The 144,179-nt window shown below is 41.4% G+C and overlaps 1 protein-coding gene across 3 annotated transcripts; it reads left to right on the top strand.

Annotated features, from left to right (window-relative positions):
* Positions 1-39,287: 39,287 nt before the first annotated feature.
* PCDH19 (protocadherin 19) lies at positions 39,288-140,685 on the top strand (the record flags this gene model as incomplete). 3 transcript variants are annotated; one of them, XM_084258067.1, is made up of 6 exons in its annotated part: positions 39,288-41,434; positions 44,202-44,342; positions 45,020-45,347; positions 95,874-95,932; positions 104,341-104,513; positions 139,971-140,685. In XM_084258067.1, the coding sequence occupies 6 exons, from the start codon at positions 39,288-39,290 to the stop codon at positions 140,567-140,569; spliced, it is 3,447 nt and encodes a 1,148-aa protein (XP_084114193.1). In that variant the 3' UTR covers positions 140,570-140,685. The 3 variants fall into 3 exon arrangements, with proteins under 3 accessions (XP_084114193.1, XP_084114195.1, XP_084114194.1); XM_084258069.1 differs by lacking the exon at positions 44,202-44,342 and having other exon boundaries at positions 104,344-104,513; XM_084258068.1 differs by lacking the exon at positions 44,202-44,342.
* Between the last annotated feature and the right edge of the window lie 3,494 nt (positions 140,686-144,179).

Here is a 144,179-nt window from a genome sequence, read left to right as displayed (position 1 = left end):
ACAATAAAGACAAAACAAAAATTCTTTTTGACCTACTTTTGACTGCCAGTGGATGTGAATTCTCTCAGAAGTTTTCTACGTATTTGACTATATATGTACAAATAGAAATACATTGTTGGTCTTATGTTTTTATGATGTAAACAGTATCCTACGGTATGTATTGCTTTATGGCTTGCTCTTTCTTCACTCAACAATATGCACAATAACTCCTTGTGTATGTTACTATAGACAGACCTATTTCCTTTTAAATGGTTGCCTACTATTCTATATTCTATTGCTTGAATCAACCACAGTGTTGATGTCAATGTGTTTTCGCACACTTTCTCGCTAGCTCTCTCTCCCTCTCCCCCCTTCTCTTTCTCTCCCTCCTTCCCTTCTTCTCTCCTCCCTCCTTTCTCTCTTTCTTTGTTACAAACAATGCTGCACTGATCATTCTTGCAAATGCTTCTTTCTGCTTCGGTGCAAGAGTCTATCTGGATGGAGACTTGAAAGTGTAATTGTTTAATTGATGAATATGGTCACTTAAAATAGAGTAGATAACTGCTGAGTTTATAAAAGCAGGGACAAGAAAGTAATGCTGTCTGAACTCATTGGTCTCTCTACTCTTGGATTGTTTTTGCCTATTTCTGTATTGTTTTCCATTAGCTTCTCTGTGAGGTCACTTTTCAAATATTTTATCCTATCTATGCCAGGCTAAGAAGAAAAATTGTCTGGTTACACAAATCTCCAAGAAATTGGGGGTACAGAGACTGCCCCTTGTGGCCACATGGTAGCAATGCAGCCCTGACTGCTTGAAAGTAGGTGGGAAGATCCAGAGTGAGGAAGTCTGTAGCATTTGTCCTTTTCAGCTTAGAATGTACCTATATACCCTTTTCTTTTCTTTGGGATCTTGGAAAACCTTTCAGTGTAGGCAATCCTTTATCCTTCCCCATCTCAAACCAAGAAAAAAAGGAAGCCATACATTTTACAGAGAAATGAGACATTCTGAAGAACTAGTGCCATCTACAGTCCTAAAACCTGCCCACAAGTTTTCTTTAGAATTTCCCAACAGGACTCTATTTGTTCCTTCTTTGGCTTCAAATTATGCTTGCATTTCCCAAGACTTTGCATTTAAAATAATAGTTACAATAAGTGAATAATATGTGATGACTAATTCTGTGGTGGTATTTTCCTGCTAGAGTTTTAAATCAGTTTTGCAGCAATTTTGAATTTTAGTATTTTCTTTGTATATGTTTGACTACATTAGCATAGTCACAATTTGTATATCACTCGTGTTGGTAAAGCACTTTTGGGTCAACGCCTCATTTTTACTTGTAGCAAGCATTACAGCCCTGACATTACAAAAAAAAAAAAATGAGACTCAGTGAAGGTAAATTACTTGCCCACGGTCATGCAGCCTGTAAGTGACAGAACCATTCTTAACTTCAGATCTACTTGGACTTATTTTGTTTGGTCATTATATTACAACATACAATCCTCTGAGTTTATAAGTTAATTTTTTTTAATTTATTTATTTATACAAGAACTGGGGTACAGGCCAGATGCGCGGTTGGGTGACAGGATTCACCAGAGACAGAGCGGGGAACAGAACAGGAAGACCTGCTGAAATACACTGCTGAGGGGAGCAGCGGGCGAGACAGGAGAGGTCTGCTGCGCCATGTGGGATTCTCGCCAGCCGGCCGGGTTCGAACCCATGCTGCAGAGGCTGTAGACAGCTTCACAGTGCGGCGCTCACTGCCTGCGCCACCAGGGAGGCCCTAAGTTAATTTTTTTTTTTAACCTACAAGTAGAAACATGATTTTTGTCATCTCCTTTTAATCCTGTGAAGATAAGGAAACTAAGGCTCGCATCTGGAGTTTTCTAAGCCTGAGAAATAAATTTCTGGTGAGTAAGAGAAAGAAATCGAAGGCAGAGTGTGTCAAATAGCTTTGAATTTTGGATTTCAAAGTGTGACTATTCAGGTGTCTGAGAACGTGAAGCATATTCTGTCCCGGACCTACTACAGCTGTCAATTTTTGAGGTGACTGAAGCTGAACCCTTGCTCAGGAGGAGACTTCCCTTTTGGGTGATGGTACACTTGTTAGTGCCTGTGAATTTTTCTTGCACTCAGACTAATAGCAAACTGAGGCTAACCTCTAGTGTGTCTCTAAAGCCTCTTTCGTCAGCTTTATAATGCATATAAATAATACTTATTGAGTGCTTACTAGGTTCCAAGCACTGTAATAAGCTCTTTACACATATTAACTCATGTCATCTTCACAACAGATCTATGAAATGGGATTATTATTATCAAATCTATTTTACAGATGAAGGAACCGATAGTTATTAAATAACTTGCTGAAATTCACAGAGCTAGTGTGTGGCAGAGTTGAGACATGATTCCAAGTCCATTTGATTGGAAAGCTTTTGCTCCAAACCATTATAATCCTCTCAAAAAGCTTCTCCCCATACTTAACTTACTCTGAAAAACACCTGCGATATTACACCAAAGCTGAAATGGAAATAATAACAATGAGTTTAGGGCATAAATGCTGGGGTTTTTTGGCAACGGATAAATGACTTCTAAACATGGATTAGAATATAAACTTTGGGGCCTCCCTGGTGGCGCAGCGGTTGAGCGGTGGGTTGCGAAGCTGCCCGCAGCCTCTGCAGCACTGGTTCGATCCGCGGCTGCTGGGTGAAGGTCCCACATGGCGCGCAGACCTCTCCTGCCCCTCGCTGCTCCCCTCAGCAGTGTACTTCGTCGGTCTGCCTGCTCTGCTCTCCGCTCTGACTCTGGTGAATTCTCTCACCCTTCTGCGCTTCTGACTGTACCCAGTGCTTGTATAAATAAATCAATAAATCTAAAAAAAAAAAAAAAGTATATAAACTTTGGAATCTCCCAAATTTGGGTTCAAATCTCAGCTCTGCTTCTTCTCTATGGTTTGATTTTCTTATCTGTAAATGAGGATAATAATAGAAGCTATCTTGATCGTGTAGTTGTGAAATATCAATGCATTAAAGCATTTAGTGCCATCCTTGGCCCGTAGATAGAACAATGTGAACAGGCTCTGTTATGAGGATATTAGAGAAGTCTATATACTTTGCCATTTCTTTGACTCAGTGGATAAAGATGCATCTTACCTAGGTCAAGTCAAGCACTAGAAATGACAAAACTGTTGTCTACTAGAAAAAAAAAAAAACTGTTGTTCAGTTGTGCATGGTGAAGCATCCTAGGGATATATTTGCAACTTTCCCTCGTCATTTATGACTTTGGGAAGATTTATGAACTGACCAAGTTTGCTTTGTGGTGGTATCCTCTTGGTGCACCCTTGTCAGATACCCTTACTCTTCCTCCCCCCATGACTAATTCATACTTGTGCCTGTGGAGGAAGCCAGACACACCGCTCTCATTGAGGTGTCTCTGACTGGTAAAACTGTCTCTGTGCAATTGCTTGCATTTAAAAGGAACACTGGACATTTACTCTTAGCCCATGGAGGGATTTCTGACATTAATCACTGTGCACAAAAGGATGATTTGAACCTCAGGGCCTTCAGGTATCCTCAAACCATAGCAAGGTTGTCAGTAAACTAAGTCCTTCCTTACTCCAGGCCTATTATATAGTTCAGAATGGGCATATTCTATGAAACTCCCAAAGGCCCTTCCCTCTTGGATAGTAAGAAAGAGAGATTCTCCCCCTTGCTCATACATGGGGGCAGGAGTCAGTCTTTGGAAACACAGTCTAATCCACATTAGCAGGCTGTCAAGAGAATGAGATCCCATTTGGCTTAGTAATTGTTTTCTTTTATTAACTTTTTAGTGAAAATTTTCCCTTCGTTGCAATTAGACTTAGCTATTAGAATCTCTAGAGTTTGCTCTTTAAGTACCAGCGAGTGTTAAAGTGTCCAGGACTATGAAGAAAGCTGCAGTTTGAATTGTTGGTGTACAGAGAAGGTTTGGGCAGGCCCTCAGCCTCTAGGGCTATTGATTTAGAACAGACATTAGGTGCCCAGAGAGACTTGAGAGAAAAGGTGTTTATAGCAGCCATTAATGAATCCATAGGGGAGACTGAATTATTTCTCTAATAACGTGGTCCATTTATTTTTAAGATCATTTGTGGGTTCCTTATATCTTCTAGTTTGTGGTGGAAAGAAAGGAAAAGGAATATTTTTGACCTTTTTCCTTTTTGGACTTTTGAAAACTTTGTGCTGATGAAGAAATAAATACCCCAAAGAAGTACAATAGTACTGTAGATATGGAAATGCCCTTTAAAGGGTAAGTATATGTGATTGAGAAATACTTGATATTATTAATATAGAGAGAGCTCTTGCAGATTCATATGAAAAATCAGAATGTCAGAGAATGAACAGTTTATACGTACACATAAAGACAGAAAGAAATGAAATGAAAATGTCCAGTACTCATAATTTAGCAAACAATGAGCTCACATGCTAATAATGCATTGACAATGATTTAAAAAAATTTTTTTAAATCATCATAGCCAACATCGGACAGGTTAAGGGCAATTTGAGAATACATACCAAGGTTTTCGCTGTTAGATATTTAGCTTAAGGAAATAATTAAGAATGTGCAAAAAGATTTAACTACAAAAACAATTGTAGCAACAAAAATCGGAAGCAACAATATATCCAAAAATTGGAAGCTGGTTAAATAAATTATGGTATATGCATAGACTAGAAAATTATGCAGCCAATAAAAAATCGTGTTTTTGGAATGAGAAAATGCTCATGATAACATAATATTTAAATGAGAAAGTAAGACATGCAACTTACTTTCATCCCAATTTCATAAACAAAAGTATATTAAAAGACTAGAATAAAATACACTTAAATGTTAAAAATGATTATCTCTGGGTGGTGAGATGACAGATAATCTTTACTTTCTTCTCTTTAGGCTTTTATGTCTTTTCCAAATCTCACATGGTGACTATGTGCTACTTTTATGATTAGAAATAACAACAGCAACAGAGAAACAGTATTAAAAAAAGACATTTAAGCTTGTCTCTGAAAGTTAATCTTTGATTTAATTTTTTCTATTCAAATTTAAACACAGTCATTTCCTTTAGGAAATGAGGGAAAACATTTTAGCTGTCTGGTGGGAGAAATTATGTAAAGGCAACATTTTTCCTGGGATATGTGGGGAATATCTTAAGATAAAAGTATTCCAGTGGAGTACATATATTCCAGACTGACCTTCTTTGAAAGACTTTATTGTTACTTTTTTTATTGTTACTTTTGGGGTTTTTTAGTGTATTATCACCCTAAAAAGAAAAGTCATGCCTATTAGCAGTCACTCCCAACTCTCCACTCTCCCAAGCAAGCAGTAACCACTAATCTATTTTTCCATCTCTAGGGATTTGCCTAATGTGAATATTTCTCGTGAATTCAGTTACACAACATGTGAGCTTCTGTGAGCTTTTACTTAGTATAATGCTTCCAAGTCTCATCTATGTTGTAGCATGAATCAGTACTTTATCCCTTTTGATGGCTAATAATACTGCATTGTATGGATTGACCACATTTTTTTATTCATTCATCAACTGAGGGACAATTGAGTCACTTCAAGTTTTAGCTATTATCTATATTAGTGCTATGAACATTTGTGTACAAGGTTTTGCATGATATGTTTTCATTTCCTTGGATATAAACCTAAGAGTAGAATACTGAGTTATATGTAATTCTATGATTTACCTCTGGAAGAACTACCAAACTGTTTTTCAAAGCAGTTGTACCATTTTATATACCCACATGCTCCCTTTCATCCAATAATTCTTACATGTGCCCTAAGAAATATTGCAATGATAATAATGTATAAAAACAAAACCTAGAAATAACCAAATATCCATAAATAGAGGACTAGTTAATTATGGTGCATTTAGTGTATGGAATATTATGCAGCTGTTAAAATGAATGAGATACTCTAAATGTTCATCATTGGAAAAGCTATCCAAGACAAATTGAGTTGAAAAAGCAAGCTGTAAATCAACATGTATGGTATTATTTATTCGTGTAAAATTCAATTATACATCTGCTTGTATATGCAGAGAACATTTCTGGATATAGGTCTAGGAAATTGTTAACAGTGGTTACCCCTGGAGAGTAGAACTGGAGTATGTTGCTGCTGATCTTAAGTGAGGTGGGGCAGAGAGAGTTACTCTTCAATTTAAGTCTCCTGTACATTATTTAAGTAATACGTATTATTTTATCACAACAAAAACATTTAAGAAAGCCTGTACCAGGGAGACTTAGTTTTTATATGTTATTTTTTTTAATTGAAGTAACATTGGCTTATAACATCATAAAGGTTATGGGAGTACAACATTATAAATGAACATCTGTATATATTGCATTGTTTGCCACCAAAAGTCTTGTTTCCATCATTCACCATGCAATTGATCCCTTTTATCTGATTTATCCACATCCCCTCCCCCTTTCCCTTGTGGTAATCTCTATTTTGTTCTTATAGTCTGAATTTGTTTTTGTTTTGAGTAAAATTTAACGTTTTCATTGGTGTAGACAGTTTGATTTTCATTATTCATGCAAGTGCACCGGGAAGGAAGTACATATTTAGTAGTCCAATAGCAGCCAATTGCAGTGCAGAGCCTCTTCTCTATCAGGAGGCCAAAATTCTTAAATTTTTCATAGGATCCTAGGCCAACTCACCCCTTTTATTTTTCCTGTTGCACCCAGATGTGTAAATTCATGTTATTACGATATATGTTTTCAGGAAAAATGTATGGCTTATAAACATTTCAGTCAATGCAGAGCCCTTATGATTACAGTTAGGAAAGACTGGGAAGACAACATTGGGATATATGTGTTGGTAACCAATTTTGATACATTGCATTTTCTAAAAAAATAAAAAAAGAGTTTGTCAGAACAGTTTGTTGTATGATAGAAATTTCTAAAGCCACTTCTGGTATTAGAAAAAAATTGCTTGAATGATGTTAGACCATGGGACTACACAGAGGAATTTTTTGATCATTTGAAATGAGTCAGTTGTTGACAGAAAGCACAGATTTCTGCTTTCTAAAAGATCTTATACTAAAAGCCCTTTGATATAAACCCTGCAATGGGGAGAGAGTAAGCAGTAGAAAGGAGGTGGCTTTAGTTCTCCAATTAAGAGAACTACATGAGATCAACAGCTGGGTGCCCTAGGTATAGCGAGGTGTAACTTGTTTGATTAAATATCTATACAATGGTTTGCCTCTACTAATTCCTTCCAACTTGGTTGATATGCCCTTTTCAATTCAGTCATAGGAAACTCAATCAGTTAAGTCTACTATAGGGGGAAGGTCAGGGGGAGAACAAAGAGGGAAGAGGGGACTCCCTGGTGGTACAAGGGGTTAGACAGCACTGTGAAGCTGTCCACAGCCACTGCAGCATGAGTTCAATGCCCGGCCAGGGAGCTACCCACAGGGCACAGCAGATGTCTCCTGACTAGCCCGCTGCTCTCCTCAGAAGTGTGTTTTAGTCAGTCTGCCTGTTCTGTTCCCCACTCTGTCTCTGGTGAGTCCTCTCACCCCCAGACTTCTGTCCCGTTCCCCAGTTCTTGTATGCATAAATAAATCTTTTTTAAAAAAGAGGGACGGGGACCCAATGGTCTATGGCAAAGGGATGTGGGTGCTCTTCTTGTGGGTGTAGCATGGTGAGGTATGGCTGAGAAGCTGTGAAGCGACCCCCCCCCTGAATTACACACAGTGCTGTAAACCACTGCTACCACAATTAAAAAAAAAAAGAATAAGAAACTCCATTAAGTATCTGTTATGTGCCAGGCATTCTGTAATTCTGGGTGGTGGATACAATTATGAATGAGAGCAGGTTTGCACCCCAAAGGAACTCATTTGGGGGCAATTACAGTTATTTTCTTAAAATTTGTTCTTTATAGTAATTCTCATGCCAATGCCAGTTGTTTCTGTTGTACTTTTTAAGGCTTAAGATGCCACTGGAACATGAATGATGTGGTAGAATTTATTTCAGGGGGTCTGTAGAAGTCACCTGGGGGGTGAGCAGATATGGAGGGCAGCACGCACTGCCATGTAGAAGGCAAGCGTTTCAGCCACTTTTCAGCCAGAGAAGCAGTGTTCCTCTGCCTTTCCTCCCCTAAGACCTGGAACCCCCTACACATTAGAAAAAGCATGCCTCAGCAAAGTTTTCTAAAAGTCAGGTGTTATGAAAGTAATGCTACGTTCCATTGATCTTTTCTAGCAAATAAATGAAGTACAGTCATTTTGACTGGAAAAAGAAGTTGGCCCTCATCTCTAATAAAATAAGAATGTAGTACATCTATGCCCCAAATTACTACTTCCCCCACACCGTGTTATTGATTGTATGAGCTGTACTTAAAATCATTTCATTTCATAAACAATAACAACGACAAACCCACTGGTCAAGGTAATTCACAACCAAGGACTTTCATGCAACTCCATCCTCCTGTGCTTCACATACCATTCCTGCTTTAATGCATATACTGTTTTTCACCAGCCTCAAACATTGTCAGTATTTCTAAGTATATAACCAAGATAATTCTACCATTTCTGGCATCTTTCACATCACTTGAATTTATAGCTCGCTTTCAGACATTTTCTGGTGACACCTGTAGGGTTAATTACAGTAGTCTTGATTGAGAGACGCTACCAGCACCCACAGGGAGGGACTACAATGTCCCTTCCGCATTTGGCAGTGGCTGCTCAGCTATAGTTTCTACTGGGAGAGGGTTCTGTGTTCTCAGCCAGTCATTTAAACTAATTGCCTAAAGAGGAGGTGCAAATGCAGCTCCTCCAGATCATGGTTTTTAAATGGCATAGTTCCTAAGGATGGATTTAGCCATTGTACTGGGAGCTCAGTTTGCTGGAGAGACATACTTAGCCTAAATCAAAATGGAAGAGTTACTTCAGGTGAGTACATTTGACTTGTAACTCTGAGAAAGTAATAGTGGCGTTCATTCTCTGGATTTTGTGTGTCTTACAGGGGTGATTTGGGGTTAGAAATCATTAGATATTTGGTAATCAAATCTGCATGAAGGTAGCTAGGGAAGGGAATGGTGCGTGTGGGAGACAATTTTCCTACCAAGAACTGATTTCCCTAGGTGTGGCTTTTGCTAGGTGTGTAAACATGAGTAAGTTACGTATCCTCGATAGGCCTGTTTTCTCATTTGTGCAATGAAGATACTAATCCCCATCTTGGAGGGTTGCTTTGATAGTAAAGGAGTTTGCTATATAGTACAGCAATTGGAAACAGTTTGGGGTGCCAGATGTTTATTGGGGATCAACACCTGGGAAAGGCAGGGGGGAGCTGAATTAAAAAAGGGAAGAAGTCAAATTAGATGTCATCAAATTACAAGGCAGGGTACACAAAGCTTTGGTCAACCCTGAACTAAGTAGAAAGCATTACTTATCTGAGGGTTCCAGGGCCTCCTGGTAGCCCCCGTTGGTCAGGCCTGTATAACCAGCTTAGTCACTCACTGAATACAGCTGCCTCTGGAAGGGGGTGACAGGTAGGTCCCTGTAGCTGAGGTAGACCCACAGAAAAGTGAGAGCTGAGGCTGTTTACTGAGCACACCCCTGTAGCAGAGCAGCAAAACCCTGTTTGGAAGGGAATTTTGTTGGCATATTTCCTTGTCGACCACAGAAAAGTAACTGTCATCATAAACACTCATCTGTGTAAGTGATCTCATTTACACTATCACTTTCATTGGTACCAGGCCAGCCTTCTCCATGTATTTTTCCTTACAAACAGTTTGCAGTAAATGAACCCCACATTCCACCCAAGAAAAGGAAGCTCGAGGCCTTAACATTTGCTGTTCTTTTTGCCTGAAATGCTGTCCCTTACAATCTCCCATGACTGTGATGATAAACATAAATAAAATAAAACCATAGTGTTTCTCTTCTAATCCTTATTTCACTTTCTTTTTAAGAAAATCATTTTCATTGCTTTCCCAAGGAAAAGTCTCATTAAATGTTAAGCTTCTTAACCTGCTACTCAAGGATCTCTATGATCTGCCCACAACTTACCTTTGTACATTTTCAAATTCTGTGCTTGCACCAACCTCCATCAGACTGAGCTCTCGGCTGCTCCTGGGATGAGACATATTCACTCCTACATTCACCATTTGCTCCTATTTATCCTTCCTTTCTGCTTCCCTTCATTCATTCAAATGTTCCTCATTCATTGGGGAAGGCACTCAAATGCGTGGCCATTTGATATTTGACTGCTCTATCTTAGCTCAAATCATTGCTCCCTCTGTTGAATTTCTAGCTCTAACGCTGGAACCCACTGTATAAGCCTTGTAATGCCTGTTGTTTCGTTGCGGTGCATTTTTAGTACATTTATTACACAGGCTTTAATGAGCATCTTCTATGTGCCTGGCCCTGTTGAAGGAAGTGAGGATATAGGAATGAACAAAGGTACATTGCTGCTCTCAAGAAGAATATCTTCGAGTCCACGGACACAGATAGGTAATAAGAAAACAAAGGAATAAATGAGATCATTTCAGGTAGCAGTAAGTACCATGAAAGAATAAATCAGTGAAATGAGGGTCTTTGTGGTTATTATCACAGACATGGGAGGCTAGGGATAGAGCGTTTCAGGCAGAGAGAACAACAAATGTTAAGACTGCCATCTTCATATTTTTTTAATTAAATGAGGAAAAATTCAACCTTGTCAGATACTCATTCAAATATTTATTGAGTATTGACTATATATCAAGCATTATCATGGGCACTTTGATAAGTTTCAAGGTCCCTGGTCTCTGTAAATTGCATTTAGGTGTTAATTAGAGCACATGTTCTATAAATGTATGACTTTCATTGTAAGGTGAATAATATCTCATTATAGCCCATGTAAGTACCACACGATCATTCAGCAATGGCTGTTTCTACGCTGTTCTATTGCCTCTGTGTTGTTTTACTCTCTGTCCTCGCTCAGTGGATGTTTTAGTCTAGAGCCTGACTGAATTTGGTTAGGGCTTTTCTTTGTTCTTATTTTTTTTTTTAAATGCTTTTTTTTTTTAAAAGATTTGTTTTATTTATTTTATACAAGAATCGGGGTACAGGCCAGATGCACGGGAGGGTGAGAGGACCCACCGGAGACAGAACGGGGAATAGAACAGGCAGACTGATGAAATACACTGCTGAGGGGAGCAGAGGGCACGACAGGAGAGGTCTGCTGCACCATGTGGATTGCTCCCTGGCCTGCCAGGATGGAACTGGCGCTGCAGAGGCTGCAGACAGCTTCACAGCGCTGCGCTCAACTACCTGCACCACCAGGGGAGGCCCTCTTTGTTCTTATTTTAAGTTAGTCTATTTTTAAATGAGGTTACTTTTTCTTACTTTGTTGTTAAATTTTGGACAGTACATGATTTCTCCACCCAGGTGTGGTCACTGTAGTTTTCCCACCACCAAAGCACCCATACATGGGCCATCACAATAGTCCATTGTACTCTTCCCCCTACACATATCCCATTTTCACCCCCTCCCCTTACCTTTTACTCTCCCCCTCCCCTTCCTCTCCTGGATGCCTCAGATCTATGGTCAGTTTTCACAGTTTGTTTTTGTTTGACCCTTTGTTTGATTTCTCTATATTCTACATATAAATGATAGCATGTGATATTTCTCTTTTTCCTTCTGACTTATTTCACTAAGCATAAGCCCTTCCAGCTCCATCCATGTTGCTTCAAATGGCATGAAATTACCTTTTTTGATCACTGAGCAGTATTCCATTGAGCATATATACCACATCTTCGTGATCCAGTCATCTGTTTTGGAGCAATTAGGTTGTTTCTGTATCTTGGCTATTGTAAACAATGCTGCTACAGACATAGGAGTGAAGGTTTCCTTTCAAAAAATGTTTTTGTGCTCTTTGGATAGGTCATATGGCAGATCCAGTTCTAGTGTTTTAAGGAACCTCCACACAGCTTTCCACAGTGCAAGCTTCCTAATTCTGATCAGGGTATGGGGTCTTACTATTTCAAGGGTTAATGAAGAAAAATACATTGAGAAGGCTGCTAGGGATCTGGTTGTTGGAATAATTGAACCTTACAGTGATCACTGCATATATTCCTTCTCTTAATCACTTTATAAATTTCAGACTGTCGTACAAACAGCTTTCCTGCATATTTGACTTGATTGTCACAATGAGCCTTCAAATTTGGCATTTATGTATTATTATCATCCCCATTTTTTTTATGAGGAAACTAAGTGGCTAGCTGACCTGCCCACAATCATATATTTCACATGTTTGTTGGATGTGTCTCACCCCTCAATACCCCCACAAGGGAAATACCTCAATTCAAGTGAACATAATGGAAAGAAACTTGGAACAGCCAGGTGAGAATTCCAGGCCTCATTCTACCACTTCTAGCATGGAGTTTGAGGCGACTTATTTTATCCCCTGTGCCTCAGTTTCCTTCTTTGCAAACTAAGATAATGATATTTCGGAAATATTGTTGTTAAGCAGAATGAAAAGGATAATGCTTGGAAAGCCACTAGTGAGAGTGGCCCATTAGCAAATGGTCCCACCTATTATATATAGTTACAAAGAAATAATAGCACAAATTTTAAAATAAATAATGGTAAAATAATATTTTGTGAAACCATACTTCTCAGGGAGCTGTTTTCTCCACTCATGCATGTTAGCTCTTGGATGGTATTCTTTCCTGGACGTCAAACAGTGTCCATACATTATTGCACACCAGATCATTTGAGTTGCAGTGATTCTGTGAGCATTTGATGCAAAACCTACCTGTAAAAGCACTTAGCTCAGAACCTGGTATGTAGTAGATCTTAAATGACATCTTTCCCTTTATCTGCTTGATAGTGTGTTCCTGGATTGCTATTACTATGTAAGCCATTATTTTTATATTCCTAGGTAGCATAGCATTGTGCTGAATATACACGTGTTCAAATAATATTGAATGAGTGAATGAATAAATGAATTTAAAACACCAGTGGCCTATTCAGTTGTAGCTAAAACCGTGAAATAAACTAATACTGGACTCTATGTCGGATTGTTTCCTTGTGTCCCCACTGCCATTTTAACCAACCTGCAGGAGAAACCATGCTGTCCCTTTCCTTTGTTTTCTCACTCAGCCCCATTCCTGCTGGTCACTGTGCTTATTTAAGTCTTTGAACAAAGTGAGCAATGAATTAATGTTGAATAAATCACCAGTTTACATTGTCTAGATGCTCATTCCTAATAGATTGAATTTCCATGGCACTTCATTGACTCACACCTGTATTACTACCATTTTTGAAACGGAGACTGAGTCTGAGGGCTCTGGAAATTTGATGATGTGTCTTCAGATTGTGATTTAAATTTAATAGCTGGCATCTAGCAGGCACCCCATACAGAGTTGTTGAAAATAATGAATGACTATTGAATTAATGCATCTTTCACCCTTGCTCCTAGATATTCTCCCTGCTTCCATATGTCATCTCAAGGAAGTCCACACAGCATTCATTTTTTTTGGTTTTTCAAGTGCTTAGAGCCAAAGGCATTGCTTAGAGGCTCCCTTGGGCAATGGCATTCTAGTTGAATGCCATTAGGCAAGGCTCTCAACAGAAGCAATTTGGCCTTTGGGTCATCTGATGTCTATTTCTCTAGGACTGTTCTGCCCAAGGCAACGAGAAACAAAACCTGCTTATTCTTGGCGGCATGGGCTTTTGTAATTGTGGGTGCAACCTACTAGGGATCCAGCCGGGTGGGGCCACTTGCCACCTTCAGAGAAGGTAGACCCTGAAAGTGTATTGCGATTGAAATTGAGATTTTTCTTGAATTAACAGTGGAACCTGGTTAAACCCATTAGGTGTGTGACTTGAGAACTATAAATAGAATTTGGGTCCCTCTATCTGAAAAAAAAAAAAAAAAGGTTATTTGTTGTCAAGACAACTCTGTGTTAGTGGCCTAGGTGGGGAGGGGGCAGTTCTAATTTAAGGATGTTAGGCATGATTTAAAGTGTTTTCTATTGTTTATAATAGGTTTTCATTGTTTACTGATTGAATTTATTTACTTCTATGGCTGATGCATGAGCTCCAGCTGGGAGGGTGTGTATGTGTGTGCGACCTTTTTAACTTTGTAGCACTTTAATGCAAACGAAATTTAAAGGGTGGGGGAGCAAACAAAACCAACTTAACGACAATGAAATCATTTTCTAAATATGTTTACAATCAAATATCTCTCAATAATTTGATTTGTAGGAAATGGCAGAGTGCAGCATTTTATACAGAAGCTTTTCAATAATTCATCCACATCTCATTGATGTGCAAGCCTTTGGCTAGATTGGTGAGTGCAATAGGTGCCCTGGCACTGGGGAGAAATTTATTTGAGCCCTGAAATCGATGTACCCCCTGTCTGACCCACCGGTCTAATGCTGCTCTGTTCTTGAGACGAGAAACTTTTCAACCTTCCCAGGCTCCCCATTTAGTGTATCAGGGCACATTTATAAAATTGCACTTTCTATTCATTTAATTTGGGGAGATGATGCAGTGGACAGGGGTCTAGGTGAGCTCAGCGTGGGTGCTGGAAGAATCCACAGAGAATGAGAGGTTAGAAGTCAAGCAAAGTTTATTGTGAGTTGGGTTACCGAGTGCTGGGTCCAGCATGCCCTCTGTAGGTGGTCAGCGTGTTGATGGAGCTGATGGGGGCTGCCTTGGCACAGAAAATATTGCCAGTGGTTGGGGCCAATAGGGCTGCCAGCACAGGACCCAGTTTTAATTTTGAAGTTTAATTTAACCTCATCAGGAGGGATTTATATTCGCAAAATCTTTATTAAGCTGCCAAAATGATTAAATTCCTCTGTAGAAACTTCTGAAAAGTTGACACTCCCAAGTGTTAGCTTTTGGGGAGAGTAGGAAAAAGTAGGAAGTGGCAATTTGGGAAAGGGTTCTCTACTAGTTGAATAGATGAGCCACTCCCAGGGTCACAAGGTCAGTGAACTTGAATACACAGACATCAAGAGACCAAGAGTCATTTGAAACCCTCCTAGCTTGAGCTAAGCTTCAAGAGTAGCCCTTTCCTGGGAACTTATGTTCTTGTGATGGCTCTTCACAGAGTGTCGGTAAGATGGACTCTCTCTGGCTCGTGTTTGGGGTAGAGGAAATCTTCAGCAAGCTAGTTCCTGTTTTAGTTTTTGTTTTGTTCTGTTCTGGTTTTTTTTTTCCTCTCTTTTCATGGAGAGTGGAGCAGGAGAAAGCAGGATAGAGGGAGGAGGGGGTTGGGGAGAAAACAGCACGGCATACCCAGTCATCTCAATTAGAGTCCTAGAGTCTTCAGGCAGTAGTGTGCACTGAGAGAAGCCAGACAGCTTTGGCACTGAGAGAAGCCAGACAGTGATTACCTCCTTTGTAATAATAGACAGGAGACATGAAGTTTGCTATTGTGCTGCTGCTGCTGCTCTGAAACTTTGTGAAGCCATTGATCTGAGTCCGATGAACCATAATACTATTGATTTGGTGTCAGATCACTGGTAGGCACTTGAGTGACAGCCTGAGTGGATGTGATGTTACATTTAAATTGTCCTTTTGTTTGCTTTCTAGTTGTCAGAACCTCTCCATACTATGTTAGCTGCCAAGTGCCTGTACAGTCCTTGTTAGAGTTCAAGTGCCAAGAGCACGTGCTGCATCATTAAACAGTGGGTGGCTCTTGGCCAAACTCTACTGGTCAACTATATATAATATTTGGTTAATCTGATTTCTCTGACTAGCTCAGAAGGTCACAGGGCTGTGCCCTCTTCAGCTGGAGAAGGTAGAAGCAAATCAACCTCACACACCCTCACATCTTATTGGTAGCTGGGACTCATGCCATCGCAGCCACATTCCTGGCTGTGCCAGGCTGAGAAAAGGTTTTACTAGGCATGAAAATCCAGCAGGTTGAAAAGCATCTTGGGTCATCCCCAAGAAAGTGGAGAGAGAATCAGCAGAATTATTCTGACGCATTCTCCCCAGGTTATATTTCTAAATCAGTCTTCATATCTGGCCCAACATGGAAGTCATGTTTTGGTGAGGATGTGAAGTAGGAAAATTGAGACATGTGGACATGTGGAGAATACTCCTTAGTGGATTTTAGTCAGTCATTATTTTCATTTGGTGATTACATATTTGGAAGCTGCTAGATGCTAGGCATGGTGCTTAACGCTAGGGGCACTATAGTGACCTGGAATGACATGCTGCCTGCCCTAGAAGCACAGCTTAGGAGAGAGAGAGGGACCAAAGAAGTATAAGGAAGAATATCAAGGTGTAATGATAGAGAAAGGGAGGAAGTGTAGCATGATGGAAAGATGTGAGATTTGGAGTCCGGTAGGTACACAACTGAATTGAAAAAAAGTGTTTTTTGGGGAAAAAAAAAGATTTCTTTTTTTAAAAAATATTTATGTATACAAGAGCTGGGGTATAGGCCAGAGGTGCAGGTGGGGGGGGGCGGTGAGAGGATTCACTAGAGACAGAGTGGGGAGCAGAACCGGCAGACTGACTGAAATACACTGCTGAGGGGAGCAGCTGGTGAGGCAGGAGAGGTCTGGTGCACCATGTGGGTTGCTCCCTGGCGGGGATTGAACTCGTGCTACAGAGGCTGCAGATAGCTTCATAGTGCTGTGCTTAACCCCTTGTGCCACCTGGGAGGCCCCCCCACCAAATGACTTCTTTTCTTTGAGCCTTAGTTTCCTCCTTTGTAAAATGGTGCTAATGATAGTACATACCTTAAAAAGTTGTTGCCAGGACAAGACGTGAATATGTATATAGGGGTGCTGGCTTAGTGCCTGACACTAGTAGGTACTTACTGGCAGTGGGAAGAAGTGGGATAGTTATGGTGGAGAAAAGCACACTGACAAGTAAACGGAAGGTCATAAACACAGGTGAGGCTTCACAGCTGGTTAGGAGACTGTTGCAGTAATGCAAGTGAAGATTGATCATCTCCAAGACTAGGGTGGTCGCAATGGGGATGGAGAGGAAGGGACTAATTACTGCTTCTGCTACAAAGGTAGAATGGGTGGAGATGGGAATGAGGGAGATGCTGACCTCTGTTTCTGACTATGATAATTGGGTGGATAATTGTTCTCTTTAGGGATTAGGGAATCAGAGAAGAGGGAATTTGGGGTAAGTGAAATAAGAAATGTCCGTGGGGCATCTAAGTCTCCCCAGCAAGCTCGCAATTGGCTATATAAGTACATGGCTCAGTGGAGAGGTCAAGGTCAGAGATCCAGACCTGGAGGTTATCAGCACATAGATTGAAATTTTAACTAAGATTATGTTTCGAAGAGAGGATGAAGTGACAGGGGTAGGACAGATTCGTGGGGGTACAATTTTGGCAGAGAGAGATGTATGGGGTTCTTTATATGATTTTTTGGAAAATTGTCTTTTTATGCAACTGATTTATGATTCTCCTGAACAGGTAGCTGGCACTACTTCAATTATGTCTGGTTTTTTTTTTTTTTTTTTTGGTCGTCGTTTTGTTTTTTGCAGATGGTAACACAGAAGTATCATGAGATATTCAAGGTCGCTCAACCAACACCAAACTCAGGGTTCCTTCTTATCCACCTGCCCATGTCTATAATGGCATGGGTGGTTGTTTAGCTTTGTTCATTTTGGGAGGGAAGAGTAAAAGGTAGCAGTTGGGAGAGCTCTATTTTTGAGCATGACTTGTCAATATAGACAGAGGAAACAAAGTGTAATCTGTGGGAGATGATGGGCAGTTGGGACGCAAAGAAAGAGGAATTGAAGAGAGGAGAGCTAAAAGAAGTTGATGTGTTATTGGAGTAAAAAGCTACAGAGAAAAATACCATTCAAAGAACCCAGCATGAAGTGATAATACAAGGAGGCAAGAGAAACAGTCAGAGCCTGGAAAGTGGAGAAGGAGATTGTGAGTACATGCGCACACGGCAAAAGGCTTGTTTATTCCATCATCAGTTTATTCAGAGTTTTTTAATGAAGGCCCAACAGCAGGAGATGTTCAGTCCATTTAGGAATGACAAGGACTGCTAATCTAGGATTTACCTATGCTCGCCCAGGGTGAAAGCCCCTGTTACTAAATTATTTCAAGCGAATGCACTGACTGGAGCAGGGATCTAGTTGTCTGGCTGGGCCAAGGTTTTGAGTTAATGTTTCAGCCCACGACAGTAGAAGTGAAATCCTGAACTGGATTTTCATACTTGTTTAATAGAGACTCAGGCAAGAGCCTGGGATGAAGATTGAAGTCGCTGTTTTAGGAGGCACACAGAATTTCAATGAGCTTCATTTCCATGATTGAGCTGCTGAAATGTGTGACCCCTAATCACACTGTGAGGTTGAGTGCATTCATACTGGCTGGTTTCAGAGGGGAACTTTAACCTCTTTGGCATTATCCTGTTTAGAACTCATGCCTTACTGCTCCGGTACTTTTTCCATCATCCCCTCTGATCAAGAAATTTCAACTCCCAGCAACAGGAGGTTAAATACTAGTTGATGGGAAGGTTTGTTTGCTTGGTTTCTCTCATCTCAGTGCTAGGAGCAGATGCCTGCTTGGAGGCTCTGGAGCCCTGGACCAGCTCAGAACCACTGCAGTCTGGGGTTTCCAACCAACTTCTCTAAACAGCCTCTCCATAGGACCTGCTAGGACCTGGTAAACAGAGGTCACCCACTAACATATGCTCTCTGAAAACTAGAGAATCTCCCAACTTAGTCTCCCAACTAACCTGCTGCAGACAGATGGGTGGCTTCTGGTAGCCTCCATGGGTAAGGAGCTTCGTTGGCACAAGGAATCATGCAACAGAGACCCACAGATTCTGAACCTTGTATCCTTTCCTCAGGTATCTGTTAACACTCCCCTTGTTAACATGGTGAGCAATTTCTTTATCATGTGCTTCAGTTCTGGCCAGATGAGCACATAGAAATTCTAAGTGCTGAAAAGCTTATGATTCTCCAATATGGAATTTAGAAGTGAAAATATACTAAGTTGTAAAATAAGTGTAGAAAGCCCAAAAATCTTCGGGTTTTGACAAAATGACTATCTTGCTTTCTAAATAGCAAAGACAAAAATAATTTTGTAAATGTAGATTCTCTGGCAGTGACTCCAGGCAGACTCTAACAGAATCAGGGGAGACAGGTACTATTGCAGGCAGAGAGACTACTTGAAGTCTTTATACAGAGATTCCATACTCTAAAGTGCACAACCTCCTTCCTCAACCCATTTTAGAGAGCACTCCAAACAAATATTTCCTTGCAAGTTGCTTCAGTCTGATCCCAGTGAGACTATGTCATCACTCAAATTGGCTATATTTCTCTTCTGGAAGGTATCAAAGAAATCCCAGTTGCAGCCACTGGCCCAAATTGTCTGATGTGCCTGATTCTCTTTTAATACTTGAATAGAAAAATCATTCTGGCTAAGCAAAGAAGAGGATGATTCTGGCACCTACCCCAGCCACCCATCTTCAAATTCACATCTTTCCTTGAAGGCATGGCTTGACACCCAGATGTTGTTTGAGGGAATGTCTACCAGAATGTTTACTTGACTGCCCAATTTTCATATGAAACAGCTCTCCCTTTCCTTTGAGCAAAGCTATTACTGAAGTATAGGTGGTTTGGGCTGAAAGAGAGGATGGATTTCCTCAGTCCTGTAGTGTGGCAGAACAATCCATCATTAAGTACACAGAGGGCCCAAGGGAAACTACTCAAGGATTAGCCCAAAGGGATATTCCTTGATTTGTTCTCTGTGTTGCTTTTTTTTTTTATTTTAGTGGAGGCAAAATTATTGCTAATGGGAGGTACACATTTTCCCACATGAGCACATGCAATACTGACAACCAACTTCACTGAACCAAGTAGAGAGATTATAAACCCTCCAGTAGAAGGAGCTATAAACCAAGAACATTCTATTTATTCAATTTAATCCCAAAGCTCATTGTTGACTAACCCAAAATAAAGACAAATTTATTGGTACACTTCCATCTATGCAGGAGTGAGAGAAATTGAACAGGGCTCACTATGCTGTGTATTCAGGTGCTAAAAGAGTCTTGAATACATAGGGAGCTACTTGAAGTAACCGGAGACTGATCTCCTTACCTTGGCTTCAGCTATGGGGCCAAGGGAGAGTCTTTGGATGAGTTCTTTTCCTGGTAAAACACTTCAAGGTCTGTGTTCGACTGATTGTGGCTTGCTAGAGTTATTTCTGTCTAAAGGATAGCACATTTTATTTTTCAAAAGTGATTACCTCTGAAACATCTATCATTTCTATTAAATAACACAATGTATAGGTTGGATCAGCTTATAGAAATCCAGCTGGTAGTTTTGTAGCATGTGATGTTTTGCTTCCTTATAACTCTCCTGCAGCAAGCAACCACAGCAAATATTATTAGTGAATTTGGCTTGTATTTTAGAAGGAGGAAACAAACTACTTCTTTATCCTCCAAAATGGCTCTGGAATCACAAATGTGACATTCTCCAGTGTAGTGGGTTGAGTAGTGTTCCTACCAAACTCATTTCACCTGGAACCTGTGAATGTGACCTTATTTCAGAATAGGGTCTTTGCAGATGTAATCAAGTTTAGATGGAGTCCTACAGGATTAGGGCTGGGCCCTCAAGCTGGCGTCCTTATAAGGAGAGAGAGGTTTAGAGACACAGAGATGAAGACATTAAGGAAGAAAATCATGTGATGGTCAAAGCAGAGAGTGAAGTGATACAGCTGTAAGTCAAGGAACTCAATCAACAACCATCAGAAAATAGAAGAGAAGCATGGTACAGATTCTTCCCTAGAGCTTTCAGAGGGTGCAGGTTCTGCTGACACCTTGATTTCAGATTTCTAGACTCCTGAACTGTAAAAGAATAAATTTCTTTGGTATTAAGCTCCCCAGTCTGTGGTAATTTGTTACAGCAGCCCTAGGAAACAAATATGCCAGGGTTGCGCAGATAGTAAGTAGCAGATCCATGGATGGGGTTTGGTTTTTTTGAACTTTACAGTACTGTGTTTTTCCAGAACACATAAATGCCTCCCAATGAGAGCCTCCTCTCCATCTGCACTCATTCTCCCAGTAAAGATAAATTAAGGGAAATCTGTATCTTTGGGATTTATGGCATTTGTGTTTTGGGGTGTTTTAATAATGAGGGAGTGAGTAAGAGATTTGAGTTTTAACAGGACGGTAGTCAAAAAATCCCACAGATGCTTGTCCAGAGGCAAAACTTGCTATATTGGGCATTTGATGTCATGTGGAGAACATATTCCTCCTCTCTGGTTTCCCCTACTGAGACTATCTCAAAACACAGCCATAATGAGCACTATCCATCTCTGCTGGGAACCTATGATATGATTATGATAATGATGATGATAAACATTTATTAAGCACCCACAGTGCAAGGTGTTACTTGTTCAAAATGCATAAAAGATCTGGTCCCCACTGTCATTGTGTTTACCATAGTATTGGCACAGTGTGAGACTTGGCACTTTGTGGTCAGTTAATGCTTTGAGCTGATCTGCTTGGAAAACAGACCACAAACTTACACATTTCTGAATTTCTTTTGCGAATTCTTTCACTATCTCCCGCCCTTATAATTACACAGTACTTGGAGACCATAAAAATCATGGACCCTGGAAAATTTGGAATTGCCATAATCATGAAAATACTTCAGCACACACCCCTCCCCCCACCAATTTGCTAATGAGGAAACTGTGGTGTGAGCAGATTATATGACATTCCCAGGAGTCATAGATTGAATACTGTCCCTTCCCACCAATTCATGTCTACCTAGAACCTGTGAATATGACCTTCTTTAGAAATACGGTCTTTGTAGACTTAATCAAGTTAAGATGAGGTCATACCTGATTAGCTATATTGTTTTCATCATTGTTCTGAATGATTGGTGTTTTTATAGGTTTCTCTGCTTTTGGATTTCCTTGCTATGGACCATGTAAGCTAATAGAAGTCCTCTATTATCAGAAAGAGCTGGTGATGGTCTCAGTAACATATATCTTACATTTGGGAAGGACCACAATTTCCACCATCAGCCACCTTCCCTTTATTACTTCAAGTCAACTAGCCATTTTTGATTTTACAATGAAATAAACAAATAATTTCAATGAGCTGTTAAAGATAATACATTTGGTTAGTAGCAGATAATATGCAACATTCTGAGTACTTTCTATGTCTCAGGCATTGTGATAAGTATTTTTATGTGCATAATCTCATTTCATTTCCACAGCAAACTTGTAAGCTAGGTATTATTATTATTATCCTGTTTTAAAGAAGTGAAAATGGAGACATGGAAAGACATTTAAGTAACTGACCCAAGGTAGTATCTGAACCAGGAATCTGCATCTTTGTAGATAATATTGTGACCCCAGAAAGTCTGATTCCAGAGCCCAAGTATTTAATCACTGCATTAGATTGTTTAGTGGTCAGAGTAAGAATCAACTTCTCAAATACCGGATGTCCTCACTCATAGCAGGAATCTAGAAAACCTAAATAAGGGACCAGGAAAAAGAATAACTATAAGAAAGAAAAAAATCAAAATCAACAAACAACTATGAACCAGAGACACACTATGGGGGGGCAGGGAAAGGAGGAATTGGGGTCACAATAAGGGGGATGCAATTGTATGGGGAATATAAAAATTAAAAAAAAATTAAAAAAAAATCAACTTCTCCCACCTTGGTGGTTTAGTGAAGTGGTTCCAGCCATTATGCAAGGTCTGAATATATATATATATATATATATGATATTCACATATATATGTGAATATCACATATATATGTGATATTCACGCTACTATCTACAAACTAAAAAATGATTAATGAATATTTTAAAATGAATAATGAGGGGTCTTCCTGATGGCGCAAGGGGTTAAGATGCAGCACTATGAAGCTATCCGCAGCCACTGCAGCACAAGTTCAATTCCTGGCCACGGAGGTGACCCACATGGTGCAGCAGACCTCTCCTGTCTTGCCCGCTGTTCCCCTCAGCAGTGTATTTCAGTCAGTCTGCCTGTTCTGCTTCCCACTCTGTCTCTGGTGACTATTCTCACCCCCCACACCTCTGGCGTGTAGCCCAGTTCTTGTATGCATAAATAAATAAATCTCTAAAAACTAAAATAAAATGAATAATGAGGTTGTTGAATAAACTAAATTCATTTTAAAGCATTATTGAATTTAGAGTTCTTGTCATGAGTCATTTTAGTAAATCAGTAACTACCAAGAGAATACCCTTTTATTGTAGGAGTCTGAAATATTTTGATTAGGAAATGGGTCCATATAGTTGTGTGATTACGATCCATAGGCAAGGGCCTCCCCGGTGGTGCAGCGGTTGAGCGCTGGGTTGCGAAGCTTCCCGTGGCCTCTGCAGCGCCGGTTCAATCCCCGGCTTATCCCCGGCCACCAGAGGAGGGTCCCACATGGCGCTCAGACCTCTCCTGCCGCCCACTGCTCCCCTCAGGAGTGTACTTCGGTCCTTCTGCCTGCTCTGCTCCCCGCTCTGGCTCTGGTGAATTCTCTCACCCTCCCACGCTTCTGACTGTACCCAGTGCATGTATAAACAAAACAAGCAAATAAATAAATAAATAAAACATGCTCTATTAAAAAAAAAAGTTTAAAAAAAAATGGTCCATAGGCAAAATAGTAACAGAACTCAATTTGGAGTTTGAATGTTAGTTACTGTTTATTTCCTAGCTGAGTGACCTTGGCAAGTCCCTTAATTACCTTAGCTTCCGTTTCTTCATTCGTAAAATGCTATTTTATAACTTACATTGTCATGTTGTTGGGAATCTCAGATGCAAAAGTATATGTGAAAGTGCTTTATAGAGTTTTCTAGGAAGATAGGAATTTGAGGAGATTGTTGTTATTCTATAATACTGAAGAGATCGGGTTGATCCTGAATACTTCCTTATGTCAATTTTGCCTGCCTTTTTCTGTATATCATCCCCCTCCCTTTTTTTAGACCTTTGTCACTATTGAGATGCTAAATTGAGGTCGGAGGTCAATTTCCAAGAAGCTAATATCCATCCCTGCTGTGAGATGTCTCCACTTTGAGTCATGTTTGAAATAGCACATCTTTTCTAAGGAGGATTTTGGGTGATAGAGAAGAAAAGAATATAGCATTCTAGCTCTTCTGCAGGCTCAACTTTACCCCTCTCTAAGTCAAAGCCAGACTGACTGACAACTAGGGATGGAGAAATGGATCCCAGCCAAAGAGAAGGGAGGTTGCTCCTGTCTCTCTTTCCCTTGTCTCTCCTTTTCTAACTTTCCCATCTCATTTTTATTGATACAGATGTCCAAAAGAACAGACCAAATCCATCTCCGGTCTTCATGAGTGACATGCAAACATTGTCAGGCCACTTAGTGTAGACACCATTGTGAGATGGCCAGTCAGGGTAGTCAAGTTAGTGAAGACGAGGACCTTAGTGGCATAGTGTCTGGATGAGGGCAGGGACAAGCCTGAAGGAAACTCTGCTACAACCTTGCATCTATTTTAGCCTGACTTGGCACTCAGTCCTGTGAATTTCCACTTCCCTTCTTTTCCTGGTCATTTGTAATTGCTGAACTGCTCCAAGGCTCAGCGTGAAAAGGTGAGCCTGAGATTCCTGAACTAAAGCTGCGCTGCCATCACCTGGAATTGGGGAGGATTTCAGCAGCAATTGTCTTCACCTCATTTTTAGCCACAGCGAGAATATTGTGTTTACTCTTTGTCTAAGAAAAATCCTTTTCTCTGGGAGCTTCCTGATTCTTTGGGACATGCATGATTATGGAATGGAATTGGGCTTCTGGACTATTGAATGAAATGCACAAGATTGGCTGTAATGAATCTTTAAACAGGCTTCTTGTACTCTTTACCAGCCACAACCATCCCTTATGATTAATAAAACAGTGCATTAGTAACCAGTGCGAGGGTATGATTAATCTTGTGGCCCAACTGTACTCCAACTCTTTTTGTTAACCTCTTGCCTGAAGATAAATAGGTAGTAAGAGAGACTGAGGGCCTCCTTATTAATTACACTAAGAGCCTACAGTCAGTGCTTTATAAAATCTGGGAAGTATAGAAAAGCTGGTTGGATGCTTTACCTCCTTATCATCAACATATGTTGAGAACATTGTTACCTACTTCTTGATTCCATCTACACTGCTTTTTGGGTGCCACCATAGTCCAGTCTCATGGCAGACTTCAGCTGTAAGCCTTGGCAGGAGATAAAGATAAATTTAAGTGCCTTATCTATTACATTCTTTGTGATGAAAGAGAGAGCAGGGGTTACCTTGTTGTAGATAAATAAAACCTAGTGAAAGATAGGTAAGTCTTATAGAAATGAATGTTCCACTGAACTTTGGATGGTCTACCTATCAAGCCTAAAGCTACTGTGTTGGGGGCAACAAGAGAGCTATCATTTGCTGGCGCCTCTCTCTCTTTTAAAAGATTTATTTATTTATGCATACAAGAACTGGGGTATAGGCCAGAGGTGTGGGGGGGCGGTGAGAGAATTTACCAGAGACAGAGTGGGGAACAGAACAGGAAGACTGACTGAAATACACTGCTGAGGGGAGCAGCGGGCAAGGCAGGAGAGGTCTGCTGCACCATGTCGGTAGCTTCCTGGCCGGAGATCGAACTTGTGCTGCAGTGGCTGCGGATAGCATCATAGGTTGTGTCTTAACCCCTTGCGCCACCAGGGAGGCCCTGCTGGAGCCTCTCTTAAAGTTAAGTTTGCTTTATAGTGACATGGAAGAGGTTGGTCGATAGTATTGGTCATCTGGTTGCTCTTAGAAACAAAATTTAATTTTCATGCCAAGGAAAAGCTTAAAGAGAGATCTATGTTTGGCACTTTCTAGGCAGTCATGAGGCCTGACAGAGGTGGAAATTGTGGGAGAACACAGGGAAGTTCTGGGACCTTCCACCCCGAAGAGTAGGTATTGAAATACATGATTCTACAGATGAACTGTCAGAGTTCCTAGAATTAATTGTTGTCATTTCTACCGCTAGGTCCTAGGCTCACCTCTGCTTCTTGATCATTTCCATATACTATGCACCCTTTTGACAAAGCTCTTACTGCTTTTACTGAAACCCTCTTGGTCTAATCTCTAACAAATATCTAGAAGAAAATCAAGTTTGCTCGACAGACCATCTCCTGGCATTTAGTGAATTCTTATCAAGGTCAACTGCCTTAGATGGTCTTTAGATCGAATTTTAAATGTTACTTCCTCAGGGAGGCCTTTCCTGAGTATCCGCTCTAAAAATGATTTCTCCAACTTCCTCTTTGGACAATGCTAAGAAAACAAGCTCTAAAGCCAGAATGATCCACTCACTCCCTGGCTTTGCCCACCACTAGCTATTTTACCCAAGGAGAGCTCCTTGGGCTCTCTGTATCTCAGCTCCCTCACTAGCAAAATAGACAATAATAGTATGTACTTTAAAGGCTGTTGTGAGTATTTGCATTACAGTTCATAAAGCACTTAGAACAGTTCTGGTTACCATCACCATTATTTCCTTCCATTTCTGTTTTTCATATCACTTATTATAACTTGAAATTGCTTTACATGTCAGGTTTGTTTTTTTTTTTTTTTTTCAGTCACTCTCCCATTGTTTTGAAAGCTCTACGGGGGCAGAAATCATGTTTGTGTTTGTCTTGTTCAGTCTTCTTTCCCCAGTGCCTAGCACACAGTAAGATCTCAATAAATTCTTGCCAAGTGAATGAATGATAATTTAAGAAAATTTTCCCTAAGCAACTCAAACTTATTCTCATTCCTCCAAGCTCCTATTCCCATAAAATCTCTTTATAACAAAATGACTCCCATATTTCAATCAATGAAACATTTTATTTCAAGGAACATTTGCTACAAACAAAACACCAGGGCAACACATTCCAAAAGTCTTCAGTGTCAGCCTCTCCTTTTTCACGATTGTCTTTGCCTTCTCCAGTTTCTTAGAGCTAGATCTACTAATGGGACCCACCTCTAGGTCTGGGCTCAGAGGTGGGCCCATAACTAAGGCAGGGCGACTGAAGATTTAGTCTAGGGTATGAAAATTATGAAGGTCAAAACATATTAAATAATTTGGATGTATTCCATAAGCTGCAAAGACCCCTTACCCTAGTGTGAAAGGTGTTAGACATGAATGCTGAGTGTCTGTGTAGCCCCAAGGCATAGAGCCTACTCATTTTACCCCCTGACACAAACAGCCAGATGTTCTGGAACCAACAAAAGTCTCCATCTGTGACTGTTACCTGTAATCTTCTGCTGATGTGTCTTTCCCCTTTTTCCCTGAAACATTTTGGGAATTCATTCATTCTTTGGACACACTGTCTTGGATGTTTGACTGCCATTGCTGGTAGCAGCCTCCTCTGCCTTATGATACTTAAGGTTTCAGTGTTGCTACCCATTGTCAGCAACCCTGGCTCCTGAGCTCACTCTAGTTATGCTGCCTCAGATTTTGACTTGTGTAAATATTAGTGAGTTAATCTAAAATGTGGGCAAATTCGAGAAAAGTAGAGGAAGTCAACATGATTTGCTGTTTCCAAGTGAAGCATACATCTTAAAAATGATAATCATTTACTACCCCATTCAAAAGCATTTGATGATTCCTGTGGTCTCTCGTGTAAAGTTCATTCTAGCAATCAAGGGTCTGCACAATAACTTTTATCTGCCTCCCAACCTCAGCTCCCTTTACTCTATGAAACAAAGCTTGTATGAGACCCTGGCGGGCAGAAGCTTTCTCTTCTTTTTAGTAGTAGCCTGGCACCTTGAGTTTCTCTGGCATATTGCGGTGCTCAGTAAATATAACAGCTGAAGATTATTGATTTTTTTATTCTGTGCTAGGCATGTAAAACATGCCTAACACTCATTTTATAGACATCTCATTTTATAGACATCATCTTATGTAATCTCCAAACTTTATGAAATAGAGACTCTATTAATTTGTCTAAGGTCACCCAACTAAGGAAACGGTAGAAGCAATACTTGAACCCACGTTTGTACAGCCCTAGAGCTTGTGCCATTAATAATTATACCATATCACTTCCACGGAGTTTGTAGAATAACTACTTGAGCCAAAGTGTACTCTTCATTGTTTCACTAACACAACCAATTTACTGAAGTTTATATGCCTTTCCAAATATCCTCCCCCCCACTTGAAAGACTTTCCCACAGTTTCTAGGTCATCAGTCATTCCTCTGGACTTAAGTGATGTTAATGCTAAGCACTGTTGCTCTGAATATGTCCTTCTATTTGTAGTCATCATTTTGTGATACCCATAACTGGACTCTAAGCCCTTGGAGGGCCAGCTCCCTATCTTATACTGCTATGTATTCTCGGTCTTAAGTATCAAGCATAGGCACTTACGTCCACTAAGTAATATTTCCTGATGGTGGTAGCATAAAAAGGGGTGAAAATAAACTGAAGTTAGGTTCACAATTAGTTACAGTTGGCAAGAGACCTATGTTACAAATGGTGTATCAAAACATGCAAGGCTTTTCTTGTGCAAATATTAGCTAGTGGGATGAGAAATTGAAGTAACATGAAAGAAAGTCATCACCATCAGTATCATCCTTACAAGTAAATCTGCTTCAGAGGTTACATTATCCTGTTATGTCTACCATCTATTTTAGACTAGTCTATGGGAACGTCTCAAAGTTAGAAATTAGTTGCCTAGCCTGAACATAATTATTTTGCATTTATGGAGTAATTTACATTTATAAAACTGCTTTATAATAATTATAATGTTCACTTGAGATCAAACAAGACCGAACGGGAAACCTGGGAGGGTCTTCAAAGGCTTCCTGAGGGCCAGGGACTGCCTATGGCAGGAAATCTTTGGTTAAACTCCATGAAGATCTCTTTTTCTCAAGAGAGGATCAGATTTCATTGATCTCCATGTTCCAAAGCTGTTCATGAACCCTGCTGTTCTGGATGTGTGACAGCTATTTATTTCTCAGGGAAAAGTGAACTAAATTAAGCATCTTTATTTTACTCTCTTTGGCTAGAAAAATCTAAGGCTATATTAGAACAGGTTAATGGTCCACTAAGTAATATTCAGAGCCCTGAGTTAGAAAGGAAGGGAGGCCCATGTGTGAATCTCCTATAATGTGCACGAAAAGATGTGAAATTGAGAGTTGTGAATTCTGTTCCGACACTCGTAGGTGATTACCTCTGCTGGGGCTTTAATCTGGAGGTTTCAGATCAAGAATGGTGAGCACATAATTTTTGATTCTCTTTACATTAGGGAGAGGGGTCTGAAAAAGATGTCTTCACATGCATTGACATTGATGAGAGACTCTATCTAATTTTTTTCCCTCACATAATCCTGATCTCTGCTATGGAGCATGCAATTTGATTACCTTGCCAGTGTTTACTTACATTGCATGACTAACAAAATTATAGCTATAATAATTATTTAGTTCCTAAAGATGCAGTCACTATACTTCTCTCAACGGTCTCTCACCATTCCAGGATGATTAGAAGTTGCACACAGATTTGAATTTTAAACGTTTTCCCCTGTTAATTTAATAAAGCCCACTCATGCTTTCCTGGTGACACCAAGAATCAGAAGGGCTGTCCTCTCTCTCCAACCACCTCCTCAATGGATGGAAGAAATTTGCCTGGCTTTCCTCACTTCTCATCTTTGGGCTGAGTCTGTCTTTTCCACTTTACTGTTTCTTTCTGAATGACCCTGCTCTTGACCTCGGGCTTGCAATCTGAGAGCTGGATGGGGGTGGAGTTTGGGGAGGATGTTCTGGAGCTCAGCAGATGGATCCCAAGAGCACAATGGCTTACCAGCCCTCCTGTGATTGTTGCCAAAACGCCTTCCTGTTTTCAAAAGTCTCACCCCCTCTCCTTTGTTTTGCTCTGTTCTGAGTCTGCAGTTAGTTCTGATTTTTGCTAGGAACCAAATCTGCTGTTTCAAGGAAATGCAGCTGCTTGCTTTGGTGGGTGGTTTGAAAGAGGGAATTTTTGTACCTTCCTTCCCCAACCTCCTTCCCACCCCACCCCCTTGTGAACTCTACTGGCTGCCTCATCATCTCACAAAAGCATTGATTTTAGAAGCTGACTATTTGCTTTTGATTGTTTGGCTGGGGCTGCAACGAAGTCATTGATGGATCTCATTTTGAGCTATCATCCTGTCCACTCTTTTCGGTCAGCCTTCCAGAACTGATTGCCAATTCCCCCAAATGAAACTGCACAGCCAGACAGGGAGGCTTTCTCAAGTTCCACCATTTCCCAGGGCAGAGAACATGCAGAGATGCACGGACCTCAAGCTGGGCCGCTCCCCTCCAAGACTGTTAGTTTTCATACCAACCCATCATTAGGCGCGAGACTTAATTTGATCACTGCTGCCGAGGCTGCTCTCCCTGAGTGGATATTGCCTGGGACTGATGTCGCTGCATTTTGTGATCTTTGCTGAAAAAGACCAGCCAAGCTCAGCCCAGCTGGTGTCTCCTGTGATACAGGACACGCTCTTTCCCTACCCCTCCCAACTGCCAGCTTTTGGAAGAAAGGTCATTGGTTCTCTATGGCTGTTCTGGCCCCAGCTGCAGGCAACAGACACAAATTAATATGCTTTCTTCCCAAGTCCAGCGTACCAATATGCAAACTCTTGGACCCTAATGATGCTTTCCCAGCTGGAAAGCCATTGTTTTCTCCTCATTCAAAAAAGGTGCATAACTTCTCTGCCACTAAAATGATATTGTTGTCACTCATGCTACATCTGTCCCCTTTGTGGTGCCCTCTCTTCCTCCTTCTGGGAGCTCCCTCTTTCACTTTACTCTCCATTGCCTGAGGGCTTGTCATGGTGAACAGATAGGAGGTGCTGTGCTTGTCTTGGCATACATGAGATGCTTTGGTATTTACATGAGTGGCCCAGGTAATATAACTGCAGCTGTCCAACTGATAATTCTTCATGTTCATTAGTTTTCTTTTTTTCCTTCTTAAGTTGACATTAACAGACTAACTAGTCAGCTTCCTAGGTTAGTGTAAAACTAGTCCATGGAACAGCTGGAACGCTTAGGGAGCTACACAAGGCCTCTCCTGAGTTCTGGGGGAAGCTTTGGAGAAACCAAAGGCAAACCTGGGCCCAGTCTGGCCACCTAGAATATACAAGAGGTCTGGTGTCCTCATGGAGTTAATCTTTTGCCCAGGATACCTACAGAAGCCCAGAAAGATGGCCTAGTTCATTGACTGCTGTGTTTCTTCTCTCCATAGTAATAGTTCTCTAACTGCTATTGTATATTGGAAATTAACACAAAAAGATGCTGTAAAGTGGAGTTCACACGCTGAGCCCAGCTCTGTCACTATATATATATATATATATATATATATATATATATATATATATATCTCAAAGTCTTAAAAGATCTGTTTTCTTTTTCCAGTCCCACAGACATTGCCAAAAAGAACTGAGCCTCCTATAAGACAAGGCAACCAGATAGATTTTTTTATATGTGTAATTCGGAAAGTTGTAAGGCTGCTATTTCAGCATCCTCAAGCATTCCTTTCAGACACATTTCTGCCTATGAAATATGTGGTTATTTATATTTATAACTGTGATTTGTTCTGTATCACGAAAACTATTGGTTAACTAAAGTAATTACAATAAACCATCAAATGAAGGGTAAAACAATAAAAACAATTATTTCTGCCTCTTTTCCCATTCCACTTGAATCAGTCCAGAAACAGCAGAAGAGACTGAGAGAAGTCTAGTCTGCAAGTCCAAATCCAAGCCCCTGTCTGGAACTCTAATCTGAGGAAGCTACGCATTAGGTACAGGGATTCATTTACTAGGTTGAGACAACAGAGCTTGGGGGCAGTAGTGTCAAAAAAAAAAAAAGATTTAGCCTAAGAGGGCAGTTTGTGCACTCTCTGTTTCTTCGTTTTAGCATTTAGTTGATATTTCAGTTGGTCTTTTTATTATTTTTTTAAAAGATTATTTATTTATTTATTTATTTATTTATTTATTTCTTTATTTATTTATACAAGCACTGGGTACAGTCAGAAGCGCAGGAGGGTGAGAGAATTCACCAGAGCCAGAGCGGGGAGCAGAACAGGCAGAAGGATTGAAGTACACTGCTGAGCAGCGGGCGGCAGGAGAGGTCTGCGCGCCATGTGGGACTCTGACCGGCCGCCAGGGACTGAACCGGCGCTGCAGAGGCTGCGAGCAGCTTCACAACCCAGCGCTCAACTGCTGCGCCACCAGGGAAACACGGTCTTTTTTTTTTTTTTTTTAAGATTTATTTATTTAGCATACAAGAGCTGGGATACATGCCAGAGATGTGGGAGGTGTGGGGGTGGTGGGAGGACTCGCCAGAGACAGAGTGGGGAGCAGAACAGGCAGATTGATTGAAAACACTGCTGAGGGGAGCAGCGGGTGAGACAGGAGAGGTCTGCTGCGCCATGTGGGTAGCTCCCTGGCCAGCCGGGGATCAGACTTGTGCTGCAGAGGCTGTGGATTGCTTCATAGTGCTGTGCGTAACCCCTTGTGCCACCAGGGAGGCCCTCAGTTGGTCTTTGAGATGTCTGATTTGGTGATAGTTTTTCCCTCCATTTGTGAAGAAGGCATTTCGTCTGGGACAGAGAGGGTGTATGGAATGTTGCATTTAGCCTCCTCCTTGGGATTAGATAGGCAGCAGTGAAAAATCTGGCATGATATCATCAATTTGCCTTTGAAGGAGAGCTTTTCAAAGGTGGTGGTGGTGGCGGTGGGGGGAACAGTAACAGTTGGTATGAGTTTACACCTAGGAAAACTGTTTGGGATCCACTTGGAAAGAATTCACATGAAACAGTTGAGGCAATAATGTCACAAGCCCAAATGGTGCTGTCAAAACATCACAGGTAATCACTGCAGGGTAGTACAGAAGGTGTTAGAGACCAGTGTCATTTATTGAAATGTATCTGCTGATTTAGTCTTTGCTAATTAAATGGTCCCTATGATGTGTGTTTATTTAGGGACAGTTATGAGTTTTGCAGCAGCAGGGGTTTGTCCCTGTGGAAACTGCCACTCCTAAAGAGGGGATAAGCCTGGAGGGGGCTTGGGCATAATTTGTCTAAGAATGCTGGACTGATCAAAATGGGAAGACTTGGAGTGATTAATAGCTTTGTGTCTTTTTTCCCACCACTCTCTTCTATTTCTCTTGTGTTTCTCGGAAAAAGCAGACATTAGGGCCATGGTGAACAATTTTAGCACTTAAGGAACACTTTCTCTGTTATTTATCTGCTACAGCTCCCTGGCAGACACTGTTATCCTCCTTCACAGGGTGGGAATGGGGGTGGGACTTGGGAGGAAGAGAGAGGAAAAAGTTCAAGGCACCTCAAAGACTTTTCCTGGCCACCCCACCCCCCGCCCCAGTCTTCCTGGTATTTCATAAGAGTCAGAAACAGCATCCAGGATGGTGGAAACAGCACCCCACCCTTGCCCAGCAGGTCTACATCCCTGGCTGTTGTTCTTAATGCCTTTTCTTGTGATGCCTGGAACTGTGTGTGTGTGTGTGTGTGTGTGTGTGTGTGTGTGTGTGTCGGGAGAACTAACTAGAAATTAGGCAATAACTTTGGGCAGAAGGGAATAGAATTTCAGGAAGCTGCCAACATGATATACCTCATCCTAGTTCCTCGTCTAGCAAAATCTATAGTACATAGAATTACATACTGCTATTAAATTAATCAACTGAATTTTAAACTTCACAAGGGCAAGGACCATCTTTTTAAAAATTCTCAGTCCCTAACACAATGCTGGGCACATAGCCAGCACTTGTTGATTTCACAAGGGAAGTGGTTGAGTTTTGTGTAATGAGGTCATCTTGGCAAATCATTGAACTGCTCTGCAACTCCTTCCCACATCTGCAAAGTCTCTTTACCTCCCAGGGATATTGTAAAGATTAAATAAGATGATGACTTTTAAAATGACACTTTCCAGTGTTGTGCTGTGTCCTCCATTTTCATTCTTTGATTCTCTCTACGTGTTGTGACATAAGTAAGGATCACATGTGCCCTCAGAGAAAGTTTGACTCGCTATTATTTAAATCAAGCTTTTCTTACTAAGAGAACCTCATCAGGCTGCTTGTCAGATTGGTTGGATAGATGGGATGTCCAAGAATGTCGCAAAAGCCAAGTTAGAGGATGGTCTGCTTTTCTGAGCAAGGTGGGTGGAAGAGAGGGAGAGAGGAAGAAAAGAGAGAGAGAAACTAGAGTTGTTTGAGGACTAATTTCTTTAGAACATAAAGCAAACACATCATAGAGCGATCCCTTAAATTTGTCAGTGTTACAGTCCTTATATCCTAGAATCTTAGATCCTACCACCGATTTTTACTTTTTTGAACAAAATCTTTGACTCTACACTTATCAATATCAGGGCAGCAAGAGTTATTCTCAAATACTGGCTTGATTTAATTGTCAGGATTTCTCCACTTGGTCGTCTTCCTCCATGACCACTCAGCAGTATTTTAGTGGAGTGGCTGAAAACTTAAAGCTAAAAAAGATCTTACCAATTTTGCTTCTGGCCTCAGTGGCCCAAAGAGCTGCATTGGCCTCAAGAGGTGGCCCAGGCCTCATAGCACTGCCCTGAGTGTAGTGTTTTTCAGCAAAGATTAGATCAAAAATACTAGGGATGGTCACTAGATGTCCCTCTTGTGTCTCTAAAGAAGCCAGGGAGATGGCGCTCCCTTCAGAATTGAAGTAAAGGGAAGCTAAGACTGAAGAGAACTTTCTTTTTGTTCTTATTATCTACAGGCAGAACGGTTTTATTTGGTTAATTAATAAATTCCTGATCGTGAAGGTGTTTTCCACCAGTTCTTTAGTCAATAGCATTGTTCCAGTAAAGTGATCGAGCTGTCTGTTAGGGGGGAAAAAAAAATCCTGAGAGCAAATGGTGTTAGGATTATCTGTAGAAATAAACTGGGGGGATGGAAGAGTTATATTTTTGGAGGGGACATGTAACTAGCACTTATTTGAGCTTGGGGGCTGCTCGGGAAGAAAGAAAGCCAGGGTGCACACACCCCGCCCGCCTACCTCAGCACCTGACCTCCATGAATGCAGATCAGTGGCTTGCAAGTACTTGCGGGGTGTTCTGCAGGGAAAAGAGGGGCTCCTCCTGTGTGAACAGCCAGCAGGAAGCAGGGAACCTGGTGTCATGGCCATAACTAAGAGCACGTTTGTCTTTGCAGAACGTGCCTTTACAATGTGATTGAAATTACAAAGGTAATGACATTGTACATGAATTGAATTCTCCTATTTATCTTTAAAAGACAGCAGAATATAGACATTCTATTAGCACTCCCTAAGGTAAGAAGTCCGCAGCCTTCCTATCTTGTTGTGTGCATCTTTTCAGATGCCATGGCAATGTTAATAATTTTACCTGAGTAATTCTTCCATTTTCGTTACCTGGGGGATTGTTAATGGCCGAGACTACTTCTCAGACTCTTTGCTCCCGCTCAATCAAGCCGTGGAGGCGCCAGTTTACTTTTATTGATCAGCGGGTTCCTGACAGCCTTCGCCACAAGGAAGCAGCATCATCCTTTTTTAACTTAAAGGGGAACAGATCGTCTTAAAGTTTACAGCTAAAAGCTTCTAAGCATAGCATGCAAACATTTTAGCATGCTGCTAATTGTTCTGTTTAAATAGTCCAAGCAATATTTTAGAAAGCTGCCAAACGCCGAACTCACATCCCGTGATCAGATAGGAAACCCATTTCAAATGTCTTTTTAGGCCTTTTTAATTAGACCAAGATGCACTTCATTCCTACTCACTGACATGAAAGGTAAATAACTGTGATAAATCAAACGGAGCCCTTCTCTTTGCGGAACCCTCGAGGTGCCATGTTGTCGCTCTCCTCCAGCACTCGCCCATTTCTCCAACAGTGCAGAAAATCGGCCGGTCACCGTGCTTCCTTGAACCACAACTCTGCTGTCCACCCGCACCTCTAAATGAGCAAAATTAAATGATACTCATTGCAGATGCCTCGATTTTTCTCCCTAGGCTGAATTGTATCCTGAAGTGAAAGAGTGAAAGGACCCTCAAGAGGACTGCGGATCGGGCTTACCGCGATCTCCCAGCGGTCTGGGATGCGCATTCTTGGGGGGGGGGGGAGGCGCAATCCCACTCCCGAAACCGTTTCTTTCTGCAAGAGGTCGCTCTCTTGCCCCTCCCCCCGCTAAGGTAAAGGCTGCTAAACGAGGTTCTGTTGGAACGAGAAATAATTTAAAAGCAGCTCGGTTGCTCTCTGCAAGAAGATGGCAGTTTTGAGAACACCTATCAATGTGTCCAAATGCCTTCTCCCTTGTGTAGTGCTTTTTTTCAAAGGACAAAACTGAGTCTCCTTTTAAGCCCTCAGACTTCGGCCAATATCGCTGGACTGAGTATGAGTTTGTTATCCAAGACATTTCACTCAGGAAGGAGGTTTACTCTTCCAAGAATTGTGAATTCTGAAGCCGCTGCCTTCCTCCCCCAACGTATGTTGGGAAAAAAAAAAAAGAACTTGTTCAGCGGGGTGTTTTTGATTCTTCCCGCCAGTGACCTTAATTAAGAGCCTCTGAGCGGGGCGGGGAGGAGTCCCCCTCTGTCCCCAGGGCGCCTTTAGTCCGGAAGGCGGACAGAGTTTGATGTCAATCGGGGCCACGCCGGCCTCCCGCTTCCCAGCACCGGCACACGTCGCCACCGCCGCCACCGCCCCAGCCCAGCTGGCAGCCCCCTGGGACCGAGGCCCAACCGGGAGGCTGGGGCGCCCCGCACACGGCGCCGGCTCCAGCTGCCGGCGACCTACACGGACTGCGCGCCAGCCCTGCAGCTCCTGCCTGGCTCGGGGCTCTCCCGGAGCGGCGCAGCGCGGCGGCGTCCGCTCCACCCGTTCTCCTCTAACGTACAGCTTATTTATAGGGAGCTAAATTCTCCAACCGGGTAGGGTGAAGGGCAACGAAATGTGTTCAGCACATTTCACCCTCTCCGAGGCTCATAGTCCCGGTGCCACAAACCCTATTTGATTAACAGGCAACAGACAAGAGCGAACCGAACCCGACCAGGGGCCCAGCTCGGTGGGAAAAAGTGCCGCGTCTTCTTGGGAAGGAGGGATGAGGGTGACAGTCCTGGAGGATGGCCGCTGCGGTTCTCAGCTGAAGTGAAGACTCACTGGCCAAGAACCGATGAATGACCACCTCAGGGGCGCTTTCTCCTTCCCTTTCTTCTTTCCTTTATCCGAGGAGAGGAGAGGGAGGCCGAAACAGACACACAGACAGACTGACCCAGGGCGCAGAGACAAAGGAGGGAGGGGGGAATGGAGGAAAGAAAAAGAGAGGGAGCGCGTGCCAGCGAGAATATGAAAATTATATTCTTGATATGAAGATATGCGAGGGAGATAAACACGTCAACAGAATCCAATCATCCCCATTTTTCTTGCAATCTGTACAAACAGGAAAGGCGCGCAGTTCCCGGGGAGGCTCAGCCGCAGACCCAGCACGCCCCCTTCCCCGCTCCACCAAGCCCACTCGCCCCCAACTTACTCTGCCCACCCCCGCGACTTCCCACCCTGACTCCTGCCGGGACTCGGGGGGGCTGGGGGGTAGCACTTGGTCCCGCCAGTGTGTAAGTTTCCGGCTGGTCCCGCCCCTCCCCGCCCCCCCGTGCCTTGGCCCCGCCCCGAGCCCGGAGCCGCTGGGCGGCGCGCTGATTGGCCAGCGCCTGGCGTAGCCGGGTTCGGCAGCTCGGGCTCTCTCCGGCTCTCTCCAGACTCCACGGCCAGTAGTTTGCGGCATCGGGAGGAGCAGCAGCAGTAGCGGCGGCGGCAGGCGCAGTGGGTAGACGGACAAGCGGGCGCAGACGGCAGCACGGCTCCCGCGCACCATGCCCGGCTTGCCCGGGGGGCACTGGCACCCGTGTCCCTAGCCCGGCGCGGGCCCTTGGTACGTTGCTCTCCAAGGCATTCCGGCTGAGCAGATTCATCTGAGATCCGAAACCTCCCACCCCTGCTCGCTCACACTCCATACTCGCACTTCCCACACCACACACTCACTCTTCCTCCCGCTCACGCATCCACATACAGCCCGAGACTGCCAGAGAAAGCGAAACAGACCTCCCGAGTGCGCGAGCGCCCGGGAGGGAAGGAATCCAACGCAGCGCTGCCAGCGCCTCCTCGGGAGGATGGAATCGAGACGCTCCCGCAAGTAAACTTTGGCGGCGACATAACCGTCGACCGTGGCAGCTGCTGAGGCGAACCCCAGCGACAGGCTACTGAACTAGAAGGGCTTCCTCTCGCTGTGGCGGTGGTGGCGGCGGCGGCGGCCCTCGGAGCGACACCAGAGCGCAGACCGAGGGAGGAGAAGCCCCCGATACCCGCGGCGGCGGCCCCGCCTCTCCTGGTCGGTACAGTTGTCGCCCCCCCTCCCCTTCTCCCCAGCCCCCGCCACCCCCGGGCCACTGGGAAGACTTTGGTTTTCTTGGACAGATTTCCATCGCCCTGTTTTCGCAAACTTGATGTGGAGGCGAGGGCTGCGTTAGTAACTTTCATTTCCGAGACGCAAACGCCCGCAGTGCAACTGCTCGGTGGGGGGATCCCGCGCCCACCTCTGATCCTGGACAGACGCGCCCCCCGAACCCTTGGAAGCCATCCTCAGCGCGTGGGAGCGCGCTTTTGCCTCAGCAGCCTCTTTCCCCCTCCCCCTTCCTCCGCGGACCCGGGAACATCCATCCCGCTCGGCCAGATACTCGGACGCTTGTGGCGCTTGACAGCAACTCACACTCCAGCCTGCGACCCCGCTTTCTCCCCTCCAGGCCTCGAAAAGGCCGGTGTGGCCCCCCCGGAACCGGGAGGGCTCGTTCCAGGCGGGTCGTCTCTCCGCAGTGAGCCAGGAGCGTTGGGGGGAGGTCCTTGCGCATGCCAGGTGCACAGACGACGCGCGTTCCAGCCCCAGTGCCGGTGTTCCGCGGCGGGTCGGGCACTGCCTGAAAGGCTGCGACCCCACCGCCCTCCCGGTCTTCGTCTCAAGTGCGGCGGGGACTCTCCCTCGCTCAGCGCGGACCTTTCAGACGCTGCGGGACTCGCGGCCCTGCGCCGCTGCGGCCAGTCGCGCCCGGCTAACTTTGAAGGAGGAAAACTGAGTAGCCGGGCTGGAGGGAGGGGGCTCGGGGCCGCGCGGCGCTCTCTTGGCCCCTCGGAGCCCCCGGGCCCCCAGAGAGCCCCCACCGAGTCTGCCGCAACCTCAACATTGGAGCCGGCGCGGGTGTCCCCCCCGCGCCGCCGGGCCGCCCTGGGCGGGACTCCTCCCGAGGCCTCCGGGGCCCCGGGGCGCGCGCAACAGGCGGCCCAAGTCGGCGGGAAGCTGGAGCGCCGGCGGCGTCGTTCTCGGAGGGGTGTGGAGAGGCGAGGCCAGGCAGAGCCCCGCGCAGCCATGGAGTCGCTCCTGCTGCCGGTGCTTCTGCTGCTGGCCGTACTGTGGACACAGGCGGCCGCTCTCATTAACCTCAAGTACTCGGTAGAAGAAGAGCAGCGCGCCGGGACAGTGATAGCCAACGTGGCCAAGGACGCGCGCGAGGCGGGCTTCGCTCTGGACCCACGACAGGCCTCTGCCTTCCGTGTGGTGTCCAACTCGGCTCCACACCTGGTGGACATCAACCCCAGCTCGGGCTTGCTGGTCACCAAACAGAAGATCGACCGTGACCTGCTTTGCCGCCAGAGCCCCAAGTGCATCATCTCGCTTGAGGTTATGTCCAGCTCAATGGAGATCTGCGTGATTAAGGTGGAGATCAAGGACCTGAACGACAATGCTCCAAGCTTCCCTGCGGCACAGATCGAGCTGGAGATCTCGGAGGCGGCCAGCCCAGGTACACGCATTCCGTTGGACAGCGCCTATGACCCGGACTCTGGCAGCTTTGGCGTGCAGACCTACGAGCTCACGCCTAACGAACTGTTCGGTCTGGAAATCAAGACGCGAGGTGACGGTTCACGCTTCGCTGAACTCGTGGTGGAGAAGAGCCTAGACCGAGAAACGCAGTCGCACTACAGCTTTCGCATCACTGCACTCGACGGCGGCGACCCACCGCATCTGGGCACCGTTGGCCTCAGCATCAAAGTAACTGACTCCAATGACAACAACCCGGTGTTCGGCGAGTCCACCTATGCGGTGAGTGTGCCAGAGAACTCACCTCCCAACACACCCGTCATCCGGCTCAACGCCAGCGATCCAGATGAGGGCACCAATGGCCAGGTGGTCTACTCCTTCTATGGCTATGTCAATGACCGCACTCGTGAACTTTTCCAGATTGACCCTCACAGCGGCCTTGTCACCGTTACCGGTGCCCTGGACTACGAAGAGGGCCACGTGTATGAACTAGACGTGCAGGCCAAGGACCTGGGGCCCAACTCCATCCCGGCACACTGCAAGGTCACTGTCAGCGTTCTGGACACCAATGACAACCCCCCCATCATCAACCTGCTGTCGGTGAATAGCGAACTAGTGGAGGTGAGCGAGAGCGCCCCCCCGGGCTACGTGATTGCACTGGTTCGGGTGTCCGATCTGGACTCAGGCCTCAATGGTCGCGTGCAGTGCCGTTTGCTGGGTAACGTGCCCTTTCGGCTGCAGGAATACGAGAGCTTCTCTACCATCCTGGTGGACGGACGACTGGACCGTGAGCAGCACGATCAGTACAACCTCACGATCCAGGCCCGCGACGGCGGTGTGCCCATGCTGCAGAGTGCCAAGTCCTTTACCGTGCGCATCACTGATGAGAACGACAACCACCCGCACTTCTCCAAGCCCTACTACCAGGTCATTGTGCAGGAGAACAACACGCCCGGTGCCTATCTGCTGTCTGTGTCAGCTCGAGACCCGGACCTAGGTCTCAATGGCAGCGTCTCCTACCAGATCGTGCCGTCGCAGGTGCGGGACATGCCTGTCTTCACCTATGTTTCCATCAATCCCAACTCCGGTGACATCTATGCCCTGAGATCTTTCAACCACGAGCAGACCAAGGCATTTGAATTCAAAGTGCTAGCCAAGGACGGTGGGCTGCCCTCCCTGCAGAGCAATGCCACAGTTCGGGTCATCATCCTCGACGTCAATGACAATACCCCGGTCATCACTGCCCCACCCCTGATCAATGGCACAGCTGAGGTCTACATCCCCCGCAACTCCGGCATAGGCTACCTGGTTACTATTGTCAAAGCAGATGACTACGACGAGGGTGAGAACGGCCGGGTCACTTATGACATGACGGAGGGTGACCGCGGCTTCTTTGAAATAGACCAGGTCAATGGCGAAGTCAGAACTACTCGCACCTTCAGTGAGAGTTCTAAGGCTTCCTATGAGCTTATTGTGGTGGCCCATGACCATGGCAAGACATCTCTCTCTGCCTCTGCGCTGGTTCTAATCTACCTGTCCCCTGCTCTAGACGCCCAGGAATCAATGGGCTCCGTGAACTTGTCCCTGATTTTCATTATTGCCCTGGGCTCCATTGCCGGCATCCTCTTTGTAACTATGATCTTCGTGGCGATCAAGTGCAAGCGAGACAATAAAGAAATCCGGACCTACAACTGCAGGTAGAGCCAACTTTTCTTTCTTTCCTTCTTTGTGTTGTTGGATGAAAAAGGTATATCTGTGTGTCTGTGTAAAAATCGCAGTGCTTTTGTTTCCTACTTAAATGCATGCACCAGTCATACAGCGCTTCTTTTTGAAAGGGGTATAAGTTCGACAGTCCAAGTTGATCAATTCTTTTGATCTGACAGTTTGCTGGAAGACAATTATTTACTGTTGGGATGGATTCTGTCACATAATGATGATAAGCAGAGAAGCAATTATCATTTTAAAATTTGCACAACTGTCTCTATGAAGTTATGGTAGGAAAAAAATGAAAGGAAGAGGCGGGAAGGAGGTGGGGTAGGGGTGGGGAGAGGGGAGGAGGAGGGAGGGAGGAAGAGGAAGAGAAGAGAGATTTTTAGCAGAATCACTAAAACACAACTTGATTTTGGTGGCACGGTGTTCTGAGGACAGGTTCTGAAAGAGGAAGTGCTGGCAGCTGCCCTGTCCTGTTGTAAAGATAAACTCTGGAGAAAGCCTGTGAGTGGGAGTCAAAGGAGAAAACAGAGCAGAGTTGGGAGAAGAGAGTAGAATGTGTGGGGGGGATGAAACAGGTGATTAGTGTTTCTTAGTGTATTCTTGGCTTGTTTTGAATCCAGTCCCCAGACATCTGGCTATGCAAAGTGAAAGTCTACCAGTCAGCTGCATGTTTTCAAATATCTGGTTGGTTGATGGGATAGAGACAAAACATCCCATTGAGGGGCTGTATTTTGCATCCAGATGTTTTAGTAAAAATAGCAATCTTCTGGAGTTGATGGTGCTTTCCTCTAATGTGGGACTCTACTGTGGCATTAAAATCTGGTCCCTACCAGTGGATGTCACTATGGGCTATTGTGTTACAGTTTCCCTTGAAGTGTGTGCAGGGTGTGGGGGGGGCGGGGGGAGGAGAAGGGGGGAGAAATGTAAAAATGAGGATGAGATATATATATTTTAAAAGATTTCCTCATAAGTACATTCAAGGATCTTGATGAAAACCCTCCCTAAGTATTTCTAGGATCCAATTTAGCATAATACATGTCATTTTTTCCAGCAGTGTCTCTTCGAAACGGTTGAACAAAAAAGTTATTTCTTTAGTTTGCTGAAAATGAATGATGCTGCTATTTCCAACCAAGGTGTGTGTGTGCTTTCAACACACCTACATATCCAGTGTGTCTTTTGTGCCATCTGTGCTTGCATGTTTAATCAGTCAAAATATGTTCCTGTAGGTCCGATTTGTATTTGACACCATCTGAAATGCACACTTCTGTGAATCAGAGCCCCCCTGAATATGTAACAGCCATGCAATTATTGTTTCCCTTTTACTATTCTCTGCGTTACACAAGTTAGTAGACAAATGCTCACCACACATGAATATCAATCAGGTGCCATAAAAGAGCAGCTGCAATGCCTCATAAATGCTTTAATCCTGTTACTAGTGAAATGGCCGTGACTTTTCTTTCCTTTAGCACCAAGTTATTTCAGATGGGAGAAATGGAAATTAATATTGCACTTACCTTTGAAACCTATGACTGCCAGTGGCGATTTTTAAAGGAGAAAAATGTGGGGGTCTATAAAATTTTATTTATATGGAGATGATAGAGGGACTCTCTTTAAGCCATTTCCTTAGCATAAAGTAAATGCATAAGACCCTTTCCTTGATGAAAAAGAAATCAGCTTGAAATAAAGATATTGAAGGCTTTCCCACCTCTTGGTGATGTATGACCAGAAGTGAGAGCTCTTTCTGAGAGCTTGCCAGGGAGATCATTAAAGTGGGAGGAGAGCATTTGAATTTGAAAAAAAAAAGGCAAATCTCAGTGCTCTCCAACTTCACCCACATGTGTGTTTTGTAGAGAGTTCTCTTTCCTGTGATGGTTTGGGATAAATGAAGTACAGTTTAATTAAATAATTGGTCAATACAGAAAGAGCTGCGCAATGAATGCCTCAGCTGAATAATTGAACGGGGCACTGCCAAACTTACCCATCACGAGTAAACAAAATGATTAGAACTTCCCATTGATTCTGTAAACAGATAAAAGAAGAAAATCAACCCCAGTCCTGGGGTCTTGGGGATTTTATCTGCTCCCAAGCCCCTGTAGCATCAGCTTGCCTCCACTGCCAGTCATCCTGAGCACAGAGCAAAAGGGTGAGGGGAATGCAACTGCTCAGCTCTAGGAAGATCCGGAGGGATAGAGTTAAGAATTTGCCTCTGTAGATATGCAATCTTCTTGTCTGCTCAGACTTCTTAAAAACCTAAAGTTCAAGAGCTGCCTTTCCATGTGGTAGGCAGAGATTTCTTGTCCTCAGCCTCTGCAGAGCCTCTTCCTCAAACACATTCACTTATGAGACTTGTGAGATGATCTGCAATTGCTGTTTGAATTGGGCTCCCTTTTTGTGTTGAGACAATTAGCTTTGTCTAGTAAGAATATAGTCACAGTCTTTCCCTTGGAAAGATCAACCTGTATTATTTTTTAACCCCATTGTTTTGCTGATTATTGCCCAGAAATTGAATTCTCAGACAATAAGCTGATTCATTATGTGCAAAGTAATAAATGACTTAGAGAATCTGGCTGCATTTTAATGTATTTCTTTTGACGAGTCTCTTAATGCTTGGTGTCTTTGGTGCACGTTGCTGGGTCTGTGTCAGTGTTAATTAAATTGAGCTCTTTATGTTCCAGTTGCAGCACAGCTGCTTGTAGGTACACCTGAATGGAGAAGGATGCTGAATGCACTAACCTTTAAATTCCTTTGCAGTAATTGTTTAACCATCACTTGTCTCCTCGGCTGTTTTATAAAAGGACAAAACAGCAAGTGTCTGCATTGCATCTCGGTTTCTCCCATTAGCGAGGAGCAAGACAAAAAGGCAGAGGAGAAAGTGAGCCTAAGGGGAAAGAGGTAAAAAGGCATTTCCCCTCATTCAAATGGGTTTGGCGATCAGGTTTCTCTAGGAGAGGAGGGAGTGGGGTGGGGAGCAGAAGGGAGCAGGGCTAGGGCAGGGGGAAACGAGGGTGTGCAGGAAAGGAGCTGAGGACGCTCGGGGTCTGATCTCTTCCCCCAGCCCAAAACAGATCAGGTCAACCATTGAGGAAGCTGATTGAGGGTGTTAATTACATGGCACATACCTGGAGGAAATGGAGAGGGGGTTATTTTTATTTTTTCCTATCTCGTGTTAAATTAAAACTTGCTTCTTATTACACCCAGGAATTCTTTTGGTTTCCAGGGAAGCTCCAGATTTGAGCATTTTTCATGCTTTCTCTCCCATAGGCTCAACTTTCCCTACCCCCTCACCTTTGCTAAAGGGCCAGTCAAAATAAGACATTCCAAATCCAAAGTACAGAAACTTTTTTGAGGGGAAGGAGAAAGAAAGTGGGTGGTTGCTGTTGAATATGAAAACTTTGTGGCCCTCAGCTTGTTTTTGCATGTTACAAGCACAGGGAGAAACCAGATGATGTAATGCGCCAGAATAAGAAGCTGGAGCTGGGGGTGCAGCCCTCTGGGGTGCTTAATGATTTTTAATCAATGCGTGGTTTGGGAGGGCGTTAGCGATACATGCTGCCTTTTTTGTCACATAGAATCGCTGAGTACTCCTATGGGCATCAAAAGAAATCAAGCAAGAAGAAAAAAATCAGTAAGAATGACATCCGCCTGGTACCCCGGGATGTGGAGGAGACAGACAAGATGAACGTTGTCAGTTGCTCCTCCCTGACCTCGTCCCTCAACTATTTCGACTACCACCAGCAGACGCTGCCCCTGGGCTGCCGCCGCTCTGAGAGCACTTTTCTGAATGTGGAGAACCAGAATACCCGCAATACCAGCGCCAACCACATCTACCATCACTCTTTCAACAGCCAGGGTCCCCAGCAGCCAGACCTGATCATCAATGGTGTGCCTCTCCCTGAGGTGAGTGCTGCTAAGCGCTTCTGCGAGGTCCCCCCAAGCCTGCTTTCTCTGAGCTGCTTGTTGGACAGCATGGGCCTCTATGCTGGCCTGGCGTGGCTCCAGGCAGAGGTGGGGAGAATTTCTCTGCCCGGGACCAATTCCTTAGTGAGAGTCTGTTACCAGTGGTTCCTGGGGGTAAAGACAGACCTACATATTGGACCTTTGAAGGGGTGGGTGTTGGGGAGTGGGGCTCAAGGGATCTGAGCCTTTGCAATCTTGGAACGGCATTCTGGCAGAATATGAGTTTGCTGCACCTCTTGTGAGTGTGGCCACCCCGTGGTGGAACCCTTATTCCAGTTCAGGTGACTAAGTTGGAGGAACCCTTGAATGTTTGGGGCCCAGTTTTCCAATGAGAGAGTGATTTAGCCTCCTAAAGCCACCCTTTGCTTTTTCTTTGGGCACATCCTTTCTTTGCCAAGAATACGAATGGGCTGGTTAAATGGAAGCAAACAAAAAAAAAAATTAAAAATCACTTTGCTATTTCTTGTCAGCTCTTGTGGTGATGTTTGACAAATGATGAGGTTGAAACTGTCACTAATCGTGAAAATTTGAGGAATTAAGTATGCATTTAAGATAGCTTCGTTTCCTTTGACTTTGGAATGTGTTCCAATGGCAGTATTGTTTCTTTTTAAATACTACATGGTCCGTGTTCACGGAGTATTGAAATATTTCAGGGTAATGATGTGATAGATAATGTGGATGATGGTAAGTGGATGGCTAGGTGGAAGGCTGTATCAATTATAGTTCTTAAGTTGATTTAGTTTTTTCTGTGAATTACTTAAATCCCTCTTTGGTTGATCATTTGATGCACTGGGAAGCACATACCCTTTTTGAGGTCACCAGTGAAAGGAAAACTGCCTACTTGGAGAGCACGTCTCCATTTTTCAAAGTACCTTCACAATCATTGTCACTTTTGGCCACTGCAATCAGCTATCCTAATAGATCGACCTTTAGTAGATGATGAAACGGAGGTCCAAAGATGCTAATGGATTTCTTCAGACTCAGAGAGCAAGGCAGCAAGAGAGAGAGGACTAGATCACAGGACTCTATAACTCTGTGAAAAGTGCTGTTTCAGTTGACACCTTCCTGCCTCAGGAATAATTCAGCCTGACATACCTAGACCATGGTGCATATAAAATGGCCTCAATAGTATTTGTATCAATTTTATAGAGCAAAGGATTTTTAGGGCCACTTGCATTGATTGGGTCTCCTTGTTCCTGGAAAATAATCCTCATCAGAATTCATGTGACTAAGCAACAGCACTTTAGTAAAGAAACTGAGAGCTATTCTGCCAGCACCAAAACACCTATGTTTTCAATCCATAAATCTATAAATAAGGATTTATCGAAAATCCAGGCTTGCACTAGGCAAGCTTTGTTGTAATTACAAATGTCAGTGAATACCACTAGGGACTAGACCACAGACTACTTGGAGGATTACTTGTGGATCACTAAGAGTTAAACAGTGGAGAGGTAGACTTAGTCTTATGTCGTAGCATCAAATAGATCATGATTTTGAACTGCAGGACATGTCTTGCTATGGAACCTCTGAGTTTTGTTTCTGCATCTATAAAATGGGCACATCTGCCTTCTAGAGTTGGTCCAAGGAATAATACAACATTGTGTAATGTAAAAATCGTGACCCATAGGTGCCTCCCAAATCATAGATCACTTTGCTAGTCAGTAATTGGAGAATGACTATTTTGATGGCCTGTACCCCTGAATTTGTCTCCCTAGGCACTTATAACCAAAAAGGAATTTAAACTGGTTCTATGTAGATAAGATGTACAAAGTGGTGTGGTTATAGTATTCATCGTGGTCATTCAAACGATGGAGGTGAAAGAAGCCAAGATTGAGGGTTCAGGTGTGGACTGCTGTTGCTAGTGGAGATGGACTAAACGATTGACTCCTGATGACTTGGTGATTCTTTTTTTTTTTTAAGAGATTATTTATTTTTGTGTGGAAGAACTGGGTGCAGGCCAGAGGCACAGTGGGGGTGATAGGATTCACCAGAGACAGAGTGGGGAGCAGAACGGGCAGATCTACTGAAATACACTGCCAGTGGGAGCAGGGGGGCATGACAGGAGAGGTCTGCCACACCATGTGCGTTGCTCCCTGGACAGGGTTGGAACTCAGGCCTTTGTGGTGGGCCTTTGTAGTGATAGCGCTGAGACTTAACCCCTAGGCCACCAGGGAGGCCTGACTTAGTGATTCTTTATACAGCAGATTCAGGGCACTAGAGAAACACAAGCCTTAGTTTTCACAAGGTAGTTGGAGGGGGCAGGACACATACGATTATATGTGCCTGTTTTACCTAGATCTTGGTGTTCTTTCTAAAATTTCCTTATGAGGAGAATGAAACAAAGTACTGCTTCAATTATTTAGAAAAGCCAGTGGAAGTCTGAATTCTGATTCTATCCTTGACTCAAAGCTGGATGCTCTTCTTATTTAACAAAATCACACAGATCTAGTGTTTAGAGCTAGTCAGGGTCAAGATAGTGTGTACTAGACACACCGAGGTGAAGTGTGTATTTTCAATAAGCAGTGCTGGAGAGTTCAATTGACAAACCCATTCACAAAGGGGAGAGCCCATTCATAGTTGGGCATGAATCAGGGCATTTAACCTGCATCTGTTATAAAGTTCTGCATGGGGAAAATGACACTTTTACTTTTCTTCCCATAACAGAGGCCCTTGAATGTGGACTAGATAGAATGCTTAGGTACAGTGAAATCTATAGAAGAGCAGAAATGATTGACTGATTCAACTACTATTTGTTGAGTGTCTACTCCTTGTAAAACTCTGCTCTAAGTGTTAGAGAACAGAAAAAGACAGTCTCTGATCTTAAGGGATGCATATTCTGTTGAGGGAGACAAGCAGATGGGGGATTTGCAATATGGAGTGCTACTTTCTCATTACTAGGAGAGTAGTAGCTTGATATATTTCTTGCCTTTCTTTATATTTTCCACATTCATTCATTCATCAGTTGATTCAAGAAAGCATTTGTTAAGCATTTACAGCACTGATACCTGCTATGATGTGGTAAATGTAAGATTCTTTGGAAATTCTGTATTAAATCTCATGTTACTTTCATATTTATTATTTTATTTTATAACACTTTTATTTTTTTAAAAAGATTTATTTATTTATTTATTTATTTATTTATTTATTTATTTATTTATTTATGCAAGAACCGGGGTACCGGCCAGATGTGCGGGAGGGTGAGAGGATTCACCAGAGACAGAGTGGGGAGCAGAACAGGCAGACTGATGAAATACACTGCTGATGGGAGCAGCGGGCGCGACAGGAGAGGTCTGCTGCACCATGTGGGACTCTCGCGGGCCAGCTGGGATTGAAACAGTGCTGCAGAGGCTGCGGACAGCTTCACAGCACTGCGCTCAACCGCCTGTACCACCAGGGGAGCCCCAACACTATTTTAATTGTTTTATTATTTAAGTCCACTAGCATTTATTACACACTTTTGAATGTGACCAGAACTTAGTACTACTAGCCAGAGATAAAAAATGGAACACTTGATTCTTGACCCAGGGAGTTTACAAGGAGACAGACAAGTAAACAAGTAATTTCAGTTCAAGATAACAACTCTTTTTTGAGCATATGTTACCTTCTTATTCTCTGGATTGGGACTAAAGGTCACTTACACATTAGGCTTTCTTTGCTAGGTGACATTGTGACAAAACACTCCTTTTATTACCTGTGCAGTTACAGGACAGGGTTTACTCACAGTGGCAAAATAAGAGGCATGAGAAGTGCTTCCCTCACATTCTTCCATCACACTTTGAAATTTCTTACCACTGCATTGGATCTAATCAGTAAGCATTATTTGAATATCCACTAGGTGCTCATTGGTGTGACCACCACCAGGGGGGATTCCAGAAAAGTATAAGATCTATGTTCTGCCTTCAGAGAGTGGGCCGTCTTGTTGGAACCTTCCTGGGGGAACTGAGGTTACATGATTTCCCTGGTATGTAATTTAAGAGAAATTTCTCGACTCTTGTACTGCTTTGCTGTAGTTGTGACTCCTTTCATGGCAGCCCTGCCATCATTTATGTGTAGATTTTACCCATGGGTCTCAGGGTTTGGCACTGACTTGAGTGTAACTGTTGCATCCTGGCTACATATGAACTTTGTTGCTGCTGGATTCCAAAGGGAATGTACTTTATTTTTTTAAAGATTTATTTATCTATGCACACAAGAACTGGGGTACAGGCCAGAGGTGCGGGGGGCGGGGGAGGGTGAGCGGATTCACCAGAGACAGAGTGGGGAACAAAACAGGCAGCTTGACTAAAGTACACTGCTGAGGAGAGCAGCGGGCGAGACAGAGAGGTCTGCTGTGCCATGTGGGTAGCTCCCTGGCTGGGGATGGAACCCGTGCTGCAGTGGCTGAGGACAGCTTCAGAGTGCTGCGTCTTGACCCCTTGTGCCACCAGGGAGGCCCCTAAAGGGAATGTACTTTAAACACAGGTAGGTAGGTAAGGTAAAGGGAATAGCGCTCTGATCTTGAAGGTTGTAACTTGGGCTTTTGTATTATGAGATTATCCTGCCTAGACTTGTGTGTCATCATTTACTTGTCCTCTGATGTTGGTGAGAAAACTTGGCTACGTGGATTTTGTGGCTTTGTGCACTAATGTGCAGAACGTGGAGGATGCCATTTATTGCATCCTCCGTTTTACACCCAGGCCATGCTCATTACTGGAGGAAGAAAACACAGCTCATTTCTTCTACTGGGAATGGAAACTTGGGTAGGACCCCTTCTTGCACTCAGGAGGGGTGAAATGACCCAAGCACCCAGTCTCTTTGGCAGCGTTGTAAAAATTTTGAATGCTGAATGTTTCTGAGATGACAACTCTAAGAGAGTGAGCATGGACAAGAGCTTCCAGAATTTTAGTCATAAGTTCATAAGGATTTAGATTTGGGTTTCAAACAATGTTGATTTCTTTTTATTTTTCTACCTTAAGCTAGCAAACTGTAATGTCTTTGAAAGGAGAAATCCTAAGGGCACATGCACGCTGCTCTAGCCACTTATAAAACAGTTTCCTAAGTAGCAGCGTAGTGCCAGTGCAAGAGTTTGCAGAACGAGGTGTGTGTGGCAGATCCAATTGAATGCTTCTTCCAGTTACCCTGTAGAAAGTCTCAATGTGTTTTATCTTAGTGCATCTAACAAAACTAAAACATCAGTTAGTCTTTTGTTTGTTTTTTTTTAAAGATTTATTTATTTATGCATACAAGAGCTGGGGTACAGGCCAGAGATGTGGGGGTGGGGGGTGACAGGATTCACCAGAGACAGAGTGGGGAGCAGAACAGGCAGACTGACTGAAATACACTGCTGAGGGGAGCAGCGGGCAAGACAGGAGAAGTCTGCTGTGCCATGTGGGTTGCTCCCTGGCTGGCCGGGGATCGAACTCGTGCTGCAGAGTCTGCGGATTGCTTCATAGTGCAGTGCTTAACCCCTTGCACCACCAGTGAGGGCCAACATCAGTTAGTCTTTGAAGACAAATGAAAAGAAACAGCTCAGCATGCTTTGATCCCTAAAACAGACTTTGAAAGTTGGGAATTTGTGTGGTGAGTTGAGGGAAACTCTGAGCTAAGGAACCAGAAAAACAGCCAGAAACCCTATCAGATGTCAGACTCAGAAATCACTAGAAAATTAATAGGTTTGATGAAGCTGGTTTGGATAGCAAGGAAATGACTCAAAACACCACCTTCATTAAAACAAACCAACAAACCCTTCAGCAAGCATTCTTTTATTTTACTTTCCATATGGCAGGGTCTGGGAACCATCTAAGTCTTATTCCAAAGGGTCAAAAGTAACCTTCAGGGCTGCAGAAGGAAGCAGAGGAAAAACTGCTCAGCCCAAATCTTCACAAGCCTGCTTCAAATAATCAAAGGCTCCACTTTACTAGCAGACCTGCTATGGCCACCTATTGCCTACAATGTATCTTATTGGTCCTTTAAACAACTAGCCTAGGCGGCTTGTTTCCCAGCGGGGCTAGTCTTGCAAGATGTGTTCCAGAATAAACTGTTCCTCTGTCGTCTCCATGCAACTGCCGCAGAACTGAGTGAGTTTACATTATTATTTGCTAATTTATTATTATCATTCCTTATTGGCAATTAACTGGTTACCTTAGAGATCACCTCTCTCCCTATACACCTTCACTAAAGTTGAGCTCAGCCAGAGTGCTTGCTAATGATCCTGAGATTTCTCTCCCCAGGGCATAGGAGGCAGGACATTTTCCATAGAGGGCTCTGAGGCTTTGGAATTCCTCTTATCAGAGGACCACTTGTTTTGGGTCTTGGCCACTTCACCTGGTTTTTCTCTGGTTGTCTGTCCGACTTACAAGGTGGGAGGCACTGCAGACCTCTCCCTTCCTCCCTCCTTAGTGGGCTGTGGTTTGGTAGACTTTGTCCAGAGGCTGGAGCTAGGGGGTTGGGGGACCGCTTGTTAGGAATTAGAGGACTAAAAGAGGATGAAGTCACCTCCTGGCAAAGCTGGAGTCTTTCAATTATTGCACTGCAGTGGATGTGAGGCGTCTGCTTGGAGTTTCTGATGTTGACCCTTCTGCATGTGCATCTTAGCTTGCAGGGCTTAGGGGAGTCCAAGCTTGGCTGGATGGAGTGTCTCAGATGTGGGGAAATGAAGCCATTACTACAAGAGGCCCGTGTGTGAGAGGCAGGAGGCAGGCTCTGGAGCTGCCATTTTCCCCCACTGAGAGGAGGCTTGATTTCTTGATGTGTGACTGGCTGATCTTTAATGGGAGCCTCATTTACTTCGAACAATTGAGAGGCTCGAAGTGAAAGTCCCAGAGGATCAGTTGTTTGTAGAGGGAAATGCTCTTCAAGTTACATTTCCTCTTCGACTGTTGTGTAGTTACCAGTGGTTTTTGTGTAGGCTGCCTGGTGAGGGTCATTCAGCTTCTAGTCCGTGTATCCAGACTGTTAATATCAGCACCTCCCTGAGTCCCCCCAGGGATGGTGAGGAAAAGTACTGCAGCTGGGTAGAGACGGGCTCTATGAACTTGGGCTTCCGAGAGAAAATTTCATTTGCTGTCATTCATCATTTATTCAAAAATACTGGCTAGCCCCACACGGCTTCACAGTACTTCTGGAAGAGGTGTCAGAAGGGACAGGTCTTTCCTTTCTGGAATCGTGAAAGTTCCAGAGAAGGTAAATGACTCGGCCAGGCACACAGCAGTGTGACCAAACTAGACTCCATTTTGTTTGACAGCAGTTTCTCTGGTGTAGCTTCAAAGTGTTCTCTGTCACATCACAGGAAAGCTGGTTGGTTTCCACAGAAGCACCTGTGGCGCCACTTTGAACAGTAGCTGTGTTCCTGAAGAGCTATGCAGCAAAGCATTTGCTTTGTAAATTAGACCCCATGTTAACCACCTGTAGTAGCATTCCATATTCATAGAAGCCGTGTGGTGGATTCTTTCCTAAAAGAAAGAGCCCTTGTGTAATATGAATAATCAACTTCTGACCGATTTCCTTTCTAAGTCTGGATTTTCACATATCTTGTTTGCTTAAAGTGAGATTCTCACATCGGCAAGATTTATAAAAGCTTTGAGAGGTAGACTAATCCATTATTCCCTTGAATTCTCGCTGTTTAACCTTTCTGGTTGAATTTTACTTAATTAAAAATGTGATTATGTAATATTTAAAATACATGGAGTCCAGAGAAGACAGATGCATACCACCCAGATTTAACAAATGTTAACATTTCATATTTGCTCCAGATTAAAAAATAATTAAATAAAGGTTACAGCTACTCCTTTCCCATTCTGTTCCTCTCCCTCCACTCTTTTTTTTAAAAAAGATTTATTTATTTATGCATACAAGAATTGGGGTACAGGCCAGAGATGTGGGGGGTGAGAATATCCACCAGAGACAGAGTGGGGAGCAGAACAGGCAGACTGATGAAATACACTCCTTAGGGGAGCAGTGGGCAAGACAGGAGAGGTCTGCTGCCCTGCTGCAGTGGCTGCGAATAGCTTCACAGTGCTGGGATTGCGCCACCAGGGAGGCCCCTCCTTCCACTCTTTGTAAGTCCATAAACTGGAAGACCAGACCCCAACATGAAGGGTTCAGGTGCTCTCTTGAGCTCACGCCTCAGAGGTAGCTCCCATTTTGCTGTCTCAGATTCTAAAAGTTCCCCAAGTCAATCAAGTTTTCCTGGGTTGAATAGGGCCTGGGAATTACTTTGGAAAATGAAAGGGTTCCCCTAGATTTCCTTGAAATTCAGCCCTTGAGGAGGGAGATAATTACTTGTCAGAAAGGAAAAATGAGAGCGAGAGTGAGACAGATTGACAGACAGACAGGTATTAGGCAGGGGAGGCTGTCTTGAGTGCTGAGCAGACCATTTGGGATTGAAACGGGAACGGAGCTTGATGGGGAGCCTACGTTCTCAGTGTTTGTGGACTAGCACCGGGGCTGCTTCACGTCAGATGCTTAAGCCCTGCCTCGATGTGCACAGTCTTCGGATGCTCCATTAAGTCTCTGAGTGCCAGGGTGGCCAGTGTTCAGCTTCTCCCACTGGGCCCCATCTGGCTGCAGTTCTGTGGCAAGCTGCTCTCCCTCACTGCCACCAGCACCAGCCCTGGCAGTCTCTGCTTTGTGGATTATTTTTGCTCCTAAATCTGATTTCCAGAGCATGAAGGGCACCTCTTTCTTCTTAGATTGTGTAGTTTGCTCTTCTGAACAAAATGGATTCCCTGTGTGAGCTGACAGGAAGAAAAGTTCAATGCAAAGGCCAGACTCTCCCTTTTGGGGAGTGTCTCTCTCTCTCTCTCTCTCTTTCTCCCCCCCCCGTGTGTGTGTGTGTGTGTGTGTGTGTGTGTGTGTGTGTGTGTGTGTGTGTGAGAGAGAGAGAGAGAGAGAGAGAGAGAGAGAGAGAGAGAGAGAGAGAGAACACAACCATTATCTGTTTCTCTCCTACTTATTCTCCCTCTGTGGTGATGGAGCTTTCCAGAGGTTATCCTGGTCTTAAGGAGGTCTAAGAGTTGAGGTCCTCAGAGCCCCCCTCCCCACCCTTTGATACTCTCCTAGCTGCCTCCCTGAGGAAATGCTTTTAAGCATAGTCACAGCAGCTTTTGATGCCCCAAATGTGAGGCCAGGGTACCCATATTTGATATAACCCAGTGTACTATATCTCTTCAGGGGGCTGTTTTCAGTTGAGAATTCTGTAGGAAGCAGCCAAATTATCATTGCTGTGCATACAACCCAGCTTAAGAAAACTTTATAGGGAACTTTGATTTCTTGGAAATTCCTCACTGAGGTTCAGTTTCCCTTTGTTTGTCTCTTGGGGATAATCCTATCTCAAGCCTTCCTCTTCCTCTTTAATTCGGTTGGACTGAGGACATCTGATTTGAGCTGACTATGTGTACAGGTAGTTTGCTATATAACCCGAATCTTTTCTAAGTGAGATGTATGAGGAGAGAGACCAAATCAGATTGCATTCAGAGGGAGAGGCTTAACCTTTAAACAACTTTTTCTTTTGAACAATAAAGATGTCAGTGGTCGGGCTTCCCTGGTGGTACAGGCGGTTGAATGCCGCACTGTGAAGCTGTCCGCAGCCTCTGCAGCGCGGGTTGGATCCCGGCCGGCCAGCAAGAATCCCACATGGTGCAGCAGACCTCTCCTGTCTCGCCCGCTGCTCCCCTCATCAGTGTATTTCAGTCTGCCTGTTCTGTTCCCCACTCTGTCTTTGGTGAATCCTCTCACCCTCCCGCGCATCTGGCTTGTACCCCGGTTCTTGTATAAAAATAAATAAATCTTAAAAAAATCCTTTAAAAAATAAAAAAATAAAGATGTCTGTGATCTAGCATTCATATTTGCAACTTGTCATACTCGAGGGAGGCAGGACTCTGGAAATGCAGGGATGAGCAGAGGCAGAGGCTACGGGTAACGGCGAATGGCTTATTGGAAGACTGATTCCTTCTTCTGTTCTGCCAGGCACAGAGGCCTTGGTGAGGATACCAGCACACTGCACTCAATTGACTGGTATTGGCCGTGTACTTGCTGTACTGGTCATTTCTTTAATTAGTGCCCTTCCATTTTCTCAAGTATGGACTTTTGAATGATGGAATATGCTAATGGCAACATTTGTTCCTAAGAGCTTAGGGGAGAGAACATGATGGCATTAGTATTAAATAATGGCTTTTTCATAGTGGAATTTTGCCTGATTTTTAATTGCAAAACAATTTATGATAGTTATGGCTCTTTAGAAACAAATCTTAAATGCTATATGTGAAACAACAATTTTCTGTATGACTGGTGAGCTTTCTAATGGGATGTGTGTCCTCGTACCTCTAGGTCACTCTTTGCAATTTTCCCTCTATGTTCGAAATGGAAAAAAGCCACATGCTTTATTGCAGTAAGAAATACAATAAGAAAATGCCTGAAATGGAACTGAAGTTAAAGTGCCTTTACATAAGCTATACATTGTGTAGTGACCTGATAGAACAAAATCTCATGAAATGGTATGGCCCTGGGCATCGCTGGAAGGACATTAAGCATCTGAGCCTTTGTACATCTGCTCATCCGGCACCTTCAGGCAGAGATCCTGGAAGGCAGAGAAAATCCAGGAACTGCAAAGGCTATGCATGGTGTCATAGCATCAAAAAATTGTGTGTATCATACCTGCAATACCTTGCTCTCCTCGCCGAGCCTACCCAACTCCATTAAGACAGTTATTGATAATGCAAGAGTGACCCCAAGTCACTGTTTCCTCAAGGATAGCAATCTAGAAGTCTGTAACTCACAGGTAGGGAAGGAGGTCACTAGCAACACAGATGAAAAAGAATTAAAAACCTCATAAAAGAGAAGCTATAGTTTTTCGAAACCTATTGTTATTGAGAAGTCTGGACTGGAGAATTCTGAAAAATCCAAACATAGGCCAGACTACCAATGCTGGAAAAATTATGTGAGGAAATTGGATCTGGGGATCTCTTAGTTTTCTTCCAGTTTTGAGCGTAATTCCATGAATTTTGTGTCATTGGTTTGAAGGGCTTCATATAGCTGACTGTGTTATGTTTGAGTTCATGTGATGGCAGTGACAGCTCTTAGGTGGTATTGAGCGTAAGGCACTTAACTACTGCAGATGACACAATAGACCCAGCCCTTCACTTTTAAAATGCAGGCAACATAATCCATGTGTAATCTGAACCATGAGTGTTTGTGACAAAACTCAGTCACCAGCCCATTCAAACAGGTCTCCGAGTTTCTTCATAAAGGCACCAATGAGCACACTAACCTTGCTTCCTTTGGTCTGGTCTCGTTCGGAGGATGAGTAAGAGATGCACTTTTCTTTGCCTGGCACACTAAACCTTTCAGAAGAACACAAATTCACTTAAATATAAATTAGGTTGATTATCACACTACCTAAAAATTCACAGAGCTGCAAGTCACCAACATCTCCTTTTTAAGTTAGGTATTCTAGAGAAATGTTTTGTATATCATGATAAATTATCTAACCTTTCATACTGTTGAAGGCCAACATTATGGAAATAAGCAGCTTTTTATTCCATTCTAAGGTCAGTCTAAGCAAATTATGCAACTTCTAATGCAATTGCTTGAAGCTTCCACTTTGAAAGTTTTCTCATTTTAATACCTTGCAACAGAGATAAATATTTTAGCTATTCACGCTTAACAATATATTTCACTGATTGTCATTCTCTTTTTGGCACTTGTTGGCACGAGAGGCAGTTCACCGTGGCTTTGCTCATTTTGCGGTTTACTATAGATAATCAGCCAAGAGCCAGAATTCAATAAAAATGTACTTTTGTTGTGATTTTTAATTTCAGGCCAGGGGAGGCTAACTGAAACCCTACAGAAACAATATATACGGGGCACTTGGGATTTTGCTTGAGAGCCAAAAATGAGTTAGATTTTCTTTTAAAGTAGATTTGATTCCAAAATTATTAAACTCAATGCATGTTGGAGGTTGGCGGATTACATTCAGCAGGATTTGGGGCACTGTCTGTAACAAAGCAATCTATTTCTTTCAGGGAGTAAACTACTATTTCAGGAGAAGGGTTGGTTAGTTGGGGAGCCCTTTCAAATCTCTGTTGTACTTTTATGTTCCCTAAAGACTATTTTTGAAGGTCTCTTTGAAGGCGGGGTCAATTCTGTACATTTCCTTTTGCACAGTTACAGGTGTTGTCAATTATGTTTTGTTACTGATGAGTTTCTATAGTTCGTGTAGTGGTTATTTTCCCCTCCTCTTAAAAGATAATTCATTTATTCTAAGTAAAGCCTAGCCCTCTATTATGATTTGTTGCTAAACTTTATTTAGTGAGTGAACTTACTGTTTAGTAGGTAGGCTCTTTAAAAAAAATATTTTGGCTTGATAACATTCATCAATTTATCCATCAGCCAAATATTTGCTGATCATTCTTTACCCACCCGCCCTATCCCTATACCCGGCACTTGGGGATATACAGAAAATATAACCGGTACCTACCCTCAAAGCTTATATTATTACCTAGAAGACAAGATGAGAAGTTAAAAACATTTGAAAAAACATTGGGAAAAGTAAGGAGTATTCACTAAGTCGTTAACAATGGGAAAATATGAGTTTATTTCCTACTTTTGAGAAAATAAATTCCACATAGGTTAGTTAAAACTTTAAGGTCAAAACACAAATAACAAAATTATGAAATGACATAACAAATGTCTAATATTGAAATTAAAAAAGATTTAAGAAAAAATAAAAGCAATGGACAGGAAAAAAGAAAATACTAGCAACTCTGTGTAAAATTTAGAAATGTTTGTCTGCTAAAAAAATCATAAGCTAAATAAAAAAAAGTTAAGATGGGAATATATTTTAAATTTATATAGCAGAAAAATTATTTTCATTAATTATTTTCTGAAATGTATCCTAATATAGAGTGAGTGTTTACTATGTGTTAGTCATTATTTAGAGTGCTGGGGATACAACAGTGAACAAGACAATGGCCTTGTCCCCACTGAATTTATATTTTTACAAATATATAAAACACAACATAAACAAATATTTGTTAGGTGGTGTTAGAGAGAAAAATAAGGAACATGGTAAAGAATACATGTTCTGCCAGGAATAAGGGTTCTCTGGGAAGGTCATAGAAGACATCTTGTATAAGGGAACATTTAAGCAATGACTTTAATATGTAAAGAACTTTTGCAAATCAATAAATGAGACAAATACCACAATGTGAAAGTTGTGCATAGGATACAAAAAGTAATTATTAAGGAAGCTACACAAATGGCCAGTAGACAGGAAAATATTTCCATTTTATTAACCAAATAACAGCAGTGGAGTGCCATTGTTAACTTTTAATCTCATATACCGTGTATTTCATACACAGTATTTAAAAATTCAAGTAATACAGGAGTGTATAAAATAGTAGTTAAAGTCTCCACAATTCTTTTCTGATCAGTTCAATACCTTAGAAGAAATATAGACAATTTGATATGCAAATTGTAATTCTTTTTACTTATCAAATTAAGAAAGATTAAAAAAAACTATACTCTGTATTGGCAAGGGTGTGGTTACCATACATTGCTATATGGAATATAATAGAATTGAAATTGATGTAATGGTTCTTGGGGTAATTTGTCAATACACATTAAAAGCCCTAAAATATCTTGTATTTCTTCTGAAATTTATCCTAAAGAAATCATTTTAGATCTGCTTAGAAATTCATATACAAGGGTGTTGATGTCAGCATCACTTACAGAAATAAAATATTGGGACTATTCTAAATACCATCAATATGTGAGTGATTATATAATACTACACATATTGCTAGAATAGAATGAAATCATTAAAATAAAATGTTGAGGAATGTTTAAAGACATAGGAAAATAATCATGGTACAAAACATATTCAGAATATCAGTTATCCAAATAGCCTGTATAGATTGAGTCCATATGTATGTATGTATATATGCAGAGAAACAAACTAGAAGGAATATTACCAAAGATTAATAGTTACCTCAGGTTGCAGAAAATCAGATGATTTTTACTTTTTAAATATATTGTTCTGTTTTCCCAAATTTTTTATGTTGGGCATATATTATTTTTTGAGATCAGAAATGCAATTCTTTAAGAAAGTTAACTACTGTATTAGGGCCTCCCTGGTGGCGCAGCGGGTTGAGCACCGTGCTGTGAAGCTGTCCGCAGCCTCTGTGCACTGGTTCGATTTCCAGCCGGCCAGGGAGATACCCACATGGTGCAGCAGACCTCTCCTGCCGCACCCGCTGCTCCCCTCGGCAGTGTCTGTGGTCCATCTGCCTGTTCTGTTCCCCACTCTGTCTCTGGTGAATTCTCTCACCCTCCCGCTCCTCTAACCTGTACTCCAGTTCTTGTGTAAATAAATAAATCTTTAAAGTAAGTAAGTAAGTAAGTAAGTAAGTAAATAAATAAATAAATAAATGTTAACTACTCTATTACACAGCGTATATTAAGGATCAAAGAGGAGGTATAGAAGTATAGACAGGATTATCGATTATTCTGAGGGGGGTACAGATCAAATATGTTCTTTGTTTTCATCAGATCATGCCTTCTAAATATTTCTTATTTTTCCTTTTTTGCTGAGCTCTTTCTGATCATAATAGGTACGGAGGTTTACATTTAAAAATAACCCGTTTCTTTACACTTTACCTTTTAAGTATGAGAAATAATGTTATGAAGAATATTTTTCCCCTTCATTCTTTGTGCCCCTATGTATACTGTGGTAAAAGTAGATTTATCTCTCCAGTGTTAGACATCTGGTTCATCAATGTTATTTTTAGAATGAAAACTTTTAAAATAGTAATATTTAACTGTAATCTGTACAGATGTTTAATACTATAAAAATGAGAATAGGCTTTATTTAAGGCTACTTTTGCCAAATTGTATTTTTTCAACGCCCTTTTCAGGACCAAGTAGCTAATTTGCGGGAAGATCTTTTAAATGTTCCTAAATATTTTGATTTTGTCTTTGTACTTCTTGGTTTTGAGGTACACCATTGCTCTGATAATTTGGAACAAAAAAAAGAACACAGAGGGAGTTAATGAGTTGGCAATCATTGAGATGCTCAAAATTTCAAATTCAGTCTTGACTAGATGTGGTTTCTTTTTTTCCTCAACAAAATAGAATGAGTTCAATCCTTTTAAGAAACAAACATTTATTTGATTGCCTCTGCATCTAGTAGCCTAACTTTGAATAGCATAGATACAAACCCAGGCTCCTTTAGGACAAGTCTTTAATTGATGGCTACATAAACTTGTCAAATGCTAAATACTGCATTCAAATGCAAAATGTTTGTTTAGTAGCCTGTGTAGATATCAGAAAGATTTAAGTATTGCAAAGAAAATTCTCATTGAAAAACAAACAAACAGATGCTTTAATTCTATCCCCCCTCCCCCCCAGCTAACAGAGGAGAATGTCATCTGTACATTGTCACAGTGATTGTAGATGAAGTGTTTGTCTGCTGCGGGAAAACATCTGTGTCATAATTCTGTAGTCTGTCCATTGGATGGATAGAGACTATGAACGTAGGACTGTATTTCTTACATGGGCAGTCATTGAACTAGATGAGTTTTGATTCCAGTTGTGTTTTTCATGTTACAACATGGAGTACTTTGATAGAAATAGATGATCTAGGGCTTCCCTGGTGGCGCAGGGGTTAGGGCATAGCCTGTGAAGCTGTCCGCGGCCGCTGCGGCTCGGCTCCACTTCGATCCCTGGCGGCCAGGGAGCAACCCACATGGCACAGGAGACCTCTCCTGACTCACCCGCTGCTCCCCTCAGCAGTGTATTTCAGTCAGTCTGCCTGTTCTGTTCCCCACTCTGTCTCTGGGGAATCCTCTCACTCCCGGCCCCCACGCCTCTGGCCTGTACCCCAGTTCTCATATGCATAAATTAATAAATCTTAAAAAAAAGAAATAGATGATCTATTACATGTACACATGAGTGCATGGAAAGAAGGGACTGAAAATTACGTCATGTTAAGGGAAACGTCATTAGTACCCCCCTTCTTTGTTCAGTTCTGTAATGTAAAACTCCTTATTTTAAAAAAATGTTGAGAATGCTTGAAACTGATTATGAAGCAATTTAAGGTTCACATTTTCACTTTATATGGCTAAAAGATGAGATTATTTGGATTAGAAAATATTTCCAGGAGATTAAAATTAATTTCTCCGTCATCTACATGTTGGTGTAACTTTCGGGTTACATTTTGTCACTTCCATATGTGCACATGCTTCGCTCGCCCTCCACCAAACCTTTGCCAGTGTCCTATCCCTTTCCTTCCCTTACCCCCTTCTCCCGCTCCCTGATTCCTTCCCAGTATATTTTTCAGAGTGTAAGAATTGTTGTTGCTGTGCTTTGCCATTTCATTTTTTGGTTATTTCTATTCCATAGGTAAGTGAAACTATCTAGTATCTGTCTCTGACTTACTTCACTTAGCACAGTCACTTAAAGATCCATCTACTTTGTCCCAAAAGGCACTATTTCACCTTTTTATTAATAGCTGAATAATATTCCATTGCGTATGTATTCCACAATTTATCCAGTTGTCTGCAGTGGGCACTTCGGTTGGGTCCATGACTTGGAAATTGTGGACAGACCTGCTATGATCATAGGAGTGCATAAGTCGTTTCTTATTAGAGTTTTCAAATGCTTTGGGGAAACACCTAGAGGAGGTGTTGCTGGATCATACGGAATTTCCATTTTCATTTTTTTAAGGTATCGCTGTATCGTTTTCCATAAAGGCTGCATCAGTTTGCATTTCCACCAACAGTGGATAAGTGTTCCTTTTCTTCCACATCCTTGATAACATTTGTTGTTCCCATTCTTTTTGATATGGGCCATTCTCACAGGGGTGAAGCGATATCTTCTTCTTGTTTTGACTTGCATTTCCTTTATAATAAGTGATGTTGAACAATTTTTCATGTGCCTGTAAGCCATCTGGATGTCTTCTTTATTTAGGTCTTTGGCTCAATTTTTTGATTGGGTTATCTGTAAATATTTTGTTGTTGGATTATATAAAACATTGTCTATTGTGGAAATTAGTCCTTTATCAGATGTGCGATGTGCAAGTATTTTTCCCATGGTGTAGGTTTTTTTGTTTTGTTTTGTGATAGTTTCTTTTGCGTTACAAAAAGCTCTTAGTTTGATGTATTCCCAGTTGTTTATTTTTGCTTCTCTGTCCTTTGCCGTTTGGGGTTTTGTCCCCAAATGCATCTTTGTGGTTGATGTCCCTCAGTATATCCCCCATGTTTTAAGTATTTTATGGTTTCAGTTCTTACATCCACGTCTTTCCTTTCTCCATTGCACGGCCCTGGCTCCTTTGTTAATTTATTCACTTAATATTTGTATGGATTTATTTCTGGCCTTTTTATTCTACTCCATTGATATTTATGCTTTTTTTATGTATGTTTTTCCAATACCACACAGTTTTGATTATTGTTGCTGTGTAGTACAGTTTGAAGTCAAAGAGTGTGGCACCTCCATTTTTCTTCTTTTCTCTCAGGATTATTTTGGCTATTGGGTGTCTTTGGTGGAGCCATATAAATTTTTGTAACTGTTTATTTCCTTGAAAAACAAGTGATTGTGATTTTGATAGGCATTGAATTGTAAATTGCTTCAGGTGATATGGCCATTTCAACAATGTTAGTTTGTCTAATTCATGAGCACAGGATATCTTTCCATTTCTTTGTGCTTTCTTTTACTTAGAAAATTAAAAATTTTAATTGATTTTAAGCCAGGATTTGAAAGAAGTCAATGTGATAAAGCAGTGTTCCAGCTGGAAAAAAAAGTAATACTGTATAAATTCATATCAGCATTAAAGTCAATGTAAAACTCCAGAAGGTGATAGAAAGATTGAAAGCATGAAATTTTGCCTATTGAATTCTGGACCTATTGGCAGTTGCCAGTCAGTGAGCATTTGGTACTGATTCTGAGAAAGGCCCCACCAAAGACAGAATGCCTGTGAAGGACTGATTCTGGACTTGCTTATGGGCCATCGATAGGCCTAAAAACCTTGATGTACTCTTCACTCTCAACTCTCCATGGCTGCTGTTGCCTGGGACTCAAGATGAGCAGAATTGATTACATACCGAGGCTGAGAGGTTCTTGTTTAACTGTGCAATTACGAGGGAGCTTCAGCTACCCAGGGAGCTATAGCTATACAAAAGTCCCCTGCAAGGCATGGTAATTTCAGTAGGTTTGCATCTTTGAAGACACATTTGTTGATGTCCTAACTGAATAAGTGTAGTTTACAATCTGACTTTTTTTGACAATTATTCAGTAGAAACCTGTTACTTACTTTCTGGGGCATAAGTAGGGTGGGTGTCAGTGTTATTATTATTATTATTATTATTACTGTTATTGGTTAGTCATTATAAAATCAGCTTACTTCCATTGTGAAAAAATGGAAAAGGACAGAAATAGCTGATTTGGAAAGTTGTAATTCTATCACTCATGGGCAACCACAATTCTCTTTTGTCAGTTCCTGACATAAAAATAAATGTTCAATAAAAGTTTATTGAGTTAATGGAAAAAGAGAACTGGGATCATTTTAGTTGAGATAATTCTTTTTCTTTTCCCATCTTTACAGTATATCATAACATTTTTTTCTATACCATTAGAAAATGTTTATAAGCAAGATATTTTTTAGTAGTTGTTAGTATTCTGTTCTATAGATAGGACTCACTTTTACTTATCTGATGTTGAACTTTTAAGCTACTTCAATTTTTGTCTTAGTATAGAAAATATGGATGGATATCCTTTTAAACATAAATATCATTGTGAGCTTTGATTGTTTCCTTAGAGTCAATTCCCAAGAAGTAAAATTATTTTATCTGAAGGTTCATATTTATTTAAGACTCCTGATATTTATTTTCATCAGAAAAGTATCAATGTACAGTCCCACCAACAGTGGGATTTGTTATAATTTCAAATATCATCTTCAATCCAGTGAAACAATTGGGAAATAGGTAGTCTCATATATTATTGGTGGGTGAATAAATTGGTAATTGTCCTATGCAGAGAAATTTGACAGTCTCCTTCAAAATGTCAAATGTCAAAATGGTCCCTTTGACCAAGTAATTCCATTTTTAAGATATTCATCTTACAGATTTGCTCAGCCACATACAAATGATATTAATACAAGGCTCTTCATTTATGTGTCCTTTGATATAGCAAAAATTGAAACAATGCATCAGTCCAACAATGGAAAGCTTTTAAAAATTAATGTTTTATATGTGGATAGGGAAAGATCTATAAATATATTGTTCACTAAAAAAGGGAAGATTCAGAGAAATATGCAGGCATACTATCATTTGTGTGAAAAAGGAGAGAAAAGGAGAATATGTTTTATTGGTTTATGTGTGCATGAAATTATATGGAAAGATAAACAGGAAATTTATTAAAATGAATACCTGTTGGAAGAAGAGCAAATGAGAAGATAGGACACAGGAGTGGGAGAGAGAATTTTTAGTTCCATAGATGGAAATGGATATCTAATTTTTGTTTAAATATGTATTTATTTGATTCTTTATATCAATGGGTATGTGTATATCTCTTATTTCATTTGTCACAAAGATTTTTTTTCAATGTTGTGTCACCTTCAATTCTTCTGATATTTATTTCCATCAGGAAAGACCTTTAATTCTTTATGCTTATTTTTTTACTTAAAGTGTTTGGAATAATTACATGGTGAACATTTATTTTTTTATTTTTAAAAAATATTTATGTATTTATGCATACAAGAGCTGGGGTACAGGTTAGAGATGCGGGGGGTGAGAGGACTCACCAGAGACAGAGTGGGGAACAGAACAGGCAGACTGACTGAAATAAACTGCTGAGCAGAGCAGCAGGCGAGACAGGAGAGATCTGCTACGGCATGTGGGTTTGGCCATGGCTGGCCGGGCATGGAACTCGAGCTGTGGATTGCTTCATAGTGTGGTGCTTAACCCCTAAAGTCTTTTATCCATCATATATTTTGTTGCTCTTCAGCTGTAAAATTTTCTCCCAACCCTGAGATTTTGCATACATAATATATATATCATTTCCCAGTATCCTTATGAATTCATTTTTGTTAATATTTTAATTCATTGAGAATATATTTTGGTATTACATTGGTGGTGACAATGTAAAAATATTTTTCTAGATGGATAATTATTGACTTCATATTATTTATTGTTTATTTCTCCTCCTTCCCCACGACTTTCAGTGTTTCTTTTAAAAATATCACATTAAGCTTTTATATAGACTAAAGGCTTTTCTGAGCTACTCATTTCCCCCCATTCATTTGCTTATCTACTCTCATACCAATTCCATTGATTTAATCATTAATGCTTAATGATGGATTTTAATAGGTGGTAGGGTTAATTTCATCTTATTCTTCATCTTTTCATTAAAATTTGTATTTTTTTTTTTGCGTTTATTCTTTCAGCTCCAGTTTGGAATCATGTTAAGTTTCAATAATGATTATGTTAGAATTTTTAGTGAAAATGTGCCCAAACTGATAATTTTAGGGAGAATTTGCGTGTGTATAAAGTTTAAGTCTTTTTCTCTAGGACAGGACATCTTTCCATTTAATCATGTTTCATTCTAATGCTGCCAGTAAAGGTATATTGTCCTTATATTTCTTGTTAATGTTATTTTCAGCTGTTTTGTAGTTTTAATAGGGTTTGGTAGTGGTTCTTTTTGGTACGTTTTCTAACCAGATAAAGTTGGTAGAGCATGTAGGAGAACTCTTGACATTTGCAGCAATATTTTGTGTCTGCCCCTTCTTATTTTCTTAGACATGGTTTTCACTTGGTGGTTGAAGGAAGAAAAGGCAGCACCCGGACTTAGACATCTGGGCACAGAAGGGCAAGATCTTAGATTCTGGATACAAATTATCTTTTAGAATTTCAGCTACATTTACTCTTTAGTCATGTGATGCTAGGAATTACTCTCTGCATCTCAGTTCCCCCCCCTTTTAAATTTAACATTTTTTTAATTGAAGTGCCATTGTTTTACATCCATGTTAAGGTTTTGACAGTATACGATTTCCCACCTCGGGTGTAGCTATCATAGCTCTTCCACCACCAAGGCACCCATAGGCCTCCATCATAGTCCATCTTGCTCTCCCCTCTCTCCCCGCCCCCCCCCCTTTTGGATGTTTCAGATCTATGGTCAGTTTCTTTATTTAAGATGAGAATAATAGTACCTACTTCTCAGATTCTTGTGAGGATTCAATGTGAATATTCAAACACCTGGCACCGTAGTAAGCATCCAGGAAATAGTAAGTACGTATCATTAGCCTCTCCTTATGCCCAAGAAGACATCTAATTTGTCCCTCTCAATCTGGAAGGAAGCAATAGGATTCTCATCTCCCTAACAGTGTGCTGTAGAGGGCAACACAATCCAATTTTGAAAATAAGGGAAACTTCCATTTGCCTCTCTTATAATTTGGCACAATTAAATTCTACCTCAGCACACTTTTTTACTTTAAGTTACATGAAGGCTCCTTTACATGACAATAGTTATTTTTTTCATTAGTGACTCGTTCAAGGTTTCTTATTGTTCTTCCCTATGATACTCATATCTAGTTCAACTGTGAAGTTGGAGGAGGTCCTACATGAATCAGAGTTAGCTAGAAGTGCTGGCGGGAGAGCAAAAGGCCTGTCTCTGATGTTATCCCTTGTATTTTCTTTCCAGGGTTAGTGGATATCAATTTAGGCCTTAATCTGGCATTTTTCAACCTTTCTCCTGTGTGCTTCTGTGCTGGGCATCTCCATTAGCTAGGAAGCTCTGGAGATGGCAATTTCATGGACCACTGGCTTGGGGTTGTGACCTGCACTTTAATAAATACTGCCCCAAGCCTTTCTTCTCCTGTGACCTGCTGCTTCCGCAGACCTGGGCCTCTTTCAGGGCCACTGCTTTTTCTTCTTTCTTTCATGTGAGTGACTTACAAATGAATTTTAAATAGCCACTCCACATGAGGAACTTCAGAAGTCACGTTCCCAGGAACATGCTCTGTCCTAGACAAGCCTTCCTGCCCCCCAGGAAACCAACTCCTGTTGTCTCTAGGGCGATTTGACACTCTTTTTTCCTTAGCATGGAATATGTGGGCCTGGGATGGGGTCTCTAGTTCTACTCTGGCAACTTGGAGGCCAATTTATACTTGCGGAGGTTTTAGGGAAATGCTAAGAGACTGGTGGAGTGGGAGGGGAGACCAAAAGCTTAATTCTTTATTACAAGGTTTAACATGAATGAAGTGTGTGAGCCCTGGCCAACGTCATGGCACCGTAAGTGAATTATTGCCACCAACAAATAATGGGTAGCTGGGTGCCACTATTTCCGAATCAGGTTGTACATAACCCCGAAACACCCATTTGCTTTTTTAAATGACTAGATACTGTTCCCCATAGAGTCGGCAACTGAGTGCCTATCACTTACGTTCTTTTAAGAATAGGCTGATTTTCTTTCCTTCCAGCTTATAGAGTTTTAATCCATGGACATATAATTAAAATGATACCCAAATGCAGCTCAAGGTTTCCTTTGAATTTGTTGTGGCTTTTGTGCTTAGGGAAGGTTGTTGCTTTGCTGTAAACCACAGAACCAGAGTAAACCTCAGCTGTGCTGTAGCTATTTTGGACGACAAGTTTCTAGTTGCTTGTGTGTAATTGCCTATATTACATCATCCTAACTATTGTGAAATGTGCAAAATACAAAGCTTATCTAATGATTCATTTCAGGTGTGCAGTTCTTTGAGCAGTAATTTTAGAAGTGGTTGGCTGCACTAAACAGATTCTCCCCTTTGTTCTTGGTTTCTTCTTCAGGCTGGAGATAATTTAGTGATTGATAAGGATGTAGCCGAGGGAAGTGTATCGTGTACACAGTGTAGCCTTGACAATCTACCTAAAATGTTCCATGGGCTGTACTTTCTTTTGGTGGAAGTAATGGACAAAGGGAGAAAAATTCCCTCCATATCAAATTAACATTAACTGAAAATGAAATTTAAATTTCCTATTACTGAGCAGCAGAGGAAAAAAAAAACTATTTTCAGTGACCACAAGAATCTTGAATACGGATTGCTCTCTGGGTTTACTGGGTTTCAGTCTGTTAGATGATGGTGTCTTTTGTGATGGTAGATGTGTATAATAGAGAAGACTTTAAATGTCTGTTGTTGGATTGCATTAACCCATCCATCTTTAAGTCAGACAGGTGAAATTTCATTAAGCTAAGACTTCCTGGCATTTTCTTACCAATGTTAAACATTTGCAGACTAGGTAAGAGTACGTGTTCACTCATCTATGGCAAGATGAGGAGTTTAATAATAATATTTATCCTTGGCTGAGAATCTCATATGTCGAATACATTGTAAATTTGGCAAAAAGTCGTATAGATAATATTTCAAAGTGGGCAAAAAAAGGTAGCTTAAAACCTGAAAGGTCAGAAATAGGTCAAATAATTCTGGACCTTTTTATTGCTGAATAATGCACTTTGTAAATACTGTATGTGACTATTAGATCAAATGAGAATGCATAGAGTTCAATATTAATTGGTTAAGTATCAGCTGATGGCCTGTTGGTAGGATGCAATGAAATTATTTTATCAATATAATGTTTTATTGATTCCTTGGTTTACAAAATTAAATAAACATAGCACAAGCATTTACACTGTTCAGTTGTAGCAGGGAACAGGCTTTGATTTGGAATTTCAAAATAGAATTAAAGGTGATTGAAGCAGAAAACAGTCTGTGGCATAAGATTTCTGCCAACAGTTCTCGAAGTAACTAAGTATATCTGGGTGTTTGGGAGGAATAAAAAGCAAGAAACAGAGACTTTGGGGGGAAGAGCTCCAAAATGCTTTCTTAAGGCTTATGCCAATATTAACAATTTCTTTTGTTGAGTAGTTTAGCTTGCTTTGGTATGACTGTATTCATTTCTTTCATTCTAAGGTTTTTCCAGTAATTTCTCGGTGCTGTTTTAGATTCTGATTAAACCATGGTGAAAAAAGTTGGCATAGTCCCTGCCTTCATGGAGTAGAGAGATAAAACCTCCACTATTAAATTATATTGCTGTGAAAGAAAAGATCATACTGTGTGTGGGGGGGACTTGACACAGTCTGGGTGATTAGGACAATCCTAGAGGAGTTAGTAATACAAAAAGCTGTGAGACATGGGTTGATTGTTGAACGCCTGAAAGGAAGCATGTGTGAAGATTCTGAGGTTTAGTTTGTGGACTGGGGAGCAAGAATGTCCATGGAAGCAGAGAAGGTGGGTGAGTGGGAAATTTCACATGATGTGCTATTGAGGTGTGGAATTAAACCCTTGGTCTTGTCTCAGGAAGCCATTCTTTCCCCCCAGGTGCTGAAGTCCTGAGTCCTACACATAGCCATTGGTTAACAGAGTGGAAAGGATCTAAGGCAGGCAGGTGGTGGTAGTGCACAAATTCTACTGTGAATTCTGCAGAAAGTGAATTGATTTCAGAAAAGCAGCCATGGAGAGAATCATCTTCAAAGTAAAGAAAGAAGTAGCCTGTAGCCAGCTTCACATGGATGGTTTGTGGAGCAAGTCCGTTCTACCTGTCTCTGCTTGATGGCCTTTTGTGTTCAAGTTGTACCCGCACATATTAAGAGTAGTGTGCAGATGAGCTCTGCAAGATGGTGGTTTTGGGGCATGCAAATCTCAGTCACGTTCACACTATGGAATCAGTAGTTTTAAGGCAATATTTATGAATTTATCTTCTTTCTTGTCCAGTCTTGGTAGAGAAGAAAGCTTGGACTTCCTTTTCTGTATCTTTCTTCTGCGTAAACAGATAGCAGGCCCCAGAGAAGAAAGGTCTCTTTCATATTTTCTCCTTCTTGTCAATGCTGCTCTCTTTCCTTCTGCTCCAACTTCTTTTTCCCTGTGAAGTTCTCCCAACAGTCAGCAGAGGGCGCACAGATGCACCAAAATCCAGCTTGTGTTTCTCTGGCCACAGTAATTTCATTGTCTTTATCTCTTCATCTTTACATTCCTCAGAGACAGGGATGCATCTTGACATTTTCTCTTTGTAATATTTCCATTAAGGGCAACCATTCTTGACTTATTTTGTAAAGGTTGGCAAAAGCTACTGTCTAGATTGAAAAAAAAAAAAACCGAGGAAAGAATTGTATTTCTGAGACCTGGGAGGAAGAGTGTGTGTGTGTGTGTGTGTGTGTGTGTGTGTGTGTGTGTGTGTGTGAGAGAGAGAGAGAGAGAGAGAGAGAGAGAAGGAGGGAGAGAGAGAGAGATATCTTAGAATCACTGTTAACATGTGTGAGCGTGAGCGTGTGACTTTTTGGGAAAGGACTTGTTTTGCCAGTAGCAAAGCAGACAGTCTGGGCTCCTCCTCTTGATGTTCCCTGGGCTGTTGTCCTCACAGCAGCTGCCCTGCTTCCTGACATGTCCTAATAATGAGGATGATGTGACCACGGGGAGATTCATCTTATTCTTCAATCTGACTTCTTCATTGAATTTGCTCCTTGCTGAAGTCCAAAAAGGATTGCCTCCTCTTAACTGTGTGCTCTGTTCACTATGCCCAAGGTCAGAGAATCCAGCTGTGGCACATCTGCCTCCAGTGTCACTGGCCATAGAGAGCCATCCGCATCCATCTGTGACAGTTCTGAGTGTGATGTGTGAGAGGCAGAGGAGAGCTAGTTTAAGCTCTTCCAAAGATGTGTTGGCATGACAGTACTGATGAAAGTGGAGACTTGTTTGTGTCAATGGCATAATCAGGGAAGACATCCAGGGCCCAGCTTCAGGGAGTGAGGAGGTGTGCAGCTTAGCACAGCCTTCTGACAAAAGCCCACACACTTCACATTTGTCTGCCCCTAGTGCCAATCTCCTTCTGATGTCTTAACCTGACTTTTGTTCTGCTTTGCTCAAACACTTCTGGTGCCACAAAAGAATTGCTTGACTGGTGGTGGTTATACTGGCAAACATGTTAATACAAGTGCAGGGTGCATAAGCAACTAGTCTCATAACGATAACTACACACAAGGAAGAGGCAAGATTTAGTTTAGCATATTCAGCCTATTGTAAAGTACCAGGCACAGTTATATCTCCTCATAAATAATAGTGATGGCTCAGAAAGGCCATTTTTCATGTAAATTCCCTTATTGTCAGTGAGTTTGGGAAAGAACTGTACTGAGAAACAGGTTATTTTTAAAAAGTAGAATGATTTCTCAATGAAATGCTTTTTAACTTTTCCCTTTGGGGCTCTGGGATGCCCCCCTTTTCCCAAAGATCCACGTGGGGAAATTGCATGTTAGCTTGTGAACTCCGTAGAAGCAATCTTACTTTCCATGCCAGCAAAACACTGACACTCGAAACACAAAGGACATTGAACACAGTAACTGTTTTTGATGGAGCCGGTGGCGCTGCCAACTGGCTTTCTCTTGCATGGCTTCTGTACGATGGGAGCAGGATTGGGAGTCGGGCCCAGGCTACTTCTGGGGTTGTGTGGTGTAGCTGAATGACTTTTAAAAAAGTGCTTGTATAGTTAGTGTCATTCCTGCCCTTTTCTCAATAGACTTGCAGTCCTGGGCTGAATACTTATCCGGTTTGGTTTTGTGTCTTTGAAACAAGGGAAACTTCCAGTGACCGGGCTGGTTAATCAGCAATGCTTATTCTCTCTTCCCTACTATTCCTCATTGGGTTTGCTTCTACTCCAGTACATTGGATTTCCAATCACATCAAACCTTATTAGGCTGCCTTCCATTCATAGCAGATTAGATTCCCTTACACCTCACTGCCTAGCAGGATTTTCCTCTCAACAATGTGCAGAGCATTAGATTCCCTTACATGGGTTGCTGCTTGTTATGTTGTGTTCGGAGCTGTGGAGTATCAAATTCTCTTTCTCATCACCAGTCACTGGGTTGTTAATAACACCTTTGCAGACTCAGTTCTCTTGCACACTCTCTAATGGACAACTCTCTCCACAAGCGCTGACCTCACACTCAGTGCCCCACGCCCCCACATCTGCTCACAGAGCCATTGAATTCAGTATGCAGGGTTGAGTACCCAGGCCTCGGAGTCTGTGCTAGGTACTGTAGGGCTTACAGAACTGGGGGACTGATCCTAGCCCTTGAGGGTTTACAGTCTAGTGGGGTGGGGACAGTTAAGGAAGTACATATAAGGGAGCACTATGTGCATGAAGGGTAAATGTTACTTATACTACTTTCCTAGTAATAGTTAATTATATGTCCTAAAACACCTTAGAAAGCAACTTGTTACTTATAGTGCTAACATCTCCCCCACTCTGTTCTGTGATGAGAAAAGAACATTATGAAACACAATTGTGTAAAAAATGGGGAGATTTTACCTGGTTCCACTGCACATAGTGGCAGAAAGGTGCTAAAATTCTGGAGTCTCTTAATACGCTCAGCCCTGCTTTCATCTGTACCGAGCATATCAGAAACAATATGGTTCTAGAGATACCCATCAGGCATAAAGCAATAAAAATTCATACCTAGACTTCTCTTTAATATAGCCTCCCATTACGTGCAGAGTAGGATCTAGCTTTGTCTTTTTTTTTTTGATACCAAAATATTGTGCAATTTTATTCATCCCTGTAAGGGACATCGTCCCTGCCTCCTAAAAAAGTGGAGTGAGTCATGGTTTCCCACAAGCAACAGAAATGGGATGCATGCATTACCAATATGATCTTAATGCTCAAGAGTCTCAACTTGGTGGCAAAATCACAATTTTGCATCTCACATTAGTGTAAATATTGCCTCATTCCTTCTCTATACAGTTTCCCATTCTTTGAACACTTATGACATGCCCGGCACTGCTCCAGGTGCTTGCTTTATGGTGGCATCTCAATAATTGCTCACCATAAATGAGCCTTCTCTGCATTTGCTGTCTATAATAAAATTCAAGTTTACTGGCAACAAAGGGATGTGTTTTGTATTTCTTTCTGCCAGCTCAACCAGAGCGCTTCATTAATGCCAAATTCCTAATCTGATATGAACAGTACTCATAACCTAGTCTGAAGCTTGAAATGACAAATAGCGATCTCCAAAGAAATGCAGTTTGGAGAAAGACCTAGCTAATAAATAGAATTATTTGATATTGGAATTAAATAAAATCAAAGACTTGGATTGAATTTTTTTTTTCTCTTTGACTCCAAAATATTGTGCCATTTTCAAAATCCCAGGAAGGGAAGGCAGCAAAAGTAAGGCAAAGTAGAAGAAGGTGACAGGACCGATGTTTTTGCCGTTTGCTCAATCTTTCCTAACCAGCCAAATATCCAGGGTGTATATAAACCAGAGTAGGCTATCTGTATTTTCTATTGTAATTGTAAAATGTAAAGAGACTTTGCTAGTATGGAAAAGTGGCAGTGGTATTCAGAATTCATTTTTTTCAAAAGCGTGTTACTCTTCAAACTATGTGGGCCATAGCACTGTTTCATTAGAATAATAATAACACATTGATCTTCAGCTGAAATGCCTGACTTATTAACCTGACCAAGGTCATCACCACTTGCAGGGGGCTTTTTCTTTTCCGAGACTCCCGCGATGTGTAATGCCGTATCCTCCTAGCCTCACAAACACTCCTGCTAGAGTACGTACTTCGTAATGCAGAGACTTCACATTTCATCCTCTTGAAACCAAGACTTATGGGTTATGGCTTCAGAAGGACAGTCCGTTCCAATCTACACTGTTATTTCCTGGATACGGCTTATTTCACAGTACAGCTCTCTCTGTTCCCCGTGGCTTGTTTTTAGTTATACAGACCATGGTGACGGTCATTCTGCGTGGAGACACCCCTTTTCACATTCATAGCCTTATATTAATAGCGTGGTGTACATTGCCCCTGACTCACATAATCGCCATGCAAAATGCATCATTCATAAATTGTTTAGTGTGACCTTTTGCTCAGTAGCCCTAATTATTATTATCACAGAAGCCCAGTAAACTAGACTGGTAATTATCAGGGATTTATTTGAATGGACAGCGAAGCTATTCCTGGCAAGTTAGTCAAAGCAGTTGTCATGACAGCCATACAAATATGTCTTATGAATTGGGTTAATTAGGGAAATTAATAACTGTTAGTTGGCCCCTTTCCCCGAGGTATTGCCTAAGCATTATCAAAAGGGGAGAGGTGAAGTTATAAAAAAAAAAGTTTGCATCCCTCTTTTAAGAAAGTTCCATTTTCAACTAATGAAAGCTACCCAGCCTTCAGAGATGACTCCTGGGGAAAAACCCTTATTTTTATGGGATCTTCTGCTTTTGAAGGTCTCCGAGTCAGCAGGTACAAGTCACACGAAAAAAATGTCATTAAAAAAGAAGAGCTAAATTGTTGGTTCCCTGAGGCTGCAGGCTTTCATTTTAGTCACCTGTCAGAGCTCTCAAGGGACTGTCCCTCCTGGCTTCCACTTTTGGCAGAACCCTGCTTTGTTTTTTGCTCATCTAGAACTTTCTTGCCTTGCTCTCTAGCCTGTTCATTCTATCGGTTTTCTTATCTTATTTTTTCCTTCACAAAGAAGTTGTGAGTTTTTCTCACCTGGGTTTCTGCCCCTCTGAGGTTTTCCAAGTTTTAATTCTGTTGGAGGCCTTTTTTTTTTTTTTAATTTAATGCCTTGGGGACATCTAGCATTGCCTGGTGGTGGTTTTGCTCTTTTTTCAAAGAAAGGAAAAGGGGCTAGCTTTGAAGAGCTTTCTCTTTCTCGTCCCTAAAAAGAAGTAAAGGGTAAAGTCCAAGTTTCTTCTCTGTGCATCTCAGCATTTTAAGTTGTTTCCTCCTTATAGTGCAAAGGAAAGAGAAAGAGAGAAGTTAAAAATGAAACCAGTTTTCCCAGATGAGATCCTTGTTTCAAAAAGATTTGGAGACTTTTCATAATGATTTTGAATCGCAAATCATCCCTTGGTTTCTTCCACAGGGCAAGGAGAAGGGGTGCCAGGAGGGATAAAGGAACTGAAGACACAAATTGGACCCTCAATTTATGACAGTTCCTGGATGCCATGCTTTTTCATATAGTAACTAACTTAATCCTCTCACAGGATTATGTGACTGAAAATGGTATTTTCTTACTTGTACACATGAAGAAACTAAAGTCTACAAAGGTTAAATAGTTCTCCTGAGGTCACACATCAACAGGACTTGAACTCGGGTCTATCTGATCCAGTGCTCTTTCTTCTACACTAGCTAGAATGTCCCAGAAAAGTAGCTGGCTTCTAGTACTTTACAAATTCCAGATGCCTGTTCACACCCCTAATTCTTACTGACTAGAAATGTCCATTCTTCATTGATTCTCTGCCTCTTTGGCCATTGAGACTTATAGGTCAGGGGTCAGTAGTCAGAGTGATCCTTAAAATTCAAATTTGGGGACAATTCAAGTAAAAAGCTTTTAGTAGAGGGCTAATGTCTTAGAACTGGCCAAAGCACTTTCTGTGCCGCACTAGAGTCTCATGAGCAGTGAAAGGTCAGCTTCTGTCTCCATTTTACGTGCAGTTGTCTTGTGAGGGAAGAGAGACTTTGTGTTGCCTGAAGGGGCTGGTGATGTTGGGAGCTATCACAGGACACATGGGAAATGGAGGTGGTTGGGATCCTCTGGGTAGCTTTGTTCTAGTAAAAGAAGATTATGACAGCTTAGGAGGCTGCGAATTGATAAAAGGTGGCTGTTCTATACCCATATTTTTGGTATACCCTTATGAAATTTAGAATGAGTATTGAACGTGTGGTATTTTTTGCATGTCTAATCTATAAAGAAATTCATTCATTCTACAAATAGTTATTGAATATCTACTTCATGTTAGACACTGTGTTTGAGGTCCCAGGAAAAGCTGGGATAAAAATTTCTAACACCACGGAGTTCACATTCTAGTAAATGGGGAGAGATAATAAAATAAGTGAAATACATGGTATTTTGCAAGATAAGTACTACGGAGAAATAGAAGGCAGGGAAGAGGGGATTATGACCATCAGAGATTTTTTTTTTAATATTTAAATAGGAATTGGGTGGTTAGGTAAGGCTTCAGTCTGTTAGATTCCTCATCACTTCATGCGCAGATGCATGAAGTGCATAGCTGGGATGATAGTTTGTCCATTCATTCCTACGTTCCTGTGTACCCTTGTATCTGACCAGGCATGGGATACACATTTAAGAACAAAACAGATATTTCTCCTGCCCTGATGGAGCCCCACGTACAGCGCGGGAGACAGGAAAAAATGACTACACAGTTAATGACTTGCAGTCATGATAAAGTGGTGGAAACCTGTACAAGCTGCTAACATCGGGCTCGCTTCCGCAGCACATATATAAGCTGGTAACATGTGCCATGCACAGAGACCGGCACAAAGCTGCTAATTCTATTAGGCTAAAGGCCACAGGCTGACCACTGAATATTTGGTCTCTGGATGAGGACCAGGATGACATGATTACAGACCAAATTTCATTTGGGTTAGGTTGCGTCCACGGATCTGTGATTTTGTGATTTCAAATGTCTGATTGCCATAATTAATTGCATATCGATAGCTTCAACCCTTCAACCTGCAACCCAGCTAATTGCTGGCATTTGATTTTAAACACACAAACACACACACGGTTATGTTTTTTCTAGAAAACAAACGACTTTGATTTGGTGAACTGTGGGGCTACAAAACTGACTTAAAAGGCGGGAAAGTTAATGAGGGTAATAGCTAATTTTCAGAGTGGAGTGTGTATTTGTTCTTTCATTGTGCCCCGAATCTTCAAAACCCCCTAAAATGAAAGATTGTAGGATAAGTGCATCCTTTTTATTTTTAGACCATGGAGAGCAAAGTATTTTAATGAGGAAATACATTATATTATTCTCCTACAAACCAAGGGCTAATAGCCTGGAACTGGTACTTTGGCTCCCTAAAAAGTCCAACAAGACAAGCCAATTATGGACTCTGAAACATTTTTATTTTTAGTTCCTTGTAATAGCGATTCATTCTCTGCTATGCTACATTAACTGGGAAACAAGTTGAAATGAGAGTTTTGGCACCTTTAGAATAATTGACTATATTTACCCAATTCTTAATAGTGTAGAGAGGTTAGTGCGTGGGGGATGGAGGCGCAAAAGGAGAGGGAAGGGGAAAATGCATCCAAGGAAAGCATGGCTTTCAATAAAGTCGTGACTTTCAAATTGACATCAGTTTAGCTAACTTTTATTCCCTTCAGTTTCGTTTCAAGCAGACAACATTTCGGTTATTGATGCTGATTTCTGCCTTTGTGTGTGATGAGGTGTGACTCTGGCGAGCAGGAGTAATTAGCCATTTACAAATGGAGAGGGCAACAGGTCCAGCTGTGACGTTATCCATTTCACCATCTGGGGCCCCCCAGTGGAACTCAACACCTGGGAACGCTGGTAGCCCCGTCCGCTAGCCTGCTCCCTTTCTTTCCAGGGGAATTTCTTTTGTCCTGGAGGTCTGTTCCTTTCCCTTTTGATCTATCTTTCTTCCTTCTTCATGCAGTAGCTCTGCCTGCCTCTCTGATGGTCTTTTCGGAAGTTTCAACCAATGCCAGTGTGGAGTGCATCTGGGACATGCCACCATGGATGGAGGCTTCAGGAAGTAGAAATGCTATGAGGGAAGCAAGTTGAGGTTAAACAAACTGTTCAAAAAATATCATCCTAGGCCTCATGAATGCAATGTAGGGTTATTAGCCCCTCTGAACTTTCTACTGCTCAGATAACATCTGGAGACTTAAGTTCAATTCTGGATGTCTTATTTTTAAGTGGAACACCGACAGACTACTGGAAGCTTCCAGGAAGGTTAAGAAACTGATAAAGGGCCTGGAGACCATGTCCTTCATCAGCATTATTCATATTGCTTACTTATGATGCAGACTAAAAAGTCACTTACACAAAAGCCACTTCGTCATTGGTCTGTGCTGGGCAAATGTCTCGAAACGATGAGACTGAAAGTAAAATGCCACAAAAGCATAAAAGAATAGAAACTAAGGATACTATACTATATTACTGAAAATTATGCCTGCCTTAGAGGACTAGATTGTAAGTTCTAAGAAAATGAACTGGGTTATATCCATCTTTGTATCCCTGGCAGTTAGTTAAAGACTTGGACATTGTAGGTGCTCAGTATATTTGATAAGTGACAACAAAAGCAACTTAGTGTTGTTCATTGGCCACGTGTGTGCCCGATCATAATAAATTAATCAATGCCATTTAAAAAAGCATAAAATATTCTTCTTAATGTTTGGATTGTGAATTAGTTACTATGAGTAAAAAAATATATGCCGTTTGAACCCAGGACCAACTAATTGCTTGACTAGCCCCACAGTTTTCATACACTCAGCATGGAAAATCATTCAGGAAGGAGTTAACATTGCTGAAAAGTCTTAGCTGTGGCTTATTTTCTTCTTAGGAATATTGAGAACATGTAGTGGGAAATTCTGAGATTTTCTGACGTTTTAAAGTCTCTTTTCCTAAAAGATGCTTCTAGTAATAATAAATCATAAGAATTCCAAATGACAGAAGGAGTGATAACTTATGAAAATAAATTTTCAAAAGGCAAAGTTTATGGCATGACTGACCACCATAGGATCCTTATTATTTTTAAAACACATGGAGAGAGATGATTCATACCTTTGTATATTCATTCTCTATGTGCTGATGCCGTATTCATTTATTTTTTAAAGCACAGGGGAGAAAATGGTTTGGGGGGAGAGAAAAGTATTCTTTGTTTGCACAGATACAGTGTGTACATTGTTGTTCTGTGATAACAGTAAGTGACTTCAGAATCATCTGTCCTCTGTTATCCAGGGAGAGAAGGCACAGAAACATCATTCTCACAGTTTCTGAAGAAGCCAAGGTGTTCCAGGTTTCTTCTTGCGACCTTTCCTCACTTTGGGGCACCGGTTGCGCTCAAATCTCCAGGACCCCATAGTTAGCTGGTGAGAGATAGGGAGGAATTAGGGCTCTGGCAGCACCTGGAAGGCAGGAGGGTGAACCCATGATTTCTAGCTTCTTCCAGAGGAAAGGCACAGTGGCAGGCAATCAGAAGAGGAAGGGAATGTGGGTTAAAACCCCCCATCCTTAGATTCCATAAAAGGAGAGAGGAAGTGCCTGCTTTGCTCCCCGAGTGTGCAAGGTTTAAGGAAACTTCTTTTTGTGGCACGCAGAGAAAGTGGGTCTGAAGTGCTGAGCAACAGTGAAAGTCTCCACCTACAGGCTGCTGCAGGAAAGAGCTCCAGCTTCCTTTCCCACCTCTGACAAGTGGACCAGGAGAAGTTATAAGAGGCTATCCAAACTATGCTGGACTTGTCTCAGGACTCATCTTTATGCAAAGGCTGCAGAGAGAATTTGAAAGTCATGAACGTCTGACCACTGGAGAAAACCTTTACTGGCTCAAAAATAAGTCTCTGTGGTTTAATTAGCTACCCCTTCGGACATCGATTTTTCTAGCACTTGTGCTGAATGTAACCTGTCTTCCAAACTTCACAGAAGAGCCAATCCAAATCTGGCTGGATTTGTGACTGTGGGGAAGTTGCTTGATTATATTAAGCATGGCTTATGTTCTCTGTCTTCCCTGAAACTCATATGTAACTTGCAAAATCAAGAATAGGAATCAGAAAGAAGCAAACTCTTCCCCACAAATACTTTCCCTCATTTCATCCCCTTTAGATCATATGTATCTCGAGGCAGTGCTGATGGCCAGTGTTACCTGGGGGGCCTTCTTCAGTGGCTGCCTCCTCTGTGTCCCACACATACATTGTCATGGAACTTACAACCCTACTTTATAATCGTCTCTTCACTTAACTGTCCCCAATGCTCGGCGTGTGAGATCCCTGAAGGCAGGAGTGGAATCTGATTCATCTCCATATACCTAGCATCTACCGTGGGGCCTGGTGGTATATGTTGAAGTGAATTAAATCATTTAGGCCCTGAGCTGTTCTTGCTGCCATTTGTTCTGCAACATTCAGTCAAGGACAGCCAGGGAGCTTGAGGCAAATCTTCTCAATCAGGGAGGAGGGCTCTGAATGATCTCTTTCTGCTTTTTTTCTGCCCCTTTTCCTTGCTTCCATCTACCATTTCCCACAACCAGTTGCTTACAGTTTGTGTGAAGAATGGTCTTAAGCACATTGCAGGGTTTTCTGTGACTTTTCTGTCTTTCCACCCAGGGCTGATGGCTGTCATGTTATTCAGCCTTTATATAGTACAGTGAAATCTGATTAATTGAGACTAATTTGGGGGAAGGCCAGTCAGAATTATAGAAAAGGAAATGCAATTTTATTACTTTCAAGTTCATAGGGTAATAAGGAGTAGACTAACAAAGCTCTTGCCAGGAAGTTTTGCCAAATAGAAGTCCTTGGACCTGCTTTAATGAATAAATAAGAATGATGTGCAATTAACATATTTATTGTTTGTAAATTGCTTCTAAAGTGCTTAAAAACAATTTATTCTCTTAAGTAGTTTAAACACTTCCCTCCTAATCTTGTTTACACCATAATTTGCCTAGCAAACCTTTTTAAAGACAGACACAGCAGTGTCGCTCTATCAGAATGATCACCAAATATGAATGAGTGATGTCTGAACTACAAAGGTATGACTCCAACATGGTGAAGCCAGCCAGCCTGAGAATAATGCTTTGAGAAAGTAGGCAGAGCAGATTCCTCCTCTCCAGCTTATTTTTTGGTCAACAGAATCAGGGGCTCGGGTTAGTTGCTCACTCCCATTTAGGGAGGAGGAGATTTGTCTCACTGGGAAGCAATACTTGCCATCCTCCTAGTCCCTCTTAGTGGTGTAATGCTGGTTTTCACGGAGGCAGTAAAAATGAGCAAATTTACCTTTTGGATAATTTCACTATGATCAAATAATCCCCAGTGGGCACAACTAATAGAAGATACCGTATTTTGATTGCAGTTTATCTCTAGCAATTATAGATGAGCAATTTAAGTGGCAACAAAGCAAGTCATTTGCTAGAATGAGGCCATATTTCACAAAGCTTTATCATTCGCCTTTCTCCGGATCACTCAACTAAAGAGTCTGTTTCCTTGGGTGGATCATACATCCTCTTTCTACAGTATCCCTAGGAACAATTACTTTTCTTAATGATGGGATATTGACAAGAAATGATTTACAAACATCATTTGCACTAAATTTCACTTTTTCCTCCCACAAGAAATTTAGTTGATGGAACTTGACTGTGATAGATTTTCTCTTCGGGGGCTTCTTAGGAGAATTAACCGGAAGGAACTGGGAAAGAGGAGAGGAATGAGCCCTGGCCTGGGTGGCAGAGAATTGAGTTCTAAACCCATACCGGGGTTACTAATAACTGTGTTATGCTGGGATGCTCATGGGGCCCATTTGACTTCAAAATAATGTATGTTTCTGTGTGTGTGTGTGTGTGTGTGTGTGTGAGAGAGAGAGAGAGAGAGAGAGAGAGAGAGAGAGAGAGAGAGAGAGAGAAAAGACAGGTTAGGTACTCTCTATGGTCTTTTTGAATTTTAATGCTCTGTGGATCTATGATTCTGTGACGGTCATGAACTCAAAAGGAATTTTTCAAAGCCTCAGTGGATAGCATTGCATTGTCAGTTGCACTAAGGATTTCAAGAATATTTCCAAATGACCACATTTGGCAGTAAAGCAACTGAGGCTCTATCATGATCTGAAGAAATAATTAATATTGCATAAAAGAATGTACTTTTCTAATTTATGAAGGATAGATCTCAGAAGGGACTATAGATTGAAAGCAAAAGCAGTAAGTCAGTCAATTGAGCTTCCATTTCCTACTGCTATAGAAGGTCCCTTGATCTGGAAAGCCTAATTCTTAGACTCTTGCTCTTTTTCTGCCAATAATTGGCTATTTGATCTAGGATTCAAAAACCTCTCTGAGCCTCAGTTTTCCCATCTGTTGAGAAGGGAAAACAACATCCTTTATGTTTACTTCTTAAGAGTATTGTGGCTGTCAGAAGAAAGCATATTCAAGGTTCTGAGGAAAAAAAAAACCCACGACACTAAAACACGATGCTATTTAAACAAATAATTTTCAAAACTGGGCCATTGAGATAAACATTGTGCTAGATTGTAACACAGCCTCTTTAAAATGTGTGGATTGCATCGCGCTCACTAGACTGTATTATACACTGACATCTTAATATTAATAAACATGGGGTTCTAATTTTTTAAGTTTATAAGTGATACTTTGGATGGATGAAAGAGATGACAATAGAGGGGTGGGGGACAAAGTTTGTTTTTGGCTTCAGCCCGTTCTCCCTACTGAAACAAATACAAGTCAAAGATGCACAACAGTTTTTCTTGAAAGAGATTTGCAAACCCTACATTTCATCCTTGAAGGAGACAAGTGACCTCTTCCTATTGCATAGACATCAGCTAACATCAGCTGGCATTCAATTCGCAAACAGTGTGTGAGCACCTGCTCTGTGCCAGGAAGAGTGACAGGCACAGAAGCTACAGGAATGACAATGTGCTCCTTGTCCTCAAGGGGTTTCTAGCTAGTGGGGACAACGGATAAACAACACAATGCGTTGTGTGCTGTGATAGAGTTTAATTATCTCTATCAATTATACTCCTTATATTTTCCTTAGGTTATCACATGGGTCACATTTCACAACTGGGGAACCCCGCTTCTAAGGCAGTGCCATCCAGTAGAAGTTATGTGATGATGGAAATGTTCTATATGTGTGCTGGTGCGGTAGCCGCTGCTTGTCTTTGCCAGTTGAGTGTTTGGAATGTGGCTGCAGTGGCTTAAGCTTTATTTGCGTTCATGTAAACTACATATGTCTACACGGTACAGAATGCAGTGTGGGAGCTGTTGGACGGCCCTGCTCTAAGGAGTGCAGCGTGTGCCGACAGTCAGGCTCCAGGGCTGTGCTGACTTGCTTTGTAATTTAATTTAATTTTATATATATTTTATATCGTTCTTCCTTTTTGTAGAACGCTTTGGCTCTTAGAAAGCCTTGGTCAAGCAGCCCCTGGACTATCACCCTGTTTTTCTATCCCCACACTACACTAGCCTTTGAATGGCTCATTTCCAGCTGATGGCGCTGAATTATGCATGCTAATGTGCTTTACTTAACCCTGGGATGAGGTTTTCAGTCTTTCCTTCTTTTTTTTTTTTTTTTTAAGAAAAGAGATTCCGTGTCCGTTCAATCATAACAGAGGAAGGAAATGGGGCGAAGGAAAACTAATTTATAAAGGCTTTTAAAATATCTCAAATCTCGCCTCTCACATAATTTCAGATGGTGTGAGGTCATTTCAGCTGAGTTCAGTTTTCTCTGTCTCTCTTACACACACACTCCAGCTAAGATGTCTGCTGTGGGACGTTGGGCTCTTATTCCTATTGAATCTGCAACAGGAAAGTAGAAAAGTTGGCTAAGTGTACACACACATATTTGTATGTGTGTATATATACATGCATGTTTTATATATATATATTTTTTATCTCTCATGCCCAAAACAATATCAGTCACATTATTTATTCTTCTGATATGGATAAATAGGGAGAGGATGGTAGGAATCCTCAGAAAGAAAACTATTCATATGGTTGTAGTTAGAAATGGAAATTCCAGAGTAACTAAGTTTATGACCTGATAACAAGACCTGTCATTTTTCTGGTAATACTGAGTTTCAGAAAGCACACCTGCACAGGTTCTCCCTAGTGGCCCAGGGGTTAAGTCTCAGCAGTATCACCTCTATGGCCTGAGTTCGATCCCCGGCCAGGGAGCTAAACCACATAGCACAGCAGACCTCTCCTGTCTCGCCCACTGCTCCCCTCAGCAGTGTATTTCAGTATATCTGCCTGTTCTGCTCTCCACTCTCTCTGGTGAATCCTCTCACCCCCCATACCTCTGGCCTGTACCCCAGTTCTTCTACACAAAAATAAAATAGTTTATTTAAAAAGAAAGCACCTGCACATACATTATTTTGATCCTCATAACAGCTCTGTAAGTTAGTTAGGACAGGTATTATTTTCATTTTATGGACTAAGAAATTGAGGTTCAGAGAGGCTCAGTGATTTGTTCAAGGTCACACAGCTAGTATGCACTTTTCCTGTTTTCCATCTTGCAGACTCTTTGGAGGCTTTCTAGGCTTTTTTCTTTGAATATTCTGTGATCTTTTCTAAGATGATTACCATCTGTGGGAGGTGCAAAGATAACAAATCTCCTCATAAAAGTGTGTGTGTGTGTGAGAGAGAGCGAGAGCGAGAGCGAGAGAGAGAGAGAGAGAGAGAGAGAGAGAGAGAACGAACTAAGATATAACTGTCCACACTTGTTTGTACTGGTTTAACTCCAAACAAAATGTCTTTTTGTTGTTGATGTTGTCAGGTAGACACAAGTATTGAGCAGACCAAGATGAGGAGTGGGTGCATCAGTTTCCGTTGTGAAGAGGGTGGTGTAAGAGTGAATGGAGAAGGAGGTGTGTAAGAGTTTTTGAAGGACTGCCCAGGAGAACGCTGGGGAGGGATGAAACTGAGAACAGTGTGGGGAAAGGAAGGTAGAAATCACCTGCACAGGTTGAGGGGAATAGCAGCCTGACACAGTATGGTGTTATATTTCTGACAGTGTTAATTTTTTTTTTTTTTGACAGTTAAGTTCGAAATTGTTCCTGGTTTTGGCTGCTGGGAGTCTGATGGCAGAGGGAAAGTGAGGAGTTCCCCCTCATTATTTCTTAATCTTCCTGCAGGAGGAAATTGCTCTAGTTGTGTTCACCGCCCTTGAACCTGTCATGTTTAAGCAGGCTAGGATATTTTTTTCCCTCCCAAATAGTACACTCAGTCAGCCAGTCCTAATTACTTCTGTTTCATTGCATTTTCCAGAATCCTAATGAGGTGTGGCCTGGTGGTGTGAGCACAGGATCTGGAGTGAGAAATCTTAAAATTCTTGTTGCAGATACGACCCTGCTTCTCTCTAGTAGAGGGCAAGTCTCTTAACCTGTTCTGTCCTGCTGTTAATGGGGTTAATAATATTTATTTAGCTTATAAGGGTAGGAGGAGGATTAGCTAGTTAATGTTGGTTAAAATGCGAAAAAGGAAAGAGATGGGAAGTTTTTGTGCATCATGTCCGTTTCCAAATGCCAACTAATTCTTTCAGGATATTAACAGGAGGCACCTGCTCTGTTGCAGTCATTAAACCCCTCATGGAAGTCTTGCTGGCTGGATGAGAAGCATAATTTTTCAGTTCTGTGCCATGAGCACTGTAGAAAACGTAGCTGCCTTCAGCTCCAGTTCCCAACTTGGGTGTCTGTTTTCTGTCCATCTAAAAATATTACTCTCCTTTATGTTTTCTCAAAGGCACATTTCTCAAATGTTTAGTCATTTTTCCCTTTCCTGAGTCTTTTTATTTACTGTTAGTGGTACAGAATGACTGTGGGGGGAAAATGATCCCTTTTTATAACAGCCTGTTAAACATTCTGGAATTCTTTGTGGTAAACGGTTCCACATAAATGCAAGATGCTTTAGTAATTGTGTTCTGTTGGTGCATTGCATAAGTGTATTACAGTTTCTAATACTCCGATAATTTCGGCTTTGCCAGGTGTAATTATGACTTTACTGTGCACAGTTGCCAGCACTCTGTTTTCAAATCAGCTCAAATTCTAATCTGCCCTCACTGGCCCCTCCCCACCCCCCGCATAAAAAGAGAAGGTCTATTAGGATTTGGGAGGAAGGTAGGACATTTAGAGAATGAGTACACATTTCCATTACTTTCTTGAATCCTCTTCCCATTGCTTCTCATTTATGGTTCACGAAGTGATGCTGAAGGGTAAGCTCTATGTTGCCTTTCCCACTGATTTGTTGCAATGCCTGTTTAAGTTGCAAGAAACTGGAAGCTACAGTGGATTTCCTTTCGTGCCTAATCATTTCAACAGAACCAAATGCCCTTAATTTAAGCCATAGTCATAATTAGAGGGTTGCCCATGTTAAGCAACCATGGAGTCCGATTTTGAGAAATGTTTACTGTGCCTCATTAAATTTGAAATTAGTACTTAAAAGATTAGAAATAAATAATCTGTTTATATTTTCGTGACAGTAAATATCAGTGGCTGCTGGAATTGACTCTAGGCATTCCAGTTAACAGCAACACCCCTCTGTTTGCCATGGCAGTAATCAAAATAGCTGCACCAGAAGAGAACTACAGAGGACTTCATTGATCATGAACAAGAAAATGATCTATTGTATTGTGTCTAATTAGAAAACATCAATATCAGAGGCTAATGCATTCACTATTTTTAAGATGGTATACTACCCGATTGTTTTTTGTCTGCATGATCACATATTACAGGCTTGAGCAACAAGCTGATACAAGAGAAATGAATTTACAGTCATATGCCAAAGACTGTTACTCCTTCACTCTTAAATAGGCTTGTGGAGGCAACTGGATTTTAAGTGATGCAGAATATAATGAGATTGGGGTCGGAACTGGATTTGGGGGTGTTGTTTTGGTCCACAGGCACAGGGCCACCTGCCACTTTCCCTCCAAATATTTTGAAAGCCTTTTCAGTTGAAGGGACTTGCTCAAAAGAAATTGCAGTCTGAAGGCTACAGGGCTCCCTAGCTGCTGAATAGCAGAGAACTGAGGCACTGATAAAATAGAGTTTAGCAGAAAGGAATGGAGCAGCTCAGGTTCTGAGAGTGTTGGACCTTCTCTGAGCAAGAAAAGCTCAAATATAGGCTGGATTCAGGAGAGCTCATAAGGTGTGTCCTGGGCCACTGTCTGTGGGAGGCCTTATGTTGGCTTTTATTGTCAGGTGGGCCAGCTTGACCAAATCATAGCTTCTGCAGTTAGAGCTATCCCATACAGCATTGCCAGTCATTTAGGTCACCTTCCAATGGTGGTTGCCAATGTCTCTAAAGAGATGGTCATCAGGTTTCCAGGGAAGGAAGTGGCTCATTCCTGGATCCTCTGGACAGTATCACTGGACCTTCCACCTAGGTCTGGCTAAGTATCTCCAGTTAGTGTGTGCCAGATTTTTCCTTTGTCTCGCTATTCCACTATACTCTCCTGGCCCATTCACTGAATATAACCAAGAAAGTCATTCTGAGCAAAATCGGTATAAAGCAGGCTAATCTCTTCCCTGATGTTACCATCTTGTGTGTGATTTCTATCTCAGTAGTAGGGAATGCCAAGAACAGAGCTCCTGGGGATTTTTCTTGTTGTCCTTGTTTTTGTGGCATGTTCTAGCTGAGTCAGTATTTAATGTGGCTGTAGCACTTAACCTGTGTGTTTGTTTTCTTGGCTGTTTAAGGGGGCAATAACAGTTGGCACCTGCTTGGAAAGTACTTTGATATTTGGGGATGAAAGACACTCTCTGCCTGCAAAATAGCTTTAATGTGCTGTAGTTACATATTTGGGGATGGTGATTGGACTCCAGGGTTTGTTCCACTGGCAAATGTGGTTAATAGCTATGTACTTCTCAGGTTGGGCTCTGTTTATGTGGGATGAGATTGTGTGACTCATGTGATTGGATTCATCATTTTATTTACTCTTCAGCTACTTTCACGCACACTGAGGTCTTGTTGATTTTGTATTTGTACGTAGAATCGGCATTAACTGGGCCCTAAGAGCTTTTTACAGACACCTACTATTTTGGAGTACACTATACCCCACAAAGGACTTAGAAAAGGGTCTCAGAGCCTTATTCAGAAACCTCTGCCTATCTGTTTGATGGCATGGTGCTTAACCTGAACTTTCAGCAGGCTCTTTGCCTCTGAACTGCATGGATTCCTGCAGGAAGCTGCTAGGTTTCTCAAGGAAGTCTTTGTGGTAAAATTTGCGACTGGCTTGCTCTTCTAAAGGCACAACTGTGACTCAATCAAAGATGAAGGCAGAGAAAAGCATTTTCCCTAGGCTGCCCTTGTCACCTCTATGTAGTCTGACCACATCAATGGTGTCAGTGCAATTTTAGGAGTCATGATGAAAGGCACCAAAGAGGGGAACTCTTTCAACTTGACTTGTTGGATGTTAACCACATGGCCTGTATTTCCCGTTGATAGCCTTGTCCTGAAAGTCACTGGAATCCTAGAGTTCTCTTCTACATGTAGAAAAGTGGCTGCCACACTGTCAATCTGTGACTCAGCGGTCTAGAATCAGGCAAAGCTTTATCTTCTCTTCGAAATTTTATCTACTCTGGTTTGGAAACACTATCATGCATCTCTACTGCCATTCATAGAAATGTGGCAGGAATGATGGATGATGGGCAAAAAGCACCCATCCGTATCATCTTATCCCTGGCAGTTATATCCAGACTACTGTGTTTTTATAAGGTTCTAGTTGGAAGGGAGGGCAGAGAACAAATTGTAACTGAAGAAGAAGACAGTGTGCAGAATGGATGCTCTCTGGAGAAACAAGACCACCTTGGCCTAATAGACTTGGTCATCTGTTTTATTTGTGATAATAGTCTCATTCTTAACTGTCCTCTCTCTTCTCTGGTCATTCATTGATGTGTTATGTGAATATTTGCTTAGTGGGCAGCGTTGTCAAGAGATCTCTGAAGAGAGCCTCTAGTCCAGTTGGAGAGATGAACTGACATATGCTACGCATGACATAATCATACAACCGGAGGAGGAATATAACTGCATCACACAGTCTGTACACAAAGTGCTGAGATAATGCCAAGCAATATGGGATGATCAGCGATGTAGAGCAGAAATGAGGGAAGTTAGATATGGGAGAAGTAGAGAGACTTGGATTAGATGACTCCTTAGCTAAAGATTTAATTTAGATTTAATACTAAATGCAACAAGAAACCTCTGTAATGGTTCCTTGAATCCTTGAAAAGAGAAGAGCTATGGTGAAAATAATGGGTGGGGAAAATCATCTACATAGAATTTTACAGAATGGACTGGAGCAAAAGGTAAACGGAAATGAAGACATAGTGGCACAAGTTGATGAAGGTTTAGGCATTGCAGCCAAAGAGACTTAAATATGACCTATTTATAAGATCATTAAGAACTTTATAACCATTTGATGGGAGAGGGACTTTTTCTGAATTTATGGTATAGGTTTGTATATGGGACAAATATAAGGGCCAAATCCGCCTATGGGAGTCACCTACTCTCAGCAAGCCATTAGGGTAATATTTATTTTTGTTGTATACAGTAGCAGTGTGTTTCTTAAAGTTGTACTCCATAGCCTTTGCACAAGCATATGCATATGCCTGCAGGTATAGATGTGTCAGATTCCTGTCTGTGTGTCAGAGAGAGAGCGAGAGCAAGAGAGAGAGAGAGAGAGAGAGAGAGAGAGAGAGAGAGAGAGAGAGAGAGAGAGAGAAAGAGAGAGGTGAGTTTCAGGTTTTTCTGATATTTTAACTGTCCCTAGTAATAGGACCATCAATTTGTGACTTCCTTGTGGGTATAGACCATGTCTTTTTTTTTTAAAGATTTATTTTATTTATGTATGCATATAAGACCTAGGGTGTAGGCTGGAGGCATGGTGGGGCGAGGGGAGAGGATTCACCAGAGGCAGAGTGGGGAGCAGAACAGACAGATCTACTGAAATACATTGCTGAGGGGAGCAGCGGGCGGGACAGAAGAGGTCTGCTGCACCATGTGGATCAGCTCCCTGGCCAGGGATCGAACTCGTGCTGCAGTGGACAGCTTCATAGTTCTGACACTTAACCCCTTGAGCCACCAGGGAGGCCTCATGTCTTTTTTTTTTTATCCTCAAGGTTTAGTGCATGTATATTGAATGGATGAATGAATGAAATAAATAACCTGAGTCATTTTGTTTTAGAATGCTAGAATTTTTGCAGCTTGTAGGGAACTTTGGCATTACCTGGGTTATTCCCTTCATCTTATTATTATTTTTTTTTATAGAGGCATGTTTTTATTTATTTATTTATTATATTTGTTTGTTTGTTTTGTTTATACATGCACTGGGTACAGCCAGAAGCGCGGGAGGGTGAGAGAATTCACCAGAGCCAGAGCGGGGAGCAGAGCAGGCAGAAGGACCGAAGTACACTCCTGAGGGGAGCAGCGGGCGGCAGGAGAGGTCTGCGCGCCATGTGGGATCCTCCTCCGGTGGCCGGGGAGCAGCCGGGGATCGAACCGGCGCCGCAGAGGCCGCGGGCAGCTTCGCAACCCAGCGCTCAACCGCTGCGCCACCGGGGAGGCCCTATTCCCTTCATCTTAGAGATAAATGAAGGTCTCAAGAGGGGAAAGCAGTGTATTCAAGGCCATCAGTGAGTCAGTGACTAACATGGGAAGGGAATTCACTTCACGCTACTACACCACCTGGTTTGCTGTAGTCAGATGTGTGTGTAGAATTATGGCTGCGATGTGTGCAGGCAATGTTAGGGGGAGCTTACTTGGCTTGTTTTCCAGTTCAGGGTAAAAACGAGCTTTCTAGTGATAGCAACACTGGGGATGGTGCCTTTTATTCCATCTTTGCTAATTCCTGCTTCAGCTGCTGCTGTCTGGATGGATATGAGTCTTTGAATATACATTCTGGCTGGAGGCATGTTGGCTTTATTTTTATATAGAATTTACATTTTCATTTTTATGTGTTGGGGATAGGCAGTAGGAAAAATCCATTTGTTAATTCATTTCCTAAAAACGTCTTTGTGAAGAGATGCCATTTGAACATCAGAAACAGCAGTCACTTTTAGGAAAGTTTACAGGTCTTTCATCATTCATCAATAGGCACAATTATAATTATTAAAAATCAGCAGTGAAAAAGGAACCAACATTTGAAGATCACTTTGCTGGGCATCTGAATAGGAATTCCATTTTTCTTGTTTGTATTGTTCAAGTGACTGAGAGTTAAAATTTAAAAAATAATAATTAGCAGATTGCAGTTATGTTTTTCAGTTTGATGGGAAATTTAAAGTGTGATTTTAAATGGCTGTTCATTTTCAAACAAAAACCTTAAGGTTTTAGAAATCTCTGTTTTCATCTCAGCATCTGCAACTTTTGTCGTAGCTCTGTGGGTGTGTACCTAGGGGTTTGTGCCTCTGGGCAAAGATTCAGGTCCTGGAGATCTGCATTTATTAGGCTTCTTTCTCCTTGGGGTTGAAGTCCTTGGTGATAAATGTAGTGCTGAGAGAGTTACAGTCACTTTTCCTGAGACTAGGGCACAATTCAGTGAACTGTAAAAGTAATGCAAAATGACAATCAAAGTAGGGCATTCTGGTACCTCGGGGGCCTGACAAAGTGAAAGTATTTGACTTCTAATGTGCCAGACTTATTAATGTAGAGAAAAAACAAAGGGTACGCACCCACCCAGATAGGAACGTCACCTATCCAGATAGGAGCTGAGAAAACAAAGTAGTAAACAAAGGCGGCACCTCTGCAGGTTAAGAACAACCAAAATCAAAACCCAAATATTGCAGTCAAGTCCCTCTGTTAAGGATCATGTCATTTCCCTTTCAGATCAACATCTTGGCTCTACCCAGAACTTATTGACTATTTTAACAAATACAATGATGTTGTTTCCAAGAATGCAATAAAGTATCAAACTTGAAATGGAAAAACTGCTTTTGATATACTAATAGCACTGAGAAGTAGCAGTATTCAGTGTTTGAAAGCCAGTGAGGGACATCTGTTACAAATTAAAGGCAAGAACTCAAAACACACACAGGTTGGGGTCAGTGAGTATACAGGCAAATCCTGTGTGAATCAAGATTTATGTTAGAAAGGTGCTTCTAAATTACCAATAAGCAACAGAAATGAGGCTAAATGGTGAAGCGTTTTGACTATCTAAAATACTCAGCTCACCAGAAGCATTTATTCTTCAGGTTTTCAGAAAATCAAGATTTCATTACTCCTAAGCCACGTCTGCTCTTAGTGAATTCCTAGGATAAAGACTTCTAATTAGAGAGAAGATAGTGGAGAAATGTATTAAGTGATTGGGAAAGTGACTTCAGCTACAACTGAGCCTGGAAATAAAAGTTTGCACTAGACCCTTTTTTTTAATGTCAAAATTAGGTTTTTCAGAAGCAAATGTTGTTCTTGTCTTTTTGCTGTGTTCCTGTGTTAACTTGACTGTCTCATTAGAGATGGGGACATTTCCTAGTGAAATTAATGTGACATTTAGAGAAAATTTCCCCTCTCAAATGTTTCATGTTATTTGCCATTTAGAATACTTAGTGAGGGGATTGGAATAATGTCAAGCAAATTTTGATTAAATAAGGCCCAACCAGGAGCTAATACATTCGTGCAAAAACGAAAAGGTCTTTTATTATTTCTTAAAAAGTATATTTCTGCTGTGGTTCTTCATTGTACATTGAGATGACCTTGGCAGATAATCTGCCAGAAGTGGTGCCTTCTTCAAAACAGCTGGGCTTGCCTTCGAATACACAGAGCGTGAGGTCAAAGCCCATGGCCAGTCCGTTGCATCGGACATTTCTCCACTCTGGATGTACATTAGAAGTTCCTTGGAAGTTTTTAAAAAATACCAATGCCTGGCCCCCACTTCCTCCTTCAGAATTTTTTGGAGTTGGACCTTGGCAATGGGACTTAAAACCCCAGCAACAAAGTGCTCTGTTTGATTCTAATGTGCACTTAGGGCTTAGGATATGTAAACTATTCATTAAAAAAAGATTGTTTCCTTCTTCAGGGAGGTCTGAGTCTTGTTCCTTGTTCCACCTGAACTGTGGAAAAGTATATCTTCTAACGCACATGAGCTGGGTTTGAGCAAACACCTTGAATCAGTAGGAGCAAGAACACTTGCTGTCAATGTGCATAGACCCAGAAGAGGCCATTTATGGGTAGTTAGCTCAGTTGTGTGGAATGTAGTACTAATGAGGCGAGAATGGTGTTTCTCATCCAATTAGAGCAATTCTGTTGCATAGGTTGTTCCTGTAACTCCAGCCAGCCAAGCTGCCTCACATGGAGACCTGAGACTCATTGCCCAGGCAAAAGACAATGGATGGCTCAGCATCGCCCCTCCGCTGTGGGGCCATCAGTTTTCGGAATCTGCCTTGTGACCAGAGCTTGTAGGTACATGAGGATGCAGCACAGGGCATGTGCCCTTTATGCTTTGTGCTGGTTTGAGGAATGTGATATTTACAAGAATGAGTGTTTTACTCTTTGAGAGTATATAAAGGAGAATGATAGGAAGGCAATGAGCTTCAGTGATCCTCTCTCATCTTAACCTGGCGTGTCTGCTCAGGTTAACCAATCTGGATTCCAGAGCAGGGGAAAGAGAATTGTCCCCCAGGCAAGCCTCTAGACCTGTTTCTTCCTTTTAGTGCCTGTGAATGGGGATCCTCGTGCTGAGATACATCATTTCACTAGGATCAAGAAGTAGTATTGTCACTAGCGATTAAAAAAAAATTGTGTGGTTTTGTTGACTTGTCCAAACCTGTAGCTCTGGCACCACGCCTGGAGGTCAGGTCTCCACAGAGCTCCGGGTTTGGGTGCCCTCCTAAGTAAAGCTATGCAAAACACTTTACTTGAAACGGGCTTCCTGGCATTACCGTGGGATGTTGAACATGCTTTTCCTGCAGAGCCAGTGTCCCCTTGGTTTCCTTTTTGGCATCCGTGTGTCTTATCTATTAACTTTCTTGAAAAAATGATTTAGTAGGTTTGGAGGTGGAAATGGAATGAGCGCATGTTTCTGTTTCATCTCCTGAAAGAGGTCAAACCCCTGATCTAACTAGGGGTTTTAGGTTCCGTAGAAAGCAGGATAAGGGTTCCCACCCTTCACCATGAGTCGTAAGTGCAGTTGAAGTTACCCTTTGGATCCATGTTCTATTGTTCTTATTTTAAAGTGGAGGAAAGTAAGTTGCACAGAAATGAATTTGTACAGAGTTGCACAGGGAAGCTGATAATTAAACTCTGACTGCTAAATCAATTCCCTGTTCTAATTGGATAGCATGCTTTTGGGAGGGAGGGGGACTTCCACTTGTTAAATTATATATTGTACTGAATATCAGAGATTAACACATTTACCCAACACCTTCTTTAAAAAAAATTCAAGGAATGCTTGTTGCTTGGCTGACTGATGGATAACCTCTTCCGCGATACTTCCAGGAGCATATTCCCAAAGCTGCTTCAAGTTTTCCTCCTCCTTCTATAATTATATTTGCAACAATTTCAGCATCCATTTTCTTGGGAACAAATTAGAAATGAATTGACCCTTTGATTTTTACGCTCCCAATCCATTCCTTGCAACAGAACGAAACCTTACTGTGGTTTACATTACAGGGGATTTTCTCCTCCAGATGAGAATAGTGTGGGTGGATATTGCACAACCCATCTTCAAATGAGGGGCGTGTGGGGTGGGCAAGGGCATGCCTGAGGAGAGGATAACTGTGGAATTTAGTTTCCTTCTTCATTCTCTCGCTGCCTTTCTTCCGCCTACTCTCTGGCTCCCTCTCTACCTGCTTTAGGTACGTAGGGGCCCTACCCTGACTGTTGGCTCTTTAGTGCTCAAGTGGTAGCTGGACCTGCTATTACCTGTCCTCTTTTTCTCTACCAGATCCGAGCTCCTTGAAACCAAAAGCTGCATTTAAGAGCTTAGCACAATAAATGTTTGACAGGAAGTCTGAATAAAAAATCTGCTATTTTGTTAGCTCGACAGCTATTGTGATTCCTTCTCCAGATACACTCAGTTGAGCGGTTTCAGAAGGCCCTAAGTGATGGTGAGAATGGTGAGGATTTCTGGTAGGAAGGCAGGAGGGTGAAGCTGGGTTTGGGCATTTTTCATTTATAAAATGTTTTAATGAGTCTAGTATTTTATTGGGAGTAAGATCCACTTTACTAACGCTTTCAGTTACTTCAGTGTTGGCTCTCTTCCTCTGTGTTCCCACCTTCTAAGCCTGCCCCCTGCAACCTCCCCAACCCCTGGGTGCTCATAAGCTATTTTCCTATCTCATCTGGCAGGTATTCTGCATTTGCTTTTGTAAAGCTGTAGCTCAGGCAGTCTACTGTAACCAGATTAGACAGTGGTGTTTTAATGATAGGAGCTGAGACAGGGGTTTGCTTGCAACTTCATGTTTCACATGAAAGGCTTCGGCACCCCCTGTGGACTGCCCTTCACCCCCTTTTAGGCATAATACTTGTTTGCCTTTATATCTGTGATGAAACGAAGGCCTTCCTGCATAACCAGCACTGAGCAAAATGTCTCAAAACAAAGGGAAGTGCAGAGTTTAAATCCACAGTGGGGGATTACCTTGCCTGCAATTTCCATATCTATGGAATAAATATTTTAACATGTTAATTATCTACTACTAATAAAAATACCTTTGAACTTTCAGTCAATTTGACTGGCACAGAATTGTGTCCACTGGGGAATGGGAAGCAATTAGTTTCTATAAAGATTGTGGGTCATGCTGTATCTTCTCCTAAGTGGTTGCATGGTCAGTAGCCAGCCTTATTCTAAGGGATGTTTGTGTCAAGTTTATCGTGGTCTGCCTGTGAGAGCTGCCTCCACGGGCCCGTGGAGGCAGCAGGCGTTCCTCAGGCTGTTGCCCCACTGTGGCCTTGGTTTCTGATTCATTCACTGCTTTTTGCCCAAACAGAAAAATTCTCATTAGGTAGGTCAGTTTGCCTCTTCTGATGAATCATCTATGTAACCTTTTTCCTCTTTTTCCCCATTGCAGACGGAAAACTATTCTTTTGACTCCAACTACGTGAACAGCCGAGCCCATTTAATCAAAAGGTATGTTGGTTTGCTTGCCTATTTCTACTATTAACCATGATTTAATATAGAAAGCAAAACATTGATTTGCTTAATGGTGGCTTTTTTAGATTTTAAAGTGACTGCCTATCTTTTATATCAGAATAGCTGGAGCATTTAGAAAAGCATAAAAGATTAAATAAAAACCACTGATAATTCCACAAATTCACTTTTGGAATTTTATTGTATTTTTTTTCTTTTTATTGAGGGACCATGAGTTTTCAACACAGTGTTGGTTCCAACAGTATAGTTTGCCACCTCTGCACCTGTGTCATCGCCCACCACCGAACAGCCAGTCACCACCCACCCGCTTTTCCTGTTCCGCCTCTGTCCCTGCTAGGAACCAGCATTCAGTTGTCAGTGTCCAAGGATTGTTTTTTTTTTTTTTTTGGTCTCATTTCCTTTGTTTATTTTCCACAAGTGAGTGAAATAATACCTTACTTGTCTGTCTCCTGATATCTTTTACTTGGCATAACTCCTCAAGGCTGTTGCAAATGGCAAGATTTCATCTTTTTTTTTTAAAATAACAGAGTAGTATTGCATTGTGCATATGTACCACGTGTTCTTTGCTGTTCATCCATCCTTGGGCTCTTGGGTTGTTTCCATAATGTGGCCATTGTGAGTTGTGATGCAGTGAACATAGGGGTGTATTTATCTTTTGTTATTAGCGTTTTCATATTCTTTGGGTAAATACCCGGAAGTGGGATTGCTGGGTCATCTGGCAGATCCATATTGTTTTTAATTTTTATTTTGTTTTTTATGAATTATTTTATTTTATATAATTCTTACATCATCTTTCATTTTTGCATAATGTATGCATTTTCATTTTGGTTATATTCCCCATACAATTCCCACCCCCTTTTTCTGACCCTAATCCCTCTTGTCCTCCTCCCACCCCACACTGTAATGTGTCTCTGGTTTATAGTTGCTTGTTGATTTTGATTTTTACTTTATTGCAATTAGTCTTTTTCCTGGTCCCTTATTTAGGTTTTCTAAATTCCTGCTATGAGTGAAACCACCCAGTATTTTTCTTTTTCTTTCTGGCTTATTTCACTGAGCATGATCCCATCCAGCTCCATCCATGTTGCTGGAAATTGCATGAGTTTATTTTTTTTTGATTGCTGAGTCATAGTCCATTGTGTATATGTACCACATCTTCTTGATCCAGTCATCTAATTTTGGGCATTAAGGTTGTTTCCATAGGGCCAAAATAAGGGGGGTAGGAACGTACAGATCCATTTTTAATATCTTGAGACACATCCATACTGTTTTCCATAAGGGCTGGAGTCGTCTCCATTCCCATCAACAAAGGGTACACGATGACTCCTTTTTCTCCACAGCATCATCAACACTTATTATTTCTTGACTTTTTCATCTCTCTTTATCTCAAAATGTATGCATAAACACAGATTGAACATAACATTGGTATCATATTAAAATCTAGTTTTCTGTGATTTAGAAATCTAATATTTGAAGAGAAATACTTTCAAAATCATGTTGCTATCAAAATTCTTACTGTTCTTCACTCTGAAGAGAGCCCTTAAGAATTTTCTCATGTGGAACTTCCAGTAAATTTCAAAATTGCTGTTACTGTGACAACTTCAAAATCATTCTGAAGATATTTTAATGACAGAGAAACTAATTCCTTAGTTTTAAAAAGCTTTGTAGATGAGAGAGGGCAAGAAGGTGTTTGCCTAATTTACTACTACTTTAACTATTTAGAAGTGTTTCAAATGAAGCATTTGAGGTTGAGATTTGTGTGATTGGTTAATCAAGACTTCAGTTCTCCAGAGAGCCACAGTGTATGTGATACAGAGCTGACTACTGCCACGGAAGATTCTATCTGGTGCAGGCACCAGGGTACTCATTGGGGGCAAGACAAGGAGTTCAGAGAGGCCTCAAAGGAGGGGGAATTAGCAAAACAGAAAGCTTGTGTAGGAAAACTAGTACAGTTCATTCAGATGGTGCCTTTATTTTTGTTTCATGCAAATATCCTCATGAATGATCCAGTGGTTATTCTGCAGCTAAAATTGAACTCTGGTTATGTTTGTTAAAATAATAGAAATAAAATAGAGAGGCGAGCACGGTATGTTTGAGCTGCAGTAGAGAAGACCTGAAAATTCTATTATTTTTCTGGCCTTTATCCATAAATTTGCATCAGCAGAAGAGCTGGATTCAAGGACTATACTAGCTTGTTGTGAAAGCAACTTTAAATTATGCCTAATTTAATTCACAAAGCTGCAGTAACCGCAGCAAACATGCTGCATTTCTCTGTATTGCTCTAGAACCCCCTGCGAGGGTAACTGATTATCACTATCTGGAAATGGATACCCCAATGTTAGCAATCTTTGCATAATTTGGATATATATTTTTTTTTATGAGTGGGTGGGAGGAATCCATTTTGAATATTTCCTTGGTCCACAGAATAAAAATAAAAGGTGAGGAATTCAAAATTATCTGACTGATCTGTTTAAGGAGAAAAAAAAAAGCCATTCTTTTTGTGCACCCATTAGAGTGACTTTGCAGCAGAAATTGGCTTTGTTTTCTGTTTTAGGACCATTACTGGAAAGCTCCTTTTCCCTTAAAATCTTGGGGTGGGGAGAAAGTGACCTGTTTTATCCATACGGGTCCCTTGAGCTAGTTCTGGGTACTTGGGAATTCTGTGACCAAGTTAACTTGATAGTGCTATCATGACTTTCATAGCCTGACAGAAAGTTAAGACTCCGAGGGACCCTCCCAGTCTTAGGGCGACCTTGAATATCCCATTCGCAAAGTAGATTGATGAGATGAAAACTTAAGTTCAAAGATTTACCTTTTGGGATACCTGTGTTTTCACAGCAGCTTTGGGACTCACTAGAAACCTCTGATTTTGATAAATTACTTTATATGTTTTTGTTTACACATACACAAAAGCCGCAACATGGACTTAATGGGCTCTCAGTGGAAAAGTCTCCTGATGTTGCCTGAAATCAAAGATAGTGGCTTTTTTACCACGGACTACTTTGATTAGGAGGAAATATCTGAAAGCTCAGGGACTCATATATTTTTACGAGGTTCTGTTTTCAGAACCTCTCCAGGGCTTTGGAAAACCACGAAAGCCTTGGAATTTATGGAATCAGTTGAGTTTAGACAAAGCACAGTACCTAGAAAGATACAGGGGATCTTATGTGCTCTGCTTTTCTGAGGATGAACTATTTTAAATGTAAAATGTGTGAAAAATGTTAAAAGAGAGTGGTGACTAATGCTAGGTGATAAAAATCCATGCAAACCATGTTCAAAAAGCTCACAGCAATGTTTGAAAGGGGTTTTGTATATGGTTTCTTGAGGATCTATGTACATGTCTAAAAACTCCTAACCAGGAAATAATGAATCTGATTATCAGTTTTAATTTTACTATCAAATCCCCATTTCTTTGAATGCCAATTCAGTTTCAAGCCAACTTTGAGAATTTTCTCTATTCACTTTCTATTTATCCAAGGCTTCTTGCACCCCTCTTTTTGTCATTCTTCGGTAGTTGTTAATTTTCTTGGTCAGACTGTTTACATGCAGGCTTCTTTTTCTCTCCCACTTCTACTTACCACAGATAAACCAAATGGAACACCAGAGGACATGGGGTGGAGAGCCTGGAGTTCTCCTTGCACAATTCAGCTTTGAAAAAAATGGGTGCCCCCTCAGGGAAAAGGATGATAGTATAATATATGGCACATTCTCCATTATGCTCTTCACTGAGGAATCTAGCATTAAATTTCTGTAGTTTTTCTCTTTTTTCCCCCCAGGACACCTGTAATATGTAGGTGTAGCCAAAGTTTATGTCAGAGTCCCAGATTACCTGCACAAGTTAGTTTGGAATTTTTTTTTTAAAGATTTATTTATTTATGCATACAAGAGCTGGGGTATAGGCCAGAGATGTGAGGGATGAGAGGACCCACCAGAGACAGAGTGGGAAACAGAACAGGCAGACTGACTGAAATACACTGCTGAGGGGAGCAGCGGGTGAGTCAGGAAAGGTCTGCTGCGCCATGTGGGTTGCTCCCTGGCAGGGGATCGAACTCGTGTTGCAGAGGCTGTGGGCAGCTTCATAGGTTGTGTCTTAACCCTTTGCACCACCAGGGAGGCCCTATAGTTTGGACATTTTTCTTCATGAACTTTCTTCCTGCTAGGTTCGTGTCCTTGCTATCTTCTCAGACCAAGGAAAGCCAGCCAGCGTTCTTTGCCCCTTTGCAATGCTCATTCCTCATGCCTGGCTTCTGTGCTGCTATCTGATATCCACTCCCACTGTGCTTTTGGAGCAATATGAAGCAGGGCACGAGGCTTGAAGAAAATAAAACAGGAAATGAAAATATCAAGGCATGGAAGCAGTGTAGAAAGGAAAATGAGTATTGGCTTCTAAACCGTTCACAGTGGTTTCCTTTCCCACCGATATTGTCCTGGGGGTTTGTGACACCTGGTTCTTTGTTTTGTATGTAACAAGTGCTGGTATGGATTATTCAATGAATAGGTGAACCATTAAAGAAAATATCAGCATCTTTCCATTAAAAAATAGCACTAAATTTCTCATTAAGCTAACAATTGCTAACCTTTAGAACCACTTGGGTGGCTTGTTAACTAGTCTCTGGCTCTATCCCTAGCGAATTACCAAGTTTTCATAGATTTCCAAAGTGATCTTGATAGAGGTAGTCCAGGCACCTCTCTGCAATCATCCTGATGTTCCTTAATATTGTTAACAGTACTCTTTTGACTGTCACTCCCTTCTCATTCTTGCTTTCAGACAGCATTCCATCCACATGTGCTGTCACCTACTGGAAGGTATCACTTCCTTTCAGATATTTTTTTTGGAAAAGACTTCTGATATTTTAAAGGGTAAATATAGGTCAGAATTTGAGTAATGTTCATTGACAACTATTTGCTGAGTAACTGTTGTGTGCAGTGTCTTTTATCAGGTGTTTTCAAACAAACCTGTCCTTTTGTTGTCCAGCAGAACAATAATAGAAACATCTGGATTTACAATGCCATTGCACACAAGTTCCCATAATTTATTGTTTCACAAAAAGTTGGTTTACAAGTCTTTCATCTTCCAAGAGGTAACACAGGTAATAAAGCAAGTAAAATCAGCATTTTTTTAATGCCTGGCACAAATTGTTATTTGTTTGGGGTGAGTAGCCATTTACCAGGATGTTTTACAATTTGCCACCTCTTGCTCACTGGGTCTTAAACTGCCTTACACAAATCCATTCATTAAGCCACTAAATGCCCGTATAGTATCAGACTAAGTGGTACTTAGTTTGTCCGATGGGCAAGATGATCTTTATACACGTTAACTATATTCCAAGGTTTGAGGGAGGGGGTTTATATCCCTTGCTTTTTCATGAGAAAATACATAAGTTTTCACAGTCACACCACCAGTTCCTCAGAACCTAGTCCTTCACTATTTTATTATTTCTCTCTTTTCTCCCTGAAAAACAAAATCTCTGAGGTGGTTTATAATATTCAGTTTTATATAAAGAGGATGACCGTAATTTAAAAAGCAGATCCAGAACCAATTATGAAAAGTGAGATACAGATCCCTGGCATCCAAGGGGCTAACTCATTACAATTAAACATTATATTAACCTTGAAGCTTTTGAGAATCTGAGACAAAATGGTAAGTATATCAGGATATATACTTCTCATTTTATCAATAAAGGAAGGATACACATTTGACAGGAGGATTTTTTTTCCTGTTCCAGAATTTTAGGACGAATATACATAGTAGAGGCAATATTTGACCTAATTTATGAAGACATGGAAACATTCTTAAATATACATTTTATTTATCCATAAAGGACTGTGGGCATAATATTCAGCTGTAGCTCAGTGAGGACATTACTATCCAGAGTATATTAAATAACCACTTGTCAAGCATCTGTATGTACTAGGTGTTTTGTGTGCATTGTCCACTGAATCCTCAAAATGCTCATGTGAAGGAGGTTTTTAGCAAATACATTTTATAGACAAGGAGATTGAGGCTCAAAGACATTAAATATCAGGCCCAGGGTGTTACAGAGGAAGTGGCAGATGATGGATTAGCACTTATTCTAATGACTCCAAGTTCAGTGCTCTTTCTACTACCGCCTGGAAATCTATATCCCAGAAAGAGAGTTTAAACCTAGAGCAGTGTTCTCAACTGGGGGTGATTAGACAATGTCTGGAGACATTTGGTTTGAACTTCTGGGAGGGGCACTATTGGCATGTAGTGGGTAGAGGTCAGGGATGCTGCCAAACATCTTGTAATGTACAAGACAGCTCCTATCATCAAAGAATCACACAGTCAAAAATGTCAATACTGCCAAGGTTGAGAAACCTTGTCCTAGGGATGTTAACTGCATTAGCCTTCGGCTATATCTTTCACCCTTATGTGTCTCAAGCAGTTTTGACAACTGCTGAAATGCAGTCCATTCAGGGTTGAAATCTCTGGCTTAAAGTGAGAATTTTGTGTTGTGGATTAGGGAAGTTTTCATATGCTCCATTTATAGAGATGCGGGTCGAAAATTAATATTTGTTATAAAACAGTAGGAGCTAATAATGTCCTCCAGGCAGGTCATTTCCTATTCCTTGAGGTGTAGGGGTGCTTGTGGGCAGGCAAAATTTTTTTCTAAAAAGTGAATTTTGAATCTGGTTAATAGCTGTAGGATTACTCTTTACAGGAAACCCCAAATTCTGTACCATAATGCTAGAACTGGTGACATACTTGAAAACATGTATTTCTAGTTGGTCTTCTTTGCCACAAGAGAATTATAGAATGACTTGTTTTTGAATAGAACTGCATCCTGGTAGATCCACAGGACTGATTAGCTGTATGATAATTCAGTAGGAACTGGGTGAACTGGCCTGCTGAGTGATTTTAGTTTTAACACAATTGATGCTCAGTTATCCTTTCTGAAAATAATTAGCAAACAGGTCAATGCTTTACTCTCTGCTGATCTTCATTTTCTTATAATTATGGCTTTCCAGTTACTGCCCTTTTGATCTTTTCCTTTTCATATTCAGGGCAGCAAGCTTTCTACATCTAGGTTGGTCATATGTTAAAAATCTGCTGTGATTTCTTTTGACCAAGTGTGGTGAATGACAATGTAGCCACTGTGTCCGAGGCATAGCTCTTCATCATATGAACTGAATGTTCTTATCAAAGCCTCAGAGAGCCAGGCCTGTGGATGTTCAAGGTGGAGCAGATCAAGTGAGTTTGCAGTGTCATCTCCACAGGGCTACCTTTTCAGAGGTACAGTAGGTCTGTTGGGATCTGTCCTCATTCATAAGCATGCCACTCTCCCATGTTGAGACAACACCACATTTTCTTGAGCATGCCTTTGCTGCTTCCTCACTGACTAGGGAATGGAGTCACCATTCACTAGGTATTTCAGATGCATAATTTATGGCCCACGGTGTAGCCCAGCTGCAGATTCTGTCAGGACATACAAAGTGTTAGAAAATAACAGGTGGAGCCTCAATGGATATACCTTATATATTATTCTCTATTTCCTGAGCAGTGGTGTGGGGTTTTTGGATGCCATGCTCAGTGCATGGAATTGATTTACAGGTGCTAGAAAAATTTACCCACAGACTCTTGAGCTGAAAGTTTCCGTGTTCTTACCATAACTACATCTAAAGTTTCAGGAGTGCTCGCTCTCTGCTTCTCACTTTTAACTTTCCTTCCCAGAACCAGAACTTCCCTTCTCAGCTCCTGCCTCTCCTCTTCTCTGAATTTATCCCTCTGCCTTTTCAGTTAAAACTAACCTGAGTTCTCTGCTCCTGATATAATCCTTTCTACATAAATTGCACTACCTCTATTTCTGCCATTTTCATTTCTCCCGTCAATTAATAGACATCTTTGGAGAGACAGTATACATAGAGGTTCAGGCTTTGGAGCGAAACTGCCTGGGATTGGTCCTAAGTGAGCCATTACATTTTATCAGTTATGTGACCTTGAGCAAATTATTTAACTTCCATGTGCCTTTGGGTTTTGTTGTTGCTGTTGGTAAATGGGACTATCAATAGTACCTTTGTCATATAGACTTGTGATGATTAAAAATGTTAAATCATGTCAAGCATTTAGAACAGTGCCTCGTGTATAGTAATCTCTCAGTAAACATTAGCTATTGTTTATTTCACTTTGATTGGTAGCTTCCTAATGCATTGATGGTAAGTGATGGAAAGTATTAGCTGCATCAGCATCCAGTGGTGGGAGTCTCTCTGCAATGTTAAGTTCCATTGTATTTAAACAGAAACACATCTCTTCCTTCTATGCTGTTGGGAAATCCAGTCACTGTTGGTGTCAATGACATCATCCTGATTGTGGAAGATTTTAAAAATCAGATCAATCACAGTTGTAAATAGTCATTCTTTCTTCAACCCAGCAGCTCCACCTTCAAGGACTTAGAGGGCAACAGCCTGAAGGATAGTGGGCATGAGGAGAGTGACCAGACTGACAGTGAGCATGATGTCCAGCGGAGCCTGTATTGTGATACTGCCGTCAATGATGTGCTGAACACTAGTGTGACCTCCATGGGATCCCAGATGCCTGACCATGGTAAGAGCTGGCTGGATGTAAGTTGCAACCATAGACTCCAAAGAACCTAGAATATTTGTAGGCACACTGCACTACTTGACTAACGAGTATGTCACTAAGGTGTTCACTTAGCTCAAACCTCAGCTCATCTCACCTGTAGGGTTTTGGGATGCCTCACCCTTGACCAGATGCACCCTCTCTGAGTGCATCCCTGAGGATTGCATAACATTTAGCTATTTTAAAAGCTTACTGCATACACATATGACAGACATTCTCTACACTAATAACTGCTCTGAGTACATAGGAAATGAGCAGATGTCTTCTACCAGGAATAAATGTCTCTTTTTGCTTTAGTACATGAATTCAACTGATCAATCAATTTGCATAGGACATAATTAATGAGACCAAAGAGATGGATTTTATTTCTGTATCAGGGGGGTTAACTTTACCCAGAGAGGCCACAATCTGACTACAGATTGTACACCCTTTGCTGAGGATAGATAGTACCAACCTTCCCCCTTGGTTTATGGGGCTGCTATGTCAAACCCCTCCAGCTGCCACACAAATGTATACCACTGGTCACAGGAGATAACAAGAACAAGAAAACATGGCCGACTCAATATAACATTTTGTGACTGAGAAATACCTCAGAGCACATGCCAGGGGTGGTGTCGTCCTGTATAAAGAAGAGCATTCTTGTGAACTCAACCACATGTGCTTCAGTGAGAGCAACTGTTTAAACCATGCTAGCCATAAAGACATTATCTATGAAGATATTACCAGAGTTCATACAAGGCAGAGTGTTCAGATGGACTTGGGCACAAATGTTGTTTTCAATGTTTTACTGATGCAAACACGATAGGCCAACAGCCTGTCTTTTTCAGTTAAGAAGTATTAATTCAGTTTGGTGTTTAGGCTCAGCGAAGCTTCAGAATGCTTGGCTGTGTCTTGAGAGAAGCTAGACGCAAGCTCAGCTGGAAGTCCCACTGCTAAGACTTAAAGATGAGAAAACAAAATATGGTGATTATGTGCTGGTCTTTAGCTGTTTCATTTCACTGTAAACATCGTTAAATGCTTTTGTTTTGCTCTTATAAATGAATTCAAAGGGAAAAAATGTGAAGGCTACAAAAGAAAATGCTTTCCGTAGGAAGAAAAATTTAGTCACTGTACATTCTATTAAACTGTCTAATTCATCCCCTCCCCAGCAGAACCAAGTGTCAAAGACTATAATATATAGAGATCACTACCCATTGTGCACTGCTGCCTTCCCTAATTAGTGCATGGTGATAGCCACAGAGGTAATATACTTTCTGGACAACCTTATTTAGACTAAAGATGAAAAAAAATTAAACATTTATATAACTGAATCAGAGACAATTTAATTCTGAGAGGATTAGTAGTGTGTCACAGGATACAGACTGATATGTATCATTTACTAGTTTTGTGTCTTAAAGAAATGCTTTTTCATTTATATCAGAAAAGGTTTTAGTTAGATGCGCTCTAAAATGTAATGACTCCCGGAAAGAAAATAGTCATAATTGATTCTAACTTTATGCTTGGCTAGAACAACATATGTTTTAATTTTTTTGTCACATTTCTCTAGGAAAATGGTATCAGTGGACTGCAACTAGTTTTTCTGAGGGCTGTTAATTACAAATAGAATGTATGTGTATGTATGTGCCTCTCCAGCTATCTATCTGATTGTATAATAATGATAGCATTCTAAAGCAAATGTATGGCATTATCCCAGGGCTCTCCTCCTTATAAGACAATGACTACTTACACACGTGTACACACACACAGATTTCCACTGTTCTGTTTGACAGCACTTTCACATTTTCTCAGTATTTCTTTTTTTTTTTAAGATTTCTTTTTATTTTATTTATACAAGAGCTGTGGTACAGGCCAGATGTGTGGGAGGGTGAGAGGATTCATGAGAGACAGAGCGGGGAACAGAACAGGCAGACTGACTGAAATATACTGCTGAGGGGAGCAGTGGGTAAGACAGGAGAGGTCTGCTCACCATGTGGGTTGCTCCGAGGCCAGCATGGATTGAACCGGCGCTGCAGAGGCTGCGGACAGCTTCAAAGCGCTGTGCTCAACTGCCTGCGCCACCAGGGGGGGCCCATTTTCTCAATATTTCAATCTGCAAATATTTATCTCATTTTTGTCATAATTCTAAGCAGTGGCTAAACCTGAACCTCACCCTTAGGTGTGCTCTTTTCAATTTTGACTCATTAAAGTTTAGATACAAAGTATCTAAAAGTATCTTATGGTATCCCAGTACTTCTGAAGCTTTCCATAATGATACTTAATTGTTCTATCCCAAATCAATTCCAGGCTAGCCACACATATTGTGTGAACCCAAATTCACTTGGGTTCATTACTGCTACCTCAAATAACAGCAACTATTTTGAGACCATTTTATAGTATTACAGTATCTCCAACCTGGGTTCACATAATAAATGTGTCTCATTTTATCCTAAGGCACAGTGGTTGAAAGGCAGTCAAATGAATTGACTGTGCATGCCAGAGCTTGTATCCATTCTCACTGGAATGGTTCAAGTTGTACATTTTCCAGGACAAAAAGTTATGGTTGCTTCAGAGGACTACCAATTTACAAAGGTGAGCAGGGAAAATGGAATCTCCCTAGGATTCAGACCTGCATTAAAATTCTCAAAGTTTCCTTGAGGAAAAAAAGAGTCCTAGCTCTCTTTGGTTATTTGACCTGGTGAACTCAAATCCACATGCCTTGACATCCTGGGTGTTACAGAGCTGAGGTTTGAGTGCCTTACTCTGTAGAGGAGCAGATTATAGTGGACTTGTGACATTGACTTTGGTCTGACAGCATTTCTTCTGGTCCTGTTAGAACCACTCTAAAGTTGGACCAAACCTCTCCAATAGGGTGTACTTACACCTTTGTTTTAATGAGTTTAGTCACTTTGGATTTTATGTCTGTGGCTGTCTGATTTTTCTAGTTTGGATATTAGTATAGCACTTTCTTTGCACATATATAAACACTTGGTTGATGAGGAATCTCAGGATTTTCACAATGAATATAGTTTTATGCATCTGTTAATTTTTTCCTTTGAGCAGGAACAGGCTGTTGCCAGTTCTTGAGAAAAAGTACATACTTTCTTTGTTCCTTGCTTTCTGAGACACACCTAGACTAGACTCTGTGCTTGTTCCCACTGCCAAACGTTTCTTTTGGCTTTGTTCTTACTGCTTTGCTACAGCAGAATGTTCAATGTGAATGTCAGAGGTGCTTCCTGACACTCAGAGTCAAGGCCTAATTCCCTAGAATTTTCATTAATACTTCTCTGAGATAGGAACGCAGAAGGTTTTTTTTTTTTTTATAGAGGCATGTTTTATTTTATTTGTTTGCTTGTTTGTTTGTTTGTTTTGTTTATACAAGCACTGGGTACAGTCAGAAGCGTGGGAGGGTGAGAGAATTCACCAGAGCCAGAGTGGGGAGCAGAGCAGGCAGAAGGACCGAAGTACACTGCTGAGGGGAGCAGCAGGCGGCAGGAGAGGTCTGCGCACCATGTGGGACCCTCCTCTGGTGGCCGGGGAGCAGCTGGGGATCGAACCGGCGCTGCAGAGACTGCAGGCAGCTTTGCAACCCAGCGCTCAACCACTGCGCCACCGGGGGTTTTTGAAGAATTTTGTCTTTAACGAGTCTAGCCACTGGACTTTGGATTGTCTTTTGATGGCCCCAAAAGACAATGGAATGGCAGGAATCTGTGTTTTCTGGCTTATTAGCAGCCTCTGCCTGCTTAAGACCAGGTCAGTGAGTCGATGCAAGCCCAGGGATAACTTCAGCTGTGCAACATAACCAAGCACTGAACTGAATTTCCTGGTCACCAGGTGACTGAATTAGAAATTCATTTATCATCTTCATTGCCCTTGAGATAATGCTCAGCTTGTCCCCAGTACTGCTGCTCTTATCATCGCTTCCCAGAAAAGAAGTTGATGGAGAAGTCTATATCCTGTACTTGGTACTGGCATATAGACCTCTTGGGAATATGCTATGTCTCTATGGCTCTCAGAGTACTTTGAGAACAAGTCAGTGTTAGTCAGCAGGTTTTACCACCGGAATGGTTCCTGGGGTGATTTGTTATTGAGCTTGTTAGTCGTGCTCAACTCTTTCAACCCATGCCTCTCTGAATTTGAGTTGTTTTGTAAAACTACCATCTACAAAGGGACAGAAATTTCACCATCTTTTGCAATTTCTACAGACAGTATATAAGAATAGCAACGTTGTCAGAGATGCCAGAGGCTCTTGGGTATGATGCACAGTTGAAGGGATCACTGGGCTAGAATCTCTATCAGGGTTATTTCTGGGTTGAGTAGTGCTGGGGTTAATAAGCCTCTGTCACCCCTTTGCTTCTCTGCGGGATCATCTGTGATGATCATCTGTGATGAGTTGGGTATCTCATCATGTTTATTTAAATATCTAGTCCTGTTATAAAATTGGGATTTATGGGGATCATGTCCTAGAATTGTGCATTCTGTTTCCAAGCCCAACTAATTTGTTTCAAATCACAATCAATCTCTTTTACCTTATGATTTTAATTATTGATTATAAGTTCATCAGCTGAAAAGATGACTGTAATTGCTCTAATATGTACCCAATTGGAATGCACAACAACACTGAATTGGTTTCCCTCCCATGCTAATTTATACCAAAATGGAAGCAACATACAGAAATTTGTAATAACATCTATCTGCTTCTCACATCCAAATGCACCCAAATGCAATGCTATGATTGCTTTATTTCTGGAAGTGTAGGTTCTTCTGCATTTTACTAAACTTGTTTATTCACTAGTTTCATCACCTGAATATCATCTAACACGTTTGTTGCGTAAAACATGGATTTGAAGAAGTTGATCTGTGCCTAATGCAACTGCTGTTACAAATTAGCCATGAAAATGTTCTGTAGGCTGCACACTATATATATTCTAGTTTCAACCACAGGTGTATTAAGATGTTTACACTTTAAACACTCAACCAACAATGCATAATTTCATTTCCTCTAGCCTTTTAATGAAATTATGATTCGATGACTGAACATCCCTTCCTTATCTTACGTATCCCCCTGACTCACTTCTCACCTCACTAAATTTCCAAACACTCATTTCAATTAGTCTCTTGGCAAAATAGGTAGTTCTCAATGGAGAATATTTTGTGACAGTGCAAAGCAGTGTGCTGCTGGGCTCCAGAAATGGTAGCATGGACCAGATGTTCATAGAGTAATTGAAAATTCCATTTTATCAGAATAGCATTTGCTGTCAAAAAGTTTTATCTTTACTTCAACAAAGAGGTTGATTAGATCCCCCTGGACCTGAATTAGCATCTTTGAGGCTAGATATACTGTTTTGCAATTCATGTGGTTATTTCTCCCCTGGTTTTGCTCATATAGAATCTTTTAAAAATGTCTTCAGCCTCTTGCAAATATACCAGGTGAAATGTTTAATTACTTGAATACAGAAATGTATATGTATATAGTGTATCTAATTTTGTGACTTAGCTTTTTTTTTTTCCCATCCTGCCACTAGTATACAACATTCTAGTACCAGGCAGGAACAATCCATGCACAGATATGTATCATTCATTTGTTCCACACTATTTTTGAGTGCCTACTATGCATCTGGCTCTGGGATTTGAATGTACCAAGTATTGCTGTTATTGACTGTGAAAGTTGCTATCTTTTTAATACTGCTTATCTGGGCTTTACTGAGTTGACAAAAATCCAGTCAATGATGAAATGGATTTTTTTCTGATGTTAGAAATCATGATAAGAATAGTGCCCGGGACTATTAAAAACCTTATTAATATTGTGCCAGGAAAGCAAAAGAAACAATATAAGAAGAATGTTATAATCAAGATCTTATTTAAATAAGAGTATCATGAAAAATTCTCTCTTGACATTCTACTTCCAACAAGGTCTTGGTAAACATTTTCTCTTTAAATACATGTGCCCTGAGGTTGAATTTACTGCTCACTTTTAGTTACTGTCACTGTCATATGGCAGGTTTAATCTCTGACATGTTTGGTTACCTTGCTGATTTAGAGGCACTCAGTGGTACTCAAAGGCCAGTCTTCCTTTGATGCCCAGGAACTTTATCCACTCTCGTCTCAGCAGTGGTTGGGCAGGTGGGAAGAGAGGTGACAGGTGGATGCCTTTGTTTATTTCAACTACATTGCGGCGCCAGATAATTGGACTTCTTCCAAAGCATTATTTACATTTTATTGGCAAGACAGTCACTGGAATAAAAATTTATTCTTAACTAATGGAAACATCCATTCTGCTAGCTGTTGTTTACTAGCATTATTGTGGCAAGCGCTCTTTGGTCAGAGAATTCTTTTAGGACAGTTCTGTTCATCTACTTTGAAGCATGGACACATCCTTTCTTTGTTGTAAAATTAACATGTTTTCCTAATCCAATTGGAACTTTTGGTTGTCTTATATTCAGTGTCTATTTTAAAATTTATTGTTATTAATTACCTGTGGTAAGGGATTCATTATTCATCAAGAGAATAAATGCCAGGGGCTTTTTGACTGGTTAATAGTATGAATTTCTATATTTCTAAGCACTTGGAGAGCATTGGAGGATGGCAGCTATATAAAGGGAGCACACTGAACAATTAAGATTTTCATTCTCTAGGAGTTTATGGCCCAATCGCATAAATGGTCCAGTATGGAATAGACTACATAGAATCAGTGAAGACATTAATTAAGATTATTTGAGCTAGAAAGCAAAATGCATTTCAGAGGATACTTTAGTCTAATGGGATCCCCTGGGGGAAGAGTGGGAAGCAGGCCCCAACACACTATGCTAGATAAAATTCTGCTCTATTTGGGTGATGTACTAGGTGAATGTTCTCCAGTTGCTTTGTGATAAGGCCAGTTTTGTGGGCCATGACAAGTAGGGACACTGCCAGCAGGATAACAGATGAGAAGCAAAGTGAGTAGTTTTATGGGATTAGATCATACAGGCTGCTTTACTTTCTCAAAAAGTACGTCATTATCTTCTTTGGGTCTTTCAATTCATTTAGCACCATTTCTTTCCTGTCATAAGATAGTTAAAAACCATAATACTAAATAAACTCCATCAGGATGGGAAAACACGAATCTAAGCTTGGTATTCACAGGTTTATGCAGTATTTGTGTCTGTTCATTTTTTCCTTTAACCCCTTTAGTATGAAATAAATGTGGGGAATTAGGTCCAGTCATAGTTTAAAATAATTTCAAGAACAGGCAAATGATGTGTTATCGCTTTATTGTATGAGAAAGTATTTGGGAGAGGGTTCCTTTCTTACCATGGGTGCTCTTTGTCATCAAAGGTCAGGCCTTTGCTTCAGGTAGTTTTGGTCTCTCTCTTCACCAGATGGCTCATTTCCTGTTCACTTTGGGTCAAGGAAAGTTAATTTGACACATCCATTTCGAAAATGTGACTTTTTAATAAGAAAGTCCTTTCAATTTCTCTTCCTACAAGGCTTACCCCCAATAAATCTACAGTTATGGAAAAAATCACCAAGCCCCAGATTGAAAAAGGTTCCAGCTGGCTTTTAAGACTATCAGAAAAGTTGCTTCTAAAGGGTTATTTGCACTTCAACATAGGTAGACCAAACTGTATCTTTTGCAACTGGTCAGAATGAAGCCCCATAAATCAATTATTCTGCCATGGAGGGCGGGAGGAATGGGAGAGAGAGAGAGAGTCTAGAGTTCTTTTGGAGCAAATCCAAAATCCTTTGGGGCAGGATATTTGTGTGCAGGTGTATTGTGGGGCTTTCATTTTTATGGTGAACATGGTATTTCATTAAGAAATATGCAGGGATCATGCTCAGCGAAATAAGCCAGAAAGAAAAAGAAAAATACTGCATGGTCTCACTCATAGCTGGAATTTAGAAAACCTAAATAAGGGACCAGGAAAAAGACTAATTAATACAAAGTAAAAATCAAAATCAACAAGCAACTATAAACCAGAGGCACACTACGGGGGCGGGGGCAGGGAGAGGAAGGATTAGAGTCAAAATAAGGGGGTGTGCAATTGTATGGGGAATATAACCATAATGAAAATGCATACATTGTGCAAATATGAAAAATGATGTAAGAATTATATGAAATAAAATATTAAAAAAAGAAATATGCAGGTCAAAGATACATTGTGTAGTTGAACATATATGGGAACTGCTGTGTAGCAGAGGTGATTTGAAAGACTTTGAATCCAGAAGGGGCCAAAAGAGTTTATCAGAAAATGACCTCTTTTGTAGCTGAATTCATTCAAACTTTTGACTCCTTGAGGTGGCCTCTTGAGGGACACTTTGTCTTTTGAGGGTCCCCAGTAATCAAAAATCATAGTTCATTATTCTTCACAGCAGTTTACACAATAAACTTGCAAGCTGTTAAATCTGAAATAATAGATAACACCAGTTTATCATTAGTTCTTTTAACCTTAGTGCTATCCACTTTAATGGCAAATGAGACTCTTTCGTTTCCTGTGTTAGCTTAACAAGAACATTTTCAATCTGTCTGAACTTAGAACCTTTAAAACAATTTCAGCTCCTCTATCCTGTTAGCTAAGCTTTAGGTTCTTTCTAATTCATGGTCTGGTAGCTAGATTCCAATTCATGCAGGAGTACAACTGTTACCTGCTTTGAATAAAAGCATAACTTATGTTGCTTGCTTTTTAAATAGAAATCTGTAAACAATCACTGCTGTAATCACCTGGAGAAACTTGGGTAGACTTGGTTGATTACAGCAAGGCAGCTTCCCAGTCATGAACTTGCAAATTAAAATCCAGTGCCAGCGACATATTTTTCAGATTCTGTGTAGCCATTATCTCTACCTCTAAGCTCATATTTCTATCTTTAGCATGGGTAATCATAGATGTTTGGCAACTTGCTTTCTACCCTCCTCTTTCAGTCTGTTTGGCATTTTCAACCTGTGCGAACGATAGAATTTTTCCTTTTTAATATGAAAGAGAGAGGAACAATGTGGGTTCCAAGATATTTAGACTGGGTCAGATTGTTTTTAATTGTTAATGAGGCTGTCAGTTGCTCTAATCTGGGAGGTGAACCAAAAGAATGCTTTTGATTTAATTTAATTTAAAAATCAACTTATTGGAAAAAATGCCTCCAGCTTATAAGAGTTAGGTTGCTTGCTATTGGTGAACCAAAACAAGTTAGATATAGATGACCTATTATTCAGAGGCAAACATGAACTGTTTAAGAATATAGAGAAATATCACAAAGGATCAGTCAAAACCAAGCCAGTGGTAAACGCAACATTGTTTACGTTTGTAAACAATGGCCTATAAAACAGGCCACCAAGGGAAGAGGGTGGTAGGGTGGGAGTGGGGGAGTGAAGGGGCCCAATGGAATATGGTGGAGGATTGTGGGGGCACTGGTGGGGGGCAGGGTGTGAACGTGTACATGTGTAGAGGTTTGAACCTGTAACTCCGAGCATATACAAAGTCGTAAACCTCCTTGGCCTCATAATTTGGGATAAACATAATTTGGGAAACATAATTTCATAAACATAAATTGGGAAAAATGTAAACTTGGGGAATTGCTATTATCATTACTAGTTAGAAAATTGAGTCCTTTTAATTCAAGAAGTGAATTTAGACTTGTTGCCTATCTGTACATTTTATTTTTCCTGAGGAGACTAAAATTTAAAGACTTATTAATGTCAGAACACAAATTGATGTCAAAATGCAGACCCAAGCCCAAAGTGCACTGCCCATCAAACTGTTTGTACATTTTGGTAGGTGAGTGATTATCTGTTAAGTTTGCATTTTCTTTGCTTGATTTTCCTTAGTGGCAAAATGAGAATTCAGCATCACAGTGTCTATGCATAAAGTGGATTTTACAGACCTGAAGCCAGACCTTTGTTTGTATCAACTGTCAACTTATAAGGTTTCATTATGCCTCTCGGAGCTTCACCAAACACTTTGATTTATAATTGATGTCAACTAAAGTTGAACAAAGAAAACTCTCCTGCTTTGACTGCCGGAAACATTACCTTACTGTTGGGCCCTAGTTAGCTGTAGGGTAGGTGTATTGAATCACACTAGCCTTCTGCTAACACAGCAAGTGAGCACTTCCTGAATTCAGCTGATAATCAATCTATGCAACTAATGAGTCTGCAAACAGCCTGAGCTGCTGGAGCTGGCACTAGGAAATCACCATTCCAAACTAACCATCTCTTATTAACCTTTTGGTGTTTCCCTTGTGATAATGCTAATTAGAGACCCATACAATTTTCTGGTCTGCATCTTTGGTTTAAAATACAATTTTAAAAGAAACACAATCCACTTAAAGTTTTCAGTTAGTATGGTGTTTCTCCTCATGAAGGAAAATGACCGACTTGCCATTTAAGTAAAGTTTGGGTGATTAATCTGTAATATTCTGATAATTCAAATGCCAGGAAAAGTTGCTGCTGTAGTTGGTATCATTTATAATGCTCTCCAAATCCCAGTGGTACTGAAGTGGGCAGCAGACGTTTCTATCAGTGTTATGTGTCGATGGTCTGAAGGTATCCATCCCCAGGCTGTAACAGTGTCTACAGATTGCCTATCTGCCTTCTGCTTTGGACTAAATGCCTCTTGTTTGCCTAAGGAGGTTAGAGCTGTATTTTCCTTCCTTTCTATAGTATGATGAGTCAAGGAATGAACTTTGTTACTTTGGCAGGGGGTCATCTATGTTTAAGAGCTGTTTCATTCAAAATGATAGGTTATCAAGGGAGCCCGCCCAACATGCTGTTACATTTGCATGTTGAAGATGAAGGAGAAGCAGCTCTTGAGCTGTAGTCCCCTTTACACTTCCTCTTTAATATAGGTACCACTTCCAGAAGTCAGTGTGTCATTCAACAAATAGCATTGTGAGATAAGTACTCAAAGCATGTCGGACCCATGTGTTTATTCTGTGCTTTTGTTTATCCGTCTATAACGCTGTTTAGTGCCTCATTTCTCTCTCATTTGCCCTAAATAAAAATTACCTACAATAAATGACTTATATGATGCTAGGGAACAGAATCCCTAGATGAGGAATTGGCTGTCTATTAAATCAGTGAGGTTTGCAAAGCTAGACATTGTTTTATTTGATTTAGAAAAGGGATACTTCTTTCAAGAGTCTAATATTAATCATCTGGGATCCTCTAGAGATTAAAATATCTATACTAGAAATGTAGGCACAGAACCTAATTGTCTACTTGCATTATTTCTTAAAGCCTCTTTGGTACCTTAATTCTCTGCTGTCATCAGTATAGAACGTAAATTCCTGCAAAGTCCCCAAAATCATTGTGATAGGGATTTCATGTTATACCACATCACTTGTCCCTTACAGCAACCCCAAAAGAAGGGAGATAAGCATAGAATTCTAAAAAAAGTCATCAGAGGAGAGACAGCCATTTAAACTGAGGATCAGAGTCCAAAACTCAGCTGAGAAAGTTAGAGTTATGTGTTAAGAGACAAAAGAATTGACACAAATATCTGTGCTGAAGCCACAGGTTACCAAAACATGACGGGGTATAATCCAGACTTCCTTTAATATGTACAGTCTAGCTAATCCTCTCAGGTAAACCTGAGAATTCTAATTTGTATTTGGAGTCTGCTAAACAGTGTCCCATCAATTCAGACTAATATGAACAAGTTCTATTTGTCAGTACACCTGCTTCTACCCTATTCCATTCTCTGCAAGATTGACATCACTAATCTTGTCTGTAAATCCAAAGGCAAGCAGAGCATCACAGTGATTAAGAGAACAGATTTTGAAAGAAGACAAATCTAAGTTCTGTGCTTGTCTTTGCTACTTAATAGCTATTGACCTAAGTTACTTTTTTTTTCCCCCCCACCCTCAATGTTATGGTTTGTGAAATGGGAGGAAAACAGAAATTACTCATCAGGGTGGTTGTGAGATGATGCAGGTAAAGCACATAGTGTTCTTTCTGGCACACAATAAGTGTCCCCCACCCTCCACAAAAAGAGAAAGTGCTCTTTTTATTATGGAGATTCAGTCAGTGAAAAAAAGCCAGTGTTCCTGATTTCGGGGGGTGCCACCCCCCAAAGCATCTCATCTGCTTGCTTCTGTCTTTGATCCCTTTTAACAGAGGGTCAGGCATTTCATTTTGCAATTATAGCTCAAACATCAAGCAGCCCTTGAGAATAGGAAATGCATTTATTCAAATTCACTCTAAGTTGTAAAAAGGTGCTATTAGATTAGTTCTAACTTTGGAATTTGGATGAGAGATGGTTTCTAGAATATTGATCCTGAAAAGTCTCAGAGGGGAAAAACACATAAAGGAGTCCCAAGGGTGACAGCCTCCCAAGTTTGCCAGAGCTCTCAATGTCCAAAGGAACATGGGATAATTATTATTTGATCTATACACTCTGAAGTGTCTGGATACTGATAAACTGCCTTCACCCACAAATTCTTTTTCTCAATTAGCCCAGACTCTTCTTTGAGAGATGACAGGATGGCCACCAAAGGTTCTTATGGAACTTGGAAGAGAGGTCCATGTTAATCTACATTACAAAATGCGCATATTCTTGAGCACTGGTGATAAGGCAAATAATACTTTTGTTCTTGTCTGGTGACATTGACACTTTACTTTCGCTGTATAAAAATGTGTCTGCCCCACCCCCAAAGTTCCTATCTTTCTTTCCTGCTCTCTCTCTCTTGTCTCACTGCTCAATGGCTAATGGGTGGCAGACATCATTTTGATGCTTTTTTTGGTTCCTACCTCATGCCCAGACTTTCATTAAAAAATAAATGAGGAGATACATTTTTCATTTCTGGTTTTTCCTCTTAAAAAGTCACCCAGCAGAGGATCCTTTTTATTCTTTTTTCTGCCAATGGACTGAAAAATGCCCAGCTCCTACCTGAAAGGTCATATCTCCTTGTCATATGAATGAGCTCACAGGAGGTCCATGGGGACAGTGGCATCTGAGTAATGATGGGAATTTATGTGCCTTTGGATTTCTGCCTCGTTTTGTAGTGGAAAAAAATGAATTTGTTAATGATAGGAAAAAAACTCCCCCAAAGCCCCTTATAAAGTCCTCTCTCTATAAATGGCAGGAGAGAGCCACTCAGATATACAATTGGTAAATGAAATTTTTTTTCCTTCTGCCTTGCAGAGAGAGGATTGTTTTATATTAATGTAAGTCAGGTGGTGCATCTTCACTAGTTATAGTGAATTTACTTCACTGATTATACTGAATTTAGCTGACAGGCTGTGGTTTTGTGGCATAAAATGCTTTGGCTTGTCAGGACCTCATGACATGTTTCTGCTTGCCAACCCCCAAATGGGGCAACAAGGGTGGCGGAGAGGGTCGAGAGGAGGAGAGGAAGCGGGGAGGACACAGACACACAGGACTATATAGAATTAGGGATATGCAAAAGGAACTTCTAACACAGGGCTGAGCATGAACACAATATCCCTTGTTTAATGTAACTGGAAGTGCATAATTTTTGCCTTTCTAAAAATCTACATCCCAGTACTATATGCAAAATGCTAAAAAGATAATTATAGCCCTAAAGTAATTTAATGCCAAGTGGCCTAGGGGAAACTAAGAATTACAGTTTTCACTCTATTATTTATTCATCACACAGCCCTGGATAAGTCACTAACCTCTCAAAATCTCCATTCTATATTTGTAGATAAGCTGATGAACAATGATGCGAGAGTGTAAGCAGGATCAATAACCAAAGTGATATTTCTGTATCTGTGATGCCTTTTCTTACAGAAAGTGATGTTTATACATATAGAATCCCTTTAGTACAGTATATTGTGATTCAGATAACTGTTCTTTTTATTCCCTGTGCTCTTCTCCTCCTTGGTGTATGATCCTGAGCACTTTACTCTCAGCACAGCCTAGTTCAGCAAATGAATCACTGACTCCAGAATCAGGGAATTTCAATTCTCCTCAGATGCCACAAATTAAGAAACATTTGACTACAACTTACTTGTCCTCTCCAGTCTTTGGGTTCCTCATTTACAGACTGGAGGATACTGGTAGTGCTGGGGGGAAAAGGATGTCCTGAACAAACTCCACAAATAAGTTTTATGGACCCCGCCCCCAGCCCAGACCAGAGGCCCAAGACACCAGGGACTACAAATCCCATCATGTCATCACCACCAAAGGGAGGATTGCTGGGAACTGAGGATTGCTGGGAACTGAGGGTGGCGTTAAGCAGCCAGGCTTGGTAGATAACCAGACATGTGGGCCTTGGAGTTGCTTTTTTTTGGCCAGATTTTCACGTGCTACTGGGGTTCCAGCACAGCAGAACTAGTAGGATGCATTTACCAATTTCTCTCTCTCTTTCTCCCAAAGTACTCCTTTCCTTGTTTCCCCTTTTTGTAAATAAACCCTTCATTAACCTTTTTGTGTGTGCCTGCAGTTGAGTCTCATTATAAGTCCCTATAAGGATGCAGGTGAGGACCCTCAGGCCAACCCATTTCATATTGGGGTTGCCCTGTAACAGTAGTACTGAACTTATAGGTTGGTTGGAAGGATTAAATGAGACCATGTATGTAAATCATTTAGAGAATGGCCTGTTCTATAATAGATGCTCAAAGAACTAGACTGGTAAGTTGAAGTTGATGTACTTATTCTCCTTGATTTACTGTCCCTCTTTTTCATTTAGCCATGTCTGTAGAATCTTAAGCAAATTTTAGGTTCCATAAGAAGCTTTTCTTGACTAATACTTAGTTGGCTCCGCTTTCTCCTTGACTGTTCACCTCTTTAACCTACACACATATGGCTCCATACCTATGCACACATTTTGTATCACCTTAATTTGCCTTTTGCCTGTTTTTTTTTGAAATGTAAAGTGAAGGGGTTGGTAATTGTTAAGACCCTTCAACTTCTAATTGTCTTTTATTATGCATTTTGGGTTCTGAGCACAATCTTTTCAGATTCCTGAGCACAAAGCCATTTGCCAGTGGATCTGTAATGAGTGCCATACTCCAGTTAACAGATGGTATGGTGTGCTTGCTTTGAGGGGTAATTGCTCTTTCATCTTAATTTCCTCCCTTTGGCATTACTTACTTGGAAGCTACTCAGTGGCAATGTCAAGAAGCATGGGGTGAAAATCAAACTGAAGTAGCAGGTCACTTGTCTATTCTAGAAAAAAAAATTACAGCTGAAATCTAAGAGCTAATGAAGTTCCACCAAGGGGGAGGGGCTTTCACTCTAATATTAGAGGCCAAAGAAGTGTAATTTCAAAGTGGACTTCCGACCACTTTTTGTTAGCAAGGTTGCTCTTCCTAATGGATAATGCTCTTCATTATCCTTAAACAAAAGTTTCAGATACCTCCTCCTCCTTGACTAACATGTGAGGACTTTCACAGTTAGTCTGTTCTTAAAATCCAACACTCCAAGCCAAATCTTGAGTCCTTTTTTCTATGCAGTTAGTTGTAAACTGTTGACTTTACTAAAGATTTTCTCCCCTCCCTCTTCTTCCTTTCCCTCTCTCGCTCACACACTTCTCCCCATAATAATTTCTTTTAAACTGAAGTAACATTGCATTATGACAGTAATATTGTAGATTTCAGGTGTCCATCATTGAAAAGCAACGTGTGTATTTATGACGTTAAGTTCACCACTAAAGGTTCAATTCTGTCCTTCATCCTACCCGTCCCTACCCCCTTTCCTTCTGGTAATCACTGATCTTTCAGTACAAAAGTCTATTTCTGTTTTATTTAGTTCATTTATCTGTTTCTTTTTCAGTTCTTTCTTCAACCCTCCCCTTTTAAGTCAGCCTGGTTTTATCCTATTTCCTTGTAGGTACAACTTCTCTTTTATCATATTTTTACCCAAAATGAGGTATTTTCAATAGCTTTAGTTTTTTTTTTTTTTAAATGTAGTAGTTCCATATTCCCTTATGGAAGATTTTTGTGGCTTCTTTTCATTTCCTGCAGTTTCCTTTTTCACTCCTTTCTCCCCTCCTCCCATATAGCCCCTAGCACACTGTTACGAATGGAGGAGACCCTCAGCGAACAAATGTTGATCACGCTGAACACCACCAAACAACAGAGACCTCCACTGATGTTTGATCCCCAGGGCAGTTCTCATCAATTCCATTTTAGAGATGCTAGAGGTGAAATGATTTACTGTAAGACAGAGCAAGGATCAGAAGAGAGTTTGGGTTTCTGGGATTTATTATGTGACTCCAGGGCATTGTTCTGTTTTCCTATTTGAGATCTCAAAGGTGGACTCACAGGAAGTTTTCATTCTTCCCATGAAAGGGCTGCCTCCTCCAGTTTTGAAGAGATGTTGCTTAGGTAAACTGCAGCAGGATACCGCAGTGAAGCTAGAAAGATCAGGGTGTCAGAAGCACTACTGTAAGATGGAAGGAAACAACTGGTGAGCCTAACTAGCCCAGGGGGCATCTTTCATAGCACCTGAGTTTGCCTACAGCCTTGGCATCTGTACAGATATTGGCCTTTCACTTTGTTTCTTACATTTCACTCATTGAGTTGGCCTGCTGGGTTATCTGTGTCACTGGCAGTTCCGTTGGTCGCAGTACTTCAATTGAATCACAGTTTGAATCTTCTTGAAGTTTCCTTCCCTCTAACCTTGCTGGTTTCTTGCTCACGTTGGTGTTTAAAACTTTTCTTTAAAAAAAAAAATGCCTGATAAAATTCTAGTCTTTAGCTTCCATTCTCCCTGTCATTTCGTATGATCTAGGTTATTTTGGATCAGATGTTTTCATTAAAATACATGTCATAATTTTTGTCAGTTAGCTACATTTTTGGCTTATTGGATTGCAGATTTGCTGAAAACCAGTCATTCTTGACTGGCTTGTTCTTTGTGGGGTTGTGTGGCCATTTCAGTAGTGGTCATTTCTCAAAGATGATTTAAAAAATATCTTCAGCATTGTCAAAAAACCGTTTCATTACCCAATAATTATTGAGGCCTTTCCTGATGTTTCTTCTTATTGGGGATTTTGTTGCATAGGGGAAAAGTCCTCATTCAGACATCTGTTTTCAATTCCTTGATCCGTCACGAAGTCCACATGTGATTGTGAGATACGTCCTCATCTTTACACGAAGATTTTGAACTGGAATAATTTCCAAGGGCCCATTGTTGCTGATACTCTTTTTTTGTTGATTTACTATGAAAAGATTGTTAGGGAAAGAGACAAAGCGTTTTGGCTGGATTCTCCTCTGTGTTTTTTTTGAGGATTTATTTATTTATTTATACAAGTACTGGGTACAGTCAGAAGCCGGGAGGGTGAGAGAATCCACCAGAGCCAGAGTGGCGAGCAAAACAGGCAGACCGATGAAACACACCGCTGAGGGGAACAGCGGGCCAGGCAGGAGATGTCTGAATGCCATGTGGGACCCTCGCCGGCGGCCGGGGATCGAACCCGTGCTGCAGAGCCTGCTGGCAGCCTCGCAGCCCAGTGCTCAACCGCTGAGCCACCGGGAAGGCCCTTCCTCTGTATTTCTAAAGAACAAGGTACAATGGGAAACCTGACTCTTAATCATGGGGATTTGGGGTCTAACAATCCTTCCATCATGGCAAGGGGAATTAGGGTGAGGCATTGGTGAAGCTGGCTTGTGTTAAACATTCTGAGTTTCTTCCTCTTCTTCGAGTTTGTTTTCCATGTGTTAGCTTAACTCTGCTTTCAAGTGTATGTATTTTCATGGAAATGGTCCTCCTTCCCTTTTACACCAATTCGTGCTTTCATCTTCCTTCGCCCTTACTGAATCATCCATTTCTGAATAGTTTGCAATTTTCAACTTAATTAGGTCTTTCCCCTAAGTGAAGAACACAGCTGTTCCCTCTCTGATGCTTTGGCAGCTGCTCTGCCTTTCCCAAAATGGAACGATTAGCTCTTTTCCTTCTATTTCTTTGTTGGCCATTAGTTCAGGACTACTGGCCCATCTCCTGTGTGATGGAACACCCAAATCCCATGGCCAGAGTTGTTCCAATTTGCCTTTGGTGCCTTTCAATCTTCTGGGGCTAAAATCATATGAAATGGGGGATTTAGCAATCTTTCAGAGCTCCATTTGCCTCATTATCTCCGGTGATTCCATTGTTCAGCCTTTTGAGACGCTGATTCATGAATGAGGAGAACCGAGCTGGATGTCCCTGATGTGGTTTTGGTGGAGAAATAGAGGATAAGAAGATTCTGAATGTACTTTGTCCCCAAACTAAATGGCCCTCATCTGTCCATTTCAGATTCGCCACATCAATTCCTAAGAAACCCCCTTGATGGGGTTTCACTTTACGCTCATGTACCTGTATTTTAGAAAGCAATTGCTGCTTTTCCGTAGGTGCTTTTACTTTATCATTCCCTCTGGCCTTTCATTTTATGATTACTCACTTCCATTGTTAATTGTTCGGTTTTGCGCTTATCATTGCTCTTCCATCTAAGCTATCAAGTCAGCTTTCCACTCCACTCAAGATCCCTTCTCACATAATGCTCCTTGTTAATCAACCAAAAGCTTGCTGTATTGTCGGTTTAGTGCTGCCGTTCCAAATGTGTGTGGTGCAGCCTGTTTTTGCTTCCCCGCCCCAAGTGCCTCATTCAATTTAATTCCTCATACTTAGCATATTAGGCATCTTGTCAATATTTCCTTTCTGAGGTCTATTTTTTAAATTTGAATGCATTCTGCATGTGTGGTTTTTCCTCCCCTTAAGTGATGAGATCTACTGCAGCAGAGAGTCAGAATTAACTCTGTGCCTAAGAGGGGAAAAAAGCACAGAGGGGAGCATTGCTCACATTCTCGGATCAAATATGCAAGGGTGAGCCCTTGGCAAAATTGTGTCTACACGGCCACTTTGCCTCTCTGCCTACACCTTCTCTTCCATTTGGAAGCCCAGGCATCCAGTACTCCCTGCAGGATTTCTTAGTTTCCTCATCACCATTAGCCTTTCTACAGGGGGCCCTGCATTCCCAGGTGCTATTGTTATTATTTTTCCTTGTTTCCTATTTCCAGCATCTAAATTTTTTTTTTATAGAGGCATGCTTTTATTTATTTGTTTGCTGGTTTGTTTGTTTGTTTTGTTTATATATGCACTGGGTACAGTCAGAAGCGCGGGAGGGTGAGAGAATTCACCAGAGCCAGAGCGGGGAGCAGAGCAGGCAGAAGGACCGAAGGACACTGCTGAGGGGAGCAGCGGGCGGCAGGAGAGGTCTGCGCGCCATGTGGGACCCTCCTCAGGTGGCCGGGGAGCAGCCGGGGATCGAACCGGCGCCGCAGAGGCCGCGGGCAGCTTCGCAACCCAGCGCTCAACTGCTGCGCCACCGGGGAGGCCCTCCAGCATCTAAATTTATCTGTTCCATTCCCCCAACATCCTAATTATTCCAACGGGACCTGTTAAAATAATGGTCTTCCTTCCCAAATAGCATTTAATATCTTAACGTGATGATAACGCAAAGGAATCATTAAATGGTTGGCAGCCTGGTGAGAGTGATATCTATAACATGGCGTCTTTCCTTCCTTTCTATTTCACCAGTGGTTATCTACACGGTTTAATGATAACGCCAGCTAGGACTCCATCTATCCCAAAGAATTAGAGCTTCCTGATGGATAACAGTTGCTAACGTGGACTGAGTTCTTAATTTGTGCTAGGTCCTCTTTCACTTGGCTTATGTGCATTTCCAGTTTCAGCTGTCCCAGCAACCCCATGAGGTCACTGCTGTTATTCCTGCCTCATAGACAGGGAAGAAAACAAAGCACAGAAAATAACCTTAAATAACTTCCATAGGCTAGGCTGATAGGGTTGGGCCTAGAAAAGGTAGTCCTTGTTCTGGAGCCTACAGGCTTAACACCAATGCCCTATACCACTGCCCTGGGGAAAAGGCTGGAGCCTTTTTCAAATCATCCTTCAGTGAGAGGTGCTGCCTTCAAATGCACTGCAGGGCAAGGAGCAGATTAAGCCTTGAATTACTCCAGTAGATTGATTTATGATATATGCCTCATTCTTTCTGGAGAGGAGTTGCCTTTGGACACAGTGCTGCAGCGGAATCATTTCCATTTGCTTTTCTGCACCCCCAAAATTAGCAGTGTTAGAACTTTTTTCATTAGTCCCTAAGCTTTAGGTCATCAGCGGGGATGATGGCCAAATGCCTACAACAAAACTTACACTCTGTCTTCCCTACTAGTGGAGCTGATGGGACTGTAGGGTGAGCTTTCCTAGGCCTTGGTGAGCAGCAACATACAAATTTAGGTGGGGGGGGGTCCTTAGAAGAGGAGAGCCGACTGACCCATACTCTTAAGGACCAGAATGGTGACACACCCTTGCTCATTGAGGTGGTGCCAGTCCCTTCACTCTAAGTACTTTCTCAATGTAGTCATACAAGGAGCTGCTTCCTGAGGTAGATGGTTGTCTTTCCTGCTATTACTGCTTTTCCTTCTGGATGGAGCATTTATTGGCTGCTGCTTACTAACTAATAGATTCACACCTGTGGGCTGCCACAATCATGATAATAAATAATCTGTTCAGGAGGGGGAGCTTTGTCTCTTTTCCCAGTAGTCATTACCCCAACACTGGGAATTTAATACATTCATTTATTCTTCTTTAGATAAACAGGATTAAACCCAGAATGAATTAGGGAGCAGCCTTAGTCTGTGATTTGCTTGATTTTCAGGGTCTGCACAGTTCCAGCTGTGTAAACATGATTGAAGAACTTAGGGATTGTCTAATGGAGGAGGATTGCAATGTGGGAGAGGCCCACCAGGGCTGAGCTGGAGCCAGACATTCCTCCACCCACTCTAGTCCACACCCTGCAAGGTTGGCTTGCTCAGCCCCTAGAGTCAGAAGTGAAGATGGGGCATCTGGTGTTACTTATGCTGTTTTATAGCTTATCAGTAGGGGATGAGAACCAGGCAAAGTTTAGGAAAATCTAAAGTCTTATCCTCAGAGATGCTCCAGTTATGGTGCTAAGGAAACAAAGAAATGGAGGACCCCGAACAAAATAAGGAAGCCTAAAATATGAAATATGACAATAAAAATCTATGAAAATCATAGCTTTGTTTGTATTCACTTTGATTCTCTCTATGGTCACTGAAAGCAGGTGCAGAGAAATATTTTTTGGAAAGGACCAATTTGTTCTGATATCAGCTTTGCTCTTGGGATTTATTTAAATAATGACTAGCTTGAGAATGCAAAAGATATTTAATATATGAGCGCTGTTATTGTGGAAGGAAATGTGGTTTTTCCATAATACATATATTATGGATCATCCAATTCCTCCATCCTCACCCTCCACCCACGATTATGCACAAAGTTGATTCTGCTCAGTTCTGTAGAATCTAGGAGCTAGTGATAGTTACATTCTTTTAAAGAGGCTCATCCGTATGCATATTCCTGAACTCCAAGGTATGGGCTTTCTGCTGAAATAGCAGATATCCGTGCCTTGGATTCTCCAGGTTGTTTTTGGACAGGGATCAGTGATAGTTAATACAGGGACAGTGGCTTTCTTCTGGATGTGAATGTAAGGATGTGGTCTTGATCAAGGAAGAAAATAAAGTACTGTCTTTTAAATGCACTGGAACTCTATTACATTTAGGGAAAACAGTCACAATCATTCCTGATGCATTTGGTTATTGAAAAAGTAATTTTCCTGAGCAGTTTGCTTTAGAGCAGTGTCTCTGGGAAAGAAGAAAAGCTAGTTTGGTAGAGCATGAGTTTGAATAGAAAGGGGAGGAAAATTCAGTAAATTGTCATTTGATTAAATATGGGATATCAGGGAAAGAAGACTTTCTAGAAAGTTCTAGGCTGTGATGTATGCACATGCATTATTTTGTTCACTGGCTGTGGGAGTTTGAAGTGGCAGAAGTAGGCCTCCAGACTAGCAGCAGGGCATATGGCAGTCCCTACATCTTTCATTATATTAAACTGGGAAGGGGGCAGTCCTGTCAGTACTGTCCATGTGGTGCCCATAGAACTTGAGACTGGGATGCCTATTAGTGCCATGCTATATACTGTAATTGTAGCATGTGCAGATCATCCCATAACACTTAGCTCCTGGATGCTGGTCTGAATCATTAGGAACAAGCATTATGAGTGCCATAATAGCACTGGAATTCCTGCAACTAAAAAGGTAACAAATTTGGCTTGTACTTCATCGACAATCACTTACACTTAAGTGATTGATACTTGATTGGAATCTGTAGACTGCTGGGCTTGTGCCATGGGACTTCTAAGCAATTTTGATGGGTGGAACAGACAGGGAGGCTGTAGATTTTGGCAAGCTGTAGTTCCCATTAGTCAGGCTGACTGTATCTGACACTGGAGAGTCCAATTCACCAAGATGAAGCTTACTTCTCTAGGCTTTGGCTGATGGCCCAATGATATTAGCATGAGGAACAGGAGAGGACCAGTTTACATTACATTGTGTTTCCAATGAGCAAATTGTTGAGTGGCTTACTGAATACCCTGTTGATTTTTTGGGGCAGACATAAAATTCATGGCAACTTTTTTAGAATTTGAGGGAACTGTAGGTTTTTAAATCAGTAACTGTTAACTATTGACTTTCCTAATAGGGAAATGTGGACTCTCTTATAGGGTGGCTGACTGTGTTTGTAGCTGTTTAGTTAATATTTCTCTCCTGCAGGTTTTCTTGCAAGGGGTGCTGGCAACATACCCTGCTAAGGCATTTCCAGACACAGCTGTTTCTAATATTCGGAGGGGTCCCCACAGAAACATTGGGCTTACTCTGAAAGTTCTCTGGTACAAAGGAGGAAGTGTCCCAGAGAACAGGCCTTTTCCATGTGGGCGGACTTTCTGTCAGAGACTTGGCTAATGTTATTCTCTCTGATTGTCTCCTTGTACCTTCCCTGAAGGTGGGAGGGAGTTTCTAAGGCAGAAAGATTTGATGTGATGAGAAACAGCTACAAAGCTGAAGGGCGAGAGACAGTCTGAACAGAATCATAAGATAAGAGGATATTTGGGGCATGGCAGAAATGAGTTGAATACTATGGAATGGAGATAAGGGAGAAGAGATGAGAATAGAGGAATGAGAATTAATTAATGAGAACAGTTGTTATTTATAGGTGGGAGTTAAAAGGTCCACTGAACGCCAGGGAATCTGTCCTTTATGTAATGCCTGTGAATATGTGGAAACTTTGTAAAGGCAATTCCATCTCAAATGCACTGGGGGAGCTGACAACCAGCAGTTTGTGAATTATTCTATCTAATGCACAATCTATTATTCCCCTGCTCTGGACAATCTTTGGGGTGTGGTCCAGAGAAAATAAGTAGAGCAGATGGAAGACTTCCTCTGGGGAGAGTTCAAGAGCTCCCTTAAACAAAGGCAAGATGTGAGCTTCCCCTTTTATTCTTTAAACAGTCTTTCTGAGAACTACCTTGGAAATTCTCTGACTTATAGTTTCCAACTAATTTCTGAAACATTTATGTACTCTGACCAGTTTTATTTTTTTAAAATATAAATGGGTTCGAGCTTAAAAAAAAAAAATCATCAGGACGGTTTGTGACTAGCTGGGTGGTGCAGAGGATAGCAAGCTCTTGTATCATTCTTTATTCCCTTAGTAAACACAGATGACCAGGAGGGAAGGCAGATCAGGAAAAAAGACTATTATTTTCAAGCACTGTGTTCAGATGTTTCTTTTTATTAGCCATCACACAAGGAATTAGATTCATTTCAAACAGTTCATTTTCCCACTCTTGTCTCTGTAAAATCATTACTCATGAATGGTTTCTTTGTTGAAATACCGCTGACCTCCCATACTGGAAGGGATAAGAGGGTGTTAAAATATAAACTTTTCAATTTGTATAACGTGTGGAAGAAAGGGGACATCATTTTCCCCAGGAGCAATGTCCTTTTTCGTTCATGTCCAATAAGCATCTTATGCAAGAAGCTTTGTCAGCATAACAGCTCCATGTGTGTATGTATATGTGTGCACATATGATTAACAGCAAGACACCAGCAGTTTTTAAAATAAAATTCTGCAACATGCCCACACTCCTTTTTCCAGCCCTTTTCTGCCCCCTGCCCCCCAACCCAGGAACACTAGGATAGGTAGAGGAGGCTTGTCCTGCCTTAATATATGAGCAGATGATGATCTTTAGTTCTTCAGCTAGGCACTGTTTTCATTTTACCAAAGCTGATTATTTTATCTGTAGTTTTAATAACAAGCCAGCTTATTTGCTGTTCACTACCTGATAGAAGCAAATAAAAAAGATTGCAAAGTGGAATTAAGAGGATAAGAAAGCTCTAGGGCCAAAGAAGGCTTTTGCTTTAATTAATAATTTCAATTTACTCGTAGAATATTTTAATGCTAGAGTCCAACATCCTGTATTAAAGGAGCCTGCACCCCCCACCTCGCTGTAACTGCCAAATTGGAATCTCAGAGAACAGAAATCATGCAAGCTTGAATGAAGCTTCGAATTCTCTACTCCCAGTGCTGTCTTGTTTTCTGTACATAGAACTACGCTCCTCAGGGCTTCTCCAGCCGCAGCCTGGCATTCCTTCATTAGCCACATGTTTCATAGACCCATGAAAGATTGGCATTTTAACCAACAAGGGGCTATTGCAATAAAGTTGGAGTTTCGGGCATGTGATATTTTGGAAAAACAGGTAATTCCCAGGGTGTGAAGCTACATGATCTGCTGGACAGAACATTTAAATTTACCAGGCTTGTTTTTAACTAAACTTTTGATTTGTTTAGTGAATTTTCCCCCAGTTTTAGTGAGGTATAATTGATAGATAATGCTCCATTTTTAAAATTTGTGAATGGGATGTATACTTAGTATGCTGACATGGTGGTGGTAGTGAGCGTGTGTGTTTGTGCACAAGTGTCTGTGATTTTTTTTTTGTGTGTGCATAATCCTGTCTTACTATGCATCAGCTCTTCACTAGATTTTTCTAGAACTATTGCAGAGGGCCTTAAGTCAGGTAATCTCCTATATTCAGAGCTCAAGTCAACTTAGAAAAAGCCGTGGCCCAAAGAGAGCCTACAAATTCCTTGATGTTTCACATAGAACAGCCATTCTTTCAAAGAGGAGTTTGGTAAGCTGAAGATTAGGGGGCCACACTGGAACTGGACCTGCTGTGAACTAAAGGTGTAAAGGATTTTCTCTTCCTATTAACAGCAATGGGACAAGCATAAGGGGGCCTTCAAATTCGCACGCTTCCTCAGAGGATAGATTAATTGGCATTGCTTCTGAATTTGTCTAATTGCTTTTATGGCAACACCCTGAAAAATACAGCGTGCTTTCTCCTGCTAATATGATTAAGTGGACAACTGGAAAAATAATAATTCTAAGTAATTTTAAGGAAATGAGCAAAAGAATAAAACTGAGCATTGTTCATGAAAAATGGATAATGACAAGTAAACATGGAAGGTGACATTTGATCCCTTCAATTTTGGTATTTATTATTCATAGTTATTATTCATAAATTCTAGCACAAATGTTAGACCTGTATCCCAGTAGACATTTGCATTTTATTTTAAGTTGATTTCTACCTGCTTTTGCAAACAAGGATTTAATAGTTTGGTTTGCTCCCCCCCTCTCCACCCCCCTCCCCGTTCATCTCTTGCTATAGATTGTCTTTTTCTTACACCAGCTTCTGTCCCTTTCATACTCTTTATCTCCATCATCCATCTCACTCCCCCACCCAAGATTCATTCTCGTTCCTTCTCTCTCCACCCCCTTCTCTTTAATGTTTCAGAAAAAAAGATTTCTAACATGGAAAAGTGATATTTGAATAGATTCCCCTAAGGCAATCAATTTACTTTTAATTTGTCTGGAACTAAGCTTTTCTTTGTTGCAACGAGGAAGGATTGAGACTGTTGTAAAATTTATTAGCTTCCAGGAAGATATTTGAAATGAATTTTTTTTAATGATTGTGCTGTTTGCTGTACCCAGAAGCAGTGTCATCGCAATTACAGTATTCCAGATGGTTGCTGAAGTTACACTGAAACATCAAGATAATGCCAGACTTTTCTATGAGGCTTTTGTTGATAACAAATAGTCCAACCTAGGCATCTATTAACAACCTAGGTAGTTAATAAATATCAATCCCTTTGACACCACCTAGCTGATGACATGACACACTATCCTTTTGTATCATTGTCAAAGGCAGTGATTTGTTTACTGACTGAGCACTGTATTTTTCAAATGTGAAAGAAGCGATTGGAGAATTACTAATGTTGTTCTTAGCTTCTTTACCAAAGTAGTATGAACATTATGGCAGGCAGAATCTTGAAAGAACTTAGAAGTTACAGTTGCAATATTTTTCATGGATTTATATATGGCATTGTCTGTTCAACAAAACTGAATGTCCTGGGACTTGACTGAAGGAAGTGTCAGTTCCTGTTAGGAGGTACACCAGCTGCTGGGTGCCTTTTCTCCCACCGACATTAAATTTTCATTAAAAAAGGGAAGATTTTTCTCCTGGTTAACACACCCTGTCTCTTCTTTCAGTACCAGCCTTATTTGTGTTCTCTCCAATGCCCAGAAGCTCATGACCAGCATAAAAGTAGCTTTTTTTCCCCCTCAAGCAGATGATGTGTTAGCAGTTTTCTTATTTTTCAGGAAAGAGTGGAACCAGGTTGGTATTAACTTCAGGTTCAGCACTACTCGTCAGCATCATCTGAAGGCTCTGTCTTCTAGCTGCATAACTACCTGTGGAAGTGTGAAATGGTCTGACTGTTTTTAATCTACACAAAGTCAAACGACTGGTTTGAACTCTTCCCAGCAGTTGACGAGGTGTTGTAGATGTCCAGCAGATAGCGCCTGATGGACTGAATTCTGTGCACATCTTAGAATGGAATTTTTGCAAATGGCCTCACTTTGCTTGGAGTTGTAGTCTCTGTGTTCCTCCTATTGGAGAATGGTTCATTGGCCTTATAGGATACCCCGTATTTTACTTGTAAAAATGCTTTTTCACATGGCTTTAAAGCACCCAGATGAAAGTCCAGCGCTTTGTCAGATCATTTTCTCCAGCATAGAAGGCAAAGTACAGAAATTCCAGTCTAGTCAATCTCTGCTTATCTCCGTCACTGTCAACACCTCTTATTTGTTAGTCTCCAGTTTCCAGGCAGCCTTCTGCTTCATTTCCTTGCTCCCCATGCATCAGCACAAATGATTTATGCTTATACACATCTTGAAATCTCTCCTTTATGGATTGAATTGAATTGCGCCTCAAGTACAAAAATGAAAACTCCAGGAACTATTGTGATTGCCCAAATTGCAACTTAGATCGTATGATTATACATGCCACACTATCATCTATCATAAATATTAAATTCTCAAGTACTTATACTTCAATATGTTTTAACTTTGTCTCTTTGACCAGCTCGGCACTAAAGATTCCATTGAAGATAATTCAATTGCTTTGGATTCTGAAAGGCGCATCTTTTTAATCTATGTTCACATTGCACTGGAGTAAGTGGATTTCAGGTGCATAGACTGTGAATTAGGGTAGAAGCCTTTGTGTCACTTGACTTCACAGAGGCCAAGTACTGGTGGCACTTGTTAACTCATGCTGATCCATCAAATGGTCTAGGAGAAGATTGGGATTCATCAGTCTTTTCAGCCATCCTTTCTGTCTCATGGTAAAACCACACTTTTCAAAATTCCTGTCGTTTCACAAGTTAGCCAGCCTGAAATTCATACCAAATTGTGCTAATCCAGGTTGACTTTTCTCCCTGCTTGTCTTCCCTATTTAGGCAATATTACTTTGCTCTCTCACCCCTAGGCCTTCCCGAGGAAGCTCCGCAGACATTTTCTCTCCTTTCTTAGCCCATCAAAACTCTCCTATCTTGGATTCCCTTTTCCCAAGGCTTTGGTCTGTGACAAAAGAAAAATTGATGATCTCATTTTGATAGTGAATACTCTTATTGTAGCAGGGACCTTTAATGTCAATATCCAGATGATGGAAAAAACATGGGGATTTCTCTTCATGTTATAAGAACTTTTGGATAACTCTTCTTTGGCATCTGTCAGATAATACCACATAGATGTTTTGAATGCCAATCACTGTTCTGGCATCCTACCCCTTCTGCTTGTTGTCTGTCAGGCCATAGCACTGTAGAAAAGGCAGCTAACAAGCAGGCGCCTAGGGAACTAGACAACAAAAAGCCTTCGGGAGGAACTAAAATGGTAGAAAATTCTGGAAGAAAGAGGAGGGAGTGAGAAAGAGACAAGTAGCTGTTTGTAATATAATTTTTGATTTAGTTTTTGTCACACTAGAGTACCCACAGGATAACTTGGTATGATGGGTTCATGAGTCTCTAGAAACGTCTCAACTTTCACTAATGTATCCTTGAATATTTTACAGAGAGCATATCTAAACACCCCAAAGAGAAGCCCAGTCCTTCCTTAAAATGTCAGTTGGGGGCCTCCCCGGTGGCACAGCGGTTGAGCGCTGGGCTGTGAAGCTGCCTGCATCCTCTGCAGCGCTGGTTCGATCCCTGGCCACGGGCGCCTGCTGTTCCCCTCAGCAGTGTATTTGGTCAGTCTGCCTGTTCTGTTCCCCGCTCTGGCTCTGGGGAATCCTCTCACCCTCCTGTGCTTCTGACTGTACCCAGTGCTTGTATAAATAAATAAATAAATCATTAAAAAAAATGTCAGTTGGGTCAAAACCAAGATCGAATGTCTAAAACCTACATAGTGCCTCTTGCTCTCCCTCCCTCCCTCTCTTCCTCCTTCCCTGCCTCCTTTCCTTCTTCCCTCCAGCCCTCCCCCTCTCCTTCCTTCCTTTCCTCACACCCTTTGCACTTCCTCCTTCCTTTTCCAGTAAGCCCATTGCCACTGTTTGCCTTATTAAGTTATAAAAATAGGATGGATGTTTTTTCCCTGACTCAACAAGCCTTAAAATACTTTTAAGAACTCTTTCCAGGATAATTCTTTAGTGATTTCCTGGCTGATTTGACCTGAAGCATTCGTTTTACCATGTGTATCTTAATTTGTTTTGCCAGAAAAAGTCAGCATCTACAGTGGGTCTAAAAACCTCACCATAGATCTCATTTTGGCCTTATATTTTATAGAAGTTAATAACAATTTTGTCTGATGCCAAGAAATCTTGATATTGGAACAACACATTCCTTTCATAGTATAGATGTTCCTGCTTATGGTATTGTTAACTTATCATAGTATAGGCCCCATTAACTATTGTTAGGATTGAAAACTGCAAAGAACATGGCAAATGTATTTTCAACCGGACATCAAATCATAAGAAACCTCTTTAGACTCTGCATATATTGTGTAGGGAACTACTCATAGGCTAAAATGCCACTTGACTTTAATATTTCTCAAGTACTACATTTATTTTATTGCCACTGAAAAGGCTTAGTTTTCTTTTTTGATTTCCATAGTGTTTCCATTAAATAGAATAGGTATTTCCACTATTAGGTGTTCTATCCATGGCTCAGTCTCTGGTTTATTGGCCAATAGTATTTGTTCTGTTGTCCTCACTCTTTCCTGCACCTTTTTCATTCAATGAAATTAAACTGTTACTGACTCTGTGGTGGACCCTTTGCTAGGTTCCCTGGGTATGGGAGGGAACAAGACAGAAATAGTGCTTCGCTCATTTAGAGTTTACAAGCAAGCGCAAAATAATTACATTAAACAGATAATTACAAGTATGGTGAGTGCTATAAAAGGGATCTACCTCATATCTACCTCGGTGCTAGAAAAGGGACCAGGGAAGGACTCAGAATTTATTTATTTATTTATTTATTTATTTATTTATTTATTTATTTATTTATTTATTTATACAAGCACTGGATACAGTCAGAAGCCCAGGAAGGTGAGAGAATTCACCAGAGCCAGAGTGGGGAACAGAACAGGCAGACCGATGAAGTACACTGCTGAGGGGAGCAGCGGGCGGTGGGAGAGGTCTGCGCGCCATGTGGGACCCTCGCCGGAGGCTGGGGATCGAATAGGCGCTGCAGAGGCTGCGGGCAGCCTCGCAGCCCAGCACCCAACCGCTGCGCCACCAGGGGAGGTCCGACTCACAGAATTTAAATTTAAGTTGTGACTTCAGGGATAATGTTACCAGTTATGAGAAATGTTCAACTACTGGTAATAAAGATTCCCTCTCCTGCGAAAGAAAGTAAATCAGTGGCTTAACAAATGGGAGGCTTATTTTTCCTCTTACATAAAAGGTCTAGTGAGGTGGGTCTACAATCTCTTCACTATCCAAGAGTCCTTATATTTTTCTCTTCTGTTACCCATAGTACATGACTTCCACCCTCAGAGTTGCCTCATGGTGGCAAGATGAATGCTCTACATCCAGCCATTATGTTTTTATTTCATAAAAGGACAACGTAGGAAGGGATGAGAACAAATGGGTCTCCCATCTAAGTTACCTCTCCCCTTTTAAGGCATTTTCTTGACGTTCCGTTCCCATAACATTAAGCTAATCTTAGTTAAATGGCCGTGTCTACTCAGAGGCTAGGGCATGTAGTTCTTTTTGCTGGAACATTGGCAAGCCTAACAGACATGGAGTTCTGTTTCTAAATATTATAGATATGAATATTTGTTCAGCAGTTCATTATGTCTGTTCCGATGAATAGGAGTTAGGTAGGTCAAGAGGGATCCTTCTCGGCGGGTTTCTTGATTAGGTGTGTGTGTCCAATTTTAATAGCACTTAACCTCTTATAATCACTTCCATTATGGCTCACAAAAACTGGCCCTGCTTTGGTCATAGATTATTTTGTTCATGGGGTGATGCAGATTAAGCTAAGTGGATGTATATGAGTACAATCCAGGACGTTTTTCTGATTTACTCATCGCTTTCTTGTAGGTTATGTTACTACTGCTACTTAGAAGTAACTAACTACTTGAGCTCTTTGGAACTGGAACTCACTTTAACTTTCCCTTTCTGCCTCATTGATTGCAGATCACTTCTGAAGTGCTAACACATTGCTCCTGTAGCTGTTACCTTGAACTATTTTGGGGTTGGCGTTTTTGCCTCTGATCATTGGGTTCTTTGAGTTAATACCCCCAAAGTCTGAATAACAGCAGAGAATGGCCAGCATTGTCAAACACATCCATTGTGGCCGGACATCTATACAAACCCAACAGAGCCTCTGAGCTCTTCTATTCTAGCAGGACTTTGAAAGTTTTAGCAAAGCCTGAGATGGTGTTTTCATCATTTTCTTTTTTAACTTTGGTTGTGACTGTGGGTAGGCTCTTTCTAGTGTGGAAGCACATTGTTTGCCCACATCTGAAGAGAGAACAGTTCCACGTCCCAAGGAGGGTAGTAATTGCTGCACAAAGTTTTGCTGTTATCTGCACAAAATAACACATTCTGATCTTTTTCTGTTTGAATTACTTCCTTATCCATCATGGCTTAGTCATTGCTGCCTCTTAGGCCTCCTGTGCACTCGCAAAACTGATACTTTTATTTAAGATTTAAATTTTTTTTTTCTGGAGGGATTGGGATTCTCTCACAAAGGTTTCCGATGATAAATTGTGACCAAATAAGTACTTACTAAAGTCACAACGTAGAATGAGGAAGCTTTCTCTTTTTGTATTTCTTGTCTAAAGTTATCTGATCTGTTTCAAACTAGGAAGTCTATGGCCTCGAGATTTGTCTCCCTCTTCCAGTTATTTCCTTCCCTTCTGCCTTCCCTCCTGCCTTCCTTCCTTCCTTCCTTCCTCCTTCCCACCCTCCCTCCCTCCTTCCCTTCCTCTCTCCCTCTCTCCCTCCCTCCCTTTCTTCCTTTTTTTTTTGGGAAAATTCAAGGGCCAAGTTGAGAAGCAGGGAAGACCTAGTAGCAGATTCAACATTCACCCTTAATCATGTGTACATTTGAATTAAAATCGCCTCCCTTTGATCATCTGTAGATGATTAGGTGTTTGCATTTCCACAAGTATGTGTTGATTTTAGAGTCTTAAATTTTTCTTTGCTTTGCTCATGTCAATACTATCACAGAAAGATGTAGGAAAGCATAGAGTCACAAACAGGCCCAGAAGAGAATGCTAGACAGGGAATTAGGGAATTGTTAGCCTACCTCTATTTCAGCTGGAACCAGCATCTTGACAGTTTATTTGTGATGAGACAAAATAGTTCCTCTTTGGTGTCATACCCCACTCCCAGGCACAGTACTGCATGATGGCAGCCATATGATCCCTACCCATCCCATGCAATTCCAGAAGTAGTCTCTCTGCTTGCTTTATATCTATGCTATACTTAAGGGGCCTTGTATTGTGACTTTCTCACTTTTAATATACACTAAACTGAATTTTTGAATTTTGAAAAGTAATTCATCTGCAGGATATTAATTTCCCCCCTCCCCTCCCCCTGCAGGACATTTATGAATGTGGGTTACCCTGTGCTGGGAAGACATTCTTCCCACCTATCTGTATTCACCATGTTTTCTTTTATATTTCATGTGTCTATGAACACTAAAGCTAGGTTAGATTTTGTTTTAATTGTATTGACAAAAATGCTGGCGACTATAGTTTGATACCAAAAGTGATAAGCCACAAGTCACTGCCCTTGGCAGGGATTGGAGGAAATAAAGATATCAGATCTAAAGCAGGGGTGAGACGGTAGTAGTTAATGATTGTCTTAGATTCGGGTCTTCACTTGCATGAGGTAAGAACAATGCACATACTAAGTTCACATAATTAATCTAAGAAAATTGCATATTATTCTAGCTCATCTAGGATGGAGGTAGGCGTAGTGAGATTGGTGAGTAGACAGACTGATTGCATTGCTGAGGGCACTGAGTTTACCTTTTTCTTTCCCAGATAGTGATTTATTCGTTTAGGCCATGAAAGCTAACATCAGAACTGTTTTTGCAGAGAAGCTTCTGAGAAGACTGAGTTTATGCCTCTGGTCTTCCTAAATTCACAACATCTTAGAGGTGTTTGTCGCTAGGATTTCTACCATCCCTCTGTGTGTACTGGGGATCCAAGCACACATTTGAGGTGGTCCAGTGTTGGGAAGGGGCATTTGTACATGGATTCAGGGAGACACATGGGTGGCACTCTCTTACTGAATTGTGCTGAAGAAAAATCTTATCTCTAGATTTGAAGACATCCACTTGATACTAAAAACTAAAAAGGAATGAGAGCTTTATGCTCAGCACTTTGGGGACATTCTACTAGGTTGTATGTATTTCACTCTGTCCTGTTTTAGGAATGTAAGCAAGTGACCTGTAATTTCAGTCTGAAGGTCAGCAAGGATTTTCTCTTCATAATTTGTCAAATGTCCTTGGTTCGAGGGCTCATGGCAAAGGCCTCTATTCCTTTGTGCCGAGAATGAGGGACACAAAGAACAGGGATCCCATAGCGTTCTGGACAATTCTTTGCTGACTTTCAGGGGACTCTTACAGAGACTTGTAGAAATGGAATTATTGAACTGTTATCCCATTTATACCTCCTTTCCCTCTACCCTTAAGCAAAGCCTCACAGTAATTATTTAGAGTGAGTGCTTGAGAATTTATGAGATAAGCCTCAGAGGTGATGGAAAAGAAACATCTTCTTGGGAGATGCTGGAGATGTGAATTCGGTTCTACTGCAGGCATCCTGGGATCTCCTGGGGGAAAGTACTTGATTTGGATAAAACTGACTGTGGGTGGATCTGCTGGAGACTTTTCCACTCATAATGTTTAGGTCCATGCAAAGTGTTTCCCAAGTATGTCCTAACATATTTCTTTTACTTTCGAACTCATTGTCTCCCAGGAACATATGTAAGTTGAATGATGATAAACTCTCAGATGGCAGCACTGAAAGTTTGCAGGACAAAGTCAAAGAGAGAACTTTGATGAATCCTTTGCAGAGCTAGGTGTGCCACCCTCTTGTGGAATTGCTGGAGTTTATAGAAGCATTGTCCCACCCACGTCGAGGGCACTTGCACTGCTGGTGATGCTGCTTCTCATTTGTTATTTGTTCCAACTCTGCCGAATTTTGAGTGTTTTATTCTCCAGCACTAAGAAGGAGCTTTAAATGGCCATCTTAAAGATAAATTGGCAAATCCAGTATGCTGAAAGGGTCTTACCTTTGGTTGCCTTTTAAGTATTGAAATTTGAACTCAGCCTGGGTTAGCCCACAGATAATTTCACTGCCTCCAGTGCCTTTTTTTCTAAATGATGAAGTATATGCTCAATTCAGCCATTATTTCTTGAGCCCCTTCCCATGTATCTCTTCATCAAAATAACTGATGAATGAGACAGAGCAATGCCATGCTTTGCTATGCTACTTACTCTTTAAACAATTAAGAAACAAGTAGACATGCGAGTGTATAAGAAGGTGTGTTACATACAGACAAGTGTCAGGCAAGACCCTGAATTGCAGACTTCTTCCCCTTGCAGAAAAGCAATCACAGCATATATTTTTGACTATTTTTTTGGTGTATACCTTTTCAGTCTTTGCAGTCTCTCATCTCCCAACCTTCTCTGATCTTGCCCCAAGGTTTTCTGTAAATGTTAAGGTGCCCATATTTTGATGCATTGTGGAGTGTGCTAAATGTGATGAAAGTTTTCATTAAGTTATCCTCATGCAAGAATGTAACATAAATACAAATGGATATGGAAAACTAGGACTATAAAGGAGAGATTAACAGTTTTTCAGTGGATGGGCAGAAGTTAACCCTGGATCCACGCTTTGGTGAAGCCCATGTCAAAAGCCTGTCTGAGAACCTTGACACTCAGTGAACCTGATGTGAAAGAGGAAAACATGAGTTATAACTACTGAGATCGTTCATGACTGGGTTAAAGTGATCCATGGAAGATCTGTTCCTTTTAAGATATATGACCCTAATAAAACTGCAGATGATGAAGATAAGTAGAAACAGCCAGTTTGGTATCATTAAGTGATATTGAGCCTATGAGTGATGTGTGCTTGGGGCCAATTGAAGCTTATAGCTCAGCTGGATGGAAGAGATCTCAGTATATTCTTTCCGATGGGACATCAAGTCATGTAAATGGCTTAATGAGTTGGCTGGTGAGACTGGTAGTCAAAATGATGTGATGTAATTAGTTTTCCAAAGAAAGCATGATACCAGTCTATATACTTCAGCACTGTATGTCAGCGATGGGTAGGGTGGAAATGTGGTTGGCACTGCTGTTGCTCAAAGATATGGCCAAGACTTCTCAGATATCCTGACTAGTGGATTCCCTGATTTGTCTCCACTCCCTCTTCTGCTGGATTCAGTTTCAAATGTAGTTGAGTTTTACCAGGAATTGTCAATAAAATTACTGACTCTTATACCTTGACACTCAGGATAAACTTAAAAATCTATTTTTTTTTACCACAAAATATTTTGCTTTTGATTGTTAAATTTGTCAATAGTGGGAGCAGTGACAAAAATGATAATTAAAAAGGGGGGAGTGGGTGAGGTTTTGGGGGGAGATACTACCACCTTTTAAAAATCCAGTTCTTCACACTTGTCCCAAAAGGCAAGATAGGACTCGCTAAAAGTGCCATTTCCCAGAAGGGCCCGTAGGTACCTAAGAAACCAGAACACTGGGGAATAGCAATGATTCCTGGGAAAAGCTGATGAAATTGATATTTTGTTTTCTCCAAACAGATCAGAATGAAGGATTTCATTGCAGGGAAGAATGCCGAATTCTTGGCCACTCTGACAGGTGCTGGATGCCTCGGAACCCCATGCCCACCCGCTCCAAGTCCCCTGAGCACGTGCGGAACATCATCGCACTGTCCATTGAAGCTACTGCTGCTGATGTTGAGGCTTATGACGACTGCGGCCCCACCAAGCGGACTTTCGCGACCTTTGGGAAAGATGTCAGCGACCACCCAGCTGAGGAGAGGCCCACCCTGAAAGGCAGGCGGACTGTTGATGTGACCATCTGCAGCCCCAAGGTCAACAGCGCGATCCGGGAGGCGGGCAATGGCTGTGAGGCGATTAGCCCTGTCACCTCCCCCCTGCACCTCAAGAGCCCTATGCCCACCAAGCCTTCTGTGTCTTACACCGTTGCCCTGGCGCCTCCGGCCCGCGATCCGGAGCAGTATGTCAACAATGCCAACAATGGGCCTTCTCGTCCCTCTGAAGCTGAGCCCCGTGGAGCCGACAGCGAGAAAGTGGTGCATGAGGTCAACCCCATTCTGAAGGAGGGTCGTGACAAAGAATCTCCTGGTGTGAAGCGTCTGAAGGATATAGTTCTCTAAACCTGAAGGGAGACATACCATGCTGGTTAGCTAAGAAGAAGCAGGAGCTGATCATTTTAATGGCTCACCAATGGTTGGTTCTTGAGTGGCTGTATTTCAGAGCTTTCCCTAAATGTATTGTTTATAAATGACTATCATTCTGTGACAATCCCTCTCGTTTCAACAGGCAGCAGGGGTGTTCAGTTGGAGCAAATTAGCTTTGGCTTGAGTTGTTCATGGGGCCTTGATGTTGGGGAAACAGAGACAAATTCAGTTGTGAAAAGTATTATGTATTAAGTGTTTGAATTTATATATTTTTCTATGTCAGAATTATAATATAAATTACCATTGTTTGTGGAGGATTACATTTAAAAAAAAGCAAAAAAAAAAAAAACCCACAAAAACAAACAAACAAACAAAAAAAAAATACCCCAAGCTCTGGGCACCTTTAATAAGCTCGCCACTGTTTTTGTAGTGTAGAGAAGTTAACGGTCATTTATTGTGTACTATTCATTGATTCAGTGATGTGAAATCGAGCCCCCAAAAGGTTGTTTCTGAAGCTCAAGTACTTTCCAATGCCGCTACTTTGCTGTGGACACCCCTGCTTTAAGAACCCTTTTGCTAGCTGTGCTATTATTGTATTTGATATTGCAAATTGCTGTGTGTGGTGATGGCAAAAGGCTTTTAGAGGTTGGTGTTTTTCTTTCTTAAAAAAAAAATAAAATTACAGACAAAAACAAAGTGCAAACAACTGAGACGGCGAGTGAACGAGCAACACCACACCACAGGATGAGTACTTGGAGGATAGTCATGTGTGGAGGAACCCACGCACTGGTTGCTCACCACCTTACAAAGTATTTTTCCTGCCTTTCAGTCTTCTGCCCAGATCCATGATAGATCATCGCAGAAAGTCATTTTTGGATATTCTGCTATCTAATTTGCAGTTGTCAGAAATACTGTGCTGAAAATTTTATGAGATCCATTTTTCTAAATTTCAGGCCCTGAACAGGAAAGTTGCTCCTGAAGTTATCAGTTCCGGGCTCCGAAATTCCCTGTCTCCAATCATCTAACACTCAAAAAGACTGAATCTATTTTGAGATCTAAATTAGCATCTTTTCAGACACACACTTCCTGATTCAGTGTTTCCCAATCACAATTAGAATTAGACTGCAAAGCACGTCATGGGCTGGAATTGAGAGCTCCATGTTGCTCTGCATCGTAGGCTTCTAAATGGGGATGGAGTAAACAGTACAAAGTGTACATTTAGGAAAAGACAGGAAACAGGTAAGAGCGTCAATCCAATCATCGTGCCTTCTAAATGGAGACACTTGGACACTTGAAATCGTCTTTTTATGACTAATGCTTTTTAAAATTAAAAATGTGAACAGGAAACTATTAAAATAAAAATCCTTTCGATTTAACTAACTCTTTGCTGTAGGCTAGGAATACACCTTTTTTATTAACAAGTTTGTTACTCACGTTCTTCTTTGTTTGACATTCCTCCGACTCCTTCCTTTATGAACTGTCTGTTAATATTCACTAGCCAACATAGTATTCGTGCAGCCTAAGAGTTCATTATTGAAAAGTAAACAGCTATGTCACCATCGCTCTGCCTTTTTCTTAAAAAGAGTTGTTTCTAGAGAAACAAGTTTTATAGTTCTGTTCTCATTTGTTTCATTTTTTTGAAATGGAATTGTACCCAGAAAGAAGGCTTAGAGGATAGAGCACTACTCGAATGCAAAAGAGGATTTATTTTCTTAAGTTTAGGTTAGATGTCAGCTATCTTATATGTTTTAGTTATTTTTGCCTAAGTTCCTGGTTTTATACATAACTGAGAATATTTTCTTTTACGGGTGGGGGGAGGATTTTGAGGGATGGGGGTGGGTAAGGCAGTGGGGAATGGGGTTAGGTAGGGGAAGAACATTTCTGAAAAAAGAACCTATAGTGAAGCTACAAATTCATCCTTATTTCTTATTCAGTGCTGAATACTACCTCATGCAAAATATTAGTGTGGCTGCAATTTTCCCTCTGAAACTGACACAGTTAGGGATCAATTACCATAACATCTTTATTTTGGCTCATTTCATTTTCTCTCCCACACTTGTTTTCCCCCTTCAATTCATTTCCTTTTAGTAATAGAGTTGGAATTAGGTATTTATTTCTCTTTGCAAGTGACTATTTGATTAACACAGTCAAAATTAATTTTTTTCTCTTTTAGTTATAATGGCTGCCTGTAGAATTTAGACTGTTCCTCATCAGATCCATCCTGATATTAGATTGTTAGCTACCACCTCAAGGTCACTTTCAAGTCAGATTTGACAGCTTTTGTGCAGGTGTATTTCTTAGTATGCTCAGTGGGAATAAGAGAGCTGAAAAGATTGCGGCAAGTGGGAACATTAAATATTATGCGGCTGTTGAGCCCAAGAGGCCACTGGCTGCCATGTCTCTTAGCAGTCACGTTTCAAATGGTTGGAGTAGCATTGATTTTGCTTTTCTCTTGATTTTTTATTTTTCTCCAATATTTTTTCAGAATTCAGTTTCAAGACATAGACCAATCCTTTTTCCCTATGAAAATACTTTATTCTCAGTGGGCAGTCAGAGCTTTTTTGACTTCCAAACCCTTTATTGAGCATGTTCAGAGAATTCCCTTCATTAAGAAAATATCTTTTTTTTCTCTACACCTGTCTGATGTATACATCCTCCCAGAAGCGCAAGTGCATCCTAGGAGGGCTTTGTAAGCTGGTTTTATAGGCAGGCTGTGCCTGAAAATAGGGATTTTTCTGCAAGGATCCTGAATTTCCCTTTGGCTCATGTTTCCCCTGCCCCTCCTTTTCAGTGTCTGATGAAAAGCCACAAAGGCCAGAGGGTCAAATATTCTTTATTTTTCTTCTCTAAATGTATTACACATTTAAACAGGAGGGAGAAATTTTAGTTCCTAGATCCTAGGGAGTTCTAGTCCATTTGTTCTCATGTCCCTTTGGGGGAGGAGTTGGTATTGAGGCCTGACTCGCTCTGCTAATAACTGCTTTGGGCACGTCCTTGGGCAGGTGACCTTCTTCATGCAATGTAAAGTGTTTAGTTTGCACTGACTGATTGCTTTTCTCCAAATATGGGAACATACTATCTGTAAGGAATAGGAAGAAGGGAGCCATGCTATGTGGACTTTCTTTTCTCTATTTGGACTAACCCTTGAATCTGTTCAGAATGAAATGTACCATTCCTTTGATCCTCTTAAAGCCAGTAGGGTAAGTTACGGCCCTCGATTTAGGTAACGGGCCAAGGGATCCTGCATTTGCTGAAGGGCAGTGGTACTCAAAGTATAGTCCCTAGACCAACAGCAACATCATTGGGGAACTTTTTGATAGGATGATTCTCTGCCCCCACCTGGAAGAACTGAAACAGAAACTCTGGTGATGGGGCCTAGCATTAGGGATCCCTGTGGGTCAGATGCCCACTAAAGGGTGAGGGCTTGTGAAAGCACGGGTTGATTGACCCTGATTCCAGTAGGTTTGGGGTAGGGGAGAGGTTGAATTTTTGCCCAGGTATTCCTGATGCAGCAGGTCTAGGGACCACACTTTGTGTCACTGCTGCAGTTAACCTGCCTAATAGAACTAATTGCACCTGAGGTGCC

The sequence above is a fragment of the Talpa europaea genome (assembly GCF_964194135.1).
Source record: "Talpa europaea genome assembly, chromosome: X".
Classification (NCBI taxonomy): Eukaryota; Metazoa; Chordata; class Mammalia; order Eulipotyphla; family Talpidae; genus Talpa; species Talpa europaea.
The sequence above is the reverse complement of the archived record's forward strand: the minus strand, read 5'-3'. Positions and strand labels throughout refer to the sequence as shown.